At 33.5% G+C, this 121,896-nt stretch overlaps 11 protein-coding genes and 1 long non-coding RNA gene across 30 annotated transcripts in view; 5 read left to right on the top strand and 7 right to left on the bottom strand.

Moving 5' to 3' along the window:
* Positions 1-10,119: 10,119 nt before the first annotated feature.
* Positions 10,120-10,960, bottom strand: LOC110617241 (chaperone protein dnaJ 11, chloroplastic). Its single transcript, XM_021759908.2, has one exon. It carries the CDS (start codon positions 10,915-10,917, stop codon positions 10,471-10,473), a length of 447 nt encoding a protein of 148 aa, XP_021615600.1. The 5' UTR covers positions 10,918-10,960; the 3' UTR covers positions 10,120-10,470.
* Positions 10,961-27,498: 16,538 nt separating this feature from the next.
* On the bottom strand, positions 27,499-34,687 carry LOC110601959 (DNA-(apurinic or apyrimidinic site) endonuclease 2). 4 transcript variants are annotated; one of them, XM_043958671.1, is made up of 13 exons: positions 34,535-34,687; positions 34,334-34,445; positions 34,028-34,246; positions 33,856-33,941; positions 33,661-33,776; positions 33,501-33,581; positions 32,884-33,084; positions 32,509-32,660; positions 31,686-32,410; positions 30,189-30,279; positions 28,303-28,525; positions 28,071-28,174; positions 27,499-27,917 (listed from the first exon to the last, which is right to left on the bottom strand). In XM_043958671.1, exons 1-10 carry the CDS (start codon positions 34,640-34,642, stop codon positions 30,208-30,210), a joined length of 1,872 nt encoding a protein of 623 aa, XP_043814606.1. In that variant the 5' UTR covers positions 34,643-34,687; the 3' UTR covers positions 27,499-27,917; positions 28,071-28,174; positions 28,303-28,525; positions 30,189-30,207. The 4 variants fall into 4 exon arrangements, with proteins under 4 accessions (XP_043814606.1, XP_043814607.1, XP_043814609.1 ...); XM_043958672.1 differs by having other exon boundaries at positions 28,303-28,516; XM_043958673.1 differs by having other exon boundaries at positions 27,527-27,917; positions 28,303-28,516; positions 29,356-30,279.
* A 2,052-nt stretch (positions 34,688-36,739) lies between these two features.
* LOC110601949 (transcription factor bHLH121) lies at positions 36,740-39,707 on the top strand. Of its 2 annotated transcripts, XR_002485915.2 has the most exons (6): positions 36,744-37,194; positions 37,556-37,677; positions 38,264-38,391; positions 38,474-38,941; positions 39,022-39,321; positions 39,421-39,707. XR_002485915.2 is itself a non-coding variant. In XM_021739367.2 (5 exons), exons 1-5 carry the CDS (start codon positions 37,082-37,084, stop codon positions 39,172-39,174), a joined length of 984 nt encoding a protein of 327 aa, XP_021595059.1. In that variant the 5' UTR covers positions 36,740-37,081; the 3' UTR covers positions 39,175-39,707. The 2 variants fall into 2 exon arrangements, 1 of the variants encoding a protein (XP_021595059.1); XM_021739367.2 differs by having other exon boundaries at positions 36,740-37,194; positions 39,022-39,707.
* An 899-nt stretch (positions 39,708-40,606) lies between these two features.
* On the bottom strand, positions 40,607-46,299 carry LOC110601937 (calcium-dependent protein kinase 28). The gene is made up of 12 exons (XM_021739353.2): positions 45,589-46,299; positions 44,454-44,584; positions 44,205-44,246; positions 43,955-44,066; positions 43,784-43,862; positions 43,253-43,422; positions 42,617-42,743; positions 42,395-42,510; positions 42,156-42,263; positions 41,949-42,011; positions 41,411-41,584; positions 40,607-41,203 (listed from the first exon to the last, which is right to left on the bottom strand). The coding sequence occupies exons 1-12, from the start codon at positions 46,048-46,050 to the stop codon at positions 41,039-41,041; spliced, it is 1,749 nt and encodes a 582-aa protein (XP_021595045.1). The 5' UTR covers positions 46,051-46,299; the 3' UTR covers positions 40,607-41,038.
* Positions 46,300-50,987: 4,688 nt separating this feature from the next.
* Positions 50,988-52,718, top strand: LOC110621921 (nucleoprotein TPR). The gene is made up of 3 exons (XM_021766222.2): positions 50,988-51,221; positions 51,359-51,777; positions 51,911-52,718. Exons 1-3 carry the CDS (start codon positions 51,140-51,142, stop codon positions 52,451-52,453), a joined length of 1,044 nt encoding a protein of 347 aa, XP_021621914.1. The 5' UTR covers positions 50,988-51,139; the 3' UTR covers positions 52,454-52,718.
* A 1,035-nt stretch (positions 52,719-53,753) lies between these two features.
* On the bottom strand, positions 53,754-78,004 carry LOC110601925 (transformation/transcription domain-associated protein). 3 transcript variants are annotated; one of them, XM_043958653.1, is made up of 35 exons: positions 77,559-78,002; positions 76,110-76,825; positions 75,181-75,306; positions 74,997-75,082; positions 74,280-74,388; positions 73,956-74,051; positions 73,782-73,844; positions 73,624-73,683; positions 72,689-72,757; positions 71,089-71,170; positions 70,679-70,731; positions 70,507-70,605; positions 69,190-70,422; positions 67,338-68,333; positions 66,929-67,264; positions 66,558-66,816; positions 66,166-66,388; positions 65,696-66,086; positions 64,894-65,043; positions 64,565-64,786; positions 64,219-64,440; positions 63,290-63,943; positions 62,266-62,526; positions 61,770-62,114; positions 60,790-61,199; positions 60,287-60,716; positions 58,555-59,853; positions 57,699-57,959; positions 57,332-57,622; positions 56,763-57,239; positions 56,037-56,468; positions 55,532-55,810; positions 54,729-55,280; positions 54,432-54,641; positions 53,754-54,018 (listed from the first exon to the last, which is right to left on the bottom strand). In XM_043958653.1, the coding sequence occupies exons 1-35, from the start codon at positions 77,614-77,616 to the stop codon at positions 53,899-53,901; spliced, it is 11,670 nt and encodes a 3,889-aa protein (XP_043814588.1). In that variant the 5' UTR covers positions 77,617-78,002; the 3' UTR covers positions 53,754-53,898. The 3 variants fall into 3 exon arrangements, with proteins under 3 accessions (XP_043814588.1, XP_043814591.1, XP_043814594.1); XM_043958656.1 differs by having other exon boundaries at positions 70,507-70,572; XM_043958659.1 differs by lacking the exons at positions 53,754-54,018; positions 54,432-54,641; positions 54,729-55,280; positions 55,532-55,810 and adding an exon at positions 55,886-55,961 and having other exon boundaries at positions 56,008-56,468; positions 77,559-78,004.
* Positions 78,005-83,437: 5,433 nt separating this feature from the next.
* Positions 83,438-87,740, top strand: LOC110601900. Of its 8 annotated transcripts, none has more exons than XR_002485907.2 (4): positions 83,439-83,931; positions 84,562-85,242; positions 85,314-85,932; positions 87,110-87,740. It is a non-coding gene; the product is annotated as an uncharacterized LOC110601900 (long non-coding RNA). The 8 variants fall into 8 exon arrangements; XR_006351372.1 differs by having other exon boundaries at positions 84,523-84,628; positions 84,752-85,932; XR_002485904.2 differs by having other exon boundaries at positions 83,440-83,931; positions 84,562-84,628; positions 84,752-85,932.
* A 4,127-nt stretch (positions 87,741-91,867) lies between these two features.
* On the bottom strand, positions 91,868-93,684 carry LOC110611794 (protein WUSCHEL). The gene is made up of 3 exons (XM_021752278.2): positions 93,001-93,684; positions 92,812-92,909; positions 91,868-92,464 (listed from the first exon to the last, which is right to left on the bottom strand). Exons 1-3 carry the CDS (start codon positions 93,542-93,544, stop codon positions 92,093-92,095), a joined length of 1,014 nt encoding a protein of 337 aa, XP_021607970.1. The 5' UTR covers positions 93,545-93,684; the 3' UTR covers positions 91,868-92,092.
* Positions 93,685-97,910: 4,226 nt separating this feature from the next.
* On the bottom strand, positions 97,911-103,752 carry LOC110601885 (RNA demethylase ALKBH9B). The gene is made up of 6 exons (XM_021739272.1): positions 103,452-103,752; positions 102,615-103,208; positions 100,619-100,704; positions 99,148-99,458; positions 98,902-98,973; positions 97,911-98,807 (listed from the first exon to the last, which is right to left on the bottom strand). The coding sequence occupies exons 1-6, from the start codon at positions 103,621-103,623 to the stop codon at positions 98,534-98,536; spliced, it is 1,509 nt and encodes a 502-aa protein (XP_021594964.1). The 5' UTR covers positions 103,624-103,752; the 3' UTR covers positions 97,911-98,533.
* Positions 103,753-105,432: 1,680 nt separating this feature from the next.
* LOC110601869 lies at positions 105,433-109,678 on the bottom strand. The gene is made up of 7 exons (XM_021739249.2): positions 109,291-109,678; positions 107,968-108,368; positions 107,846-107,876; positions 107,434-107,507; positions 107,139-107,323; positions 106,501-106,581; positions 105,433-105,827 (listed from the first exon to the last, which is right to left on the bottom strand). The coding sequence occupies exons 1-7, from the start codon at positions 109,454-109,456 to the stop codon at positions 105,767-105,769; spliced, it is 999 nt and encodes a 332-aa protein (XP_021594941.1). The 5' UTR covers positions 109,457-109,678; the 3' UTR covers positions 105,433-105,766.
* A 4,517-nt stretch (positions 109,679-114,195) lies between these two features.
* Positions 114,196-117,054, top strand: LOC110601842 (AAA-ATPase At3g50940). The gene is made up of 3 exons (XM_021739196.2): positions 114,196-115,325; positions 115,496-115,837; positions 116,206-117,054. The coding sequence occupies exons 1-3, from the start codon at positions 114,399-114,401 to the stop codon at positions 116,797-116,799; spliced, it is 1,863 nt and encodes a 620-aa protein (XP_021594888.1). The 5' UTR covers positions 114,196-114,398; the 3' UTR covers positions 116,800-117,054.
* Positions 117,055-119,870: 2,816 nt separating this feature from the next.
* Positions 119,871-121,896, top strand: part of LOC110601849 (putative leucine-rich repeat-containing protein DDB_G0290503) — a 3,573-nt gene continuing 1,547 nt past the window's right edge. Inside the window, exons 1-2 of one of the 6 annotated variants that reach the window (XM_021739226.2) lie at positions 119,871-120,058; positions 121,350-121,896. The exon at positions 121,350-121,896 is cut by the window's right edge and continues 317 nt beyond it. In XM_021739226.2, coding sequence (XP_021594918.1) covers positions 121,354-121,896 — 543 coding nt within the window. In that variant the 5' untranslated portion in view covers positions 119,871-120,058; positions 121,350-121,353. The other 5 variants (XM_021739218.2, XM_043958619.1, XM_021739236.2 and 2 more) reach the window with 5 other exon arrangements.

The raw sequence follows: 121,896 nt of genomic DNA, 5'->3' as shown, positions 1-121,896 counted from the left end.
ATGAATTAAGGGTAATAATAATTATATTAAATTTTAACAAAATTGAAATATTATATTACATTTCAATTAAAATATCTGCACAAATATGATGAAATTAATTAATATTTTATAAATATTTCACCTATTGAAGAGTAAATTAAGAAGGAAAAATATATAACGAAACATTAAAATCTTATTTAGAAAATAAAAAAATTTGAGAAAATAATATTGTAATTAAATAATGGAAAATAAACATTAAAAAATGCATTTGATATGTAAATTATTTTAAGCAAAATAAAATAGGCTTAAATTCGAATAATGGCCTTATTAAAAAGCATATATGGCAGAGATTGAAAATCCACACTACAGTGTCTGAGTTCTTCTTCTTCTTCTTCTTTTTTTTTTTTTTTCTCCTAAAGATAGGTTGTGTGTCAATCCGAGAAGAAGAATTTCGAAGCCCGCAGACAGTGTTGTTTAGAGAAGTACAGTTGGGAAATATATATTTAATGAAGTTAAGCGTCTGCATGTCGTGAGATGCTAAGGAAAAAAAAAAAGCATTTAGCACGAGTTTGTTTGAGCTACACCCCACAGCTTCAAGGTCAGGAAAATTCTCACGTAAGCTTTCTTTGTTATGGATATGACACAAGTGAATGTTAATCTCCACTTTAATCCTTAAGGCCTATCATATGGACTATGTAGAGATTGACATTCACTACCATTATACAACTTATTTGGACTGAGATTTAATCTTAAAATTTGACTATTTTAAAATAATTTAATTACATTAATTATACAATATGAAATTTCAATTTCAATCCAAAGAAGAAGGGTGTAAGAGTTTCCATATACATATTTGTTGCTTAAGTGGGAAACAAGTTAATTTTGTTTGGGAATCTTTGTTATCCTGTGATATAAGCTGGAAGACAAGAGGTGATGAATATGGACCCTTTTCCTGGCTTTATACAGGCAGGAATATTATTGGATAGTGGGTTAGGCCCTGGAGCCCTCATCAGATAGAGAGTCAAACCTGAAAAATGCACTCATGCCCTTCACGCTCCCTCATATTCCAACCCGGTCACTGAATTGATCAATTTTTCTTTTCTTTTCTTTTTCCCTCTTCATTTACTTTTTCTTTTTTAACGCCTTCACTGCTTGTCAAACAAAATCTATATCCAGTAGCTATAAGACTGCCCCTTCCCAAATAGCCAAGAACTGGGACGATCCACGAACCTTGTCTGCTGGCAATATTCGGCTGTCTTTACCTTTACGGCAATATTTTCACAGATGATTGAATGTGTATATATATATGTACATTAGAGGATACAAGGATAGGAACATGAATGCGACTTCCTTCTCCATATATATAAATATGAATATGAATGCGTACGTAGAAGCATATGATGTAGTATGTCGGAGAAGTCCTATGCATGGCTAGCTCTGCAGAGGGTACACGTCTTTCCTCGAAGCTCCCTAGGTATGGGTTCAATTCAATTGAACAACTGCGGGATGTCACTATCTGCCAAATTAGGACAGTAACCTAGCAAGCTACAAGCATCTTCAGGGAACAGAGGTTGCGAACGTGGGCTTCTAAAGCACTTCAGTTGATAATTATCTTATCAACAACCACAAATTCAACAAATAATTATATTTGCCCTATATGTCCTTTTATCTTTAGTTACTGGGTTGGGTTCTATGCTTCTGCATATTTTACCTCTCTTATGTTATCAACCATCAAGAAACAACGAAAAATATATGATAATTTGAGTGTGTCCATGATCATATCTTTTCTTCGCCAAAATTAGTTTTTGATTTTGGAATAGTTGGATATATATAGATTATGATATTGACCATCTACCAGCATCAACATCTAACTGTTGCATGCACCTGAAATTTTCCAGATGATGAGGGTATATGCTGAAAGTATTCTGAAACAAATTGTCTGATAATTGTGTAATTATTTCATTAATTCGAGCTCTTAGCTTATAATCCTGAAAAAACTCCCATCTCACCAACAAAAGTTGATTGATGTCGAAGCACATTAGCATTTCTGCTAAACTTACGTTCCATTATTGGAGTTTGCTATTGTGTATGGTGTATTTGAAATGAAGCATCAATGGTTTGTCTTGTTTGTGATGAGAATCGTCAACTGTATGTTGTGTGATAAAAATGCTGAAGGGCAAAACATTGACAAAAAGCAGCTGCTGGTTCTAGGAAGCTACGTACGTCTCTAAGTGGTGCAGTCATTGGATCACCTATACGACTACGACTTCAAGACACAACAAACAATAATAATTGAGAAGGACGAGGGAAGGACAGAAGATGGGATCACTGTGCAGCCACGGGGGTCCCTTAAATAAAGATCCCAAACAGGTGTTAGGTGGGATTGTGGGCTGGAGACCCCCTCCTCTTCAACGTGAGTCCGCCACTGAGAAAGTCAGAAAAATATTAAAAACATGACGTCCAAGTATAAGTCCAAAACTTATGCACGTGATCCACATTCATTATTATAATCTTTCCTTTCCTTCGGGATAAGGGAAAGTCTCTGTTTAGTTATCTTATGTTTTTGCTTCGCATCAGGAGATGGTCTATCCTCTCCACGTAAATCTGTTGATCCGTCACCGGGTATGAGCAATTCTTGCAAGGCACGTCGGAGCTAGAAGGCCCCGTAGATGGCCTTCTCCATGGCTATATGAGAACAAAACTGCTCTCTTTCTTCCATAGTTTGTGATGAAGAGTCCTACTTGTGTGCCTAAAATTGTGATTCTCCTTTGGAACTTTTGTCAACGCAATTTCATGTTGTCGAAAGGCATGTTCATGTTAAAGGACGTGTTCTTTCGCTAAAAACTGAGACACCCTAAGCCCTAAGGGATGTTTTCTATGGCCAAAATGCATTTACCTGTAGTTTATTCTATATAAAGAGAAAAAATATAAAGTATTTCTTGAGGTACCATTGCAAGAAGTAATAAAATATATCAAATGATACACTTAAAGAATAAAAGTGTGTGCATTTAAATTGCCTTAATTTTTATCATTTAGCATATCCCATTCAATCGGAATATTTAGTTTTTCAAATAAAATTTACATATGTACTATGAAACCTTTAATATATTTTATGTTAAATATATATAATTATATTAGATATATTAGTGGTTAGGAGAATATTTATTCGGTTTGAATTAAAAAAATTAATTGAGTCAATTTAAATTCATAATTTGATTCGGTTTATATAATAAATCAGTTGGTTTGATTTTAATTTTAAGAAATTAAACAAAAACCAAAACGAGGGATATAATTTTATTAGAATAATTTCACATATTTTCACATGTGGCCTAGTGGCGTATGAAAACACTAGGACCCTGCACGCCATAGTTTCAACTCCCAACCTCGTGGGTTTTCCTTCCCCTTTTTATCTTTATTTTTTTTTTCTTTTTTTTTTTCTTTTTTTTTTATGGTAAATATTTAGTCTTCTGTTTTTTCTTTATTTTTTTATGATAATTTTTATTTTTCCGCAGACGAAAATAAAAGTACTTTTCCTCTTTTTTTTTTAAACTTTTTTATGATAAATTTTTATTCTTCTTTTTTTCTTTACTTTTTTATGGTAATTTTATTTTTTCGCAGACGAAAATGAAAGTCCCTGCATCAATTTTCTTTTATTTTTTTATAGTAAATTTTTATTCTTTCACAGGGAAAAGATGAAAATTCCCATATCAATGCCGATCATATGATGAAGCCCTCACCGATTCCTTCACGGATGATGCCGTGGGAATTATGATAGATGCGAAGTTGATGGTGGATTCTATTCCACTTGCTCTACTTTTTCTTGCGCAGTGCATTTTTTTTTTCTTTTATTTTTTTATGATAAATTTTTATTTCTTCATAAAGAAAATGAAAGTCCCCGTTCGATGTGGATTGTATGATGAAGCCATAAAGTTTTAGTCTCCTTTTTTTTCTTATACTTTTTTATGGTAATTTTTATTTTTCCACATACGAAAATGAAAGTACATCCATTTCTTTTTCTTTTTCTTTTTCTTTATTTTTTTTATAGTAAATTTTTATTCCTCCATAGAAAAAAATGAAAGTCCCCACATCAATGTCAATTATATGATGAAGCCATGATCGATTCCTTCACTGATGATGCCCTGGAAATTATGACGGATGCGAAGTTGATGGTCAATTTTATTCCACTTGCTTTACTTTTTCTTGCACCGTGCCTTTTCCTTTCCTTTTTTTTCTTTACTTTTTTAAGATAAATTTTTATTTCTCCACAGACGAAAATGAAAGTCCCCATTCGATGTTGATTGTATGATGAAGCTATAACTGATTCTTTCACAGATGAAGTTGTGGACATTAGGATGGATGCGAAGTTGATTTTTGATTCCATTCCACTTGCTCTACTTTTCTTTGCGCTGTTGAAATATTTTCTTTTTCAATCTTCACTCTAGAAAGCAAGCTCATGAATAAAATTTTTATTTTTTTATCTTTGTTTTTTTCTTTACTTTTTTTATGGTAAATTTTTATTCCTCCACAGGCGGAAATAAAGGTTCCCATATCAATGCTGATTGTATGATGAAGTCATGACCGATTCCTTCATAGATGAAGCCGTGGACATTATGATAGATGCGAAATTGATAGTCGATTCCATTACACTTGCTATACTTTTCCTTGCGCCGTTGAAGCATTTTCTTCTCCAATATTCACTTTAGAAAGCAAGCTCATTAATAAAATTTTTTTTTTTGTCTTGAATATAATTTATGTGTAACTTTAATTGATACCTACAAATGTAGGTGATTATTTGATACTTGAATTATGTTTGATGAAATTTTTAAGGGAAATTAATCATCAAATATAATTGTATTTTAATTTAATTTTAAAATTTGATTTGTTTTTAATTTTGTGTGATATATATAAATATGAATTATTAGTTGATGCTCGATAACTGTTCGAATTGATAAAATTACTCAAAACAAATATGATTATATTTGTCTTTTTATTTGAATATGTATTTTTAGTTGATTTAATACTAAATTGATTTTCGAATCAAATAGAAATTATACACTTTAATTCAATTTAGTTTCCCTTACTAATATGGTTCGGTTCAATTTCACTAATTAATAATTTTAGTTATTTTAATTTTATATAGTTCAATTCAATAATAAATCGAACTTATCGATACTCGATCTCACTAGTAATATAAATAATAATTTCATAATGAGCCTATTATTTTAGATAATTATTGTTATATTGTATCAATCAAGAAGTGAAGGTCATTATTAATACTAATATGCAGACGTAAAGGTATAAACTTTTTTTAATGTTATATTTGCTCCATGTGATGTAATTAAGTTGGTAAGGCATTTGAAGTTAATTTCAATAAGAATCGATCGATTTTTATCCTTAATCTAACGCACACAAAAAAAAATTAACAATTTATAAAAATGTGATGGAAATATAAATTGATCGAGAAGAAACATTATGAACATTAACCATCAAAATTGAAATATTTTATTTTAAATAAGGGTAAGTGGCAATTATACATAGGCAAACAATTGCAGACACAATGACCCATGCAATGAAATTGCATATTCTAGGTAAGTAGCTAGCGTGTTGTGAATTATGAAAGTGAGAGGGCCCAATCCACTGCCTTTTAATTTCATTGTTTCCGAAGGATGCACATGCACAGGCCCAGGCCCCCCCTTCTTCCTGGAAGCCTCCAATTCCAGTGTCAGAATTCGTGGGTGACGCATAAAGAAAAAGATAAAGCAAACAGCTTTTGTCAAACTTGAAAGGGAACTTGTCTTATCAAGACACTTTTCATTCGATGGGATTCAAACTAATTTTAGAGTAAGTTTAAATATTTTATTAATGCTTATCATAAATAAAATCTTACAAGTTCTATAAGCAAACAAGTTGGTTAGTTTCAATATTTTGGTGAATAAAGTTTGAAGAACATGAAATCATGTCTTTTGCTCATGAAGAATTGTTTTTAAAAAAAATCAATGGTAAATTATTATCGGCATTCCTTTTCACCCATGTAAAGTTCAACAAAAGAAAGAAAGAAAGAAAGACAGAGATAAAAGAAAAGAAAAGTAAAGAGAAGAAAATTGGGCCTGTAGTCACTTAAATGGGCCTACATTTCTTGTCAAGGCTCAATTTTATCAAACAACGGAGGAATAATCTAAATGGAGCTAGGCCCAATCGGAGAAAGAAATTTTGCAGTCTTGCGATTCCATGCGTTGAGAAACCAGTTTTGGAGGATAAGCAATGAAATAAAATAACCAATGTTTTAGCCCTGATGTAATTTTTATAAGAAATAAAAAAAAATAAAATAATAATTCAATTATGATAGTTTTAATATAGTATAAGAATAAATATAATAAGTTTTAAATTAAATATTTATACTAAAATTTAATGCATATGGATTTTTATTTTAAAACAATTTAAACATTATTAATTTTCTATTTTCTTTTTAAATGAAAATTAAAAAAATAGGATCCGAAACTTTTTAAATTTACTTAGATGTATTTATTATCAAGTTAAATATATAAATATATTAATTTTTTTATATATTATTTGATAATTAAAATAAAATATTTATATTTTGAAACGTTAATTTTTCTTTAAATTGGTATATTTCCGATTTGTTTTGTGAAAATAATACAAATAAATTTGAACATTGAGTTTAAACTCTTGAACTTTCCGGAGGTATTAAGCCCTTTAGTTTTCATGATTTAATAATACAAATAAAAAAAAACTGAAATCATATAAAATTAAGACAACTTTTATTTATAAAATATCATTTAATTGTTTATAATATAGTACAAGTAATCAAGGAAAAGAAAGAAAGAGAAGGACTGTAGCGATGTTCTAGAATCCTAGACCTTTTCTCAAAAGCAATGAGCCAATAATGTTGCTCATTTGTCCCCTTTGTTAAAAAAACAATAAATATTGAAAATAAATTAAACTTTATTAATCGACAACTGGGTCCCACACTAAAGGATATAGTTGAAAAAAGTTATAAATTAATTAATTTAATTTTTTAAAAAAAAATTAAGCTTCTAGAAGAGTAGCTAGCGCAGTGTCCATTTCAAGTAGGATTGATGAGCAAGCATTGTGTGGGCGTTGGGGGTTTGTTTATGGAGCAGGACCACCCACATCTCTTGTTAGTCAAGATGCTTATCTCCAAGTCCACCCCATGTGATCTTCAATTTGTCTTCAAGATATGGCTTTCCCACTAAATTCAGTTTATTATTTAGATAATTCATATATTCCCAAAAAAATTAAATTCATAACTTTCCCTAAATTTGCATTTATTAGGGACCTCTATCAAATAATTTGTTTTTTTTTTCCACAAAAAAATATTTTTTAAAGATTGTTCTTATCATATAGAAAAGGATTTAAGAGTTGTTCTCATGACAATTTCCTTCCATCTCCTCCACTATCACTTATCTTCTAGAAACAGTGTGTTTTCATGATTGGGCCCCACATTATCACCATTTTTTTAACAAAAAAAAAAAAGAAAATTGAAAAGAGATTTTTGTTGGTAACTAGAAATTCTATATTCCAGAATTGCCCAATGATTCATTATCGATTATATATATAATTTTATTTTATAATTTTTATTATTTTTTAAAATTATTATTTATTTTCTTTTTTTAAAGTGAATTAGATAATTTTCTAAAAATAGAATTTTAAATTTTAATTTTAAACTCCGTCCTTTGCCTTATTGTGCGGGTGTGCCTAACATGGTGTGAGAGCAATGATAAGCATAATCCACTATACAAAAAACGGACGGCTAATAGGAATAGATATGGTTAGAGATGAATTTGGAATCGGAAGAAGTTGTTTTCCATCACGTTTGAATAATTGTGCTAATAGCATTCTTCACAAATCCAAACGTCTAGGGCTGCCCTTTCCTTACCGTCATAACAAGAGCATGCAATTTTTCATGTTCGTAGGTTGCCTTAAATTTCATCAAATCAACGCCACTTGTGTGAGCGGTATCTGGTTTTCCGTGTGAGCTTTATAGACGTAAGTTTATCATTTCCGTTCCAGTAATTAGCCACTTCAATATCCAAGAGTTTGCCTCTACTTTATATTAATAAAAAAAAAAACTCAATAATTAGCATAAGACAAACATATTTATTTTTTAAAAATAAGACAAAATTCATCTAATTTACTGTCCATTACGTAGAGAAATTTGGGTGTAGATAGTGAGATTTTAAATTAATAATAATAAATAGTTCAACTTGTTAATTGATTTATCATATATATTGTCATCAGATTTTTTTTTAATAACTAATAATCAAAATAATACACTACATTGACAAATTAATTTTTTTTTTGCCATAAAAATAGCCGTGATGACAGTATGCATGTCGAGTATTGTTAAAATATAAAATATATATTAATAGAAGATAAATTCCATTAAAAAAAAAAAAAAAGAAGAAGAAGACATATTTTTTATATATATAAAATTTAAGCTCATATAACTAACGGGATTCAAATATGATTAATAAATTATATTTAGTCTTTTTTTTTTAAATAATTTATATGTAAAAAATATAGTTATAAAAATAATTTTAAGAAAAAATAATTTACTTTCAATTATTTAATTAAAAAAATTTATATAAAAATTTTTGTGATTTTAATAAATTTATCAACATTTAAAAAATAATTTATTCTTTTAATAAGCGGAAGTTATATGTTTAAAAAACTTAATTTTCTTTTTGATCACAAGAATATTATTTTATACATTAATTTTCATAAATGCCTCCAAAATTAAAAAAAATAGGGAAAACACTTTCTTAAAAAATATATTCTTAAAATAAACAAACCCTTAATGTCTGTTTGGTTTTTAAACAATATTTTTATGAAAAATACTTTTCATATTTTTAACATATGGGATACAAAATAAATGTCAATAAAATTTTTATCGTTAAAGAAAACATTAAGTTATTTTTAAATTGAATAATTTCTTTTTCTAAAAAAAATAAATTTTAACAATTTTATATACCGTTTTAAAAAAAAAACAATTATATATACATGATATAAATACATATGATCAATTTAACGATGTAAATCGATAACAAAAAAAATTTTGATGGAAAATTTTCATTAAAAAAAAATTTAGAAAAAATTTCACAAAATAAATAAGTTCTTATAAAAGATGATTTAATCAATGGATTTTAATTAATTAATACTAAAATTGTTTTGAAAGCTAAAAAATTTGAAGTTGAAGTTGATTGGATAATTTAATGTGATTGGAAGGGTTCTTCCGAATCCATCGACATATTAAATAAGAAATTATGAATCAAAATTGTCTGCCTACTCAATCGAATAGTTTTTAAGGTTATTTAAAACGTATTTGTTTCTTACCTCCATTTTCCACGGCTGATGTCTTTGTCATGGAAGAAGGAGAAATAAAGAAGGGGGAAAATGAATAATTAATTTGATTAATAAGAAAACTATATTTTATTTTATTTTTATTTAAAAGAGGAAAAAAAAATTGCCAATTGGTATAATGTTCTAGAACATTGTCAACATGATGTTTAATTATAATAAAGTTTTAATTTTCTTCTTTCCAACTCGTCCTATGCATTTGCTCTTAATTAATATATACTCTATTTGGGGTACTGTACTTGCAACTAGCAGCCTATCGAACCGATAAATTGGTAATTTCTTACCGCTGAAGGTAAAGGATTAAATTGTTGATACAATGATTATATATTGATGAAATAATTTTTGAATTTAATTTCTAAAAGATTTTAATTTTTTTTAAAAAAATTAAAATCATGGAACAATAATGAATCTACCTCTCTTTATTTACAAATTTAAAGATTGTGAAGTGAAAAGCTAAGCTTAAAGACCATGTTTACAGAAATAACGCATTCCCAAAAGACATTATGAATTCATAGAATTAAATTTATTTTCCTTAATTTAACAGTATATAATTAGTATCTCCGCTGTCCTCTCCGCATACTGCTCCGATTAAAGGATTTGCTCCGTTTAAACCTGGCAGCGGGCATATGGCGGTTCGGTTTTGAAAAATTACCATCGAATATTGAATTTAAAACTTCGGAATTTTAGACCATAGGAAAGGAAGGAGTAGAAGGATATTAAAAAAGAAAAGAAAAAACAAAATTGTACAAATCATGTATCATTAGATATTATACTTGTTGGGTCAAACTTTGCTACATGATTTTTTTTTTCTTTTCATTTGGTATTTCTTTGCAATAAAGTCACAGCCAGCCGTCGGAGCTCTGATGTATTCGCCGGAGCATATATCAATCGACAAAAGCTCTTAAATTGCACATTCAACGGCTCTAGTTTTCTGTCGAGAACTTCCAAGTGGTGGCTCAAGGCTCAAGCAAGTTAGAAGTAGCACTTGCGCATATATACCGAGTTCATATTCCCAAATCTAGAAACTGCCGATTTCTTGCCATAATTTCCGATTAGATAAGCTCAGTGATGTAGCAAGTGGAACCGATCTGGCTACCAACACTGATCCGTCTCCCAATTCCGGCCATGATACCCGGAAAAACTGGTGGTCAACGGCCTGTTCCTTCTAATAAACTTGCGATCATAAACGGCGCGTTTCTCAGGATCTGATAAAGTGGAGTATGCAGCATGAATCTTCATGAAGTCATCGGCCGAGGTGTCCTTCCGATCCAAAGCGGCGACGTCAGGATGGCAAGTCCTCGCCAATCGCCGGTAAGCCGTCTTGATATCTTGGCTCGTGGCTCCTACTGGAATCCCCAGAATTTCGTACGGCGACGTGCACGATGCCATCCGTTGAGGACTCAGGTAAAGATTGGGCCTTTCCTTGTAAGCGGTGGCGGTGTTAGAAATAACTAGTGGCCGGGATCTGGTCCGGTGAGGCGCAGGGGCGGGAGAACTGATGGGAATTTTGGAGAGAGGGGAGGGAGAGATAGAAAGCATGGTACGGTTATTTGTGGTGCTGTAGTGATTTCGAGAAGGAATTAAGGGGATATATATAAGGTTATAAATTTAACTAGGGTTGAGTTAAAAAAAAATATATTATTTATTTTTCATTTTATTAAATTTTGTGATATCAGTTTTGGAGCTGACTCAGCAAATGGGTTATCCCCTTTTTTGGTTTCATTCTCCTATGTCCTTTTCATTTATTAGGTAATTTTGTAGATGAAAAGCACTCTCCTTTTCTATTAAAAATAAATTTATATATTATTAAGTTAATAATTTTTAAATTATTCTATTGAAATTAAAAATTTAGTTTTAAAGGTATTAAATTTTTAATACATATTAAATAAAAATATAAAATTATATTTGTTTGACAACAAGAATAATAAAATTTCTCAATAACAATATCATGACAAATGGTTTAATTTAATAATTATATATTGCATGGGCCCTATAAGAAAATATTATTTTGTTTGTGTGGCCGCCAGACTTCTGGCCCATATTTTTGTCGTAATCCGGTGGATGGACACGAGACAGGAAAGGGATCACCTTTGTTACTTTGCTTGAGAATCCAATTTGGAAACTTTTACACACCTCTTCTTGTTCTTCCTCTTCTTCTTCTTCTGCTTCTTATTCTTCTTCTGTCCTGATTTTTGAATATTAAATGCAAGAATTTGAGGGGAAGAAAAAAGAAGACAGAGAAAAGATGATGGAATTTGGAAAATTCAAAGGAGAATTAAGGAATTTAACTAATAAACAGTGATCGAAACTCTTAAGTCATTCTACAAATGGAAATTTGAATGAGTTGTACCTTTTTTATTTTTCAAACCAATAATTCTTCTATTCAGTGTGCCTGATTTTTTTGACATTACTTTTCTTTCTTGGATTTTCATTTCTGTGATCAATTGTCTTGAGAAAGCAAAAAAAAAAAAAAAAAAAAAAGGAAATCTATTTTTCTAACACATTGAATTCCGATGAAAATATTGTACAAAATTAATGTGTTATCATCCTACCAAAATGGACATTTCCTCTTGTTTTTTTATTGCAAGTAAAATAAATTATTATTTTATCCTGATATAAATTTTGTTATTTTAATTTGTTTTTTCATAAGCCCATTTTATTTAACTTGTTTTATTTAAGAGTATGTGTTGGTTTTGGTTGATAGATGATGAGTTGTAAAAGCCTCATGTCATCGCAGAAGATAAGAGCTTTGAGTTGTCTATATGATTGCTATATATTATATATTATCATTAAAAAAAATCTTAATATTATATAGTTTTTGAACCCATAATTAAGAGTCAGTAAAAATGTTAATTTAATTCCAAAAAATATTAACTAACTTAATTTAATTTGATATTTCTAACAAATTGGTACAATTTGTTATTTTTTAAAAAATTAATATATATTCACCCTATTTGTTTTCTAGAAATAGTGATAAAAATGATAATCTCAAATGAATCCAAAAATATAAAAAATAAATGGATGTGAATTTATTTAATTATTTTTCATATAATATAATTTAATTTAAATAAAAATAGATTTTAATATGATTTATTATTATTTTATTTATTTATATGTGTTATTGGAGTCTTAGTCTTCCACTGCCAAGGTGATGATGCTCCCACAATGTCACATCGTGGTTTAAAATATATATATATATATATTTCATCCGAAAAAATCAAAATTAAAAATATTTTATTTTTAATCAGTCGCTATAAGTTATTTTTAACTTTAATAATATAAGTTAAAACTCCAAGAGGATTATATTTTTTTAAATACCAATTATATTATAAATGGATTTAAATTTTAGCATATTCCTTAATCTTAAATATTTAATTATCTTCTCAACTTATAAAATATTAAAAAATTATCAGTAAATTGATTTAAGATTTAAAAATTTTGTTATAATCATGAATTTGAGTGAAATTTGGAGGATCCAATAGGCCACTAATAATTCAATAACTATATACCTTTATAATTATTTTTTTGTGAGATTGAAAATAAAATAAGTTATTTAATCTTTCAATTGACATAAATGCAAAATGGTCGGTTTGAAAAATTCAAAGGGCGCACAAAGTTTCTACTATCTTGAAGATTAAAAACTAAAACCATAGAAGATAAGAACAAATTACTAGGAGCCATCCATCTCCCCCTTCGCTTTCACAAATTAACATTGATTCTTAATTTGGTATTGGGTTTGATGGTGACTTCTCCTCTTGCAATTTGCAGGCATATGAACAGACAGATTTAAAGTTAATTATATTACTTTAGTAGCTATACCCACAAATATCACTTTCGATTTTAATTGGAGCCTTACTCAGCTTTCACGATTCTTCTTACACTATTATGATTAAAACACAAAAAAAGGAGAGAGGATCCCTTCCTTTCTCTCTGTTTCAGTCCATCTCTTAAATCCATATGCAGCTGCCATCATCACAATGGCAAATTCTTATGTGAAATAAATTTAGATTTTAAAAATTTTATTTATGATATTTTTTTTACTATTATAGATTTAATTTTTAAATTTAATATTAAATTTTACCGTTATAATTTTATTATATTATATTAAAATTTTTATAATAATTATTTTTTTCACCATAAATGGCATGCATCCTCATAAAATAAAACATACCGGCTTTTTATATTATTTCTTCTCTTTTTTATATTTTTTATTGAATTACAAATTAAAAATATATTTTTATTGTTCTGATCTGAAAATTAAATTTCAGAAAAATATGTTTAATCATGAGAGATTGTAAAATAAATTCTTAAGAATAGTGTTGAATACGATTCATATTTTATTATTCTATCATATTTTTTCAATAACTTTTAAAGATTTATTTTTTATCTTTTAATAGTGGGAGAGAATCTTATTTTTCAATGATGGGAGGAAATAATTAAAAGTCTATTTCAGGCGATTATTGAAAATTGTTGTTGTTAAAAGCTGGTGGTAGACAACGAAATTAACAGCATTAGAAGCCGAACCTTTCCATTTCAAAACATCCAGTTTCCAATCGGAAACAAAGTCACACGAGTTATTCTTCATTGTTGTTGCGATAGAGCAATGGGATATCGTCAACAAAAATAACTATTTGTGTTTAAATTAGGGACAAGATTGAATTGATATAAATTGAGAAAAAGATACTCGATTATCTACGAGAAAAGAGGCACATGATTTGGTATTATTCTGAGTATGGAATCCATTGAGTTAATTTTATTTAACAACCAATTTTATTCGGGAATTTAAAAAGACTTTGAGGGTTCATTTATATTTCTTTGTCTTTCTTTCTACTTTTCATTTTCTAATCAATTGTTTAGATTAACTATACTAAACATGTTTATATGTTTTTTGTGCTTATATTTGGAGTGAAATACATGGAAAGTGAACTGAATGGCATAATTAATAAAATTTATAAAATTATAAAATATGGGTAAAACAATAACATTATCTTAAATTTTGAAGATCTTTTAATTGCAGAAATTGCATATTATACTTTTTCTTTCTTTTTCATTAGATTGTGTCTAGATTTCTTTGGAGACTATCAGTGCTTAGTCTAATCTTAGCTTTCTAAGGTGTGTTGTATGTTAAATGGCTATTGTCTTTGGGAAAGGAAGGGAAATTTTTTGTATTTTTAGTTATTGACTCTAAAAATATTTTTTTATCATTTTTTATATAATATATATTATTAGAATTATTTATTTATTTTTTATTCTATACTAAATAAATTTTTAGTAGCATTAAGAGTACTGTAATAGAAGAAAATAATAAATATAATAAATTGATAAGGCTCTTATGAATTATAATTTTTTTTATAAAATTAACCTAAAATTTTTGTAAGTATGCAATATTTTGTAAAAATATACTTATATTTAAATAAAATTCTTAAATTTTTAAATAGTTTGAAATTAGCACTTGAACAGCGATATAAGATATTTTACTAAGTTTTGATTAGTGTATATGTTTACAAAGTTTATACATAATGAATATGATTATTTATTTATATGTGAATGATATAATTATATTTGATATAAGTTATAATACAACATATGAAACTAAATGTTTTCCTATTCATAAATTTGATATAAAATATATAAAGAAAGCAAATGTGATTTGGGATATTAAAATTGAAATGATGGTATAAGAAATTTAGACATATATAATGCTAATATTATTACTCAATTTAGATATGCACATATTAGTAGAAAATTGTTGTATTTAATGAATTTTTCAGACTTGATATAGCTTATACTACGTAGATTGAACATATTTATAAATAATCTAATCATGATTATTGGGCTACCTTAGTTAAAGTTAAAGAATTATTTGCGAGGAGAGCTTTGAGGAGCTCAAGAGGATATTGACAACGGCACCAGTGTTAGCTCTGCCTGTCAGTAATGAGGATTTCACAGTGTTCTGTGATGCGTCTCGAGTGGGATTGGGTTGTGTTTTGATGCAGCAGGATAGGGTGATTGCTTATGCTTCTAGACAGTTGAAGAAGCACAAGTTAAATTACCCCACCCATGACCTAGAGATGGCATCAGTTATTTTTGCACTCAAGATGTGGCGGCATTACCTCTATGGGGTTAAATGCGAGATTTTCACCGATCGTAAGAGTTTACAGTACATCTTGAGTCAGAGAGAGCTGAATTTGAGGCAGAGAAGATGGGTAGAATTGCTCAGTGATTATGATTGTAAAATCCAGTATCATCCGGGTAAGGCGAATGTTGTGGCAGACGCCCTAAGCCGGAAGTCACTAGGCAGTTTATCTCATATAGCAGTAGAGCGGAGACCAGTCGTGATGGAGCTTTACAAGCTCTTAGAAGAGGGGTTACAGCTAGAGTTGTCTGGTACAGGTGCGTTGATAGCACAGATGAGAGTGTCACCTGTGTTTCTGGAGCAGATAGCTCAGAAACAGCACGAGGACCCAGAGTTGATGAAACTTGCCAGGACTGTGCAGTCAGGCAACAGTGCAGAGTTCAGATTTGAGAGTAAAGGGATCCTCCGTTATGGGAGTCGACTTTGTGTACCAGATAGGAGTAGTGTGAAGGAAGACATTATGAGGGAAGCTCATAATGCGAGGTATAGTGTTCACCCACGAGCTACCAAGATGTACCAGGATCTGAAAAGGGTTTATTGGTGGCCAGCCATGAAGAAAGAAGTAGCGCAGTTTGTGACAGCCTGTGAGGTTTGCCAGAGGGTGAAACTAGAGCATCAGAAACCAGCTGGAATGCTTAACCCACTGCCGATTTCAGAGTGGAAATGGGAGAACATAGCTATGGATTTTGTAGTGGGTTTACCAGCAGCGTCCAACAGGATAGACTCTATATGGGTGATTGTGGACAGACTCACGAAATCTGCTCATTTTCTTCCAGTTCGGAGTAACTATTCTGTGGATAAGTTGGCACAGGTCTATCTGGATGAGATAGTGAGATTACATGGAGTTCCAGTGTCTATAGTCTCAGACAGAGGACCTCAGTTTACCTCCAGATTTTGGCGAAGTCTGCAGAGTGCGATGGGCACGAGGTTGGATTTTAGCACTGCGTTCCATCCACAGACTGATGGACAGTCAGAGAGGACCATCCAGACCATAGAAGATATGCTTCGATTGTGTGTGTTAGACTTTGGCGGTTCTTGGAGGCAGCATCTACCTTTGGTGGAGTTTGCCTACAAGAACATCCATCATGCTAGCATAGGGATGGCTCCTTATGAAGCTTTGTATGGGAGGAAGTGCATATCCCCTGTTTGCTGGGAAGAAATAGGAGAGAAGGCTCTTGCAGGGTCAGAGTTAGTAGAGATTACCAGTAGAGTGGTGCCCATGATTAGAGAGAGAATCAGAACAGCTCAGAGTAGACAGAAAAGTTATGCAGACGTTCGCAGAAAGCAGTTAGAGTTTCAGGAGGGTAATATGGTATTGCTGAAGGTGTCTCCAATGAAAAGAGTGGTTCGTTTTGGAAGAAAAGGTAAGTTAGCTCCACGATACATTGGACCCTTTGAGATCTTGCAGAGAATCGGGAATGTGTCGTATAAGCTGGCTTTACCTGCTTTTATGGAGAGAATTCACCCGGTATTTCATGTTTCTATGCTACGGCAGTTTGTGTAAGATCCGAGTCAGGTTCTGAGTGAGCCTGATGTGGAGATTCTTAGAGATCTCACCTATATAGAGCAGCCAGTATGGATTCTAGACACGCATATCAGGCAGCTAAGGAACAAGGAAATTCCGATGGTGAAAGTTCTGTGGAACCACCATAATCTAGAAGAATGCACCTGGGAGACGCGTGAGTCTATGCTTCAGCAGTATCCATATTTGTTTTGAGGTTAGTTTCCTCTCTTTTATGTGTTAGTTATTTGTTTTCGGAACATTCGAGAACGAATGTTCTTAAGGGGGGAATAATGTAATACCCGGCTAGAGTCCGGCATCGGAATTCTACTTTCCGATGGAGTTTCGGATGCCGGAAGTCTCTAGAAGGGTTAGATTTATGTTTTTCTATAATGTTTTGGTATGTTTCATAGTTTTAAAGCATAAGGAAATGAGTTTTTGAGTGAAATGAACCAAGGCAGAAAAGCCAGGTTTGGCCGCCGAAGTTGAGGTTCGGCCGCCGAACATGCATTGCTTTCGGTTTCACGTGTGGCCGCCGAAGGTGGTCTGGTCAGCCACCTATAAAAGGCCCTCAGTCGGTTGAAACGATAAGATTACCGTTTCTTTGACTTGCTGAGGCGAGACCCTGTCCTTTTTAGAGTTTTCTTCATGTTTTCATTAAATCATGCAAAGATTGGATTGATTTTTATGTTTATTTGAAGGTTTTGAGTTAGAAACTTGAATTTTGAAGTTTGGAGAGTTTGAAGGAGAGTTGCTCCAAAACTCCACGTTAGGATCGTTCATCTTCTTGGTTTCAAGAGGTAAGTGAAGATCCTGAGCTTGTTTTCATGATTTATGAAAGATTTTTGAGGTTTTGGGGGAGAGTTGCATGAATAGGGTTAAAGGAGAGTTTTTTGATATTTTTGTGAGAAAAGCTTGTTTATGTATTATGTGATTGTGTTGTTGGGGTTTTTAGGTAGTTTTTAACCCCTTTGAGCATATACTTGGGTGTATGCAAGTTGAGGAATTGAGGTGTTTGAGTTTGAGAGAGTTTTGTGCTTTTGGTGAGAGGCAGAGCAAGTTTCTGCCTTGCGGATGAACTCAGGTTCGGCCGCCGAAGGTACATTCGGCCGCCGAACCCATGAGGAGGTGGCTTCGGCTACCCAAGCTTGCCCCCGAACTTTTGGACTTTCAGCTCTGGAGGGGAGTTCGGCCGCCGAAGGTGCCGCCGAAGGTTAGAGATTTTCGTCTCTGGAGTGCCTTTCAGCCTCCGAAACTTGCCCCCGAAAGGGTTCGGCTGCCGAAAGTAGAGTTTCGGCTGCCGAAGGTGCATGAGTTTCGTCTCTGGAGAGGACTTTCGGCCGCCGAACCTGCTGCCGAAAGTGTCCTGTCTAGCTTTTCTTTGCATGCTTTGCATGGATGTTAGAGTGAGTTTAAGGGGATTCTTGGGGAGTTTAATAGAGTTGTTCTTGAGTTAGTTTGGTCCCTCATTTGAGTTTATCTGTGCTTACACAGACCAGAGGAACCAGAGAGAGCAGCAGTGAGTATTGCTCCAGAGTGTTCAGAGCCTGCAGAGTCAGTCCAGATAGCCAGAGGTGAGTGGAACTAAACTTAATGCTTTTAATTGAGAAATAAAATGCTTTTAGCATAATTCATGCATCATGAGTATCCAATAGGTTGATTGCATTAAAATTCACGAATATGTTGCATTGCATAGTTATTTATTGATGTGGGTGAATGCTGAATGATCCAATAGTCTCTGAGAGAAGTCCATGAGCCTTTGACTACGCCCTGACAGGTATAGAGAAGTCCAGGAGCCTTTGACTACGCCCTGGCAGGTATAGTAAAGTCCAGGAGCCTTTGACTACGCCCTGGCAATGGTAAGTACAGAGGTGTTATATACACATATACATATATGACAGGAAGACCAGGTGCTCGATTCTACACCCTGGCACGGCAGATTTATCGGGACTATGTGGTGACAGGTTTACCCTTGAGGTGAATTATCTGTGATATGATGCATTCTATAAGATCATGTGTTAATGACTTGTTTTATTATTCTACTCACTGGGCTATAGAGCTCATCCCACTCCCTTAACCCCAGTCTTGCAGGTTCAGTGTGTAGTGTACAGGGAGATGTCCAGCAGAGTACAGGAAGAGAGAAGAGTTTTGTAATAGAATTTTATGGACATGTAAAATTAAAGTGCTGTAATAGTTGTATATAAAGTTAGAATTGTGCTTGACTTAGTTAGTATTGTGTTGTAAATCTTTATAGACATGGTCTGCTTATATAACTGTTTTACAGAGTATGTGAAGAACCAGACTTAACAGGTATGAAATAACCCATCTAGAGCAGCTCTAGTCAGGGGTACAGAGTACAGAGATAGTGCAGGCACAGGTTAAGCTTTGGTCCAGAGAAAAGTTTTTATTTTCACAGAAAATGTGTAACGTCCTGAAAATCGGACCGCTACCGACGCTAGGATCCAGATCGGCTTAAGGCCGCCGGGACCCGTAGCAAGCCTGACATGAAACCTGTAAACCTGCATAATCCCATACATGATCAACAACATGCATAAAAATTAAAACTTTTCTTTCCATATACATCAACCAAACTCAACCTGCATAAACATTAACATAACATTGATCCCTCTGTGGGATCTTATCAGTGCCCCCAATGAGTGACATAACATATGCTGAGTTGGTTTACATAAACATCATAAAAATCTCTAAGATCATGTATTAAAAGGGATACAACAATCTATGGTCAAGCACACCTCTAACATCCATAAACATCATTACATAACTATACTGTACTTTTACATTACATCGTACTACGATTTGTCATGTCCACACTCTATCTATTACACAACAAGCTTTACTCTAACCGACCTCCTCTTCTATCTTGTACCTGCAAGCCTGGGGGTAAGGGAGAGGGGTGAGCTAAAAGCCCAGTGAGTTGAACTATAAAACATAATAACACTATGCTCTAATGAAATGCATCATAACACAGACAATTCACATAAGGGTTGGGTGAACTTGTCACCAATTAGTCCAAGTAACTCTGTGCCAGGCCGTAGCATGGGGTCCTGGTCTTCCTATCATACATACATTACTTACCATTATCCCAGGGCCTCCTCTGGGCTCCTGGTCTTCGAGTCCCATAACCGTGCCAGGCCGTAGAATGGGGTCCTGGTCTTTCCTTACTCTGTGCCAGGCCGTAAAATGGGGTCCTGGTCTTCCTGTCATGGACTAATTGGGTCATCCAACATTCACCCACATCAACAACAATCGATGCAATGCGGCATATTCGTGAAAACTAATGCAATCATCCTATTGCATAATCATGATGCATGAAACACGATAAAACATTTAATTTAAAAGATTAAGTTTAGTTCCACTCACCTCTGGCTGACTCTGACAACACCGAAGCAGCTGGACTCACTGCTGGGGTCCTCGGTTCCTCGGGTCCGAACCTACACAGGTGGACTCAAATGAGGGACCAAACATACCTGAACATAACTATAAACTACTCCCCAAAAACCCCCTAAAACATCATAGAAAAACATGCAAAAGAGGCCTGGACAGGGCACTTTCGGCGGCAGGTTCGGCGGCCGAAAGTCCCTCCAGAGCCGAAAGTCAGGCAGGTTCGGCGGCACCTTCGGCGGCCGAAACTCCCAGACAGAGGCGAAACTCAAGCATGTTCGGCGGCACTTTCGGCGGCCGAAACTGCCAAACAGAGATGAAAGTCTCCTTTCGGGGGCAAGCTTCGGCAGCCGAAAGGCCGCTTCCCCAGCCATGTTCGGCGGCCGAAAGTCCTTCGGCTGCCGAACCTGGTTTCTGCCAAAGGGCAGAAACTTGGCTCCCAATGCACATTTCGCCCAAACTTATCAAACATGTATCAAACCTATTCTACAACACACAAACACAAGCATACATGTTCCTAGGGGTCTCAAACCATCATAAACCCCATCTACAACACATCAAGCATCCACATTGTTCAAGAACACACATTTATACCCATAAACATAACCATAACCTAAACATGCATTCTAACCCATAGATCTTGCATAAAACTTATTTAAAACATAAAACGAGCTTAAGATCGGCTCTTACCTCTTGAAGATCGAGAGGGACGACCAAAAACTCGGAGTTGGGAGAGATTTGGTTCTTGAACCTCCAAGCTCCAAAACTTTGCTCAAAAGCTTAAATCTTCAAAACCAAGTTAAAACAAGTGAAAATCTTGAAAGATTTAGAGGAAGAACATCAAAAATGGGTGAGGGACGGCGGAGAGCTCACCTTGGCCGAAAATGGGGAAAAGCTCGCTCGTTTTCGGCTAAGGGACCCTTTTATAGTGGCTGGCCAGACCACGTTCGGGGGCTGAATGTGCCTCCACATGCATGCCATGTTCGGCGGCCGAACCTGGACTTCCCTCACTTATGCTTTCGGGGGCCTAAAGCACACCCGCAACGCATGCATGTTCGGCGGCCGAACTTAAGGTTCGGCGGCCGAACCTGAGTTTTCCTCAAATGCTATTTTCATGCAAAAAACTCATTTTCTTTCATGCTTACAACATAAAACTCATTAAAACATTTTATGAAAACATGATGTTTCCCCTTCTAGAGGCTTCCGACATCCGAGATTCCACCGGACGGTAGGAATTCCGATACCGGAGTCTAGCTGGGTATTACAAAATGTATGACCATATATGAGATTTTTACAGGTACTCAGAGAGTATAGCAGGCTTGCTACGGGTTCTGGCGGCCTTAAGCCGATTTGAATCCTAGCGCCGGTGACGGTCCATTTTGGGGTCGTTACAACTATACCACTCAACTGATTCATTCAAATCTAATGGGTGATGAATGGAACGTTCAGACTGAGAGCAAATGCTGTCGTTTCTTTTTTGTTGAAGAAGATGTAATATACGGTCCTATTAATGAAAATTTTATTTTTGAATTAATTATGAGAGTTTGAATCTTATATTTTATAACATTTTTACATCAATTATCTTTGTTTATTTAAAATTTTGATTCCAATATGTAATGAAAATTTTTTATTTAAAGCTTGACAATTCTCTATCTTTTCAAATATAATTTCACATGTGTGGTTGAAAATAATATAAGTTACCCTTCCCTTTCATTTTACATAAAAAAAATATTCACACATGATTAGTTATAAATTAATTAGTTAATATGTTTGAAGTTAAAAGGGCATAATTTATAATTATAGTCAACTTTTGTATAACAGCACCAAATATTTATTTTTACCTTTTAGTCACATAAAATCATGAATTTTTTTTTTCACAAACTCCAAGAGGCTTAGAATTTTTTAAAATATAACACATAATATTAATTATATACATTTTAATTTCTAAGTTATATCATAATTTACTAATCAGTTCTTGTATTTTTAAAATCAAACACTTAAACTCTTCTATTTTCATTATATCTAAATGTACAGTCTTTATTTAATTTTCTATTAATTTAAAAATAAATAATTCTATAATTCTATCTAAATATATAAATGTGGTCCCTTTATCCATTTTTTGGTTAATTCAAAGATAAATAACAAATCAAATCTCTAAAAATTATTTTTTTTTCCATAATACCCTTATTGCACAACAATTGATTTTCTAGTAACCATTTCACTCCGGTTCTCTCTCTCTCTCAAATGTATTTTATGGGACTTTGCAAAAATGACATAGTAACTCAAACTCAAATCAACTTGCTCAGGTGCAAAGAAACTAATTTTAACAGCATGAAACAGGAACTATCAAGCAACTTTTACAAGTATTTTAGGAATTATAAATAGTAACTATATCAGCTCAAAAAAAAGTTTTACACGATATCATAGATAAGAGTGACCCAAATCAGAATCCACATTTGATTCAAATGACAAATGCAAATGTGAATCTGAAATCTCCTCTTGCTCTTTGTTTTCGCTCTAATTATATGCTATCATCCACAGAATAAGAAATCAATGTCTATATGGACGAGTTCTTGTTCTTTGACTTAGATTTCCCTTCTTCGGAAGGGTAACGTCAAAAAGGGGACCTAAGAGATGAAGAAGAAGCAATCACGAGCTCCCCATCGACAAATCTCTAAATTGCCTCGCCAACATTACTCAGGGAGTGAAAAATACAAGATGTGAGCAGCAGCAAAAGATTAATGGTGGTCAAATGTAGCCTTGGTAAGTTCCTTTCGCTTTCTGCAACAACTTAGTAGCGGCAAACCAAAGGAGTGAGGATTTGATGGATTGGTCTAGCAAAGATATTTCTGCAGACTCCATGCAAGGGTAAGATTGATAATTTGTGAAACTTGACGGGTGAAGGAGGACAGGTTGGCATGAAGAGGTACAGAGCTTGAGAGATTATGATTAAAATTTTTGGCAGGAGGAAAAGAATTTTAAGAGATTTGACTAATTATTTACTTTTGAACTAACAGAGAAATAGATAAAACGATGATCATGTATTTGGATAGAATGAAAATAGAGGTTTAAATGTTAAATTTAAAAAGTACAGGAATTGATCCTTAATTATGATATAATTCAGAAATTAAAGTGTAATTTATCATATTATAAATTGATATGAAATGTATTTGAATAGAATGAAAATAGAGGTTTAAATGTTTAATTTAAAAAATATAGGAATTGATCCGTTAATTATGATATAATTCAGGAATTAAAGTGTAATTTATCACATTATAAATTGAGATGAGATGTATTTGCATAGTCTGAAAATAGAGGTTTAAATGTTCAATTTAAAAAATATAGGAATTGATCAGTTAATTATATTACAATTCAGAAACTAAAGTGTAATTTATCGTATTATAATACGTAAAAATTTGGAGGATTCAATAGGCCACTAACAATTCAACAGCTCTATATCTTTTATCTCCCACAGATAACAGGAAACACATAAGCATAAACACCAATATTGGAGGGATGCAGAATCGACCTAAGATTTAAAGAAACATAAGTTACAGTGAGAAGTCCATAGATCTTTCAATCATTGGAGAAAGATGTCTCGCTTTTTGGATTTTCAAGGTTTCTGCTAACCTTTCACCGAACCTGAACGGAGAAAAATCCATATTACTTTTTCTGAAACTAACAAGAAGAGAGTAAATAGGGCTATGGCTTTCACTTTGAAGTCTTGAGTGAACCAAATCAATCATCTTTAATGTCTTTAAGATAATCAAGATTTTTCTCCTCTAAATATACATGCTACAGCAAGTGGAGAGGATGTCGGTCTCCAAATTATCAAGAGTTCTTGTGATTTACATAATAATCGCTTAAAACAGACAAGGTTACGTGATAAGTATCTATTAAATCAATACGTGATTTCACTTATAAAAAGAAAAGTTTGAACAACCATAATATCCGAAACCTAAAAAAATGAAAATACGAGAGTTTCAGATCAGTCTCAAGTCGAATAGACTCGTCCTCTCAACTTTAAGGCGAGATTTTATAATTTATTAAAAAATATTAGTTAAAATGAAAATGATCTATTTTTATCTATGGGCTACATCAACCGAATTGAATATGTGATTGGTAATAATTTAAAAGTTGATAATTTCGAAAGCTTAAGATAACATTGTAACATTTTTTAAAAGGCAATGATTTTATTATTTCTTTTAAAATTAAAATTTATAAAAAAAAATTTATGTCATAAATTTATAAATTTTTATTATTAGGGTATTAAAATATATATATATATATATAGTACACCAATTTATCTTAATCTAATGTTGAATTCATCTCCTATTTTTTTTTAAAAAAAAAATTCGCTTTCATTATTATTGTTAAAAAATATATGATTAACATTATGATAGATAGTTACGCAAAGTTATTTAGAAAAAAAGCATATTGTAAAAAATAATTATAACTATTTTATTACTTTTATAGTTTTATAACTAAATTATGATGGCATATAATTTCAAATTAAATTTTAATATGTTACGATTAATATATTCAATAAAGTTATTTTTAAAAAAAGTGATGCCAAATAATATAATAAGCCTAAGAAAGAAATTAAAAAAAAATATATTGGATATAGTTTGAGTCGAAATAAATTTAGAATAAATTCTGATAATAATTATTAATGATAATGATAATAACATAAAATTAATTTTTAAATATAATTAATAATGACAATTTAACATTCTAAAAATTTTAAATTTATATTTTTCATAAAAAACTTATACAATTTAATTTTAAAGTTAAATCACAAAAGACCTTTGAACTTAAAAAATTTACAATTGTACAATTTTAGAAATTGCCGTTTGAACCATGGACTTTTAAATTATTACTAATTTAACCATAAATTTCGCTAATGTAGGAAAGACTTAGCAAATAATGTGATAATTTTATTAATTTTTTTCATTGGTTGTATATATATATGTGATAGAATTGCAAAAACTTAGGAAATTGAAGGGTTTTTTTGGCAATTAACTATTTTTAGACTAATAATTTAAACTTTTTGACCCATAATAAAAATTAATAATAAATTATTATAAAATAGAGAGTTGTATATAACTTGTGAAATAAAAGAGGCGGAAGGGCCCATTCTCGTTGCAAGTGGAAGTGTTTGATAGATCCAACTCCAAATTTCCCTTACCACTAAACCAAAGGACAGAGGCTTATACCCAGTCAAGCCTAGAGTTAAGAGATGATTATGCAAGAGATTATTTGGATGACTCAGCTTATGAACTCATCCTTATTACTAACTAGATTGAAGAAGATGCTAACCATGTATTGTCTATTCCTCTTGATATTTGTGAGTTCTTTGGATAGTTAAATTCATATATCATCTTGCTAGAAAGTAAGACGACTAATAGAAAATATAACAATGCCCATCTCCTTCTCAACATTTAGAATTTATTTGACATTGAGTTTGGAGAGAAAAAAAATATCTATTAAAAAAAAAACACATTTTTAGATGCGGTTTAAAAAAAGTGTTTTATTATTTTGTTGTTTTTAGGATTAAATTATATTAAAAATAATTTTAAATTAATTTTTTAAATAATACTAAAAAAAAGTATTTTTTTAAACAGTAACTCTAAACCGTAATGGAAAAGAATTTGATAAATTAACCTCCCAATCAAATTAGCAATTTTTTTTGGGCTCCTTGCTTATGGAAAAGTTGCCAACGAATCTTGCCACACTATTCACCCTTTTCTCCAAAATGTCAAATTTGTGGAGGTCAAGAGACGATTAAGCATATTTTCCAGGAAAGCCGACAAGCTACGGCCGTGTGATTCTTATAATCGATTTAGTTACTCTCTACTTTCATTATGGTCACACCGTGATGGATTATTGGAAAGAATTAGCTCATTTCTGCATAGTTTTAATGATGGTTAGGGTATTCATATGTTTTGGCATTGGAAATCAATAAATAATTTGGTCTTAATCCTAATATACCTTACCCATGCCTCTTTCCTATTATGACGATTACTGTGAGGCTAATAGATCATCTCCTTCTGCCAGTTCTTGGGACACCAAAAGTAGAGAACCGTGGAGATCCCCATGAGAGGATGATAAAAGTAAACTTTCTGCCATTGATAAGATTGGAAATAGGGAGATAACTTCTGTTGTTTTGAGGAATCATTCTAGTTAGAGTAACCGTTTAATCGATTCACATTAAAATTAAATTAAATTAAATTAATTAAAAATTAAAGAGAATCGAATCGAATTAAATTAAATTAAAAAAATTAATATAAATAAAAAAAATATTCTAACTTAATTCAATTTAATCGATTATAATTTTTAATAGGCTTTTAATCTTATACACTTTATTTTAAGTGTTTTATGATTCAATTACAATATTTTATCTTAATTAAAGATTTTTGATATTATCAAAATATTATAAAATTGATAACTAATTTATCCAATTTGATTTTTTTAAAATTAAACTGAAAATAAAATAATTAAATTTTTTAAAAATTAAAATTAAATATAATAAAAAATTATAAAATTAAATTAAAAATTTTAAATTAATTTAATTTAATCAATTATTTCAATTTGAATTGATTAAGGTTGACATAATTCAAACAGAAGTAAATTTTCAGATAATTTTATTTAATTATTGTTGTAAATTGCTTATTAGTTGGAATATAATAATTTAAATAAATTGAATACTTAGATATATTCAATTTTGTTATATTTTTTTTAATTACATCTTATGAATGACAAAACTTATAGAGAAATTAACAAAAGAACTTTGCTACAACATACAAAGTCGGTACTCGACATTGTCCAGCCGATAAAATGATACTATCCTCGAACTGAAAGGACGGAATTCATGCTCTCTCTCTCTAATTAGTCTAGAGAAGGTTTTTCATCTTAAATTTGCTCTTCATCTCTAAGCCTCAATCCTCCTCATCTGCCAATCCCGTTTAGGTGGAGAACAACTCCTCCTCTACTCTGAAACGGCTTCTTTCCTCTTCCATTTCAGATTGGTGTAAATATTTTTTATTAGTTTCGACAGATCAATACTTGATTAAGAGGGAATAGTAAAAGATTTGCCTCATGTTTTTTTTCTGTTCTTGTTTGTGTTGCCCTTTTAATAAGATATTATAAAAAATAGGAACCGTTAAAATCCTAACCCGTGTACCTAAATGAACGTGCATCCTTTTCATCCGGTTTGACCGGTAGTAAAAAACCCGACTTTCTATGAAAATCAAACCACAAACATTCTTGAACTTTACCATGCCCAGAGCGGATAGGCCGACCACTTCAAAACCGGTAGTAAAAAACCTGACTTTCTTTGAAAATCAATCCACCAACATTCTTGAACTTTACCAATACCCAGAATGGATAGACCGACCACTTCAAAGTCGGTACCACAAAGGGAAATTAAATATAGAAACCATCAACCTCAGTAAAGGCCGAGCAGGATCTAATATAATCTGGGGATAAATACGTAACTTTCTGCAAGAATTTTCACAAAAGTGTATCAAACTAAAATGTGGCACAAAGCAAGAGAAGGCTATTGTTTGACAATGTAAGCTAATACTCGAGTTAAAAATTAAACAATAAAAACGGAATGATCTAAATATTAGTTTAAATATCCAATGAACATACCTCCAAAGCAGCTTCTGCAGAAAATTTGTTTTCTAAGACATTTACTAGATTAGATTCTCGCTCTTGCACTTGATGACTTTTCTTCCAATTCAAAACTTTCAGCACTGGATAACCATTAGAACAGTCATAAAATATATAATGGATCAAGATTCTTTCAATGTAAAATCTTTACATACTCTCATGCTCCTTGGAGTTTACGTTAATAAAGTTAAGGCAAACTCAGAAAACTTACGTTTTCTCTCTAACTAAATCAACTGATTCTGGGATTTTTGCGCCAGTCACTCAGGCTAGTCAGGTCAATTGTTGGGTACCGATTTAAAGCATTTTCTCTGAACTGAGAAAGATTTGCAAATTTTGAGAAAGGATAGTTTGGTGTCTGGCCAAAGAGCTGCCCTGACATGTATCCCTTTGCAAGCATCTTTCTCAGTTATGCACGTTTATTCATACTGCAAGAACTATACAACTATTAGAACTTCAATAACAAACATAATACGAGAAAATTATTTTACAAAAATAATTTGTTCATCTACAAACATCCAGATTCCAGTGCAATTCGTGAGCTACTTCATCATTCAGAGAATCCCACAAATGCAAGCTGTTCTATGAAATTTAGTATATCCAAATGCCTACATCAACAATAAACTATTGTGTTTGCACGTTCAAACTAATTCCTAACAATTTTACTACCAGTTAGGAGTATCAAGAGCAGAAAAGTAACTAAATCAGAAATTTAAATAAAACAAAATACAACCACAGATTTCCACTCCATATCATCAGTAGAACAAAATTTCCACAAAAGGAAAAAACTATCGTCCAGCATTATCCCCACTAGTGTACCAAAACACTACAATCCCTACAGAGAAAAACAATCATCACATACCCGCCAAAATTTCTGCAACTCTCCCATGAAAAAAACATTTCATTTTTTTTATAAGATATGTACATGTGCGTTAGGCTTTGGAATTTCCAAGTGCTAACACATGGAAACGACAACGTTCCAGTGACCAAACCGAAAGCCCTATCAGCATAATGTGAATGATAACAAAACCAGAAGCAGATGCAGAAGTTCAAAGAAGTAAAAACGAAAATCAAAACAGAAGCACAATTGCATCGAAGAACAACACCGATTGAAAGATACAATGTGGTTAGTTCATCAAAGAGACAAGTGGAGTTATCGACAGTCGGATAAGGAACAGTAATTACCGACAAAAATCGACAACCAATTAAAAAAAGCCCTAAAAAGGAGAGTAGAATTAGGATAGGGGTTCAAGGAAAGAAAATAGACCTGCGCAGACTTTTGGCATCAGCTGCGGAACCCATCACTCAAATCCATATGCAACTGCCATGCTTAATCAACTATCTATTTAATCACAATGGCAAATTCAAATAAACAACACACAATGGAAGGCAGCTGCACGATCATGGCAACACCATATGAGATCAACATTCAGGGAGAGCGAGAGCTTACGTGCCAGAACCAAATTTAGAAAGCCTAGCTAAAGTAATACCTGGTGTAATCAGTGACCGAAGGAAGATGGCAAGGGGCGTATTTCAAGTTTTGGTGAACAAAATCTCCATGCTCCATTTAGGATTGTGATTAGGAGGCCGACATTACATTCTTAAAAAAAACACTATTTTTTAAGTAATTATATTATCCTATTATCTTACCACAAACGCGCGCACACACGCACATACTGCATTCTCTTTAAATTTCTTATGAACACATTAAATTTAACCTTAAAATAATTTTAATGTTTAATAACAAATATATTTCAAAATTTTATTTTATCAACATACCCTATTATCATAAGAAAAGTAAAATAATAAAACAGTTTTTCTCTCATCATCTAAAATATTTTTTCCCCTTAAAAAACAAATTTGGCTCTTCAACCATAATGCCACAGGAGCAACAAAGGGAAAGGGCCCGCAGTCATGGAGTAAACCAATATGAAGATATTGCCATTCCATTGCACAGAAATAAGTTACTTGATTCATATGATGATACAGCTCAAATGCGAGCTGACAATCGGAAACTTCCAATGAGACTTCAAGAAAAGGACTACAACAAAGAGATAAGAGAGGAGCAAAAGTCTACAACAAAATTACAGGCTCATTTACCATGTAAAGTTTTCGTCAGTCATTTCTGCCGGGATTTTGAAGAAGCCCATTTAAAATAGCCACAATTAGCTTCAGGATTGGATGCAGGTCCCTGTAAAAACAAATAAGGAAAAATCTCAAGTTATTTCATTTATTCATTGCTAAATCTAGTTCATAAATTCTTTTGACTTCTTTTCTTTTTGGGTCGTAGTTACTGGTATACTTCAAATGACCTTTAAGTATAGCCAAGTAAATCCATAAAGTCGGACCGCAAGAAGCATACTCAACTTGATAAAAACTCAAATACTTGAAGCTCAACTTAACTTATCACCATTACAAGTTAAAGTGAAATTCTTTACAGATCTCCTATGAACTCAAGCTCAAATTCATGAATTATTATTTAACTACTGAAAATAAAATGGACTTAGGGCTATTAGCTCAAGCGGGGAGGATTCTAAGACTTTGCAAGGAACATATTTCCCACATACCTAACAGATATACAAGATTTAACACATCTTTCTCATGCTCAGGACTAATTTGTGGAGCATAAAAAACTTTTAGAAAGCCCAACATCGTTAAGGAGGCTCATGTATCATGATAAGAAAATGGACTTGAGCCTGCTCATCCCCAAGAGCTATAGCTCAATGGGAAGGATAGCTCAAATCTTTAAAAGAGACATATTACCTACTACTTAACAGGTGTGATATTTACCATGGATTACTCACGCTCAATGCTAACATTTGAACATAAAACACTTGTGGGAACTCAACATAGGTTAGAAAGACTAAGATATCATGGCAAGAAAATGGACTCGGGTGTAACTCACCCTAAAAAACTAGTTCAATTAGTTCAAGAGAGAGGAATACCTAAGACTTTATAAGGCACATTACCCATATGCCTAAAAGATGTAGGATACTTTAAATTTATATAAACACTTGTATTGTTGATTAGGCTCGACAAACATTCTAATACTTGAACTCATCTAGACTCACTACTTGAGTTCAAATGTTTGTGGGAAGTGATAGATCAAAATAAATAAGATGTCACAGCAAGAAAATGGACTTGGGTGTAACTCACCCTCAAAAACCAGCTCAAGAGAGAGGAATACCCAAGTCTTTATAAGGCATAGTACCATATATCTAACAGATGTAGGATACTTTAAAATTATATCAAAACTTGTATTATTGATTAGGCTCGATAAACATTTGACAAACATTCTTATACTTGAACTCAGCTACACTCAGCACTTGAGTTCAATTGTTTGTGGGAAATGATAGATCAAAATAAATTGCAATCCTAGGCATTAGGTTCCAATAATACCCTATCCACCTGGGGACTGGTGGGGAAAGCCTCTTTCACTTTAATGAAGTTGGTGCTAACCCCATTATATCATCAATTCTATTCTGATTATCCATGAGGCCTTCATGTTTTCCCTTCAGACTTTTTTTTGAACTACCTAAAGCATAAAAGCAAATTCATATGTAGCAAGTAATATAGGGAATGGTAAAGTATGAACACCTCAGCTCGAGCACAGACATAAAATCTGCGGCCAAAAGTAGGACCTGGTTTCTTCACTATCCGAGCAACACACGGTTCCTTATGGCCCTTGCACAGAGGTACGCTATTCTGCATGAGTTGTTGTATCCTTTTCCACTCCTGTAAAGCAACATTGTTTTTCTCTTTGTCTGAAGGGCCATAATTTACCTCGTTCTGATTTACCTCGTTCTGATCCTGAGGGTCCGTAATTGATTCATAATGTTTGGCAGAGCTGATTTGACCATCCTTAGCAACAGTTTCATTTGGGTGACTATTAGAGTCGGCCACATCTGCTTGACTAAGTGAAACATCCATTGAAGAGTGTTCAGAACTATTGCTGATGTTCGAACTTTTCTGGAAAAATGATTTCAGGGAAAGCTGGGACCACTGACTTTTTCTTAACTTTTTCTTTGTTTTCTCTTCAGGCACTGAGCTATCATTGCTTCTGTGCAACATAGTAGTGGTGTTGGGGCAGGTCTCATTAGTGATATCCTTGGATTTCTTGCCTGTTCTCAAAATGGCACCTTCAGAGTCTTCATTCAAAGAATATGAGTCACTTGTGGTTAGCCCATGTATGCTGCATCTGTTGAACGATCCTTTCATGCTTTCACTGCATTTCTCTATAGAAGCATTTTCCTCTGAGAATGAAGTTGACATCCTGCAAGATTGAACTTGTGTAGATGCTTGTCTTTTCAATAGAACAGACACTGCACAAGTTTAAGGATTTCACAACTACTAAAAGATAAAGGGGAAACAATTGGCATGATACAAACTATCATGAAGGAACAAGGGAATTTTCTCACACCAAGAGTCTGCTGGAGACCATGAATCATCGGGAGATATCTAGCAGATAAAGAAGGGGTGCCATGTTGAGGAACGACAGGGATTTCTACCAAACTTGTACACATTGGAGCATGATCAGAACCTTCCAATTTTATTCCCCATCCTCCCTTCCACCTATTGTAGGGTCAGCAAATAACGTTAAGATCATTGCATTTGCACAAACATGCAGAGAGACAAGAGACACCTCCATGAATGAATGTACACATGCATGACCATGCCCGTGTCCAAGACAAAACATACATATGAGCTAGAGAAAGAAAGAGCTTTGTAATATTATTAGCCAATAGCCACAGAATAAACAATACTGTATAATGATATAGTAGGGTGAAACATAGACCTCAGCGTATTTCCGGGTTTCCAGCGTTTATACTCTGTCAATATGTCGCACTCCTTGACATGGCAAGTAACAAAGTTATGACCTTGCAACTCATAGTCTTGATGCAAGCATGACCCAGCAAAAAGAATGTGATCGATTCTACTCCCATAATTAAATTGTTCAGCTCCAGTGTTTGATGGCCAGCATGTGTACGCTTCTCTTCTGTAGAATAAGTCACCAAAGAAGAACGGGATTTCAACACAAGGGACCTTGAAAAATAAATTAGCTTCCAAAGATCAGATGATACTTTACAAACTAAACAAACTAGGTAGGTACAAGCAAATTGAGAAAATTGCAGTGACACAAATGACAAATTTTCAATTGAAAATATATAAATGTTGAAAAAAAAAAAGATTTCTTGTGAGATGCCTTAAGGCCATTTTAAGTACAGAAAATTGCTAAAACACATATGCCGAGACATGCTACATTATTAGAATTTCAAATCTCTTTTTTGCTGACCAAACAAAAAATTGAATACTCAAATCCTGATTTCGAACAATAAACAATGCCATAAGAAAACAATCAATCATTAGTCAATCAACAAGAACCTAAATGCATATCAGGCTTAAATGGTAAACCTGTCAGGATGTTTTGATCTGAAAACATCAAAAAAAGGGCCTCCAGACTCAACTAGCATAGATCTAAACCATCTTCTGAACCTACATAATTACAGAGAACAGTAAGATGATCCAAATATCAAGGCCGCAAGCACTGCATAGAAAGCAGACAACAACTCACTCATTCTTCTCAAAATCTGGACCTGCATCACAACGATCCATGGCAGTGGGAGCAATATTGAGATCACCAACAACAAATATCCTCCTTCCCTCCTGCCGAAGACTCTCCCATCTTTTCTACAACAAATAAAACGACCTTTCTCAGGTTTTTGATGCATAATCTCCATTGAAAAGGAGAAATAAAATTTCCATTTACCTGTAGTATCTTGAAGAACATGAGCTTAAACTGTATCCTCTCGGAATCGTCACTTTCTGCTCGAGGCCCATATATATTGAAAAGCACTGCCAAATACCCCAAAAACATTTTTTTATCACAAAATTGTCCATTGAAAAATTGAAAATTTCAACCAAACTAAAAGCAGCAGTACCAAAATGACCATGATCGGTGATGATACAACGGCCCTCACCATCAACCTTGAGGAGCTCATCTTGATCATACTCCTCAAGGCCTTGTGCTACTGCCGGCATTTCGGCTTTCCCATTTCTAGAACTATCCACAAGCCCAGTGAAACCTTCCTCGGCTGCAACCGGCAATGCCACTTCGTCGCTCGAAAAAGCGGACTTTACACGGCAAAAAGTAGCAACACCTGTAAGAAAAGGAAAGGAAAGAATAGTATTTAGAAAGGAGAAGAATGATAGTTATCTTGGTTGAGGCAATTTAACAAACAGGTTACCGGAGTAGCCAGTGCGGCCTTTGTCATTGGTGCGAGTGCAAGAAAAGAAGGACTCATAGCCATCTGCCACAGCTAAATCCGAAGTAAGCTCCTGTCTTCTCAATTTGGTTTCCTTTTCAGGCCAAATCAAAATCAAGAATTAGATAGTAAATTTTTCACAGAGGAGAGAAAAAAGGATAAATTTTTGAGGGGTAGTAATGCCTGAAAGCAAATGATATCGGCATCGAAAGAATCAAGCAATTTGAGGAGAGAACCAAACTGGGAGATGCGTTGCCTCAGGCCATTGACGTTGTACGTCACTATCCTCATAATTCTCCTTCTGCCCAAAAGCCACCGCCCCGAACGAAATATGTTGTGTTTCTGTTGCCAAGTCCTTAAAATGGAAGCTAATAGCCAAGCGGCGTCGTTTAACAACATCATCAATCAGGGTTTTTTTTTGTTCCTGGCAAATTATAAGCTGGGGGGACACCCGCCAAATACCGGTTCAGAAGATTATTATTATTACTGTTATTATTATTGTTGTGGTGGTTATTAAAATATTTTTAAATTTTTAAAAATTTATTAATTAATTTTTTTATTAATTTTACTCATTGATAAAAAGATTAATTAATTAACTTTTAAAAATTTTAAAAATTAATTAATAAATTTTTTAAAATTAGATAAATTAAATAATAAAATATTTAATAGTAAAATTAATGGATAAAATAAGTAATAAACTTTTAAAAATATTAAAAATATTTAATATATTTTTTAAAATTAAGTGGTTAACTAATAATTTTTTTTCATATTACCTAAATTAAATAGCAAATTTTTTCTAAAAAAATATAATATAGTCTATATCGTTTGTTATTGAAAATAAGGTTGGCAATTTTATAATTAAACTTAATATTTATCCTTTTTTTAATATAATTTTTTAGATGAAAAAACCTATCATTTTTGTAAAAATAAATTTATATTAATATGAATTAAATTTAAAAAAAATAAATATAATTAATATTAGTAATATATATTACTAAAAAATAAAAAAATAAATGAGCATATTTTATATTTCTTAAGTTATAAATTCATAATTTTGATATTTATATAATTAAATTGATTGAAAAATATTTCTCTCTTACTTTTAAATAATTGGTTATATAATAAAATTAGATATTATAAGTTCATTAAATATTGATTGATACATATACTAACAAATATGTTTTTTATAATATTAACAATTAAATCACTCTGATAAGTTATGTATAGAAATTTGCAGGAGATATATTTTAATTTTGTTAATTTTTTTATACTAAAAATTATTTTTCTTGTAAAGATTTTTTTTTCTAAAAAGTATATCTAATTTAATTTTTATATTTATTGAAAAATATAGTTAACATAATTAAAGTGATAAATATTGTTTGATCTTTCACTTGCATTACTAAATTAAACAACTTAAATTATTAAATTATTTTAAAATTAACATATAATAAATAAATTAAAGTAAACTTATATTTATAGGACAGAAGAATATCAAAATTTGTTTTTTTAGGGTAAAATTTTGACTTCGCTAGTTTAACGTTTATATTTTTATTTTTTAAAAATATAAAATATCTTTTCATTTCATAATTTTCCTTTATTATTTTAAAATTATTATGCATTTTTTATAATATAATAATATATAAATTAACTATTATAAATTTATTTTATTTTATTTATTTTTTAAATTTTTTAAAAATATCTCTTAATATTTAATAAAATTTAATATATTTAAAAAGAGTATAATTAAAAAATTAATTAAATTGTATTTTTTAATATGTATAAAAAATAAAATTAGAAAAAAATTAGAGAAGAGAAGTATTTTATAATATGGATATTTATTTTTAATTATATTATTTTAAAAAAGAGTGAAAATATGATCTCAGCGTTAAATATTTTATAATTCAATACGTGTGTGAGGTTCGAGCGATAACAGAGTGAGAATATTATCTCAGCAGTCTGGAAGCTTGCTGCCTGAGCTAGAACAGGGTGGTTCTTATAATTCATTACTTAAATTCATATGAACCTCTTTTCCTTAATAATTTATTGGCTTCAATATTAAATTTATTCATTGTACTGATGATGAGAAGTATACTAAATTTTTTATTTAAAAATGAAATATTAAATGACAAGACATATCATTTACTTTCTTAAAATTAATATTTAAAAAAACTATTATTATTACAATAATAATAATAGTACTACTATGTATCAATTCGAAAATAGACTAATTTAACTCAATTAATAATAATAATAATATAATAATAATAATATGAATAAAAAATTTATTTCTAAAAATTCATTCTAAATAGGCCGTATAAAATATTAAAATTTAATATTCCTCCCTCCCTCGGTTCTGACGCGACCACGGAGCCTGGAGCCGTGGACATACGAGCAAAGCCTCCACGAGCAAAGCCCACCTCTCACTGTGGTCTGTGTTTGTGCTGCTATGTAATAATAAATTATTATTATTGTTATTATATGCAAGGCGAACGTGGTGGGCACATGTCGGGTGGTGCATCGTGGAAACCACGAGTTCCCTTTCTTTTTCTTCGCTCTCTCTTCTCTGGCCTCTGCAGCTTCCAATCTTTCTTCCCCTCTATCTCTTCCATCAGGTTTCCAATTGAATTGAAACCCTAGAATTTTTTTTGACTTTTGAATTTTAGCTTTGCCTTTTTATGTGCTAAACATATATATAGAAAGAAACTGGGAAGAGTGAGGAGTTTAACTAAGATGGATCAATGGAAGACAACAACCAACGATTTCTCTCAATCCGTGACAGCAGATGTAGCTCCTTCGACTTCTACTCACACCTTGCCTCCCTCCAACTCCATCCCTGATCACAGGTTTCTTTCCTTTGTTCTTCAAATTTATAATTCTTGTAATTTTCAGTTGTTTGCTTAGGCTCTATTCCGGTGGGTGTGCGCTTAATGAATAACATTTGAATTTTAAGTCGATTGCAAATTTTTTTAATTTGATATCATGAAAAGTGAGTTGATTGCTTGATCTTGAGATTCTTTGATTTTTTTCCCCCCTTCTTTGAACAAGTCTTTGTGATGAAATGTGAATGGGGTTTTGTATCAACATTGCAACTCTTTGATAGTTCAGGTGTAGATTTGGTAAATTCTATTATTTTTCTTTTAGCTTTTCAGTTTTCTGTTTCCTTTTTTTTGTGCTTCTCTAATGTTATAGGCACGATTCTTACAGACAGAGGCTGGAGCCGGAGGTCAAGGATCCAATTGCTGCAAGAAAGGTTCAGAAAGCAGACAGGGAGAAATTGAGGAGGGACCGTCTGAATGAGCACTTCCTTGAACTAGGAAACACATTAGGTAATATGCTGGTGTTTTTCGCTGCCTTTTGTGATGCATTCAGATGCCTGGTTCACTGACAATTGTTTCATTTCGCCCAGTTATTCTTTAGCTAAAACAGTTAAATGGCTGCTTGTTAACCTAATGCTCATATATCTTTCTGTGATTTAACCAGCACATGTTTTCCTGCAAAGTGATATGTTCTTTCAGTTTTTGGTTCAAATTCACTAAGGTAGTGTTTTTGCCCATTTGACGCATCATGGTGGACCATTTTCTACAAGTCTAAAGTCAATGCTGTTTTCATTTGCCATTGGCTTACTGCAGTAGCTGTTAAAGGTGTCATTTGGATTAAAATGATCCATTTTAAATATGACTCTGAAATTATGTTTAGTTTCTGTGTTTAGGTCCTGATTAGTTTGCTTCTGCTGCTGGATCTCTTATAAAGCAGTGTTGATATGTATTGATAATCAATGTTTTCACTAAAAAAATTGAATATAATAGCATAAATTCACTAAAATAGATATAGCAGAATTCTGCACTTGCTTTTTCCCTGGTAAATGTGAATTTGCTTATTCTTTTGCTAATTACCTGTTAATTTTTCACTCAGACCCAGATCGACCCAAGAATGACAAGGCAACCATTTTGACTGACACAATTCAAGTGTTGAAGGATCTAACAGCTGAAGTCAGCAGACTAAGGGCTGACTATGCTGCACTTTCAGAAGAATCGCATGAGGTGTTTGACTTTCCATTCAGTTGCTGAGTGGTCGACTGTTCTTGGATTGCTTATCTGATAAACTGTTTTGTGTTGAGTACAGCTAATGCAGGAGAAGAATGAGCTGAGAGAAGAAAAGGCATCTTTAAAATCTGATATTGAAAATTTAAATTCTCAATATCAACAAAGGGTCAGGGTCATGTTTCCATGGCCTGCCGTTGATCCTTCTGTTGTCATGGCTCCTACTTATCCATATCCAGTCCCTGTACATGTCCCACCTGGTCCAATTCCCATGCATCCCTCAATGCAGCCATTTCCCTTTTTTGGAAATCAAAATCCTAATGCAATTCCTAGTCCTTGCTCAACATTTATTCCATACCCAGCTACTGCTAATCCTGCAAATGAACAGCCATCTGTCCAATATGCTTCCACTTCCCATATTTCAAGCAAACTGGATTCCAAAAGCAAGTCAGCAGATCACCCAAGGGGCAGCAATTCGGAAAGATGTGATGATTCTGATGATGTTGCAACAGAACTTGAACTGAAAATGCCTGGATCATCATCCCAACAGGTTGGTTTTAGTGTTAGCCATCATTCTTGTAGCAATGCTCTCCACGTCAACAACAGAACTTATTGAAAAGATTTATGCAGGATATGTCAACTGGAGAAAGGAAAGGCAAGCATTCACACAGAAAGGAAAAAAATATTACAAATGGTAGCTCCTCAAGCAGGAATTCTTCACCTCTTGGTATTCAGGATAGCTCCTCTAATAGTGTGGGAGATGTCCCAAAATCTACTGATTAATGTGCTGGTTGGTTTTCCTGTTGGCTTTCTCAAAATCCTAACTGGCACAAGTAGTATATCTCATTGTCACTCATGGGAATGCAACAAATTTGATGTCTTGAGACAAAATTCTGGGCTTGGAAGCAGGGTGAATCATGCTGGTAACTGGTAAGCAACGGAGGAAATTTGGTTAATTGCCTAGTTGTTCTTATTACCTGAAGAACTTGAGGTGGGTTCACCCTTCACTTCTCGCCTACTTTTACGCAGGTAACTTGTCCAGAATGTGTTCCATTTTCTGACTGAACGAGAAGATGCTTCTAACGTGCCTGCAGATCCTAGGCTTGATAGCCTGCTGGCCAGTAGGCTACCAGTGGATAAAATTCTGTGTAAACAAGTAGTATGAAAGTGCTCTCCCCTTTAACTGACCATTTAATTTAATTTAGTGTTAAATTGCCTCCTCTTTTTATTTATTTATTTTTTTTGGTTTAAACTTATCTTTTCTGTATATATAGTCCATTCGCATATGAAATTATCCATTGCCAAATTGCCATTTACAGGTGTTGCAGTGACGAACTGCATAAACTATATACGTGTACATATATTTTTGTATATACCAAGTCCGTTCTTGATACAAGAAATATAGAGTTGAAGCAAAGCCATTTTACCCATCTTGGTAGAAATAAACTATACCATGAAATAGAAAATGAGTTCTTTACGGTAATTGCATTTTAACTGAGAGTTTCTTATTGGTTATTTTTATTTCTTAAACGTGGTCTTCTGTGGGTCTTGATTTGTTATAGACCATTCACATCTCATCATGGACAATCATAATACAGTAATTTCTTATTGTCCAGCCGCATCTGTCAGATTATCATTGTTCCAAAGATGGTTGATTTGTTTTGCCATCTCTTATTCCCGTCAAGCTGGGCTGAACTTAACGGATTTGTATCCGTGATTTCATGAGAATGGAAAGGGAAGAGAAGTAATTTCTTTTTTGTTATTAATATTGTCATTTTACTGGTGGTGGAGATGAAGCATCAAGAAAAACAACACGTTGATGCTGAGAAACTATTCTTAATACTGTTAGGTTCAGACCAATTTTAAATAGAAGGCAATTTGAAATTGAAACTGCAGAATAAAAGATCATACAATTTAAAATAACAAAATAGCAGAACCTGCTCTGCGTTGTCTTGTACTCAAATTTCACACGCCTCAATTACTTAAACTTCTGTCAACTGAACCCATTTTCTAATGGACCTGTGAGGTTTTGAAGAGCATATGCGGAGGAAATCAACATGCAGTTGCTGAATCACAAAAGTGCTCTTTAGAATGTACCAAAATTTACACTCCAGGGGGGTTAGCCAAGTTGAATATGCTCCCAGACAAGGCCATCGCCACTATGCACAAGGCGGGTAAATCGGTATCATCATAATCCAGATTTTTGCACTTACTATGATCGGTAGAGTAGCATTTTTTTTAGCATTTTTCTTGTGAAAAAAAAAGGGGAAATACAGATCGAAAGTTCATGATTTTCACAGACACTAAGCACAACAGCTTCCTAAAACACCAACCTTTCCTTGGAATTTTATTTGCGGTTAGATATTAAAGTTCGTAGGGCACAACAAAGGAAGTCCCAATCCTCCAAAAGAATGTACAAAAGTTGACCACCACACGCAGAGCCATCCTCTATAGAGAACCAACACCTCTCCACTAATAAAATACCTCCTCTTCAACATAAACCTTTGTGGACCACTGGAAACTGACGATTCACCAGAGGTAAATGGAAACCAATGGTGCAGAGTACTCCCTCTACAACTCTCTGTAATCTTCAAGTCGGTTTGTTATCCTCACATTTTTCTCAATCTTCCAAAACTCCATTTCTGCTCTAAATTTTCCAGGAATTTCGATGGGCAGATGGGCTTGGTAAATTTTGGGAACTAATACTTGCTGTTCTCAGCAATCTACGGAATTCCGAAAGGCTTATTTTACCATCTTTATCAATATCAGCCTCCTCAAGAAGTGGGTCAATGGAACCTTTTAAGCCCGTGTGCTGCAAGGCAATAAAGCAAAAGAAATATTGGTAACTTGATCAAAAGCTAACCAAGATCAATTGCTCAAAACAAAAATAAAAAATAAAGTTCAAGAGCAATCACTTGCACATCATCTGCATAATATATATTTGTATTCATTCTTATTTTTCAGCTTTGGATGGGTGTGGAATCACGATGGTGGATTTTTGGTGAAAAGAAATACTAACCATTCTCAGTTCTTCTGGTGTTATAAAACCATCTTTATCAAGATCAAATTTCTCAAAAGCAGATTGCGAACGCATATGCCATTTCTCAGAATTGTGTTCCTCTAGTTGATGCACATGTAGAGCAGCAGCAACAAACTCGGAGAAATCAACAAGTCCATCTGTATTGCTGTCAATCTGCATCAAACAGATAAAACCCCTGTTATATTCCAAAACACAAGGAAACATTGTTCACAGGCAATGTTATTTCATTGAACTGTCACCAAGTTTGGAGTTTCATCTTCACAATCTATCAATTAAAAAGATTTTATATCTAGCTGGAAAACAAGTCATCATCATTATGTCCAAGTCCCATGAATCCTTCAATCCTCATATCCAGCACAAAAAGGAGAAGGAAAAAAAGAGAAAAAGAAAAAAGAGTACAAATGTCCAACCCATTTAAAATAAGGATGGCATCTTGAACAAGTTGAAGGCTAATTCCTCTTCCGTTATTTATTGAGAAAATGTTCTTCCTAGACAAGACAGCACAAATCATGCTTACCGCTTGAAGAATCTCCAGGACTCGGGAGTCTTTCAACTTCCAAGGAAGGTCTTTAGCAAGTGCCTGCATTGAAACCATCCTAGTTCAATAAAATGAAGAGAGTGTCCAACAAGAAACATGTTTCATTCAAACTAAAATAGATGACAAGAATTTCAAGTATAGATAACAGCATATAATATTGAAAGATTAATATGAAAACAAACATACCTGTCTCATCTCTTCAAGACTAATAGAACCATTTCTATCGACATCAATTGCATCAAATTGATCCCGAAGATCAGCAAGCTCCCCATCATCAAGTGTGCCAGCCAATGCCTACAAGGCATTAATTATTTATGAAAACCAATTTTTCCTGTAAATTACTTCCTAAATAGGCAGTCCTAAAATATCTAGAAGACAATCCTGCATCACTTTGAAGCATCCAATAAAAAGGATGTGTGCATTACCCTTAGAGCAAACTGTTTCAAACGACTGTACTTCACAAATTGCCGCATGTTACTGAGAACAGATATGTCAATGGGTATTTCGGATGCATCCCCTCCTTCTCTGACCCATGGATGAGCTGCAAAGAAGAAAACCTTTTAGAGCCAAACTGGTCCTGTTTGTTTGTAACTCATCATAATTTATCAGCATTTATTTCTTTCCCATGCAAATAGTTGGACACATACATAGGGCCTGAGCAGCAGTAAGTCGGACCCGAGGATCCTTCACCAGTAACTTCTTTACAAAATCTTTAGCACTATTACTTATGCTTGGCCATGGTTTGCGGCGAAAATCAGGTTTATTCCTCAAGACCTGCAGACTTTAGACATCAGTATTCTGAAGATGGGGATTATAAACAATGAAGGTAAAATAAGGTACCATGCAATTCAGTTCAGTATAAACTTGAACTGCTGCAAAGAACACATAAAGAATCGGGTTTTTATAAAATATCACCAGCACATATTATACTTTAGAAAACAGTTCTCTGAATTTAAGATATCACCATGTAAAAATAAACCTTTTATGGAATGAGTATAATCATTCAGAAAGCTGAGAAGGCTGCATAAGATACAGGATAATAGCCTTAATAGGAATTCCTAGTTTTGCTTCAAATAGACAAACTGAGAACTGGAGCATAAATGTGAATAATCATGAGACAAACAGAAAGCACAGATGTTTTGAAAACGTGATTAAAGCAACATGAAATCTAATTTTGTTACCAAAAACCTTTAGCCATCGTTTTGTAACAATCACAGGTGGCAGAAAAGAAGACAAAAAAAAAAAAGGAGAAGCTGGTATCTAAAATTAAGATTGTACTGCACCTCCTTAAATATACCATCCTCAGTTTTATCCCAAAAAGGACGGCGCCCACATAGCAAAATGTATGTAATAACACCAATACTCCAGACATCTGATTCAGGTCCAGACCTGCGCTTTAATACTTCAGGGGCTACATAGTAGGCACTGCCAACAATATCTTTAAACTTCTTGCCTGCAACCATTGAATAGTATGAAATATGGCTTCAGAACTTTTTGAATAGAATGAGCTGAAATGCTAATCACGGATTTGACAAGAACAGCAAACTCTCTTAAGTGTACGATAAAAGTGTATATGTATTTATGCATGTGTCAATTCGTGTGTGTGTTTGTGTGTGTGTGTGTGTGTCAACTCTCATCTTAATGGACACGTGCCATAACAGCTTTTCCTTCAAAAACACAGCAAGACTTTTGGTTTCCCTTCCTCCACCCATCAAAAGTAAATAAAAATGAAAACCTCCCCACTGCCCCATCTCAAAAATAAAGTTTTGGTAATTATATATAAGCAGATCTTTGCACCAGAAGCCACTAATTACCTGGTTTTATGAAGTCTGACAGGCCAAAATCTGTGGCCTTCAGAGGTGAGTCCACCTTGGTTGACTTGAAAAGAAAATTCTACAAGCAAAAAAAACATAAGCAACCATTGTCAGCACCCATGATTATAATTATGCCCAGCATGCTATCCACGATAATCAACTCTATTATACCTCCGGTTTCATGTCACGGTGTACCAAACCATGTAAATGACACTCAGCTGCAACTTTGAGCATCTGTCGTACAACTACTGCTGCATCTTTCTCAGTATAACGACTATCCTTCCTGATTGAATAAAATCAAACATTTATATGAAAGATTCTAGTGAACAAGATAATAGGCCAAATTTTTGGACACATATTTAAAAATATGATTGCACAACTGCAGCAAAGAACAATGAACTCCAGAAAGAAAGATTCTTACTTTGCCAGTATGCGATCCAGCAGTTCACCACCCTCACATAACCTAATAAACAACAGTGTAAAGAAACTATAAAGTTAACAACGTAGTGTGACAGTGAATGACAAATTCAGATTAATATTCACTCGGAAAAAAAAAGCTATGGTAAGGAGCATCAGAAAAGCACAGCTGGAGGAGATGCACTTTTATAAAAACTTCGTTAGTAATGGATTGAGGCATAGTCAAAACAGAAGGTATAACCATAACACTTACTCCATTACTATATATACATAAGAATCATCCTCGAATGCGTCATAAAACTGAACTACATTCTCATGGCCAGCAAGTTCCCGTAATATCTTGACCTCTCTCTTCACATCCTCAACAGCAATAGGAAGAACCATCTAGCATCAAAGACAAGTATTAGCTTTAAAATACACCAGAAAAGCAACTTCTCTAAGGTAAACACATTAAAGGACAACATTTCTTTGAGAACTAAAAGCTATAATACTAGTTACATCCTAAGCTTTAAATCCTTTAGCAGTTAAAAGGTAAATCTAGTCTCTCGGCCCTCGGTATTACTTGTTGCTTAATTGGGGACAGCAAAAGACCTAGACATGCCAACCCTCCAAAAGGAAAATGAAGTGGATTTACTGTATTTATTTGTGTTTCTCTTTTGATGAGGGCAAAAGAAAACGTGTGCCTCTAAAACACACCCTGTTGCAGAAACAAATAATTGCAACTCAGAAAAATGTGATCCAGAATTTTAACTAACCAGAAGGCCTCTGGTTAATACCAAAGCTAGCAACCAAAGCAGTTCACGGTGATCTTTTGATAATATCAGTACTCAAATGAGTTAAACCTACAGCCAATCCCAGGAACTTGGATACCATAAGTTGCAAAGTTTAAAAAACACTGAACACGGGAATAAAAGTGAGCATGGACACCCAACAAGAAAAACATGAATCTTCAAATCAACCGAGAATAAAACAGTAAAAATGTCTTGGTAGAAGCTTGATGTTCAAGCAAAAAGGTTATAATCTCAAACTATAAAAATAAGAATATACCTACACTAAAAGCAAAAGAGCCTTCAAGAATCTTAAACTCAGTTCCATTGTTCATAGCCCAAAACCATCAATCGGAATCTTTAGCAACCAAAACACAAATAAAAATAGCAATAAAAAGATTTAAAAAGAATTCCTTTAGATTTCTCTTACACCCCATTAACCAGACAATCCCTAAATTAAATAGAAATCTAAAGTCGTTTACAATATACCGGCATAAATGAATCAGAAAAGCCTCGTCAGAAAGATGCAATATAGGCTATAAAACACCAAAGAAAAAACATTGACAAACCAAAAAGACCCAATTGACAAAAACAAATTACAAAGGCAAAGAGAAGGAATACCTTATTTTTCTCAATCCTCTTGACGGCAACGCGATCTCCACTAGCTTTATCAGTGGCAACATAGGTGTACCCAAATTGGCCATGGCCCAATAGTTTTCCGGTCATATATCGCCTATCAAAATCCTTGGCATAGCCAAAATCCGTGCGTTTACCACATGGGATCACCCCACTTTGTCGCCTGGAAGTCTGCTTCTCTTTCACCTTATGCTGCTGCTGCTGCTGCTGCTGTTGTCGCTGTTGCTGCTTCGGCTTTGTTTGCAGTTGTCTACTCTCGGGAGTCCCATTGTTAGTACTATTGTTGTCATCCTTATTATTCTTTTGATCCGACGATTGTTTATTCGTGGTCGTCGATTGAGTCGTATCAGTTCTTTCCTTGCGGTGGTAGTGGTGGCCAGCGCTGGCAGTAGTGTTGTTATTGCTGCTAGAACCACTGACTTTGATGGTGGAAAAGCAGACACCCATTTGATTCTATCAATTATTAGCAAAGCTTCTTAGATGTTTTTGGAGAAACAACCACGAGAAATGTCAAAAGCAGAAGTCCTTGATCATATTTATATCAATATCCAACTGATAAGAGAATCGATGATGGGATGCTCAGAGGGGAAGAGCAGGAGAAGATAGGAGGAAGAAGAGGAGAAAGAGAGAGGTGGTGAGTGGTGGTGAGTGGTGGTCCAATGAGACTTTCTCCTTTTTCTTTCTTTTTCTTTAGACACATGAAGAAATATAGAGAGAGAGAGAGAGAGAGAGAGAGAATGGGAAAAAAATTGGGTTGCATAAGTTTACTCCGTTCCCATTCTGTGGACGGAGATGGTAACGGAAAATAACCGTGGTTACTTAATTGGTTAATTTACAATATGGTACATATGTTTCTTTCTATATATATAAAAAATTTGACAGTAACTGAAAATAGTTCTGTTCTGTTCACTAGCTCTTAAGATTTGATCATATGATCCTGAATTTTTTACCACTTAATATATTTATTAAATTACATAATTATAAACTACTAACTAGGAAAAAATTAAAAAAAAATTATATTTTAAATACTTGATATTATTAAGGATTTAGTTTATTAATATATTTTATCAGTTTCATTTTGTTATTATAAAATTCTAATTTAAAATTTTTCACTTTTACATACAATTAAATATTTTATTATTTATTAATAATATATTAATTAAATCTCAATTCAACTACCATGAAACCTCAAACCCTACAGATTTATTAATCAAACCGAATTTAAAAACATTGCAATTAACCCATACAATGTATCACATGTCATTAATATAAAATGGATACTATTGACTCTACTACAATTTTTGTCCCCACTTTAATATTTACAAGTAATTAATACTTAATTATTATATATGTTAAAATTATAATAAATTTTATTATTATAAAATTAAAATATATTAATGATTTTTTATTAATTAGGTATCCACTCCAATGCAAGGTCAATAATTGAATGCATCATATATTTTATTAAATGAATATAATTTGAATAGCTGTAATTTCATCAAGCTCAACTGTGATATATTATTTCGAAGAAAAAACAATGATTTTGCAGTTGCAGCAGCAGTGGTTAGAAACCGTAAGGGAGACTTGATTGATGTTGGAGCTAGTTCCCCAATGGCAGGAGCAGCAAGGGCTACGTCACATTAATTCGCTAGTAAATTAGCCTCTCATATGAAAGTCTCTTGGGTTATTTTGAAAACTGAGTGTGGAGTGGAGTGTTGTTTAAAGACGTTGCCATTCAAAGCAGGGAAGCAAGCTGGAATATTTCAAACCTCTTTATAATAAATCAAAACTCTTACATATGATTTTTGAGCATGACATCTTCTCCTAGTCAAGACGTCAGTAAAGAAAGTAAAATTTTGAAATTTCGAGTCACCTAGGTAATAATTTATCGTATATTGTATGATATTTAATATGCCTAATATTAAACTTTAATTAAATATATATTTAAAACTCATAAAAAACTCATAAATCAAATCAAATTAAATATATATCAAAATTTCATAATAAGAATAAGACAATTAAATTGAGAATTATGAAAGAGATTCGCCTTTTAAGAGATTTAATTCTAATAATCAAAATTTCAAAATTTGCTTCCGAATGAAACAATTAAATCAGCTAGATAGATTTAGTCCAAAAGATCAAAAAAATATACATGTTTAGTCCAAACATTTTTCATCTCAAGGACTTTTAATGCAGTCTTTTATTATCAATAAATAAAGATGATTTAAAACATTTATATATTTCTTATAAAAGTTAATATTTTAAAGTTTTTTAAATATAAAATTGGAAATATTTTTCATCTCTAATATTTAAAACATTAAGGAAAATTAATTAATGAAAAAATTTATAATTAAATAGAAATTTTATTTTTTATTTTTAAAAATCTTATTAATATTTATAATAAATATAAATATTAAATTATTAAAATTTTATATATAATTTTATTGTTTAAACTTATAACAAAAATGAAATATAAAATATTTTCGAAATGTTCTTGAATTATAAATTATTTTTTACAAACCAAATGGCTAGTTGGATTTTAGTAATCACTATAAAAAACAATGTTTTCAACAGTCAAACAATGCTTTGAAAAAGTCCAAGTCAGAGAGGGTGCTGTCTCAGTCAGATTTGTAAGTGCGTGTAGTATTGTCGTGTAGACTGTCTGGCTGCCGATTGGTTCATTGTTTATTTATTTTCATAATTGTTATTAATTTTTTTAATTATTTTAAAATTATTATTTATTATTTATTTAAATTGTAATCACATAGAAATTATTATAATTTTATTTTATTTTTTAATAAAATTTAATATTTTAAAGATGATATAATTAAAAAATTAATAAAAAATATATTTTTTAATATTTATAAAAAAATAAAGTAGATAAAAATTATAAAATAATTTAAATATTTAATATTATTATTGCTTTTTTCTTTTTCACTAAACTAAATTAAAAGAAATTGAATAACCTATTGAATTGAATTTGCAACAACTACATACTATACGAAAGCAAAGAACTTAGGACTTATTTATAGTTTTTAAAATTAAATGCTATTTTTAGATTTTGAATAGGTTCAAATTTTTAGTTCATTGGTATGCACTAATTACCCAATTACCTAAATTACTGACTAGTAATACTAAATTAATTATCTTTGAACTATTAATTATTTTTAAAATATTATATTAAATGAATAATACATATTATATTACAGTTAAGAAGGTAAAGTAGAAGAGGATCAAAAAAATCAATTTAAAATTTTATGTATGATAAATTTAAGTTGAATCCACAATCACCGTCGGTTCAATCAGACCTCATAAATCAATCCAAACTAATCAATTCATAGAAACTCTACCCACCGCATGATACAAATTATTCATCATTTCAATATTGCATACTCATAACACCGCCATAATTATCAATGTAAAATAATATAGCATAAATAAAGTGAGACAATGATAACAATAGAAAATAGCAAAATCTGCAATAATAACCTTTTTTAAAAATATTAACAATAGCAATTTAAATAAAGATCGGAGTGTTATAGAATTAAACCGATCATTGATTAAAAACCTTTAAAAATTTCCCACATTGTGAATATTTTAAATTCTGATGATTTAATTGAATCTTCAGGTCTTAAACACGTGTTATTTGGATCCATGTGATCCAAGTGGAAAGCTAAAGACACTACCTGTCACTCATGAGACATCTCATGTTGATATGAAACGAGTAATCGATAGGAAAATTAGGTATGATTTAATTTAATTTATTTTTATTTTTTAATCTAAATTAATTTAAAATTTTAGTTTGAAGTCATTTTAATTATGAATAAAATTTTATAATCAATATATTTAGATAAAAAATAAGTTTAGTTACATAATTTCTGGATCAATTTTTAGTTTTTTTTTGCTAAAATTGATTTTAAATTGTATTCTTATATTAATTTAAATTAATTTTATATAAATTATGTAATTAATTTAATAATAAAAATTATTTAAAAATAAATAATTAAAATTTTTATAACATCAATTATGATATTATTTCACCTAATAAAAAACAAACGAGAAATAAAGTTTTCGGGGAGTGACCGTCAATCCAAGCGTATGAAAACAAACTATAAGATAAAAAAGTAAAAGTGAAAAATAGGAAGAAACACGTGTCACCACGTGGTTGCTAAAAAAGTGTAATTAAAAAAGAAAAAAATCTGTATGAACACAATAATTCAAAACGTGTTATATTAGTCTATTATTTATCTAAATTATAGAGCAAAGTAGCAAACTAATACGTGTAAGTTAATTATTATTATATATATAATTACTTAGAGTTGCATTTATTTTTAATTTTGATAAGATGTACGCAGTTGAGATTTTATAATGTCAATTTTAGAGAAAGTAATGTGAATACACCAAATTCTGGATTGGTTAATGCTTAAAGACTTGGTCAGATTCTGATGCTCTAATCCTGATGTATTATTGAGTTTGAAAATCGTTTCTATACGAAATCAACGATTGACTTGGTGAAAGTGACGTTTCCACTTGCTCACACTCACAAGCCTCAACTTTATGTATTATGTAATTTAAAAGTTAAATTCATATATTAGGCAACCCATTTAAGATGTAATTTTATCTTTGTTTAAAAAAAAAAAGACACTGATGGTAATGAAATCAAATTGGTAAATGTGAAGAAATAAAAGTGGGACACATTTTAGGTTATGATGAATTATTAACCACAGATTCAGATTCCAGCAAATCTATGTATCTTTTCGCTTTGCTTTCTTGTCGCTCTAGTAGTGTCTGTCCTTGTCATCTTGTAATTGCATTCACATTCTTTAAAAAAAGATGAATCTTACCAATCAATTAAATTTATAAATAAACTAAGTTCAGCGTGTCTATTTCTGGTGAGTCGGTACATTGACAAGTGGATTCATTTTTTGACGGTGAATATCTCCTAGGTCAGTACCACCGTACTTGCCAATGGTAAGGTGGCACGACCTTTGATCACCACTCTCTTTAAGAGGTGGAGCAACAATGTTTTCTTCATGGCCGACTTGTGATCATTTGTTAAATGAACAGTAAAAACGAGTGGGTCTTGCCATTATTTGACAAAAGAAAAAAAAATATTCACATAGATATGGAGCTTAATACTCCCGATATGTTTTATATTTATTAAAAAAAGTTAATTGTAATTAGATCTGTTCACCCGGTTCAGGATCCTGCCCAACTTGGATCCGCCCAGCCCATGGCCTTGGGCTCGAGTTATTATTATTATTACCCAACAGAAGAACTCTGTAAGCATAAACCCAGAGCGAGAGATATTCAAATTAAAACCCTAACGGCTAGTTTTTCGCTTTCTTTATGCTTTTGCGTGCGCTCTAACGGTCATGTGACCGTTTAAACCTCCGCTGCCAAATTTCCCTTTTATAAACCCTCCGGACTTTGCCCCTAAAACATCTACTTTCTCTTTTCGCTTTTGAATTTGCTTTATCGCATCTCTTCTATTCTCTTCTTCTCTATATCACCATTTTCTTGAATTTAATCATCAATGGAGACTCCATCATCGACAAAAAGAGTCACAAGATCGCAGACTCTTGCTGCTCTTAACAACAACAATATTCCCATTTCAAGTGAGTGATATCACCTTTCTTTTTCTACTCATGAAAGTTTCTAATGAAATCTTATCGCTCTTTTCTTCGAATTGATCTTGATTTTTTGGTGATGCAATTCGGGGTTAACAAAGATTTGTTCTGTGATGCTGTTTCAGGGAAGATTGAAGATTCAGAGAAGGGTGCTTCAACAAGAAGACAACAACAAGATCGCTCTGCACTTATTGATATAACCAACGATTCACCGATCGTTGGACTTGCAATGGGCAGCTTAGAGACACCTTCATCAGCCATAGTGAAGCAAAGAAGCAATAGAGTCAAGAATACGCCTGGCTCTGGAGAGGCATTGCTTAGAGGTCAGGTGAAAACCCTGTTGCAGAAAGTTGAAGAAGAGGCTGAGCTGTCAAAGATCTCACTAGAACATCGTCCCGTTGTCCATGTTCAAGGATTTGTCAGTTCTCCAATGGGACTGCTTGCTCCAACTCCTGCTAATACACCGCAAGTCCATGATCTTTCTGAAGACGATCGAAGTATTAGTAGCACGCCGTTGCCAGTAGTTGAAGAGAACATTTGTCAGGTTTGATTAATTTACCTTTTTTCTTATAATGGTTTTTGATCCGGATGATCTTGATTTTGGTCTATACGAAATTTGAAAATTTATGTGGGTTCTTGTTTGGTGATGTATTCTTGATGGGTTTTTGGGATTGCAGGTGGTGAGTGATATCTTTGATGGGAGAAAGGAAGAGAGCCTTGAATCTCAAAAGAGTCTAACAAGGTCTTTAATGCTTGACTTCTCTGAAAAATCTGAAATCACGGACTCATCATCAGAATGCTCCTCTGTAGTGACCACTTGCAAAGTGGACAATCCATCCACAACAGATGATGACAGTGCCTCTAACTGGTCTATTCAGGTTAATGCAAGCACCCATGATGAAGACGAGGAGGAGGAAGAAATTGAAGAAGAAGCGGAAGAAGAAGAAGATTATGATCCTTGTGATTATGAAGAAGGTGATGATGGAGGACTGCTTGAAGCACTGTGCGAAGGCATTGGCAAGATAAGGGTGAGTGAGTGCAATACGGCGGCTGCTAAGTTCACGGGGAAGCATACAAGATTTAGGTACAACAGTGATGATGAAATTGTTGAAGAAGAAGTAGTAGAAGCTGCCGGTTCATCATCAGGTGTTTTGCATTTGAAGGGTCTGCCAACTCCCAAGGGGAAGCATCTCTACTTTCCTGAGGAAGAAGAAGTTTGAAGTAACGTGGTTAAAGTTGAAGGGGGGTGGTGTCTAACTCGACACTACATGTTTGAGATTTGTTGCTCTTTTCAAGGTTTCTACGTTTTGACATTTTTTGTTTTTAAATTTGAAACTTGATTGCTATTGAGAAACTTTTTTAGTCTGAGATTTTGTTGAAAGATCACTAAATTGAAAGTGGTTGTGGTATAATTAATAATTCTGTACTTCATTTCTTTGATCATCAAAGATTAGTTCTAATATATTCACTATTGATTTCTTTAAATGAGGAATTTTTTCTCTTTATCTTTCTAATCAGGCAAAAGAAGAAAAGAGGACGCAATTTAATAATTCTTTTGATGGAAAAAAAGATAGAAGAAAGCAAAAACTGAATCTGATCAGTTTATTTTCCTGTTTTTAATTTAAATTTAGAACAATTTATCTCATTGCATTGAAGTTAATATCTTCTACATATTTTGTTTTGCATTTTTTCTAACTTTTCCGGGATTTTTTAAAGATGGATTCAAAAAGTGAGTTATTTCAGGAGAACTAAAAGGCAGTTCTTTTCAAAAATTGAAAACTTTGATTAATAAAGCAACAATATTACTATTTTTTTTCAATGATATAAAAATTCTGTAGTAGAAATAATCTTATAAAATATTTTGAAAATACGAGTTTAATAAGTTTAAACAAGTAGCATTACTCTAATCCTTAATGGGGGGCCGAAAGGGAGGTCGCTGGCAGTCGCAATCAAAGTCGTCTTCGCTGCTTCCCAGCGACAGCAAAGCCTCTGCCCTTATAGTGACGGCGCCTTCCAGATACTAGGCAAGAATAGTTTGGCATCAGAAACACAGGCAAGGCAATTAAAGCATCAAGTTTAAAGGTAGTGCCATAGATGAACTCAGTTGATCATTTTGATTTGAAAAATACATCAAATCTTTATCATTCCATTAATTTTAAACTATTTAACTTTTATGATTTTTGTGGTTTGAACAAATTCTTTATTGCAAAAGATCTACTAATTAATTGAAAGACTAATCATAAATTAAACATTCCTTCCATTAACTAAATGATTTAATAATTGACAAAGTAATCAAATACCAAGTTAATTGATTTTTTTAAATGATTAAAATAGATATATACTATATCTTGAATGATTTATTTATTCATTAAGGTAAATCAAAAGAAAAGAAAAGAAAATAATATGAAAATGATGATTTTTTTTCAAAGAGGTTTTTCAATTGCTCAGCGGATACGAGCTTTTTTTTTTTTTTTTTTTTTTGAATTATCGTAACAGTGAGATCTACCGATGGATAATAAGTTGAACAATGACGTTGAAATTGAACCATTTAAATACCGACGGATTACAATAAATCAAATGTCAACTAGCAGTAATTTCCACTCATATGTACATAAAAAATTTACGATGGAAAAACTGCTACTGACATTGTCCGTCTCAACAAAGTTTAAAACCACGGATGCCATGTGGGATCCATCATACACAAGTTCCTCGGAGTCAAGGCAGCTTCAACCAGCTCAGCCACGCCCCTCTGCACTGACTGTGGTGGGTCAACCGCGTTTTCCTCCTGTGTGCACCACATAATTTTTAAAAACACCAAGGTTAGAGAAGATTTTAGTATACTAGACAAAGAAAAAGAACATATGACAGGAGGGATTGAAAGTATGAGATATTAAGGGTATTTCTAATATTATTCTATCAGAGGCCTGTTTCAGCGTTGCAAGCCTTTTTAAGACTTTTAACACTATTTATGTTATAAAGACAACTTTTTTTTTTTTAACATAGGGAAGGGCATTCTCTCGCTGTAGCATAGAAAGATGGATAACTTTATGTTGGACACAGCAAGGAGCAATTGGACACCAATATACATGAAATACGCCAATTATTTTCATCTAGAGATTTTGACAGAACACAGTTCAACGTCAGAGCATTCAGTATCACAACACCAAATGCTTTCATGAAATTGGCTCAAGTAGTTACCTCTTCAGAGAGAAATTGTGGAGCAATTCCGCTGATCCGGTTGATAACATGATCAACATTGGCAGTGACCTTATGTTTGAAGTCAACGGGATTCATGTTACCGCCTCCAGCAACAGGTGCCATGGGCATCCCAAGTGGTCGTCTCCAAGACCAAGACAGCAGCTCATCGCGGAAAAACATTGCTAATTGATGCCACAAATGTTGGTTTTGCTGCCATAGTGCAAATTTAGAAAATTACTGTCCGCCAGAGACGCATATAAGGAAATTACTATCAAATTGAATTCTAACAAAACTCACTTTAGGTGAAACAACAGCCTGTGCTGCAGCACACATCGCAGAAACAATAAGCCCTTCAACTCCAAAATGAGAGAAGAACGCCTGCATGTTCCTTGTAAGACGAAAAGGTACTGGTTCATTAAACTCAATCATTCCATTGGCATCATACGCAGGATGAAAATCTGTCTGGAAAATTTTCCCAGTGTTCTTGGCAAATAATATCTTATTTGGAGACCTCCCTCCTATTTGAAGCATGAATGACATGAAACTTGAGAGTGCCAACTGGATGGCAAATTGTTTCTTAAAAGCCCACATATGGTTGCCACTCAGAAGGGTCTTGTACATGTACTGAGAAAAGATGCTGTCAGTCACAAGAGTTTTTGTTATTTCATTATAAGCTTGGTGGCGGAGATCTACAACAGTCTCAGGTGATATGTGCCCAGATATAGCTTGGTTCAATTGCTCCTTGAAGTAGGTAATTGGGAGATCTGCTTCTCGGTCATTCCTTGCACAATGGTTCTCATAGACCTCAAGGAAAGTGCTGTACATTAAATCATCTTCAACCATGCGAACCTATTCAGGTAACACAACGCAATCAGGAGAACAATTTAGATAGGCTGCGGTGTGCTGTGCATTGAAATGCACACGTCATCAGTAACACACTGTACTAAGGAGAACAATTCAGATAGGCTGTGATGTGCAATGAAATGCACAAGTCAGCAGATAAAGAAAATAAAGTAAACATGGTGGGTCCATTTTATAAAAAAAACCATTTAACTTTTAAAATCTCAAGGGAAAGAGTTGTTGAAGGCAGAGTTTATTACCTGGGACCAAACAGGAATGATAATTGGTGTGTGAATACATATGTGACGACGTCTTGATTCTTTGTGCTTATCAAACATCTGGTTCATAACGCGGAAAAGCTGCAATATGCGTTCATCACTTCTGGCATTAGGTGTCAAAGATGTCTGAACAATAAAATGGCGTTGTGAGCCATCGGAGCCAATCAAAGTCAAGCGCCGGAAGCTGCTTCCATGCCTTCTAACAATAGGAATATCAGCTCCAACCCTATCTAACTTAACTGTATGGTCTGGGGCAATTTCCTGGAATTGGTTATATAGGTTCATAAGAACAAGAATAATTCCATGAAAGATCCAACACAGAGAAAATCCATTCAGTTAGTAGGTTAGAAATTAGAGAAGGTTCAAAAGGCAATAGGTGAGTTGGAATAAATTCCAGCGATAAATTAGCATCAGCTCCCAGGCCCATTTATCCATACCACCTGCAAAAGTTTTGATAAGTTGCTAGGTATAAAAACAGAAGGATTACCTGATCACTAAAATATTGTCCAGGAACCTCTACATCAACAACATGAAAATCACGCAACACCCTGCTTTCTTCTTCAAGCTTCAAGACGGCAGGAAACCTGTCCTCAACGTTGCTCTGAAGGACATTTTTCCAATGTTTCAATCGCTCGGTAAGCTCAGCAAGGGTGGCAGGGAAGGTAACTGTACTTTCTGGATCAAGATCACGCTCAAAATCCTGCTTGTATTCTCTCACAAAATCGACATGCTTGTTCACAGCATCAGCAGAGAAGCAAGCCCTGCAAACTCCAGAAAGTTCCTTCTTGAGAGATTGAGGAACTTCTGCTGTAGTAGCAGTGGGATACTTGTAACAGCGGTGGAGCAGCGCATTAACCACTGCAAGAAGTCTCTCCTCCGGCAGAGTAACAAAACGTGAACCAATTTCTGTGAGCAGGACCTGCAACATTGAAATTTTAGCCTAAACCATGTAGTTGGTAAAGCAGTCAACCTGACAAAGGAAATAAATCATGTTGTCGAATTCGAAAGCCATTCTCCTCTTACACAATAAAAAACAAATGAAAATGATAAAAAAAAAAAAAATGGAACATGGATGCAGTATCAAGCCAATGGAGCAAAAACGAATAATCATTCTTCTTTTGCCTGTGTTCCCAGTCAAAAGTATACCAGCATAACACACACAAGTATACTATGGAATATGGATGCAGATGAAATCTAGCACTGAAACAATCACCTCAAGTTCACTAGCCAAATTAGTGTGTTTGCTTCTAAGAGCCTCCATTATGTCCTTCGCAGCATCAAAAGCACTGCCAGCTGAAGCAACAAATCCCAAAGCACCACGCCTTAATGCATTCTGACCACTGTCATTGATAGTTGAAGAATTTTGCTGCAAAGGTTGATCATTCCCTGCATGGACACTGCTCTCAACTGTTGTGGCTGCAGACCTTTCAGGTTCCTGGGAGTTCCCACCATCATGAGACCCAATTCCACTACCAGGTTGAGGGCCTTGGTGAACTTGACTGTCTGGGGTTAAAGTGGACCCACTATGACTCACCCTTGCATTTCCATCAGACATTCCAAGAGAACCAGCCCCGGCCCCAGATACATTTTGCTGCATTCTTTGCTGAGCCATTGCCAGTCTGCCCAGTTCAGATTTATTTGCAACATCACGACGCTCAAGCAAATATGTACGAAGCCAGTAATACAAAGCCTACAATTTGTAGATGGGGAAATATTAAAACTGTTATGAGAAACAACACGTATCAATTCAGTTAACACACAAACCAAATGTGAGACATCTACCTGTGGATACACTTGGGCAATCTTCAATAAAACAAGTTTGCAGTGAGGTGCCTCTGCCCTCTGCAAGGAAAGTAATAGTTGCGGAATCCAAGAAAGCCAAACCCAGTGGGGTATTTGGTCCAAGTATTTATCAAATGCCCTCCCCACAGGTTCACTGGGTGTATCAAAGCTCAGAAGATACAGAACCCGAGCTAGATGGCTTCTGGAATTGGAAACACCAAATTTGATACCTTGAAGGAAGCAGCTAACTGCATATTCCAACCAAATCTCATCGTGCGTTTCTTTAAAAGCCTGCGAAGACAGATTGCAAATCAGTACTGTGTACATAGCAACAGCTATGACATGAAAAGTACATGAAAATGAATACCATATCACAATAGTTTCCCCAGCTTATCCATCCTTTTGGCAAATTTTTGAAAAGACTGATGGCATTGGAATATGCAATATTAGCACTTTCAGAGTCATTTAATTTTAACAGAAAATCCCCCTTGAGACGAAAAATCTCCGCTTTGTGTTTCACAGGAAAATATTCCAAGTTAGTGCTGTTGATCAAATTGAGACCACTTGTAAGTTCTCCCTTCATCTCCAGATAAGCCTTTGCTTGTTCTCTTATCTTGACAAAGGCTTCCTAACCACATGCAAAAAAAAAGAAACAGCGGGACAGTTCAACTACATGAAAAAAGCAGAAAGAGATATCAAGGGAAAATAAAAAACTAAAAGAGCATACAGATACTTAGTTGAGAAGAGAATGAAGCCGAGGTAAAAAATAACATGAAAACTATTAGAATTGGTTATTTCACAAATGTTCTATACAATAACCACCACCCATCTCAGGGGTTGGTCACAGCCTTGCTTTCCAACTCATTTAAAATGTAAACTACTTCATAAAGTATAGCTTTACCCACGGTCAAAGTCCCTTAGCCTCTAAACTCTCAAGTCTTTCATGAAAGCTATTTGTTTATCAGTAGTCTAAGCTAAATAAAGAATTTCACATACCAATCTAAATTAAAAGTTAACCATACCAATGAGGATTTGATCTGCATATTAAGTGCTGATCTTAAGAATATAAATCAGCAGATGATAAGGACCATTCTAGAGCAGCCACAAATTCACAGCACATAGTTGAATGGTGATATAACCTATCAAAAGACACTGAAAATTTTCCAAATTCCAAAAAACCACCTCCTACATTTCAGACACTCACATAGACAGATTGTATATACCTGGACTTCCATGGTTGAATGGCCATACATCTTTTCAAGGATTATCACACAGACATCATAAAGCCCTTGCTTACGAGCAATATGAGCAAGCTTATTTACATTCCATGCTTTATCACGATATCCAAGGTGATGAAGTTGTGAATTTGTATTGCCAAAATCCTTGAAGGCATCAATGACAGCATTATACATTTCATTCCTCCACTGCAGCAAATCATACCAAACAGACATGTTATCCCATTCATTTGGTGTTCTTAGTCTCCAAGTCTCAAGAATGTCCTTGAGATCCGCATAAAGATTTCCATGCACCCCAACAACAGAACTGCCAGAAAGTTTGTTCCCATTGGCAATGTCCACCAGAATTCGAGCAGACTCTTGAACTTCAACCAGCTGCTGGAATTGCTGCAAAAGAGGGATCCTAGCATGAACAGACATTTCAGGCAACTGCCACCAATGTTCTAATGCAAGATCAACACCTTTCCCCACTATGCTTTCAGCGTCCCCAACTCCATTTGCATTTCTATCGTGAAGGGCAAAGAAGGCCTGAATGAGACGAAGTTTTGGAGTTTCTTCAACCTGAGCCTTGGGAATAACATGATCCTTCATATATGTCCAATCAGGTAACTTCCATAGGGTATCAAGAAGAATTTCATAATTCTCAACACTTTTACCGAAGTCAACTAAGGCATCCCACTGACTCAGCTGGCTTGCACAATAAAGCCATTGTTCTTCCCAAAGACACATCTCAGCCTTTGGTACTGTATTGTTATATGTGCCTTGAGTTGCTTTAACCATGGCCTGGTAAAAGAGGCTTTGAGCACGCTGCCAGTAACCATGCTGGACTAGTGAAAGTCCGGCTCTGGTTTCTGCTGTGATTGACCTTTTCTTCCATAATCCACATCGCATATCTTCTTCATTGAGCAAACGATAAAGCTCAGCCAGCGACTCGGAGCACTTTGTGTCATTCATAAACAGCATAACATGACTTTCAAGTAAAGCCAGGGCAATATGCCAAGCATTGTAAGTCTTCCCAATATATTTAATGAGTTCACTTGGCATCCTAGGTTGAGGGTGGCTCAATTGAAGGCCTTCTAGAAGTGCTTGCACAACATTTGGTCTGCTGGCTTGTTGCTTCTTGTGATAATCTTTTGATAGGAGAGTAATCATCGGTTTAGCTAATGTTACCTGCTCTTCCTTTTGCAAGGTCACCCAGACAATGGGAAATACCAGCACCCACAAATGGTATGCAACATTAGCATCTGTATGCGCCAGCTCTCTCAATGGAATAACAAGATCAGCTACCTGAAAGAAGTGAGAAGAAGTTAAAGTAATAACAGATTCAGGTATACTAGTTCCTAACTCCTAATAAAGCTCCCTCTCGGGCAATACTGCAAGACAAGTTAAAACTGGCTAAACCACCAAACAGGTGGGGGCATGTCATTCGTAATATGCAACCCTGTAAATAGACAATTCATTGGTTCTTTCCTCCCAACAACTAAAGAGAAGTACAATTCTACAAATAGGAATGGGACCAACAAGTACTATTATTTGAATCCACCATTGCTAATTGATTAAGTTTATATCATATATTGGTAAAACTAGAATACACAAAATAGTAACAGAAACCACTTCCTTGTATTGCCAACAATCAATGTTCAAACTATGGAGAATTAGATACTAAAGAATATGATATAACAATCATTAAGTTCAGGAAAGTTAAACCCAAATGCAAAACCTGAAGTTTGCTCATCTCATTCAAAAACTGAGCATGCTTAAGGACAAGGCTATCAAGTGTTAAAGGTGCTTCCTCAGTACCCCCCGGAACATCAGTAACCTGTTGCAGCATCCCAGACCCATCCGGAGGAGAATTTGAGACCAAGAGTGGCAACAATCTAGCAGAGTTTGGAGCAAGCGTGATGGGTTTATCTTCGACTAAGATAGCTAGAAGCAGATCAAGACCTTGTTTGAGCCAGAAAACATCACTTAGAGCTTCCCAGTCCTGAACTTGGATAATATATTGCAGTCTTGTAAACAATGTTTTCCCTAGAGATTCATGATAAAGTGAGAAGAATTTCATCCTTATATCAGGATCCTTTGCCTGTAAACTAAGCATGAATTGTCTTTCCACCTTCTGAAACACCTCTTGACGCAAGGCCAGTGGATATCTGGTAGTCAATGAACATATTATTCAAATGCATATAGCATGCAAATCTTCCTTTAACACAAAATATTACTTACTTGTTTGAATCAGAACAAATTCCATAAAGAAGCTGAAGATATTTTCTGTTCCACTCTTCCAAAGCATCAGGTTGGAAGTTCTGCTTATCAACTTGTGAAAGCTTTTGCAGAAAAGACACTATTTCCTTAGGATTAAGAAAAGCACTAGAAGGGACTGCTCCCTGTTTGTTTGAGTCATCCTCAATCCACCCTTTTATCACATCTAGGATGCACAGTAGCACACTAGCATCAGTTCCTTTCTCTGAGAGCAAAGAATTCAAGATTTGAGTTACAGATCGTTTGCAATCTGTGACAACCATGACCTTTTCATTGATAAGCTTCAATACAGATTTCAGATTAGAAATGACAGCACCAAGATCAGAACCCTGATGAGAAGAAGAGACTGCTGAATCTGGATCTGTTCTCTGACCCTGATGAGGGAATATATCAGATAATGTGAAGTGCAGAAAGAGCATATTTTAAGAGAGAACAATTTGAACAGACAGACAAGAAGTAGAAATAAATACTTCACTGACCCAGAAAAAAGAATGAAAAATTCCCCAACCTATGCAAAATAAGTGTACTTCATGTAATTTCAAAAAAGAACAAAATCACTGTCGCGTGTGCTTTAAGATGAAAAAGTAAGGAAGCTGGAAAAAGCCCGGGCCCGCTTACGGAAAGTGGAAATAGAAGCAGATCAGTTTCGAACGAATGGATATTCTGAGATACAAGAACATGAATCAAAGATAGACTGTATAAAGGGAGATGCATGAATCAAATAGTTTTTCAGATGACAAGTCACAATCAAAATTCTGGAAGATTAATAAAGAAGGTACAGCCTGCCTTCATATAAAATCAGATAAAACTGGAGAAGCTAAATCAAACTCAATGTTTCTTGTGAGATAACAAAATGTAACATTATCAAAAACATTGAAGCCAAAACCCAAAAACTCAAGAGTTGGCAAAAAATGCAAAATAAACATGATATATCAATGGCATACCTGTCTCAAATGAGAGCCTGCTGATGATCCCATGTCGCGTGCTAGGCGTTGAAGGATGCGACACAAGTTAAATGGATCAGTATGTTTCTCCACCTCTGTCAAGGTTTTAATGACTAGCAGCACAAAGCTAATTGAATTAGCAGAGTTATCCTCACTCGACGCCTGGGAAGCTGTAAGAATATTGATATGCTTCTGTATCAGTTCATCAACTTTCTGATACAAAAGCTTCACATCTGTTGGCGTGGTAGCTGCATCAGGTGGAAAAGCAACAAAGACCATCTTCAACAGAGAGCACAGTGACTTTCCAGCATCTAACATTTTATGTTTGAAACAGGGTTCCAGAATCTGACATGAATAGAATGAACAATAATTAGGATTTAGAACATAAATAACAATAATAATAATAATAATAATAATAATTAATACGATGATGATGATTGTAAAACAAGAGGGAAATTTTTAAAGAAGAAAAAAAACTTATTGCTGCAGTACATACTTGAGATATTTGGTTGATGTTATTTCTAATGAACAGATGTGGCTGCTTATCCAAAACCTTGTTCATAACATCCAAGCCTTGTGCAAGTTGCGTTGAAGGGTCCTTTGACTGTGATGGCTGAATGCTGCTGAGAAGTTTTTCCAAATAATTGAATTTAACATTGGCATTTGGCCACACCTCCAGAGCTTGTGAAAGAAGATCTAAGGCTTGCTTGTACATGACACTTGCTTCTTTATCCTTGGGTTCTATGACCAAGGCGACCTGTTTCCACATTAATGAACTTTCATAATTCCATCACTAATAACAAACCTTAAAGCAGGTTAACCAGAATCAGTATGGTAAATAACAAGAAGAAGACAGCATTTTCCATTGAGCTACAAGAGTACAATAACATATTTGACCAACATTAGCATACTTAAGCCAAATGACAAAATAACTTAGAATTTTGTCTCAAATTTCAATTTGTGGAAAGGTGCAGCATGAGCTGCTTTGCATCTGCATCAAACACAAACCATGCCTCCTGTTAAAAAATAAATTTGTAATTGATAGTCATATCAGAAACAACATAAATCATACCACAAGAATACAATTCCATGCATTCTGTAAATCTGACTATGCATATTTTGCCAAACTCCTGCCTATTCACAGTTCACGCATGTTCCACCAACTAGTGATTAGGCGGGGAAGTAAGATTATTTGACATAAAAGGAGGTGAAAATTTTTAACAGATTATTTGACTTATAGGAGGTTAAAAAATTTTAATGGACAATATTTTCTTCTATTTCAAAAAAGAAAGGTTAATGCATGGAAGAATAAATGGTCCCAACAGGATGATCTTTGTATTTGGCCTACAAACATATTGTGATTATATCTACTCATTTCTATTATCAATGATCTCAATTGAGATGTAATAAGGGCTAAATCTACAAGGGCCTTTAGTCCACAACCAGCAAGTGAAAACTTCAACAAAAAGGTAAGCATATATCTTTAACAGAGCTTGCTCATATTCTAAAGAAAGTCTCACCCTTATGAGAAAGTTTATAATCATTTCTTCCATAGCAGCATTTGGTTTAAACTCTTCATCTGGTTGGCCACCAGATCCGGGGGTTTCTATATTAGGTATTGATGATGCACCACCAGGTGACATGACGCACAGGGATTGAAGCCCAGGTTCAACTTTAACTCTCTTACTTGGATCTTCAGGGAATGTAGATCCATCCACTGCACGCTTTGGATCAGCACTAGCAGAGCCAGAGTTAAATCCGTCATTAGACTGACTTGGGAGATCACTATCAGGCACAATTTTCATTTCATTTTGCCTTTGCCTCTCCCAACCAACAACCAATCCAGCGAGTTCAATGGCAAGGCGCCTGTTTTCTGCTGTAGTATTATATGGCAATCCAAGCCGACTGAGAGAATTGACCATCTGAGGTACAAACTGTGCTCTGCAGCTATAGAAGAGATCTGAATGGCGCACGATTAGCTGGAAAATGTGAATCAGATTTGGAATAGAGTGACCTTCTTCAACCAGAATTTTTTTTGTGTATCGTATCCAAATTGGCATGCGAGAATCCCCAAGAGGTAACCTTCTTGGTAATGCCGGCATTAGAATATCAAGGGCCTGCTTGACCAACAGCTTGTTTTCAGGCTGGCAAGTTCTGAGAAGTGCAACGAAGACCTGCATTTGTAATTCCATTTCAGAGTTGTGAAGTCCCATAAGAGAAAATGATAAGACGCAAATACTACATATTTATTTGTCTATGTTTATCTTTGTCATTGCAATGCATGTTCATTGTCAGAAAAACAGAAATCAGAAAAACATCCATAATAATTCTTCCAATCGATGCCATTATGTCAAATGAATTAAAAAAAAATTAAAAAGCTGCCGGAAAGGGGTGGGGGGCAATAGAAACAGATATACATTAAATGCTATTTCTGATTGACTTCACATACCTGAAGTATTATTTTTTCTGGTGCCTGATAGGCCTCCAAAAAGTGGCAAACATTGACAAAGGCCCACTGCTTACTAGCGCTGTCTTCACGTTTCAGATGATTCCAACCAAATTTAATTAGTTCTTTCCTATGATGAACCAGGTCATTTTGCAGATATTTAAGAAGTAAAGTGGCAAGCTGCAAAAGTTCTATCCTCAAAGGCTCATCATATTCAGCAGAAACCTGTCATAAAGCGCAGAATAAGCAAATTTTTTATTGCCTTCGACGCAAAAAAGAATATGTAAACTAAGAAAAGACAATTAAGAAATTCTTTAAATGAATATAAGTGAAAAAAATTCAAAGATACCTCTTCTGGTGGATCAAGAAGTTTGTCAACTATTGTCTTTATAATACCAGGATCAACAACCTCCCAACTTTGGCTATTCTGGAAGGCATGTGCAAGCATTGGAAGAATGAGCATTTGCATGACCACCACCAAATGATCATGAGCAAGTTGTTTTGATTGGAAAAGGTTCAAAAAATGCAAGAGAAGTGCTCTCTTCAAGTTGGGTGGATAACCTTCAGCAACCTGGTATAGAGAAAGAGTGTGTGTTAAACCCATAACCATCAAATCAACTACTAAGCAAAAACCAAGAAGAAAAAATTAAAAGACCAAAATCAAATTAAGTGAAGTACCTCAATAATATAGAACTCCTTCAAAAAGGTGTAGTCAATGCGAGTATGAAACAAGAAGATAGATAGGATATCAAAGAGAACATTAACTTCAGTTTTGTCATTTCGCAAGTAATTCAGGAAGCATTTGACAAGCCATTTGCTTTCTTTAACCTGCATTAAATAAAGATCCAGGGAACATACGACAATCACTCTTCATCAGAAAACCCAAAACTGAAACTACAAGAGAAAAAAAACAAGTCTTTATAATTGAGCAAATATTATAGAATATACAAGCTATTCTGGCTATCCAAACTAATCAAGTTAATATTTCTGTCTCTCTTCAAGATGTATGCAGCTTCCACCAGATTCATGACTATTCTGTTCAGTCTCAGGGACTGCTAGTCTGCTACCACTTATGCTTCCAAGTTCCAACAACTGGAAATTATTGTATCATATGCCAAGCCAACCAAGTGCAAGCACAAAAGATGAATATTAAAGTATGTGAGAGAAAGAATGCTTCCATTCAACACGCTTGAAGATGGTAGGCATAAGATGACAGGGAAAAACTAATGCAATGCACAGCAATTGAGAGGAAGACAGAAGAGAGAAAACAGTATTGAGAACCAGAAATTGGAGCAACTGGCCGCTGACTCACTCACTCAGGATTCTAGTTTTCAGCATTACAAGCTGTTCACCATGTATTTGGAATGATTACAACTAATATTTCACCATTTAATACAATATTATTGTCTAAAATAATCAGTAAAATTGCCCAAAAGGAAATATTATTTTTGCCCATATAGCATATAGTAACTAAACTTACTTGCACTAAGTTCAGCTCTTGTTCATTGTGCAATCGAGAAGTTCTTGCAGGCGACTTCCACACAAGTACTAAAGTATCAAACACTGTGCGATTACTATGCAACCACCCAGGAATCAATTTGACCAATGTTTTAATAAGTGCAAGCCCTTGAAAATAAGAATCTGAAGTTGCTGCAGGGGAAACAGATGGTAAATTAGAACCATCAGACGGAGGGGTAGTAAGGCTTTCATCACCCATTAAAGCACCAGGTGCAGTTGAAGATCCAGGTGTCATTGCTGCATCAGCTTTTGGCAGAAACTCAGGAAAGGCACTTGCGAGTATCTTCTGAGGTGACTTTGCAAGTTCATCTCTCAGTGGTTGGCCAGCATCAGATCGTATTATGTACATGAACCTGCATTTACAACAACACTCACTAATGCAAATTTTTCAATTCCACAGTAAATGACTTCACACGAGCATCTTATTCTTACCGTCTGAAGTATTTTGGATCACTTAAGCGAGCAAGAAAATAATCAACAGCAAGTGTTGCATATCGATTTAAAAATTTAGTTAGAGGAAGGCAATACGGACTATTAATTTCACTGTATACTTGTCCAGCAGGGAGAGCTCTTTCCAAATCAATGCACAAGGTTACAAGTTCATCAAGAAACTTAGACGCAGCATGAGGAAGCAGGTGAAAAAGCTCAATAATAGCTGCAGAACACCAAAAGAGAAGGCATGAAAATAGGAGTATGTCCACATAAAGCAAATCATGAACATGCAAAAATAATGCCTAGGAATACATGTCTATCTTTATAGACACATACGCAATCCACATGTCCAAGTCAAATAACTCCTATTTCAAGTAGACAGAGATACTAACCTGCTGCAATTTTAGGCTCTTCGCCAGCTTTCCATGACTTCAGACTCTGGGAAAGCTTTTCAGGTTCTAACCATTTCTTAAGATGCTCCAATAGCTTGCCACCCAAGGTAACATTAAACCAATTGGAGAGAAGTTCAAGCAGGCGGGCAAGACCCTGCAGAAGAGGCATGCTAAGGTTTTTCGTGTGTGCCAAATTCACTAGAATTGGCCTCAGGCTGCTTTGCAGAAGTTCTTTAGGCATCCTTTGCTGATTAATAACCTAACAAGAATAAAGCATATCTTCTAAGATAGGGAAATAAATTTAGATAAGTGAAAGAACTTAGATAAACAGAATAATGCAGATAGTATCTCATATAAGAGTTTTACAAAACCTGTCGTAGGCCCTCCTTAGCAACAGCGACAATTTCTGGCGTGCGGCATGTCAAAGACTTGAAGAACATGGAAATGATCTTAGCACGCAGTTCAGCATGATTTGGAGTTTTGAAATCTGCCCATGCCATTGTAGTACAGAGTAGCTCTATGCAAGCTGTTCGAAGTTTATTTAATGAAGTGGCCATTTTAGGATTCATAAACTTCACAACCCATACACTTTCATCCGCCTCAGCTATTTGCAGTGCTTCTTGAAGAAAATTAACCAATTCTTGAGTCAACTTAAGAAGAGGGGGTCTCAGGGCCAAGCAAAAGTTTAAAGCTGTAACTGTCCCAACCTACAAGCCAAGAAATCAATTTAGCAAAGAAAAGTAATTAATTATATCAATGAGCAATAGCAACAAAGAGTACCTGTTGATCGACAGTCTTTGACCGTAATGGCCGCATGATAAGAGGTTGAAGCAAAGGCTGATACAAAGGCTCAAGCAACTCCGATACCTCACTACCAGTCCTACTAGCCAAAAGTGCCAAACAAGACTGCACATTCTTTCTCACAATAATAGATGCATTGGGATTGAATAATTCTGAAGCCAGAAACTCAACTACCCCTTGAAAACTTTGCCTGCGTGAGTCACTGTTTGCCTCATCAACATTATTCACCACCCGAAGGACCTGTGTTAGCACTTGACTAGTCTCTTCCTGCTCTTTGCTTGCATAAAGAGGAAGCTTTTTGAGGACATATACCAGACCCCGTACTATTCTGACTTGGAAAAGACACAAAGTCTCAACAGTGACTTTCCCTACCAAAGCACCAAGTCCCATAACACCTCCCATCTGTGCTTCCCATGTACTTCCATAGCAGCAATGTAAAAGGCGAGGTAGAAGTTGCTCAAAAACTGGGATGCGAACACTTGGAGGTGGTGAATACACAGGATTCATTGATGGACTAGAGACAATCATTGGAGTTCCTGGGCCTCCTCTTGACATCAAAACATCAGCATGTTTTGAGCGCGCAAGGAACAGAAGCGTTTCCGCAAACAAATTTAGAGCATTAAGAGCAGCTTTGGCATGGACTCTATTCTCATCTGCTAACACATCAACCAAAGCATCTAAAAATATCAAAGGATCCAACTCTTTCAGATTGGAAGTGCTATTTTTTGACCTGGAAGCACTAGCATTTGAAGAAAGCATAGGACCCCCAATGGTAGCAGTTGGAATAGAAGGGTTGGCTGAGGTATAATCAATATGAAATACCATTGCAAAATGGCGACAGATATTGACAACAAAATCATCTTTGGAGTCATGGAGTTCTGGTTCTGCACTAGCAGCAATTATGGTCATCAAAAGAATCTTAAAAACTGACTTCTCAGCCAAAAGTTGGGTCTTTGTCTTCACACCTAAGTCAGCCTGCCACAATTTGCCCGTGGTCACAATGTAATATTGTTCACTTTTCAAAGCAAAAAAGTATATAGCAAAATTTCAGGAAAGAGGCCCTAAATAAGAACATGAACTAGAGAAACTTCAGTAAATAAAACCAAATTACAATCAAGCATGACACCTAGGAGTTTTTCTTTTCTTTCATTCTTTTTCCCCTCTGCTAGGGTTTGTGGAGTGTCATGATTAAGGAAGGTCTTATTAAATTTTCCATACAATCACAGATTTTCTAGAATTTATAAATTGAGGCATGTTTTGACAGAAAACGCACCGAAGATGATGCACTCATGCACAGCAATAGGGGCATTATAAATACTGTGAGTATTTCAAGCAGAATGGAGTACCCTTTTTTTTCCAATGAGAGAATAAGGATAACAATAATAAAGTATATAGTTCAGTATACCATTTTGAATTACAGAGGAACCAAAAAGATAAAACACAAACCGATAAAAGAGGAAAAATAAAATAAAATTCCCTTCCAAAATGCTCACCATATTCCTAAAATTAATGCATTTATAAGCATATTATCTCTGTTTTTCAATCTCTTTTTTAGTCAGCTCAAAAGAAAAATATCTCTTTTAAATAAACAATAATCCATCAACATATCCCTAAAACCCTAACCAGGAACCTAATTTGCCATAGTGGCATTCAACAACAAAATGAAACAATATACAGTTTAGCAACTAGAATAAATCATCCACAGGTATTTTCAATTAAAACAAAAAGAATATCATTACTGTGAAAGAAAACGAACTTGATAATGTTGGATTGTGGTGCACTAACAAATGCAACTTATAGCAGCATCATAAGCAACGAATTTTTAACTGACCTTTATATCTGATGTCTCTGATCTGCGCCAGGATGAATCAAATGAAGAAACTAATAAGGTCGACAGCTGCCTGGTTGTAAATCCCTCTTCAGAAACACTGCCAGGCAAATTGAGCTGGGAAGATAAACAAACTCGGAGAAACTTTAGAGCCTGTTTTCGATAGAAAGCATCCATGCCACTGTTTTTATGCATGACAGCTGCTACAGCAAGATTTATGCATCGATCCAAAGGCACCAAAAATGGGGTTGAGGGCTCAAATGTAAGAATCAACCGAAGCCCATGCTCTGGGTTCTCCTTGCACTCGAGGGCAAGAGGCTCTTTAAGAAAACGTCTGTTACGGCCACCTAGCTTGCCAAGGAGTTGCAATGCTTTTCCACCCCAAGGGTAGGGTGCAGGCCTCAAGTGGGACCATAAGGCTAAAATAACCTCTGACATTACATTAGCCATACTAGGTTCTAGGAAATCAGGATTTAAACTATCCACCCAAAACTCGAGTGTTCTTAGACCTAAACTCACCAAGTCATCACTCCCCTTTAGACACAAAACAAGAGGCTTCATAAGACGGGGAAGATATGGTAGCAATGCACTTAAGCGTGCAGGCAATGTCAAGCATAGCTCCAGCAGAAGGTCCCTCATATCTTCCCCAGTTGGACCCTCAAGCATTGTTAATAACATATTTAAGCAGGGTTGCAACATAGGGATCAGGTCTCGGAGAAGAAGCTCAAATTTACATCCAGCAAGTGCTCTAAACATTGTACGAAGAAGCTGCATGTAACCAAGTGGCTTTTCAACTTCAGTAGCATTCTTCATGCAAACTTCCATTATAACAGGCACATGTGGCTGCAAAATACGTTCAAAATCTGCAGGTGCCTTAGCAACAGCACCAAATATAAATCGAAAGAGATGCAGAACCAGTTTAGCAGCAGGTGAATCTGGCTGTTTCAGAACATCGAGTTTGCTGCTAACCAGAAAGTTAACTAAGACATCAGCAAATGGCCGGTACACTTTTTGAGATTGCAAAAGAGAAGAAAATATGTGAACCAGTTGAGTGTTGCTAATCATGCATTCAAAAAGCTCAGGCATACACAATGAGAACATGTCCATAAGATCTCTAGGTTCCATAATAGCCAGAATCTGGGAAAAGAGATTTAGCATGTCTCTCTCCTCATCCTTCTCCTTAAAGAGGGCTAAGCAATATACGCCACTCTTCAGGACGCCAGAGGCTTTCCATACCTGGTTGTAATGCCCATATTTTATGTCAGATCAAGCTAATCTTCAAGAAGCACACACAGGGTACTGATTGCAAATATTTAATACCTCATCTTCTCTCATTCCTTTGAATACTTGAGGAGCAGGTAAGTTAGATGATGGTGAGACAAGTGCCTGCGAATGTGTTCCATGCGTGAAGGGAGAAACCTATAACACTGGAAATATCAGATCAGAAAATCTATAGAACATGTAAGCAACTGCAAAACAGACAGAAAGAGACCTGTGATCGTGGCAAGTGTGCATGAGTGATGCTCCATATGATAGTCTTCATTCCTGAAAAGAAACGAGTTAAAGAGTCTTAAATCTAGAGAAAAATAAATTAAAAAGGATGAACTAATATGAAACCATATACGTCAAATTTGTGCAGAGTAAGCATCAACATTCTTAAAACTCTAATACTGGGTTTCAGATAAAGTTAATTTTACTAGTGGACCACAACGATTACTGAGAGAAGAACATGACATCCTCTTAAAAAATAAAAATAAAATAATTAGCAATAACATAACAAAAGCAAGCTACCAACAGGCAAATGGTAAGGAAAATTTGACAGCTAACATTTCCTGAATCTCCACAAGTCACTATCACTCAACATGAAAGGAAATAAGGAAGAAGAATGGAAGAGTAAATTACCCATAACTAAAGTCTTGATCAGATTCTTGCAATCACTGACTTCCTTGGAATGTTCCACTGGAACTTGCAAATTCAAAACTGCCTGCAATTAAATATATGTCAAGATCTAAAGGAACAAAAGGAAAGGCCCAAGGCCAAACATGTGATGATCTTGGAGAGAAAATATCAGCCTATGTATTGAAAGATGACACTGCAATAATCCTGCATAAGAAGGTGCACAGTGCACCAGAACAATCAAAACTTTCCTGCCAACAGGAACATACAGTACAATTATGAAATTCTGATGCTACACGCTATACAGTATATACTGAAACTCAAAATGTTTTTTTTTAACAAAAAATTCTTTTGTTAGTAGAAAAAGAAATCTCAGTACAGATGAAAGAAGGGAATTATAACATGGAGGATAAGGAATCATCTAAACCTACATAGGACATATATATATAGATATTCAAAGAAGAAGTATTGCCATCATTATACAGGACATCACAGAAAGAAACAAAGAAAATATATCAATTTCGAGACACATTGAATAGACTCAAACAGATTACAATACTGTAAAACCCCAGAAAGCACAAAACCCCCCAAAAAAAGTCAAAAACACTACTTTATTCCACACAAAATTGAAACAAAGACGTGATCCTTAAAATATTAAGGTTCCTCTTCATTGGAAAAAAAAAAAAAGAACAAGAACATATTCTGAAGCATTTAGACATCCGTCTCACTAAATACCGTCCAATTTAAACAAACAAAATACCTGAAATGCTCCACTGATGGAAATAAAATAAGTGCAAACCAGATAAATAAAGGCATTTCATTTCAATCATCAACTAAAAGTGAAGCTATCCTATTTATAGATGTAATTTCAGGTGATGGATGCTTCATGGTTTCTTTCCTCTTCACCAGCAAAATTCACCATGATAATTTTCAGGTGAGAGATAGTTCATGGGCCCTTCATGTAGGTTAACAATACTGATTATTCAGACTAGAACTAGATTTTGGCTTTATTTGAAAGCCAGAATGAGTACAAATTTGGATGGAAAATTATGACTTGTAAAGGAATAGGTTTAAGAAGTAGAAAAAAAACAGGAAAGAGGTATTCTGGAGCTATTTGCCAACAGAACTAACAAAAACTTCCCATAAAATTTTCTTTCTGCAGAAAACAAAAAAATTCCTTCTCACTTGATTTTGGATCTCCAATTCTTACTTCAAAACTTAGGTGGACAAACTGAATCGATTGATGAATTTTTGGTTTGTCAAAGAAAATAATTAATAATTTAGAGTGGGTATGAAATGAGTTTTTCTCTATTTGTTATATGATTTAATTCATATAAATACATGGTGATGGAGGAGGGAGAGAGAGAGAGAGAGAGAGAGAGAGAGAGAGAGAGAGAAAGAGAGAGAGGAAAAAAAAAGAAAGAGGACTGAATTAAAAACTGATACCAAGAAGCATTTAGATCTCCAAAAAGTTGTTATGAGTAAACAAGCAGCACAGTAAATAGACTAAAATTCATTTGGTGACTCGGGCAACTCATATTCTTATTCCATATAATTAGATTGAAAACATAATTAGCACAATTCTCCAGGGAAATCATAAAACAACCTGCACAGGTAGTTCAAGCTTTGACCTCAAAGTAGCTCGTTCCCTCCCTTCCTCACCTTCTTCCAATAGCTATCACCAAAAGAAGAAAGTGTATCACTTTTCACATTCTAACAGGAAAATAAGTGAATAGAAATAAGCAATTGAAGTAAAAAATTCCACTCCAGAAAAAAGAAGAAAGTCAATCCCACATGATGAAAGGTTGCTTCTACATAGTAACTTAACAATGATCAGAGACTTAATAGACCATCTACAAAATTAAAACCTAAAACTAAAAGAAAGATTTCACAGTTCATGTATCCAAGCAACTAAGAAGGTATAAGGAGAAAACAGATTTCTATTAGCAAATTACAATTTAAGGCGAGAAAAATTCAATCTTTGAATTCTTAAAACTAAAGGCCCCAAAAGAAAACAGGTATTGTGAAAATTTAATGGGGGATATAAATACCATTTTATCCACTCTCAAATGTAAATCAAAGTCCAGCCCCATCCAGATAGACAAGTACACACTTCTATAATCAGGAAACCTACTAATAAAATCATCAATATCTCTTAGAACAAGTTACATAAGCAGGTAAAAACCATGTCAAGACCAACTCCACCCAAAAGACGAAAAACTATAAATAACTCAAAGGTCCATGCTCCAGAATTCGGGAAATAAACTATGTACTAAGCCCCGAAACACATTGCAAATTCACCAAAAAGAAAATGAGGGAGGAAAAGTATACACAGACTTATTCTACAGTTTCAACTTTGCCCACACCAAACCCAACGGTGAAGCTAGTGTCAATTCACTCAACCTTGAGTTCGGTAGCTAAAAACTATAAACCTTTTTAAAGGCAAGTCATAAATAACAAATCAATTACTATTCCAGGAATGCATCTAAGATTAGTATTACAAAAATACAAAATGGAAAACCAATCAACAAGAACGCATACCTGTGGAATAGTGCGCTTGAAAGTGCTAAATTTTCCAACAAAGGCATCCAAAATACGCCCCTATTAGGAAACAGATATTATTCCATAAACAAGGTAAAAAATCTACAAAATAATTGAAATACAAACCATAATCTAGCATAATTGAAATAAGTACAAACCAGTAGAATCCGAGCTTCATCCATAGAAGGTTGGTCCACACCTTTCTCAAAAATTGGTTCTACCTAAACCCAAACAAAACCATAAGATGACATCAGTAACCAATAGTAAATACAACAAACTTAGACCCATGTTAGCCAGCTGTAGCATCTATAGACCAGAGCCCGAATACGCACCAGATTCAACATCAACCGGGCACAGGTGGTGTGGATACTGAGTGACAATGAGGCATCATGCATGTTACTTGAGAACAGGTATATAATCCGTGATAACTGCAACAGAGTAACATAGCAGACAGATTTTCCAAATGAGTTATTACTAAATAGATGAATTAGTGGGTTTTATTTATTGTTATTTTCAGATAAAAAAAACCAGCAATCTGAATGAGTAGTAATCTGGTATAAAAATCTTTGCAATATATAATAGCACTGCTATCACCCCCCCCCCCCAAAAAAAAAAAAAATCCACCGTTGATTTAGAACCCCTCATAAAAGCATCACCTGCGATAAGGAAAGATCACTCCGAACATGATGAACAATCTCTGCCAGAAGGCTATAAGCCAATGGCCTCAGTGTCTCATAACACGCTCGACCTGTTCCAACTAGAACCCTGGAACAAAGAAGGAAAACTTTTTTCAAAATACATATATATATACATATGCAATGGTATATCCAACTAAATTACTGACTAAAAAAATTCAACCACTAAAATATACAACCCATCTAGGGCAATGCATCAAGCAATCAAAAGAAATCCAAATGATTTGCCTACCAAAGTCTGAAGGAAAAACTTAGCATGACTCTTGCTAACAAAATCAACAAATAGACACATAAACAAAGACAATCGACTCCATTATATAAAAAAAAACAGCACATTCATTATGCACTGCATATTCATTGCAACCCCCACAACGAGATCAGGCTTTAACAATAGAAATCAAATAAATTTCCTTATATCAAAATGATTTAATCCATGGTGGCAGAAGTTTTCACAAACCAGTAATTTAATGTGCACGTTCATTTGTTTTTCTCTTGCTCATGTTTTCCTTTCTAAAATTTTCATTTAGTTAATCACTTAACAAAGGAATACTCATAGTATGAAGATATGAAAGTATTGTTACCTCTGCCTCCACACTCTCCAACTAAATTGAAATTTCAAATTTTCTAGCATCTCATGGCAGTTTGTGCAACTAAAGAATAAAAGATCAATGAACTTACCTCTCTTCTAAAAGTGTATCAATTAAAGGAAATAAGCCCCTCTTGAAATCTGTCCCAAGGACATGCTTTAAAGCAACTAACAATTCCTGCATCAAAAGCTCAGATATCAACCTGAAGATAAAAAGAAGAAGACAATTGTCAAAGGGGGAGAAAATAACAATAATTTGCATGTGAACTCTTTCACCTTTCTAATGGATACAGAATCGGAACATGTAACAAGCAGATTCACAATGCTTTTACAAATGCTTTCTTCATGAGGCCTAATATAATCAGCAAAACTCTTCAACAAGTAAGTTAAGAAGGAAACTGTCTGCAACCATTGAAAATAGAGAACAATCAATGAGATCTTTCAAAAGAAACAAATACGTTAAAATATAAATAATAATGCTGCACTAGTATGGGTATAGTATTTTCATTTATGCCTCAAAGCTCAATTTGGTGTCTTCTACAGACATCTATTTTACGCCTCACTTGTCCAACTTTTGGGAAGAGATCAAAACTGCAGTCTGCAATGCACAATTGCAAGGATATGACTAATAGTCTAAGTAAACTTAGATGAATTTGCAAATAGAGGTCCTTGAGAGATTCTGCAAATATTTTTGGAAGATTTCTGCTGTATTAGAGGAAAACAGTACATGTCCAGTATGAATATCAATACAGTTCTTCATATCCTTGAATGGACTACCAATAGACTCGCCACCCTTGAACTACTTTTAATTGAATCTCAGGTTGCTTTGAAAGTTATAATCAATAAGATAAAAGTTTTTCCTTAATGGCATCATTCCTGAAATCTCCAAGCTGGACAGAATTACAGGATCATCCAAATTGAATATCCTTGCTATGAGGATATGATTCCCACACTTGAAGTTTCTAATCATTTCTTAGAAAAATAATTGCTTAAATTGAAAAAGCAAAAAAGCTTTCCCTTTTTACACAAACTGGATACAAAATTTAGCTGGTTTATCAATTGACAAAGTCTTTCTCTCACCTAGAATCAGTCTAGGCATAGTGACAACTCAGCAATACAATCATCTATTATACAATAGATATTAGAAAAACTTCAGTATTTTGAAAGAAAACCTGCAATGGTCATCATGAGCAGCCAATGCATACCTTAACCTGTGCACCCTTTAGTTCAATGAAGTGACTCTTTAGATTAGAAGGAACCTTGTCAGGACCCGGAACAGATATTGCAGCAACCATCAAAGGCAACAAGTGAGGAATATTAGTTTGAACCAGTCGACTATACAATTGAAACAAAAACATCACCACAAGTGGACTCTCTGTAACAATCTTGAATGAACGGTTACTTGGGTTAAGCTGCCCATTTCCAACAAATGCAGTACCAGTAATCACTTGATCTGAAGAAGTATCCATCGGTTTAATATCCTCCACTGCTGGTGTTGTATTATCAAAGAAATGACTAACAGTCGATTTAAAATTATGATATATCTTGCATACAAAGTCTAAGAATGGTTGAACTTCATTTTCTAGCGATGGCCTAAAATTCCTAAGAAGATCAAAGATAATCCGAATGCAAATCAATCCATTTTCCTCATTATCTGTTGTAAGAACTTGCATTGCGACCTTCAAGAGGTCCTGAACAAAAGGGCGGAGAACTTCACTGTGAGGGAGGCGATTAAGGATTTCCACAACAATGTTTCGAAGCTTGTGCTCAGGATTATCTACAAACTGGGGCTTCGTAATTTGTAAAAGAATGACTGAGAATGCCCTGAAGTAGCACTTTAGGAAATTCAGGTACTCTGCTGTGTGGGCAATCTCAAGACTATCACGTACCTCCATCGCCATCTGTAGCCTTGTCTGAATTGCTGTTTGAACATTAAGAGTGGAAGAATTACCAATACATGGCATTATTTGCAGCAAATTTCATTAGTAAAGAGGGAGAGAGATTGAAGAGTGCTTGTGATTCACGTCATAGGATGCAACTAGTGGGCAGAAAATGTAGGAAAATAGGAACTACCATCATTGTAATGGGGCCTATTTGATCATGGGAACTCTATTTTTTTCAGTTTTCTTTCCTCTTCCAATTTCTATTTATCATTGGATTAAGGATTGCTATGTCCATTTCTGCTCCTATTATCTAACTCCATTTTATATTTTAAATTTAGGTTGTGTGTGGTACGAGATCAACAAAATGGGATAAAATGTTATAAGAGTATAATTTCCAAACGTAAATGCTGCCAAAATAAACTAATAACAGGAGTTGGTTATGATGGCGGCAGTGTAACGGTGAGGAAAAAGTGCAGTCACAACTCACAACATAAAAAGGAAAGCATAGTAGACCAATTTATTTAGTTTCACCGTAAGAAGCAAAATTTTATGAAACACAGCATGTCAGTTCCACTTGGTTACTGAGAAAACGTGAGAAAAGAAAACCAAATTTAACTTCAATAAGGAATATCCACTTATGCGCTTCAAATGAATTTTTCATTTTGTTTAGCAAAATTATAAATTACATTAAAACTATTCCCCTTTCCTCCAGTTTTCATAAACCAAGCAGCAAAAAAAAATGAAAAAATGAGAGAGATTGAGAGAGCGTACGGAGGTCAGGCTCCACTAGATGGCGAGAATGTTGCTCAAAATTCTGAATAGGACTCATGGCGTCCCCGAGCAGTCGAGACTTGAGAGGAAGGGAGAAAAAACAACAAAAACCTAATTCGCTCCTTGGGAGAACAAATACTTCCTTGTCAAATTTCGCGCTCTAGGGTTTACAGCGAAGGAGTATTGGCTTGGCTCTGCTGCAATTTCTACTTCAATAAGCAAAGGCTTTTGACAGAGAAAAAGAGAGTAGTGTGATGTTGTAGAGGTCTTGAGCGTTATCGCAGTTGATTTACGGAGATAAAATGGAAGGGGGAGTAAGGGTTTGATGGCAGAATTTAGGGGTTTTACATGATTAGCAGAAGGTCGCACTTCTACTACAAATTTTTCCTCTGGAATGCGTTTTTTCTCAAACCCTGGAGAAAGAGTCGAGAATTTTAACAGAAAAAAATAGATGTTACGCGATATATACTCCGTACATGTACCCACCTCCGCTGCAGCGGACCCATGACTACGGGCCACAGATCCAAGTTGCATCTAATAATAATTGTTGAGGGATTTAGGATAAAGTAAATTAATTTTTTATTAATTTTTTAATTATACTCATTTTTAATATAAAATAAAAACATTAAATTTTATTAAAATAATAAAACTATTATTAATAACATATAATTTAAATTAAATATTAAGAAATATATTAAATTCACATATGGAGATAATAAACCATTCATAAGCAATTATATTCAAAATAATATAAAACTAAATAAAGTTATAATAATTAATTTATAATATAAAAAATAAAATAGATAATATTTAGACAGCTAAAAATAATAATATAAATAAAAATTATGAATGGATGAATTATTAAATTAATAAAAATTTATTTTTAAATATATAAATATAATTTTGTACATGTTTTATGAATATAAATTCATTTTATTAAATGAAGAAATGTGATAGTAAAAGTAATCAGTAATGTATATAGGGGTGAGCACTGTTCGGTTTGAATCGAAATAACCGACCGAATCGATTTAATTTAATAGTTTGGTTCGGTTTTAAAATAAAATCGGTTCGGTTAGGTTTTAATTTTTAAAAATTTCGGATTGGTCGGTTCGGTTCGGTTTTGGAGACAAAATAGTTCGGTCGAACCGAACCGACCGAATTTAACGTTAAACGTTCCGTTTTATTATAGGGCTATATCACTTCGGCACACTTCCCAGTTTCCATCCCGTATACAGCCACCGACCTTCATCTCTTTCACAGACCAAATCTCTTCTCTCCATCCTTCGCGTCTCCCACAGCCACCCACCCCAGTCGCCAGTCCCACAGCCACCGGCCGCGGCCACCCACCCACTCGCCAAAGCCAGAGTCTCTTCTCTCCATCCTTCGCCGCTTCAGTCCCGCAGCCACGGCCACCCACCCACCCAATCGTCAGTCCCACAGCACCCACTCACCGGCCACCCACCCTGCCACCCACTCGCCAAAGCCAGAGTCTCTTCTCTCCATCCTTCGCGTCTCTCTCTCACGGCCATCGCTCGCGTCTCTCTCGTGAGGGGCTCCTTCCTTACAAATCCGATGTCGCAGATCGTGTTGTCTCCGTCGTCAAGAATTTTCAGAAGGTAGATCCTTCCAAGGTAATTCCTTTCTATTTTCAAAACTACTCCTTATGCTTTCACTATAAATACCCTTTTCTGGATTGTGCTTTGTTTAGTAATCGAAAACAATGGATTAGAAGTTCCCATAAAAAATTTTAAAATTGAGTTTCTTTAGTGATATGGCTGTTAAACCCACATATTCAAAGCTGTGTATTTTTCTAGGTGAATTTGTTACCCAGAAGTTTTTTTTTCAATTATGATTTATTTTTCTAGAATTATTTTGTAAGTTCCTTTTGGTTATATATCAAAACTGTTAAACTCACATATTCAAAGCTGTTGTTGTTTTCTTATTACTATATTTCTGAATGTGGGAGCTCCTTTATTATAAGAAATTTATGGGTCGTTGCAAGATTGTGGGGAGCAAAACGGTAATGTGCAATAGAACTGTACTTTAGTGCAAAACCTGAATCGTCATCTGTTGGACAGTGTAAGGAGATACAGACAAAAATCGATTTCGAATCGAACCGAACCGAACCGAATCTGTTGGACAGTGTAAGGAGATACAGACAAAAATCGATTTCGAACCGAACCGAACCGAACTAGTTCGGTTCGGTTCGATTCGGTTTTCTATTTTATTTGGTTCGGTTCGGTTTACAATTTGAAATAATTCGGTTAAATCGGTTTTGGCCATTTCGATTCGGTACCGAACCGAACCGACCGATGCACACCCCTAAATGTATATATACCTTCCATGGCAAGCATTTTTGGTGATCATCTGCACCTTATTAAAAAATTCTCTAACATTGTGTTCACTTTAATTTTCAAACTAAAATTATATAAAATTTAATTAAATTATATAAATTATGGCGTTTGATTTGATAATTCAATTAAATGTGATATAATTTATGTTTAGTCTAATTCTATAATTGAAACTATTTATTCTCAATTTCTAAGTGAAAAAAAAATCATTACTAATAAATTTGTAAAATCATTAATAATATATGGATAAAATCAAAAGATATTAATATGTCAGGTAATTTTCACTCAGTCACTCAAATTTTAATATATTTTCATTTTAGTCATTTATTTTAATTTATTTCTTAAAATTTCTTAAATTTCAATTGAATTTTCATTAAATTCCTTCTTAATTATAATTGCAAATTTTCAAGTTAACATGAATTAATAAAAAAAAAAAATACTATGTTCTATTATTTATTTTATATTTTTATTCTTTTTCTATCTATAAAATAAAAAAAATTACCTATTTTCTCTTTCTCTTTTTCTCTCCCTCCTAATAATATATAATTTTATTTTACAATGTATAAAAAAATAGAAAAATTTAGAATTACTTAAAATTATTATAGCTACTTATAATAAAAGAGAAAAAAATTAAATAAAATAATTTTTTTAAAATCAATACTCCTTATACCTTAATTAATAAAAAAAAAACTAAAAGTAACATCACCTTCCTAATAATATCACTTATTGCATTTTTTAAAACAAAATCAAAGGAATATAATATATATATATATATATATATATATAATTTATTATTTTAAAATATTTTAAAATTTTAAATTTTAAAATCTTATTCCACAATAATAAAATATTACTTATTTAAAATTAATTTTATTATAAATATGTATAAAATTACGTAAATAACAATTTAAAAAACTTATTCATTAACCTTTAAAATAAAATGATAAAAAAATAAATAATTTTTTTAATAAAATTTTATATTGTTATTTAAAATAAAAAAATATTACATATTTAAAATAAATTAATAAATAATATGTACATTAAAACTTGATTTATAAAATTATCTAAAAATTATTCATTAATATTTAAAATAAAATTGTATATAATTAATATTTTTATTATTAATACATTTTTTTAGTGTGATTCAGAAGTAAAATATAAAAATAATTAAATTATTAAAATAAAATAATTAATAATTAATCATTTATGTGAATAAATACATAAAAAAATAAAATAAAAAAGAGAAAAGAAAAAAATGGAAAATGGATGATAAGAAAGATAGAAAAATATATTTTTTAAATTTATGTTAATCTGGAAACTAGCGGAATTTAATGAAAATAAATTAAAGTGTTTAATGAAAATAAGTTAAAATGCGAAGAATTTTAAGAAAAAAATTTAAGTTGAGCATCTAAATTAAAAATTTACTAAAAATTGATTGATTTTTGATGAAAATTATCCTGTCTCGTAATTTTAAAATTATAAATCAAAAATTAATTTTTTTACCTTGGACATATAACATCATCAACAATTTCAGTTCTTAAAATTTTAACTCATCAAAATTAAAAGTTACTCTATAAAACATGCCGTTAGCTATGAATACTTTTTCAATAATTCAACATTTTAATTCTTAAAATTTAATTTCTATAAATTTATAAATTTCTTTCTCAAAAAATTAAATCAATAAAATCTTATTTATAAATTAAAGTAACAAATTAAAAATCATAAACTTACTCTCCATAAATAAATAAAAATTTTAATAAATTTAATATTTTAATTTAATAAATATAATAAAAATAAAAATAAAATATTTTTTCAATCTTAAAATATTTTTTTTCTATTTTTCAAATCGAACGTCTTAATTTTTAAAATTTAATTCCATCAAAATTTTTTAAAAAATTAAAATATTAAATTAAATCTCTATAAACAAATAAAAATTTTAATAAATTTAATATTCAAACTCAATAAATATAAGAAAAATTAAAACTAAAATTTAATAAAAATTACATGATTTTAAAAAAAATTTAAATTTTGATGAAATTAAATTTTAAAGATAAAAGTGTTGAATTTTAAAAATATAGGGATAAATTTATTAATTATATTATATTTTGAGAATTAAAAAATATTTTTTAATATAAATAAATGAAAAAGAAAATGCAAACCTATAAAAACAATGCAAAGCATTTCAGTTTTACTCTTACATAGAGTAGGTGGCTACCTACTTTGGATACTCCTTTTCTGAAAATACTCCTTACTATTATTCAATGTATAAAATAATATAAAAAAATTAAAATAGTGTAATAATTTATTGAAATATTTTTTTAATTAATTATTATAATAAATGATAATCGAGTGAAAAATATTAATATATGTATTTTAGTCGCAAAATATTTTTAAATCAATTTTATATAATTCATTTTAAATTCTAATCAATTCTATAAAATATTAAATTTTAATTATTATTTAAATCAAAACACACCAAATATGAGTTTGAATTGAAATACATAAAATTTTAAAAATTAAAATCGAAACAAACATGGCTTAACATTGGTAGAAAATAATCCTTTTTCTCTTTTGGTACAGTGGATCTTCTGCCCAATTCATGTGTATCGTTATTTGTTAAGGAGATTTACAATTTCATTTTTAGATGTTATTATTATTAATAAATTAATTTTTATATTTTAAAAAATTTATCAAAATATCTTTATTTTTTTTGTTAATAAAATAATTTTTTTTTATTATTTTTTATTAAAAGTAGAGAAAAATGTTTGAGAAAATTTTTAAAATTTAATTTTATTCTCAAATAAAATTTTTATTTAATTATTAGATATTGCTATTATTAACAAGTTTATTTTAATATTTTTAAAAATTTATTAAAATATTATTATTGTTTATTTTCATCAATAAAATACTATCTATCTTTTTTTATATCTATTAAAACGTTATTATCGTTTATTTTTATCAATGAAATATTTATTCTCTATATTTTTAAAAATCTATTAAAACGTTTTTATATTTTATCATATCTATTAAAACGTTTTTATTATTTATTTCCATCAACAAAATAATTTATATTTTTTCTCATATCTATTAAAATATTCTTATTATTTATTTTCGTTAATGAAATAGTCTATGCTTCTTCTCTTACTCCTCCTACAAAAAGAAGGAAGAAAAAAGAAGGAAAAAATAATAATGATGGAGGAAAAAACAAACACAAGAAGAGGAAGAAAATGATGATGAAGAAAAAGAAAAAGAAGAAGAATTATTTTATAAAAGGAAAAATTGAAATGAAATTAAAAAATAAATGAAAAGAATAACTATTTTATTAACGGATAAAAAATGAAGAATGTTTTAATATATTTTTAAAAATATAAAAATTAATTTATTAATAATAAAAATATCTATTAACTAAATCCTAAATCTTCCTATTTGTTATGGGTTGATTTTTATATTATGAATATTTACCTTTGGAAAAAAAAAAAATCTAATAACTGCCGGTTTTGATGAATCTATCCGCCTATATGATGTTGCCGGTGCAACGTAAGCCTCATGTTTCCACCTTGCAAAGCCAGAAAATGAAGAGACCAAGCACATCAGCAAATAAATATTTCCACCCATGTACGACCAAACACAACAGTAACCCAAATTCAAGCCTCCATCCAAGGGATCAGCAAATCCCTACTAGGCCCAACAAATAATTAACATATCCACTCCCGAAAGGATCTAATCAAAGGATCAAATCAACCAAGTTGGAGTCTTGAGCAAAATTCCACACTTCTGCCGCAAAATAAAAGAACAGAGGTGGTGTGGGCTATCAACATTGAAGAAGGACCAATACAAAGTTGAGATGAAGGATACGAGACACACAAACACCCAATCACCCTGTGCTGAGATGCGAGATTCAGCAACCTCTTTCATTTAACAAAGTGGCTGCAGAATTAATTTGTCTAAGCATGAAATTCAGGTTTGGAAAAAATGTAATTCCCAGCTGCTCACCCACCGAGATATCTGCACCGCTTCCTCATGTGGGTCTAAGTTCTTTTTTTGCACAGTACATTTTTGCCTATGTTCACCACATATGTGATACGCGAAGCTGTTAAGCCACGGAACTGTTTAATCCTTCTATGAACTTGGAAGTAGTGAAATTGCTGCTTGAGTGGAGTTATTTGTATTCATATAAACTGGCATATTTATCTTTGTACTTTACTGTAATTGCTGTATATGTTCTAATCTATTGCCATGAGTTACTGAGCCATCAATAGCAAAAGGTATGGGGTTGATCTGGTTTGCTTTACTTCTTATCCTACAACTATTATGTACTCCTCAAAAAATGGATGGTACAGGGACGGTAGGTTTGTCAGAATGACCTTTGCATTGTAATATTTTGTTGTTAGGATAATTTGTTTTATTTGTTAAAAACAAATAATTCATTTATGCATGCATCATCTCAATCCCTCGTTTGAATTTTGTAAGAATTCAATTCAGATTATTTATTTTCCTGCAATTATCTTAGAATAAAAGAATTCAATTCTTTTTAACTTAAAAAGTTTTCATCAAAGATGAAATCATGCATTATTTTTCTAGAATTCATTTGAATTCTTTTTCTTGTAAACCAGGAATGTGTTTAGATTATTTATATGGTTCCATTGTTTCAGAATCCCTGCGACTTTTCTCATTGAATGATAACAAGTACTTGTGGTATTTTAAAGGTCATCATGACAGGTATTTTCCTAGAACTGACCTTCAGTTCCACTTTGATGTAAACATTATCCTTATTTATGTCTAGAAGTGACATTTCATGAATTTATTCAAAGGGTTGTCTGACTGAGTTTGTGGTCTCCTAAGGAATGCTTTATCTCTGGTTCCTAGACTGAATTATTCTGCTTTGGGATCAACGGGCTGAAAAGGGTAAGGTTAATATTTTGACATAGACACTCACCCCAGAAAACAAGCTTTATTATATGCAAGGCAATCCTGCTACAGCATATGGTGATCAAGGGCTAAACGGCTAATATTTGCAATTGCCATTTTCTTTTCGTTGGTTTTTTTTTTTTTTTTTTTTTGGGGGGGGGAATACATAAGATTGTTTGACATTAGCAAGTGTAAAAAGGTCAGACTATAGATCTAATGAAGTATGGAGGGCTAAGTACTACAAAGTTTTTCCATCCCTTCACTGCTATTTGGCATGTACTTAATTGTTGAAAAGCAATTCGTTTTAGGGCTCTTTTGACATCTTTCCTGTTCAAGGGGATGTATCCAATGCAATGACGGGAGACTTATGCTCTTGACAACTATGGATGGGCACTCATGTCCTTGATTCATTTTGGGGAACATTTGTAAGTCCAGTGCTTAAAAACTTTCACCTAAAACTTCCTTTAACATGCTTCTATGTTCTCTTTTATATTAGTTATTCACATATAATGCAAGCCATTTTCAATGACTTCTACATTATGGGGGGGCATCTTTCAGCCCTGAGGGATTGTTTGTCTATCAGGTATTGCATCTGCCATCAGTTCACTTGGAGGACAGTAATTTGAATATTTTTGGCTTATTTTCTTCCTCTTTAGTTGGTTGATGCCTTTAAATATGTTTGTTCAAATGATGATGTGTCCGATTGGACCTTAATTTTTCTTTAGGTGCATGACCAAATGACTGATCCTCTCTCCTTTTCATTTTTTTTTCTTCTGCTTTTTTTTTTGGTGGAGAGGCATTGCTGTGGTTTTGAAATGGATGCGTTTTGGGTGAACCTATATGGAACAATCTCTTGGGTTTCATTAATCATTTGTGGCTTGGAATGAAGAGCACTCTTAGAGAATGGAATATATGTATTCTTGCAATACCTGGCATAAGATAAGTATTCAATGGGCCCATTCCTACAAGTGAAGTGGCATTTCACTTACTATGGAGCCCAAATTTTCTTTGGTTTTAGAGAAGCCTACCTGTTTTTACTCCTAATAACTCTATTGCTTCTGATATCTTGACAGGTTCAGGTGATGGTCGTGTCCATTGTAAGGAGTGGGAAAGAAGTACGATAAACCACTTTCTCTTGCACCCTAACACTATCTCTCTTTACACCGTCATATTTTCCATTTCAGAATGAGCTAATATATAGCATCCCTTAAATTGTTAACAGTATATCAGTCGCGTAGAGTTTTGGGGGAATATGCACTTGACATTTCCAACACATTCAAAAGGAGCTGAAATTTTCAAGCTCTTGCTATTGTGCCTTCCAACTGAATTTATTTTGTGGAGCCTCTTAACTAAGTCTGACATTGTTGGATACAGATTTAACAGTAACAAATGGATATTGCTTGAATACCAACACTTTTTGAGTTTTTGAATTCTGCTATGTCAATTGCTGATGCCTGTATACTAAAACAATTTTGTCAGACAGAATATAGTTTTTATGCCTATAACCTAGTGTTTTGACTTTTGAGAATTAATTACCTAAGGTTGAGTCCTGGTGCTTCTTAAGGTTACATTGGTTATTGTGTCCTTTCAATTTGCATGTATTTAGGCCATTATATGTTTGTTGCTGTTGAATTATTCAACAAGACCAAATTGATTTGTTTAGGGGCTTAATAAAAAATATTTCATTTGCTCGGCATGATAGCAAGTACTTGAAAAGTTAAAGAGCTTTTTTGCCTTTGATATCTTATTTCCAAGAATTAATGGGCGTACAATGCATGAATCAAGGATTAAATAGATTATCAATTCTTTTGTTTGATGTGATTTATGTTGAATTTTAACTTAAAATTTCTTAAGATACCCTGTTGTGTGAGGGTTTGGATTTTGGAAGAAGCATATGTAAATTAATTTAGTTGTGCCATCTTGAAACAAGCAGTGTAGACATTTAGAGTTCAGGCCCTTCATGGGGAAGAGCACAGGTGTGGAATATCATTGAGATTGTTTCCTTTCTAGTTGAGAAAGCAGAAACTTGTAAGTTTAGTCAGAACGTACATCAGATTTCTCAATCCCTTCCAATACTAGCAATATAAACTAGATGTGATTTCATTGTCTTCTAGTCAAACTAACTGCTCAGTCCCGTTGATATTCTACATGAGAATGGTACAGCTTTTGATTTACACCTAAAATATCAAATGTGGACAACTTTCATCTGTCTTGATTTATTATTTTATTATATTTATTAATTATTTTTATTGCTTGTTAGTAGACGGGTAACATGTTTTCTGCACCATGCAGGTTGCAAGTTGGATGACTTATGAAACTGAGCCTCATGTTATAACATGATGGGCCCCTGGGAGTCTTCTGTTTGCGACTGAGTCTTCTGAACTATCATTTTGGATTCTAGACTTGTCTAAATTGGCAGCTCATGTTGGAAGGATGTATAATTACCCCTGTTAGGCCCCCAAAATATTTCTAAGCATCAAGCGGTCCCGAGGTTCCCTATTGCTACAATGAACTTATTGGTGGACTTTGGAGTTGCTGCCAACTCTTCTTTGTACTCTCTTGCCTCTTCTAAAGTAGTTGGTATCCACCCAACGGACAGGCAGCTATGCTTTGTACAGAATTTATCTATTAACTTAAGCATTTGTATGTTAAGGTTGTAGATGATCCAGTTGCGTGCTGACCTATGTAGGGTAAACATCATATCAGTGGGGTGGCCCTAAGGTAGTATGTCAAGGCTCAGGTATTGAAACATTTGTACAATGTTTTGATCATATAGTTATTAGTTATACGATGTTTTCTGTTGGAATACAATATCACACCTTCTACCACAACTTCTGATTAGCATCTGGATTCCTGTCTATAGGCACACTGATCGCTAATGTCAAGGATTGATTCTGTTAATGACAGTGCTTAGTTGACTAAACAGTAATATTTCCTTTTTCCCTGAAGCTCACTTGCATGTTATCTGTAGATTTATCAAACTCAGGCATTTGTGTATATGAGTAGCTGTTCTTTACTTACATTTGTGATCATAGAATAGAGCTTAGTGCATCGAGTCAGTGTGCATCTTGACCACTCAAGGTTGTTTCGGAAACTTCGCAATGACTTTTTATCTATCCATTGCCCCTCTCCCAATGGGTTATGTCACAGCTGCCATGTATCTCCAAATCACAACATGGAAACTCGACCAAATTAACTAGTTTTATGTAGGGGTTATATGTAGGAATAATGTATTTTGCTTAATTTCCTGGGGATTGTGTTGAGCATATGTGATGCTATGGGAGCAAAAACTTGGAATTTTCTATATTTTGTTGCGGCTTTAAGTTGTGGCCATGGAAGAAATCACAAGAACAGTTTTGTGTTTAACCTTGATCACCTAATGACACAAGGTTTTGTTCTGATTGGCTTTCATAATTACCTAGAATTTTTGCACATTATATGCATATAATCGAATGCAAGCTCTCAATGATATAAGAATAAGGATGGGGCAGGTTGGTCAATCCAAGAGTCCAACTGAGGTAAGAAGTCAATAAAAACTTGGAGGCAAAGTTAGTCTCTGTTGATGAGTTTCGGAGGGAAACTGTTAAGAGTTGTAACTGCTGAGCTGAGTTGTTAATGGAAGTTATTGAATTTGAGAGAGTGTTAGTATTAAAAGAAGAGAGAAGTCTTGTATTGACATCCTGTTTTTTATCAATAAAATACCAATCTTCTTCTCTTAATCCTTTCTCTTCTGCTTTCTTCTCTTCTTGTTCTTTTCTAATTTCTGTTTCTCAATTCTGGGAATAGCCACAGTTAAAGTTTCTATGCTAATACTGGGAAGCATAGTTGAAATAGGTTTCTAATCCACAGAAGCTGCTAAAATGCAAAAATTGAGGTGCTATGAAGAGCTTCCAAGTATAGGGAAGAGGAGTACTGAGAAACTTCGTTGAGGAGATATGGAACATCTATATTACAAGAGAGACTTCTCTACAAAAATATGAGGTAGGTATTTTATCCAATAATGTTAAAACTGAGGTGGTATAGTTAGTGGTATATTATATGTAATAACTAGTTTATGTTTTAAATTCTTGAACCAAAATTAAGAATGGTTAGCCTGTGTGGAAAATTTGTTATCTTGCTGTTCTGTAAACAGAAGGCTTTTATGAGTAATAGATCATTTGTTGAAAAGCCAAATATTGAAAAGTATTTTGAGCTAAGATGAAAGGGGATAAGAAGAGGCATTCACTCATTGTCTAGTATATATAAAGCAATTTATGTACAACAAACATGCGTATACAATGGCAGAAGTTTGAAAATAGCAGTTACTGACCAAAATAGCAAGAAAACAAACTAGGATTGAGCCCTTAGGACTCTTTTTTCATGAAATTGGCTGAAAATCATGATCCCATGTCATGCCTCACATTACTGGTATAGGACATTACGTAGTTGAAGCCTGAAAAAGCTTTGAAGATCTGGTTGGATCCACAGCTAAATCTCTTTATAGTCCGGCAACCAGGAACAGAAGTATTGTCTATAGTTTCCTATTTCTCCTTTATCTACCAAAAGCTGAAGGCCCCACATAACATTAGGGTCACTCTCATTGCCATAAACTATGTAAAATTTTGTCAAACCAAATAAAGGAATGCATCCATTATCCAAAATCTTGTTGATCCACGGAGGCCTTTTCCATCATATGAATCTCGTCATAGTGTGGGTCAAGAAAATTTGAAGACAAATAAATAGTTATTGGTTTGTCTTTGTAATTCCATGAAAAATATTTTTTACATATAAGAAATTTTCCACGAATAATTAACCAGAGTCAAGAAAGGCCAGAAACTCTGAATTACATTTAGAAAAAAAAAATTGTTAGAGAAGAAGTTGCCCTCTTCCTAATTAAAATAATTTCAGAAAAATAAAAAGGAAAGCAAAGCATTTAATTATTATTTACATGATACGGAAGGGGCTCAAACTCCAAAATATAAAGAAGAGAGAAGAGAACTGTAAAGGGTGAAGGTGAAGCCGCAAAATACGCGGGAAGAAAGGAGTAGGTTGTAGTGTAGAAATGGAAAATGAGAGATAGGGTAATGATTAGTGGGAATTTTTAGGGTTAATGTTATAGACTATACACTATACCTTAAAACTGTGAAAGTAATGCCCTACCCTCTCTCTCTCTCTCCCTTTCCTCCGAGATTGTAGTGTACCTTCTTTCAATTTTTATATTATTCTCAATCTTCACATGCTTTTGTTTTAGAATATGTTCGTTTTAATTTCGCACCACTTTCTAAAATTCTATTCAATTTCATACTTTCTACTTAAAATGGATATTAAAGAAAAAACCAATAATGAATAAGTAGTAATAATGTAATTCAGTTGATAGTGATAATAGTAGTTAGAGTTGATTTTAAGATTGTAGGCAATGAGATCGAAATTATTATGTTAAAGCTCAATATATAAAGATGGTAATGACTAATGATTTTTATTCATGTGAGATATCCGCTAAACATATTTCATTTTTAGTGTCACTGCTTGATTTCATGATCTTTTACGAGTTTGATTTCCCAATTATCAAATTTTATTCTTTTATTAAAGAGACTGCAGTTATATTCAAAATAAACTCTGCTTTACTAAGAAATGAGCTGTAATTGTTTCTACTTGTATTGACATGTATGTCGTTGAGAGGTTTGAGAGTGTCATGGATGCAACCTCGTATTGAAAATGCTGCGAGTGAGGCTTCAATAACTAAGCGTGAGAATCAATGAGTTTAACTCATTAACGAGACTTCCTTAATATACGTAAGTGCAACAAACCCAAAAGTGCAATATGTAAATAATTACATATTTTCCTAAACTTTATATATAATTACATAATTTTTTTTACCATAATAATTAATACATAACTATAACATATATAAACTTGTTATTTTCAAACCAGAGATAAATAGAAAGATAAAAGGTTTTAGCAGGCTTAATGTCAAATTTCAATCATTGAAATGAAGGAATGAAAACCCTAAAAATATTAGCAGGAGCTTTCCTGATTCACTGAAAAAGAAATCAATTTCACAGGAGCTTCACGTTCCACATTTTCATTATCACATATGCATCAAGAAAACCCTATTTAGCAGCTATAGCTTAAGCTCCGTAAATTGTAGGACAGCTCCATTACTGATTTGATTACTCATCTTCAAAGGGACCCACTCAAAATCTCTGTCTTCAAATCACAACTCCACGCTTTGCCAGATTTTTCAAACATCTTCAATGCTGCCTTTGAAAGTTCCTCTCCGTCTTTCATTTATAATTACATATTTATTTAGCGAAGGTGACAGGAAAACCATCTACACAAAGCGTATGCATGCACCGTTTGATCATGATCTTCTTCTTTATGGTGAGTTTGATCTTTTCTTAAGTGAAGAACGTGACTCCTGTATCCCAGTAGTAAATTAATGGATATTCTACAACATTGATTATTATTTGTTTTTACTTTAATTGCAGATATTGTTAGGATTTAACGCCTGAAACCTCATAACTCCAGCAGCAACAACAACGAACAAAAAGCAATCAGCACGAAATCAGAGGGCCAACAAACAATCAACAACCAAAAAAGCAAATTCCCCCTTAATTTACTGCTCCAATGAGCAACTCAAAGCAAAGCTATCAGAAATCAGAACAGAAACATGAGATGAGACCATCATCCCCTAAATACATTATTCCAACCACCATTAATAATTTATGCATGATAATCGTAGTCCACTAAATTATTAACTCAATAACTTCTTTCCTTACTTTTCTTTCTTTTTTTTTTCTATAAGTTGTAAAATAAATTTTATTAATAAAATTATCCAGCTTAAAAAGGTTTGATTGAAGTGAGACTCTTTCCACTGTTATTAACTGATTTCATTCTATGATTTTTTTTTTTTAAAAAAAAAAACTTATTTTTTTGTAAAGATTTAAAATGCAAAATTTTGTTAAAAGCCTTGTCTAGGTTTGAATATCTCAGACATCGAAAGTGATAATTCTGTGATGATATACTGGAAGTGTAGAACTAAATAATAATAAAATAAAAATATTATTGCCAAAAAAGAAAAACCCACAAGGTTAAGGTAAGATCATCACACTACTAAGTTCTTTGGCTGTCAGTACACGTCAAGCTCACAACAGCATTAATTGAAGTTCTAAACAAGTGCCAAAGCAAGAAAACACCACAGGCTTAATAGCACATAGCACCCATAATTAACTGCTAATACCTAAATTAAGCTAGTAATTACAATGACATTTGATTAGTATTAAGTGGGTGATTAGATTAGATGGAATCCCGTGCCTGCCCATTGCTGTAAGAGTTGAGGCTAAGTTCGAGGGAAGTACGCGAAGCGTTGTTTCCATCGTCAGAGCCATAGCAGTAGTTTTCGGAGTAGCAGATGGGGTGGTGCTTCATGTTGCAGAAGCCATTGATGTCTTCTCTCTGGGTAGGGAAGAGAGGGAGGGTTTCAATCCCTGGAGTTGCTTCCTCTTCTTGATCTTGATCTTGTTCTTCATCTTCTAGGGTTTCATTAGTTGATTTTTGCTTGTCAAAGAGAGAGTAGGATGAACAGTAGGGATCAATGCCAACCCACCCACAGTTGGGGCTCATGGATCCACCAACACCACCGTTGGCAGTAGCTGATATTGAGCAGTCCTGGTTCAGGAGAAGATGAAACCGGGTTCATTCTTACAGCTCAGAGATAGAGTGTGGCTTGGGTTCAATGTACAAACATGGTTTTTTAGTTAAGAAACCACAAGTTTCAGCCTTTTTATGGATATTTGAAGAAGAAAATGCTTTTTGAATATTCAGAAACAATATATTCGCATGGATATACATAGATAGATACACATATAGGGGTAACTTTTATGTTGTCTTCTTGCCATTTTGAAAAGTAGCAAAAATTAGTAGAAAGGCAAGAGCATAAGTGCACCAACTTCATCAATAACTCTATCAAGACACAAAAGTCACAAAACTTTCTATGGTCATTATTTACCACTTACCCTAAAACTCTTCTCCATGGTTACAGATCCATACCCATAGTTTCCCATCTGTCCAACAGGAAGCCCAGCAGCTGAGGATGGAGATGCAGAAGAAAACCCTGTAAATCAGAGACACACACATGAAAAAATGAAGAAAAAATGGCAAGAAATAAAAGGAAAAAAGAGAAGAGAAAGAGGGATTAAACCAACCAGGAGCAATGTTGGGGTATTTGTTGTGGAAGGAATAGTCTTCAGGCTTCCAACTAGAAGCATTCGAAACAGTTCTTTGTTGCATGGGGACATCAGTGGTGAACCTTTTCTTCTGCCTCTCACGAGCTTTATGGTTCTGAAACCAATAAAAGACATTCTTGCCTTCAATCTTACCGTACTGTCTAAGCCTAGCAGATATCCTCTGAATCTGCTCTGCACTTGGGGACCTAACTCCACTGTTGTAGTAAAGGTCCTTCAATATTCTTATTTGGTCAGTTGTGGGAGTCCACCTAGTACTGCTTTGCCTGCAAAGAAAGTTTCCTTTGGCACCGCTGCTATTGTCATCGTTTGGTTGTTGTTGGTTTTGCTGCTGCTGCTGTTGTTGTTGAGGTTCCATGATGGATTGAAAAAGAAGAAGAAAACAAAGGGAAGCAACAAAGCAGATTAAGAAAGAGTACACTGAGAGAAAAGAGAGAAAGAGGGCATGAAATGGAGCTAGAAAGAGTGAGGGATATGAGTTATTAAAGGGTAAGAAGAGGCACATGGAGGAGACGAAGAGGATATCAGAGAAATATCTGAGAGAGAAGGACTGAAGTTGACAGAGAAGGGTTCATAAAAAGGTAAGGGACAAAAGAGGGCTTGGAAAGGAAGGGTATCAGTGGAATTACTTGGATCAAAAGGCATGACGAGGTATGATTAAGCAGTCTTCGGCCTTTCTTGATAGAGAGAGAGAGAGAGAGAAGTTGAAATGTATAGAAGTGATATATTGGATTGGAAAGAAAGAAAGAAAGAAGAGAGAGGCTTCTGAATGAATGAATGAATGTCATAAAAAAATGTTGTGTGATTTAGAGGTCATGAGAGGAGGGCTATTCTTTTAATGGAGATATGGTTCTGTCTTCCATCAGGCCAAAAAACCAGACTAGAAGATATTCTTTTGTACTCATTAGAGGGATTCCTGGGGCAAAACTGTAAAATGGCATTTTGCCCTTGAATGGGACCCAAAACAAAGGGAAATATGTTAAGGGTTATTCAAGTGTAGATATATAGAGGGGTGTTTCTGATCATAGTTACTAGGAGCCACCTTTATGTCACAATCTTTTCCATTAGAGTCTGTGTGTTTTAGTGCTTTCATTACCCTACATCTCAAGCTCTCATATCCTCTGCAAGAATTCCAGGGATTTTTAAGCTTCTCATTGGGTATGCTATGGCCTTGGAGACTAGGGGGACCGCTGAATTCTATAATGTGCAGTGTAAAAGCAAACCCTGCCTTGGCAAGTACACATCTTTTATTTATTTTTTCTTTTTTTCAAAAAAAAAGGGGAAAGAGGAAACTGTAAAAGAAGAAGATGTTACATCTAGTGAGCTTAAACATTCAATAAAAGGAAACAGCTTGGACTTGGCAAGAAATCCTTATTTTCCTCTCAACCCATGGATTAATATAATCACATATTTGAGTTGAAACTAATAAACCCACTTTTAATTCAGAGAGAAAGTAGATTGAATGAATGTAGCACCATGTGTAAGAAAACTTATTTCAGTATCTTTTGTAGCTTAGCAGGCTCCCAGAAGTAAATGCAAGAGAGAGCAATAAAGCGAGGCGCAAGGGTTTCTGAAGCTCTTGCATAGAAGAAGACCATCATGTATAGCTCCATCATTCTCTCTGGCGTTTTCTTTCCCCCAAGTATGCATGAACGTCCATCGAAAACTATCCATATACTGCATGAGGCTTTGTCATCTCTATTACTCTTTCAAAGAGTGAGCCACATTTTCACTGCCGAAAGTTTCTTCTCACTCTTGCTTTACATGGGAACATTACAATCAATTTTTCTGACCACAATAAGTGCCACACGTATACTTCTCCATTTCCTGATACATTAATATTACACCCTTTTAATTTGTTTTTGCAAAAACCCTTCTCTCTTTCCAAAATATCCACTGCTTTTGCTTTTCTTTTCTTTTCTTTTCATATTCACAATTCTTGAAAGGGAGATTCTTAGTGGTGTTTCTATAAGCCATTTTAAGCAAAAATATCGAATTTCATGTTAAGTAGTCAAATGAAATTTATTGTACACCGTCTAATTTAAATTTTTGAGTATATAGAAATATCAGTATAACAAAAAAAAAAAAAACTTGAATTGAATTAATTGTTTTGTGTACTAAATGTTGGCCCTATTAGTGTTAAATTGCTGATGCATAGAATTGTAAAAATAAAATCAGTGAGATTTTTCTTTTAAGAAAAAGAAAAGTTATATATTTCATAAATAATAAACAAAGTTTACAATACTTAAATGGGTTTTTTTTTTTTTACATTCATCCTTTTTTTTTTTTCTTTAGAAAAAAATCCAAACAATTGAAATGAACCCTTATATTAAATTGAGGTCTTTCTGGTGATGAATACTTTTTTGTGTGTTTGGATCCAAACAATTGTTGATCGATGAAAATGATTGTCCTGCACAATTTTATTTCTCCAGATATTATTCATTATTTTTAGGGTTTTTAAGAAACTTATCTTCACATTTTTTTTGGAAATAAAAAAAAAAGATAACTGATCTTAAAAGCCTATGTATGATAGGCAATTTCATGATAATGAAACTAAAAATAAATTAATAATTTTAGAATTATTTATATTTTACTTTAATTTTGAAATTATTTTTATTTGATAATTTTTCGGTGTCCCGAGTGTCAAAATAAATAATATATATATATATATATATATATATATATATATATATATATAAATTTAAAAAAAAAAAAAACTGGAGTTTTAATAAAATAAAGAAAAAAATTATAGTACAATCTCAGAAAACATATCCCTAGTGGCAAAACCAACTTAAATCCATAAAATGAGTTATTATCAATTAGTTATTATCTTACTAAAAAAGACTGATTTTTCGTTTTAAATCCATTATTAACAGCAAAATTTCATCCCACTTGAGAGAGCTGTGAGCCCATGGCTCTTCTTCTTCTTCTGTTCTGTTGTTGTTTTCTTGCTTTCTTGAATGATTACTCACTGCCAATGGCGGTTACCTTATTCTTCTCTTTCGTATTTTTTTTTATTACTATTTAGATTCATATTCTTATACAACACTATGGGTAATAACAAACATGAATTAAATAGTTAATAATTTTTTTAAAAAATATATTGATTAACTATTTTTTTGAAAATAAAGAAATTAAAAGTTAAATTTTCATTAAATATATATAATAAACCATAAATGTTTAAGAAATTATAAGGTAGAGTTATGGAAAATTTGCTGTTGGGTGGTGTAGTAGAAGTTGGAAAGCTGAAGAAGCAATCAGGCAAGAGCAGTGAAAATTCTGATGGGAAACAAACAAGTGTTTTATTAGTCAGAAGAAGTGAGGAATAAAGAAAAAGTGGCATCATTTCATTATTAGTTAATATTTATTTTTTAATTGAATCTCCTTGAATTCAAGTTGTAACAGTCTCATTCCTTTTTCAACAATTCTGACAGTTGCAGTCTCTCTATGGGAAGCTCAACTTTTCAGATTGTGTTATTTGTTTGATTTTGACACTTCCATCATGAGATTTTGCTTTCCTTATCATGCATTTACATTGGGTTATGAGTTGGGTTTTTGTTATCATTTTATTCCTTTCCTGTTGTTTTAATAGTGAAACAATTTCCTATTTTTCTTTTTTTTTTTTTAAATTTAATTTAATGATCATGTTAAACGGTGACATAATAGAGAGGTGGTTGTGGTTGATTTCTTGGGCAAATGATATATATAAGTCATTCTCTCGTGTGATGATGAAGTTTTAAGGAGGTTGATTTGGCAGAGGCAGAGAAGAGAAGAGAAGAGAAGAGAAGAGAGAAGGCTAAAGGCTTCCATCAAAGAATCAGAAAGTGATACTGATAGGGTGCTTACCTCATGAGGAGGGTGGCCTAGTAAAGCCTTGAGGCTTGAGAGGTACACTTCCTTTTCTTTCGGGTAATCATCCCATTGCTCTTATTTTCTCCCCCATATCTCCAAAGATCATTCCATATCTCTTAACCCTCTCCTACCCTCTGTCTACCTCTCTCTCTCTCTCTCTCTCTCTTTTATTATTCTATACTAACAGACTCCCTTTTAATTTCTGTTCCACTCTTTTTTTATTCTTTCCTCTTTTGTTTATTTAGTCCGAAAACAATTTTCAAATTGTTCAGTTTTAATCCTATTATCTGCAATTATTTGTAACATCTTGTTTACGCTTTCATAACAACACATTAATCCATGGTATGATGTTAAAAGCTCTTAAAGAAGCTCCATTCACCCTTGCATACACCTAAATAGTAACCGCAATAGCTCGAATATATTTAGATTTCTATTAAATTAAATTTAAAATATGTTTAAGTTAAAAATTAGTACTTACAACGGGCTTAAACAAAATTGATAGGTACTAATTACTTGAATACGTTTATATAAATTTAAAAAATAAAATAATATATTAAAATTTTAAAACAAAGGTTTTAATAGATTAATATGGCCATGCTCTCAAAGATGTTGGAATGCTTGCCCATTGTCATGGACATGAAACTAATACAGCATAAAAAGCCAATTTAAATAACATAACTCCTGTTTCTTTACAAAAAAAAGGAAAACAAAGAAACTAGCCTAAACATATCGCAAGCAGACTTTTTTTGAAAAAGAAACAGTTGATAAAGACGGTCAGTCCCCCAAGACGGATTTGAGGCTTCCTTATGGAACCAAATCCTTGAGCAAAGAACTCCACAAGTTTATGAACGAAAACCACCACGCAGGTCGAAATTTTTCGCATCATTCTTGCATGGTGGCCATCTGTTTACCTGGGCTAAACTACCTAATTCTAAAACTGCATTACCGTAGCAGTTTCATTTCCACTTGTTTCTGCCCCATTATGATACAAATAAATGAAAACATTTGCCAGATGCAAGTTGAAGGTAAGAAACTAACTAATTATTAACATATTTACCATAAACAAACAAGCCTAAAAAGAAGTAGAATTGTACAAAACTTTCACATCTCCCTAATAATATAAATGCGTATAGACGAGACAAAAGCATCCCCAAAGTTTTAATGATGCAGTGGCAATACAATCCCACAATGAATTAATTAACTGGCATCTCAAAAGATCTAACCCTTCACATACAAGCAGCCTCAAACAGACGACTCCCATCACAGGCTTCAAACTAGCAGATCCAATCAAGCGGGTAGCAGCAATTAAATCACACATCACGCAGAACCCGACCAAATACTCTGAAAGGATACAGCCGCACAAAATTGTAGCATATCATTATCCCAACAACTCCATAGAAAAAGCATAACCTAGCATATTGTTCTCAATTCCAATCATCCCACTAAAGAATTCCTTTGACACAGTTACACAGGTGAATAGATATATAAATGCCCAAATGATATTTTTCCCTTAGCTCTTTCACACTCAGAACCTTTATAACAACTTCTCCGCATAAGACCAAAATATTCCCACAAATAAATCTAAGCACACTCGCATCTGTAAGTTACACTTGGACCCAACAGAAGGGTTTGATCTCATCCATCACCTGAACCTCCGCCAATTTGCAGACCGTTGCCTACTCCGAGATGAGTACCGAGGTTCTGATTTGGAGCCATTCTCTCCAAATCCTCTAGCTTCCATTTTGCCCTCCATCCCAATTGGCTCCCTTCTCCTATAAGGCTCGGACTTGGGAGAATCTAACCTCTTTGTTTTTTCCACGTCATATGCTAATGGTTCAATTCCCTGCAAATCAGGTTCTGGAACAAAGCCAATAGGCCGTTTTGCTTCATCCATTTTTCTAAATGTAATAGATATCCTAACATAAATAGAAAGAAGAAAAATTAGTTCACAGAAGTCTAACTAAAAAAATAATCATAACCAAACAGGGAGAATTAAGTTTCAATTGAAACCTCTTTGTAGGAACTGAAGGCACGCAATGCTTAGAGATATCAGCTGCATTTCCATTTAATACAAGCACAGACCTGGAAAAGAGAGAGAGAGAATATGTTGACCTTAAGATTTTGGTTCCTTCAAAAAAAAAAAAAAAGGGCAAAGGTGCATACCAGGCAACAATTGAATAATGCAAAAGATTTAGGAGAGAATGAGAAAAATAATTAAGGGCAATGGATTCAAGTCACACATTAACATAGACTCACCCCACAGGCAGAGGGATTGCAATTGATCCAGCAAACTGTCCAGCACCAACAACCTTTAGGTTTGATCCAAATACTATATTGCACTCACTAACAAATGACACCGTGCAGAAAGGCCGAAGAAAATCATGGTTGTCAATATGTGGAGGTATACAGTCCCCTTCATCGTAAATATTAACAATACAACTATCAGGCACACAGGTTGGAGGGAGAACATGCCATCTGATCAGCCTTCTAATTATCACTTTAAAGAGATTAGGTATGGGATCAACTAGTTCATTGTGGAGGATGCCAGGTGGATTGCCATTTTTGTCCTGCCAATAGAATATTGAAATTGCAAGCATGGTTGTCAAATTGAGATCTGAATCATGAATAAAAACCATAATTTCTAAACTGAGAATTAAAATGAATCATAAGATTCCAAGCAACTTCACAAATCAGTTAGAATTTACAACTGATACATTATACGTATAAAACAAGAAGTATATGCATTGGACAATGGAAAGCACTGAATAATTAAGTGACCAAAAAGGTGATTGCTTTTGAGGTAGGTAATATGGATCCCAATCCTACCATGATCTAGTCTTATTAAGCACATTTTTCCATTATCTAACATGCTCTATTTACATAACAAAAAAAGTAGAATTCCATAGTTTTGGTTGAATATACAAATTTAGCTCTTGACCTTTACACGAAAAGGTAATTGGCACCCTGAGCTTTTCATAAACTTTTAACACTGGATCTTTACAAGAGTAACTATTTAACCTCTATACATGGACAAGAGTCGCATGTGCTTTGAATCTTCATGAATTAAACAGTTACAATTTATAAAGTTCAAGGATTTAATAATTATACTTTATAAAGTTCAAGAGTTAGATAATTACACTTTTATCTAGATATTGGTACAAAAAACAGGTCAAGGTGTCGACTGATTTTTGTGTAAATGTCAGGAGTTCAATTATGTATTTAGCCCCTTATTCTTTATCACTTTGCATAGCAAAAGAAAATCAAACATAAGAACTAGACTACTAGTAAGTTCCATTATCACTTCTTATAAATGCATTATTTCTTTTTCCCTTGGAAAGAAGAACAAAGAAAGGAAACAAAGAAAAAGATGACGGAGGTAAAAGGGAAAGTAGGGGAGAGAGAAATGATTTAAAAAGAAAGGAAAGAAACAAATGGGACTAGGAGGAATTGATGAAAAGAGCAACTAAAGGAGTCAAATCTAGTTTATTTGAAAAATCCAAAGAACATATAGTTGAATCAAAATGCAAGTTACATCTAATATTATGCTCAATATCATTGCACATGCTCAATTCAAATCATCTGCTTTTTGAATATTGAATCATGGATGATACAATTCTTCTAACTAGGATTGCAAGCTCTTTAGCTTTCACAAAGATACTTCTTAACCACCATATTCATTGAATCACCACGAGCAACTTATTGAAAATTAAAAAGGGTCAGGACTTACTGGTGCATAATTGTAACAACAACCAAATTGGATTGTTATGCGCCCTTTGCCCCTCATCCACTTCTGTGGGGCTGTATACGTTCTTTCTGCACGCAAATTTCAGAATATTCCATATTTATAATTAGTAAGAACTATATCAACACAAATGGAAGAAAAAAAAACTACTTCTATGAAATTTTTTATCCATTCACATCACAAAATGATGAGAAGACAAATATTTTGGATAACAACAAAATGACATAATTTTGCTTTTCAATCAACAGTGAGATAGGAATATCATGAAAGAATACGAAGCAACCATGCATACCATATATATCTTGAATATATAAATTTTAGATTATAAATAATTACCCTTCAGCTCAACATCAACCGTGCTATTCCCAATCAAAACATAATTCTATGATCCCATCCAATCGTGCTATATTTTTAGATGTGAAACTCACAAGTCATAACCCTAGGTCAAAGGAGACACGCCAAGTTGAGTTAAATTAATTGAAACTCATGGACTTGAAAGAACATAAAATGTCAAATTGGTTATTAACAAATTTTATCTTAAGGAAAAAAAATGGCATGTTCACCCATTCCCAAACAAATGATGGCACTGTAAATTATAGTAAACAACAGCCAATTCACATGAGTAGGCAAAACAATGACTACATTGGTCTCTGAAACATCAATATCAGGAGAATCGGGAAAAAAACAGTTAACTTCAAAATGCAGGTGCAATGTGGCATTTCAATTATTCAGCCACTGCCAATAGACCCGACCCAGGGCAGGTTCAGCACCTGAACAGGACTGGACCAGCCCAGCTTAAACCAAGAACTAGCTTCTGTCAATAGCTCAAGGGCTGAACCAGACTGGCCATACAGAGGCCAGTTTGGGTCCCCTCCTTCCACTAGCCCTAAACTGAAAGCAGACCAATGCAAACCAGATTAAATGGGGAACCAGCTTGGGTTAATGGTTCAAGGGCCTGAACCAGACCGGCGATAGGGAGGCCAGTTCGGGTCCCCTCCTTCCCCCATCCCTGAACTGGAATCAGACCAGTCCTTTTTTTTTGCTTTTAAAAGAAAAAGGAGAGAGAGAGAGAGAGAGAGAGAGAAGAAGAAGAAGAAGAAGAAGGCCTTAGCCCGCGCCACATGAACCAAACTGTTTTCAAATCAGAACTGAAACTGTTAAGGACCAGAACCTGAACGGGCTGTAAAAGTGACCAACTGGTCTGGTCCTGGTTCATCCTCTGGTCAGGCCTTGAACTGCCAGGCACAAGACCAGACCAGTAGCCAAGCCTAACTGCTAGTCATTATACAATGATAGAAAACAATCAAACCAACATAGGCCATCCTTCTGTTGAGAAGGGAAAAAAGAAAACCAAAGCATTTGGTATATAGATCTACAGTGAAACAAAAACACCATAACTGAGACCAAAAGCTATCATAAACTGCAGGAGGAGAAAAAAAGGAAAATGACAGGGTAAAAGAATATTAAACATTCCATGATTTCGCTAGAGAAAACAATCACATCAAGGTGCTGATTTTTCACTATCCCCGCCCTTTTGGCCCTTTCTCAGGTAGGAATGACCTTAAATATATCAGGAGTTTTATGAATCTAGAGGCTTCTGGCAGATAAAATATACCACAAATTTTGATAATGGAATAAATTTAGAATGTTCCCACGCTGCTCAACCATATATTGATTAGAGCTATTGTGATTCTTCAGTGTTACGCAACATAAACATGCATTACTTTAAATTTTAATTTTAACAAAATTGGCGGCATGTATAGAAAAACATATGAGGTGACATTCATGTTCAATAATATCAACCAATCTCAAAAGGAAACCCATACCTATGGTTTTAATCAAGAAGACGCCAACATAAGATGAAGAAAAAAAAAATTGTTTTAGAGAATTTGCATATCCCCTTTTGTTTCCTTTTGATAGATACAAAAGTCATTACTATATATAAGAAAAAAGGTTTATAATAGAGTTGAAAGCAACTAACCTTTCAGTTCTCCTTTCATCCCCAACTCCTGAAGTTCATGCACATAATTAACTATCCTCGTCTGCTCTACAGCGCTGAAAACACAAGTGTGGAGTTCAAGTCCCTCAAGAATATTAACAATCCTCCCCCTGACTCTCTCCAAACAAATAAAATCCTTCTTCCTCTTCACACTAGTAAACCTAATGTACTCTCTTTGATCTCTCGACAGCTTGGGCTTCTCAAGCTCCTTTAATACCTTAATCTCCCCAGTCAAAGCACTTCTATTAACTATCGGCTTATTCAAGTCCTTCTGTTCCTCCTCCACAAGTTCATCTTCCTGTGCCATGTCAGCCCAAGAAATCCGATGGCTCGAGGCTTCAACCAAAGGTGCAGCACCAAGAATTCCACTAGTAGACGCTTCCGAAACAGGTTCAGACCACCCATTCGCTCCATCTTTCCAACTACCTAAAGAATTCGCGTCATCTCCATCCCCATCTTTCCAACTTCCCGAATCGTAGTTACCATCGTAACAATTCTCATGCGATTCAGCACTGCTCAGGGCCGCAGTCGTTATTGTTTTATCTGATTGTGAAGGTTCCGCTTCGGCATCAAGTCCTACAATTTAAAAAATAAATAAGTTACTAGAATATCAAGACACAACAAAATCATTGTTACAACTCCCAATATTACTTTCACTTAATCCCTCAAATTCACAATTCACATCTAAATTATAACCACTCCTCCCAAAATTTTGTTTTTTTAGAAAAAAAAAAGAAAAAAGAAAAGAAGAAATCAACTTGCAATATAGTAAAACTACCGTCCCCCTCAATTAAAGGACAATTAGGGTAATGAGAATACCAAGGTCGAGAAAGCGGATGCGATCAGAGAGGACTTGGGTACAGTGGTGACAGAGATCTCTGGAGAGAAAAGGGAGCCATGTGGTGAGGAATTCTGACGCAATTCGGAGCTCGGAGGGCTGATACTGCAAGAGGAAAGGATCGTCCTTCCTGACCCGGTCGAGATCGGACATGGCTGAGTTACGATTGCGAGTCCGATAAAGTGATTTTTGCTGGCAGAGGCTATTGATACCCTTTGGCCTTTGCCACGAAGTTTATGGAGTCAGAGCACGACCGTGTTTTTAAAGGAGTGTATATTGTGTTAATGTTCGGGTAGACTACTTATGGTTTTAAAAGTTCTTATTTTCCTAATTTATAAAATTGATGGATTTTGAAGATATATGGTTTCAATTTTAAAATTAACATATTATATAAAATTAGAAAAAAAATGTACTTAGATTTATATAATTTTTTAATATATAATAAAGATACTCTTATATTTTATATTATAAAGAATATTAATTCAGAATTTTAATTTTATTATAAATCATATTCCAAAAGTAATTTATCTAAAAATATATATCTATATTTCTATGCTAGAAAGAGGAAAAATAATTAAATTAGGAAAAAAAAAAGTAGGTAAATATATGACAGGTCATTTGGATTCGATTAGTTACTAGGTAATAATTACAATTAATTAAAAATCTTAAATAAATTTGGCAATTGCATGAGGATATCAAGGATTCCTATTCATATTAAAGGAATACCAAATCCAAAAATTTAATATAAAATCAATGTCAAAGTTTTTGTTTAATTAATTGATTGATTAAAATATATATACATAAAAAATTTATATGATTAGTTAAAAAATAATAATTTTAATTGAATTAAATTTATAAATTTACAATGATAATAGATAATTAAATTTGTTTTAAAAATAATAAGAATTTGCTACGTATAAATCTCGAGTATATCTATCTGTGTTTGGTCAAAATCAATAGCAAAGCTTTGGTAAAAAAAAAAGAAATCAAATATATGAGATTATAATTCATTTTAAATATATTTCATTTTGCATGATTTAAAAGATAGAATTGGAGTTATGTTTAAAATAATTTAATCATTAAAATTCGTTGATCTACTTTTTTTTAATTACCCTCAATAACAAAATAAATTATAATTTTTCTATAAAAAGAATATCATATCTGCTAATTTTTTAACGAATAGCAAACAAATATATCATTTAATAGTATGCATGTAGCAAGTATATTTAACAAAAGAATATAGTATCATCAATTAGCAAACCAATTTCCTCCCACTCTCTATAAATCGTAAGAAATATATTTCTCATTTTCAACCATTTTTCTCATTCCTTCCCCATTTTCTTTTGTTCACAACATCTTAAATATTTTGCTTTTCAATTTTCCATCCTCAGCCATTCCAAATGAGCTCAAAAAATAGTGAAAGCCCGGAACTAACACCTTTATACTTTGTTTGGAAGAAAATATAGTGAAATAAAATTTTTTAAAGTGTCTTTATAAAATAAAATTTATCATTGTTTTTAAATTTTAATAATTTTTTATCATTTAGAAGAAGGAGAATTTTTAAAGTTATTTGAAAATTTTTAAGAAAATCTTGTCAACTCACTTTAGTGGATTAAAATCAGAGGTTTTTGAATGTTGGAACAATGCCGCTCCATATCCAGCTCCATCAGTCATAAACATCCAGAAACTCCGACTCTAGAGATAAGGTTCAAACGACGTTCAAGAGGAACAGGAACACAAACCGAAGCGCATAACTAGCGAGGGCACAGGTTTTGTGATTTGCAGTATTGAATCTAATCTGGTACTGCACTAATATCAGCTTTTCTACCCATTTCCATTGCATTTCAGCTCAGAATTTCTTTTTACTCACAGCTTCAAGGCATCGTTGAGTTCCGCACCAGTAAAAATTCTGAATATGCATCTTTTCCAGATGTATGAATATATAATGTTTGAAGGCAATAATGAAACAGAATACCCCGATAAAACTGGAATAAAATTATGGCAATTACTCCAATGATCAACATTAAATGAATCAATACACCAATTGACAACTACAATACTGTAGATGAAACAAGCTCTCAAGAAGGAATGGCATGCACACTGACACACTTTTCTATCAAACAAAAGTACCAAGTTTCAATACATTCTTTGGTATTCAAATATCAGCCAATCTAATCTACAATGACTAATGTATGTAATAGAATGATGCATCAAGACTTCCACTTTCCGGCAAAAAATGAAAGAGAACTTCGAGGGGCAATAGAAGCTACAGCAATCTAAGCCATCCGATTCACAGCTACACGGCATTCATTGGCTGAGAAGTTGCCTGCACAACAGCATCTCTCTGTGTCTTACACCTATAGTAGAACTTCCAACATTCAGCAAAAAGCACAATGTATAATTTCCCCCCATCTGAACACTTAAATAGATAAATGAAGGACATAATAAAAAACAACTACTTAAGTTATTTTGCTTCCTTTATTTTAAGATGGACAATGGATTTTAGCTGGCAATTTCAAAGTATTTTTGCATTGAACATTATTGGCAAACAAATCCATTGAAGATTCAACGTAACCATTTGGACGCACTAGTACTGTGGAAAACAAAGAGGTGATGGAAAATTGTAGCTGCTGGAGAAGTTATAGTGCCTTCCACAGTTTTCCCTACTGCAAGGAAATGAATATGCAAAGAAAGAAAACAGAAGGGTTTGAAGGGAAAGGCCAGAGGGAGAGGGTATGGTTTTAGGATGCATAAAATAATGAATATTCCATTCACCAGCCGATGATGTATAAAAAACAAATATCCAAGATTAAACACTAAAGTTGTGCAGATTTACAACAACTCCTCTCACCAAACAATGTTGACTAATTACATTAGTGATATATAGTCAAATTTCCCGTAAATTCACTTCATACAAAAACTGAAACGCAAATAGTTTTGAAGGACATAATATAATCACAGATCAACTAGATGATATTCATAACAACCAGCTTTCAATATGCGGTAAAACAAATCCATTTAGAAACCAACCTATTGCACTGCGATCGAGATGCATAATTATGATTATGGCAATTTGTACACATCCAATCTCCATTACGCCATTGCTTTGCTCTGGTAAGGAAGGAGGAAAGAGTATTAATAATCAACCACAGAAGCAATTGGCAATATCATGCAGAAGATATAGGAACTCAGCCCTCAAAACATGCTCCAAAAGGCCAAAACAATCCAAGCTGGTGACAAATGTTTTAGAACATTTCTTTCACATCCTTATGTAGAGTAACCAATTAATCCTACAACTTAAATCACCATAGTAAATTTACTAATCAGCTTCTGAGTTTTTATTTGGTTTATGTAGAAAAGGATACTACCTTGCACTTGTCCCCCACAATTAATATGCCAGGAGTTATCTAAACAAGTCCTAGCTTTCAATATCTTTGCAGCAGAAGATTATATTGTTGCTCCAGTCATGGCCATTTTTTCATAAGATTACCAACTAAATTGACACAGCAATAATTATTTAATCAGCTTCAAGAAGAACAACATAAAAGTAACAAAAAAGCTTGACCTTCACAGTTAGTCACATGCTAAAAGCTAAATGTGCTTTATCTGTCATAATGTGTGTCTAATTTGACAAGTTGAACAATATGGAGTAGCTTAATCAGCATTACCCTTTTCCAAGGAGTGCAGGCGTTGTTAATTGAAGTGGGAACTGCACTGGCACCTGCCAATTTGGAGCTGCACCAGAGTTAACAATGGGATAGGTGGCATATGATCCTGGTCTTGGATCACCACTGTTCCCTACTACTTGGTTGAATACTGGATATGTTTGTTGTCCTTCATTTGTCTGATTGTTCTGTCGAAAGAAATATAAAATAAGAGCCTAAGGCAACCGTAATTATGAAGCCAGAACTTGCAATAATATATGAAAACAAAAAGAAAGACATGTTAAAAATCATTCCTTACATTTCCTAAATTCAATCTCTTGTTCTCCCAGTCCTGAGTAAAATCTTCAGATGCCAATCGCTTTGTTCCAAGTGCTTTACGCCAATAAAGGAGAAAAGAAAAATAGGTATAGATAAGATTGTGAAAGGAACACATTCCAAGGAAAGGCAAGTGTTTGACCATAAAAGAACAACTAAAATTACTGTAAAATTGTCAAGATGGAAACTTAATTAATTATAAAACTATACAAATGACAGTAGAAAAATGTTAATGACATTGCAACTTTGCTGCAGCTATGTACTGAAAAGAAAAACAACAACAACAACAATAATTGTAATGTCGCTTTCCTTCCAACAGCAGATACAAATAAAAGCAGCCACAGTTCTATGCTAATTCTTTACCAATTACAATGGAACAAAGAATGGGAGAATACCTGGTGGCACAGAAGCATTGCAATTTTTACACTGCAAATGCATAACAACCAGATCAGACACAAATATATCTGAGTGGAAAAAGAATTCTAGCTCATAGAACACTCAGTTAACATGGCCATACCTGTGCGCGCGAAGAGTAATTATGGAAGCCACAATTACACATCCAATCACCATTTCGCCATCCTTTTGGAACTGTTGGAGGTTGATTCACAGTGTTTATATAAGGAGGTCCGGAAATCTGGTTTCCACCTATAGGCCAAGTAGAAGCTGACTGAACTCCATACTTATCAGGTCCTCCTGCAGACCAGGTTGAAGCCAAGGGAAGTGGCTGCGGGAGTGCACCATTGCCAGCAAATCCAATATTCATCTTTTGTTCCAATCCTCCAGGGGCCCTGGCAAAATAATGTGAATAAGTTGGGAGAGAAGCTCCAGGCATTGCAATTGCTGGCATTGCTGCTACCTCCTTTGGTTGCCCGCATTTTTTGCACTTTTCTCTTGATGCATAATTGTTGTTAGTGCAACCTATTGATCCATTGCCATATACATGCAACCCAGAATGCAGCCACGAAGATGGAAAGGAAGCCATGTATACGCACACCAACCAGCCCATACGATACCAAAATACACATAAAAAGTGAAAAAACACAAAACACTCAACCTAATTGATAGCAAGTTCTTCATTTTAATTTGACCAAAAATATACAAAGAAATAGCAAGATAAGATGATAATCAGAAGGGGAAAAAATTATCATGCTCTCAACAAATACACAATAAATAAATAAACAAAAATCAAAATTTGAAGACTTCCCCAAGAAAAAAGAACTTAAGCCTACCAACACAATACGAGATTGAGTTTTGATGATAGTTCTTAAAATATATTTAATATGTGAAAAAAAAAGGGGCATGCAACTGGATCATCAAAAACCTTGCAAATAAAAAGGTTTTGGGAAATGGTTATTAACAAAGCCAGTTAGCTACTGTGATTGTATTTTGTGCAAACTTTCTTAACTAACTACATAATACAACTCTGAAAAATGTCCAGAAAGCTCCAGCAATAACTATTTCAGAAACACAAAAGCCCATCCATCTTCACAAAGATATTAGTAAGTAACGGGAATAACAACCAACAGTATAAGCATGATTAATAGCTCACCCCTAAATACAATTACTAAACCCCTTGCTGCAACTATTTAATACCTAAAGCGGAAACAAAAGTAGAATCAAACCAGCTAAACCCTAAACCCCCCCAAACAAAACCTATTGCGCCATAATAACAATGATAACAAAAATAAGCATATATAATTATCTCAAAAACAGAATAACAAATTAAACCCTACTGTTCCCATTAAGAAGATAAAATACCAATAATAATTCAGTCCAATCACCACAAGTATAGAATTCCAATAGTTATAGAGACACGAAAAAAAAAGGTAGTGAGACTAACCGGTGCAGATCCAATCGCCTATGCGAGGGAGCCATTTTGAATCAGCAGGGGTTTTGGTGTCAACGAGAAGACGAGGCTGCTTGCACCTATTGCAGAAGGATCTGAAAGCATAGTTCCTGTTCTTGCACCCACTGCACTCCCAATCTCCTTCTCTTCCTTCTCCCATTCTGTTTGCTTCTATTCCTTCTCCTTCCTCTTTCTGTGAATCGTTGACGGTGATATTTGGTTAAAAAGTTTGGTGTTTTTTTGAATTTCTGCTTTTTCAGGCTACGGAAAAAGAAGTTTGGTCTCTGATTCGGCGAGCCAGAAAACGATGCTTGAAACTGGACTTGAGGATCGCACGTCCGTCGCTCTTTACTTGCCCCCCCGGCCCTTTACGATTTGGCTTTAAAATTATTATTTATTTAATCGTTTTACCAATAATTAATTTTTATATTTCATCATTTAGGGTAATTTAGAGCCTTAAATTTAATTTTTCATTTAATAAAATAATCATTTCGCAAATAAAAATTATATGTTGCTATGAATCCACCATTAATTAGATATCATATATTTTTAATAGTCAAAATATCCAATATTTTTTTAATAAAAAATTATTTTTATTCATTACTTTAATAATAAAAAAATAAGAAATTAGTATTCTAATTTTACAAATTGACAAATTATAGATTTTATCAATTATTTTTCTTATTTGTTATTTTAAATATAAAACTAATATTCTGTAAGTATAAAAATTTTTATACATAAAAATCAATTTAAATAGACTTCACCTATAATTATAAGTATACAAATTAATTTTTAAGAAAAACTATAATTTTTAATTTTTGTATGTGCAAAATATTAATTTTATATTTTATAAATTAAAATTATATACTATAATAATAAATAAAAAATTAATAGATAAAATTCATAAATTCACCAATTTTCAAAACTAAAATGATAACATCTCAATTTTTATTTCTAAAACATGGATAAATATAATTTTTTATTACAAAAAATATATTAATCAGTTAATGGATATTTTGACCATTTAAAAATGTATAATCTTTAATCAATGGTTAATTTCTATTAATATCTATATTTTATAGATGTAATGATTATTTTATTATATAAATTAAATTTAAAAATTATTTTATAATTACAACTTTAATAAGAGATTATTTACAAGAGTTTTTATTAAATCTTAAAGATATTCTTATAAACTATCCAATCATTTAATACCAAAATTTTGGGTTGGAGTGAATTTTTCACTATACGCGACCACAAGTCGGTTTAAACAGTAAATCGAACCAAGTTCTTGACTCGTGAAGTGGCCTTAATATTTATAAAAAAAAGTGGATAGAGGGAATAGTTTCGATTCTCATTTTATTTTAATCTAAGCTGAAATAGACCCAATTTTTATTTTTTTAAAATTACATTTGTTGTCTTTAATTTTTTATTTTAAGTAAATTCTATCTCATAAGGCAATATTTCTGTACGGATTATAAAAATTTCTAAATCGGATGGAATTAGACTCGGATCAAAATCATGTTAAATTAAACCACTCATAATCAGTGGCAAAGCCACCTTATCTTTAAGGTGTGCTATTGTCCACCTTATTTATTTATTCCTTTTGCAAATATTTATGTAAAAATTTAATATTATTTAAGTATTTTTATTTTTTTCTTATTTGATTTTTCGAATTCTCTCAATTTCAATATTTAATTTTTATTTTTGTTAGAATATCTAATTCAAAAACTATATCATTTTTATTATTTTAACTATTAAATCATTGTGTTTATTCAATCGCTATAAATTATTTATGAAATAAAAATTAAAAAAAAAACAAAAAACCACAATTTTAATAAATATTGAACATGAGATAAATGTTCTATATAAATATATTTTATGTATATAAAACAAATAATTAAATACATTTTAGAATAAATTATAAATAATATATTTTTTAAATATATAGAAATAATAAATTTCATTTATTGTAGTTTAATTTGAATAACAAAATTTTATTTCCGTTCGTGCGGGCATTCTTACTTATTTTAATCTAAAATTCAATGCCAATGGCCAGGCAATGGGGTCGAAATCCCGCTTAAGCTTCGGCGAAGCTTTTCATCACCCCTCGATCCATGGAAAATTCCAGAGAAACAATGCGCAAAGGGGTGGAAAGTTTGGAGGGCATTTCATTTCATACTGAATTGTTGAATTGCGTAGACTCTTCCGGTGCGATGACTCAAGCCATTGGGTCAACAATCCCTGCCCTTTTCCATGTAATTTATCTTTGTAGGATTTTAAAATACTGTAAACATAGTAGAAAATTTTGGTGAAATGAAAAATATATTTTTTTATATAAACTTTACCTTAAATATTATTAAATAAAACATTTATTATTTTAACATTTTATAATTAAAATATTAATTTAAATAAAATTTTTAATTATAATACTGTAAATTACATCAGTAAATTTATTTATACTCTATCATTAAACTATTAATTTATTAATGAAAATAAATATTTATGTCAAAAAATATACCCAACAATTAATATTTTAGTATAATCATAGATAATTCTATATATATATATATATATATCAAAATTTATTAATTTTAATAATTATATATATTTTTTAACAAATATACATCACACTATAGTTATAAAATCAATTGTACTCTGTTAATAGATGATTGATCCGATAAAGCAACATGATGGTGCCATGTGTTGGAGCCAAGTGGCTCGGCGGTTTTACTGATGGAAGAGGTAATTCGGATGGTTTGCAATAGAGAAGCAAGTCATGAGCTAACGGGAAGTATTCTAGTGTTGGCAATATGATGCTTAAATTAATGAAGATGATAAGAAAAATGTTTAAAAATGATAAATAGAGAAAGAAACTTAAAGAATATGTTAAATACAAACATCTTATTCTACATGTAATATAAGTGTATTTATACTTGCAATATATTTATTAGACAAATTATTAAATATATCTAAAATACCATCTCATCATCATATTAAAATAGTACTTCAACTAATGAAATTACAAAACATTAATAAAAAAATAAAAATTTAGTTAATTTTTTAACTAATAGCGAAATTAGACTATTAAATTTATCCTGTTAAAGTTAATATGATAAATATTATTATTATTTTTAAATAATGATAATCACAATATTTATTTTTTAGATATAGTATGGTAAAGATTTTGCACCGCTGCTTATTGATACTAAGTTGAGGATTAAAAATACCATTGTTTAAGTGTCAATAGTATTCAGATGGTGTTATGTCTTGAGTGTTAACAACATGATAACGTTATAAATTGGAGAATTGTTAAAGTGTCAATCGTATTTAGGATAATTGTTAAAATACTTATTCGAGAAAAATATTAATTTTAATAAAATAATTTAATAAGATGCAAATAAACTCGTGTGTGATTTGTGATATATTAGTTTAAAAATTTTTACTTATTTGGGATAAAATCATTAAAATTGATTTTTCTTTTTATTATCCCGTATAAAAATGGTTAAATTTATTTTTTAGTATCACTTAATTAATATATTTAAAATTAATTTTCCTACAGAAAAAATATATATATAAATAAGAAGTGATAAAATATTTTTATCTGGCTTTTGTCGTATGCCTCTCTCCTAATGTTTAATTTTGAAAAAAAAACTGTAAAATAAAAAATTGGTGATCTATAGGAGATTTATAAATTAGAGTAAAATTTTAATAATAAATAAAAGATGGAGAGAAAGAAAAGGAAGAGAAAGAATAAGTTAAAAAAAGAAAATAGAGAGAGCCCCATTGAAGAGGAAGAAGACCACTTATCATGATCCGGTGGAGAAGAAAAAAGGAAAAATGGCCCATTCTAAGGTTAGTTCGACCAGCCCCTACAAAATCTCTTTTATCTTATTAAATTCTTTTTATAAAAAAATATTAGCATATTTTTTAATATATTCTGATGTGGATTCCATCTTTTAATTAAAATGATATTAGAAAGAAATCAGAAAAGATAATTCTCAACTATATTATTACCAAATAATTCTCAACTACATTATTACCAAATCAAATAAAGTTAGAATTTTTTTTTTTAAATGGGATTAAAGTTAGGATTAAAATCTTAATTCAATCTACTCATTTATTGCTTATTTGAACTAAAAATTTTATAAAAATTTAATTTAATTAATTCATCTGTTTAATAATTTTTACTTCATAAAATGAAAAAAAAATCAAAATTTGAAACTGAAAAAAATCATTTAGATAAAATCTTATGCAACAGCCAATTATAATTGCCCTAAATTATTTTTACACTAATTTTTTATTTGATTCAAAATATTTAATTTAAATTATTTTAATAATTCCGAGTTAGTATTATAAGTTCTCATTTTGTTTTATTTTCTAATCCCCACCTGGGATTGTACCCACCAGCCGTTGGTTAATTACAATTCTTAATTTATATTTCTTTTAAATGTTTTTTTTCCCAAATAAAGCCTTTAATAAAAATTCAAATCTAATTAAAGATACTGCATTAAAATAACTTATTGCATAATAAAAGTAATAAACTGCAAATGTTGCCCTTCCTAATTTTAGCTTATTTATCTCCTCAGTAATTATGTTAATTGAATTATCATTGGTTGGGTCAATAATTCTATGATTAATTATGTCAAGCATGGCCATGACCTAACCTAATGACTCGACTCGAGAATGGGGCCTGTGCCCAAGCAAGCTACCTACCTTGAAAGATAATGCCGATTACTTACAGGTCAGCTTGGCCTTTTGAGATCAGCAAAAGTTTTAACTTATATAAAATAAATATCAAAAGAAAAAAAATATAAACTTAGTCTGCATTTAACCAAAAACACTTTTCTTTCACTGATTGGTTGATGAAGCAATTTCAAACAGCTTTCCTCGTCACTGTCCAGTACTCCCCTCGAAATCTATGCACCAGTCCACTCGAGCTTTCCTTTTCAACTCTGTGCGGAGCCGAAAGTACTTGGAAATACACCACTCCTTTTACTTCATTATCTATTTTGGCATTTGCGTCCTCCAACCATGTTCCATACTTGGACTAGAAATTTGCCTAGTGGAGAAGATCAAGATCAAGATCAAGATCAAGAGCTATGGGAGCAAGCTTATCTGTGCTAGCTTCAATAGCGATTATTCGTAGTTCATTCAATGAGTTCGTTCCTCAAGAACTCCGCAGTTACTTGTGGGAATTCAGTCGCCGTTTCTCGTCGGAGCTTACTGTAGTTGTTAAAGAATCACATGAAGGATCAACAAACCATCTCTTCAATGCTTTAGTTACATATCTTGGAAGTAATGCTTTTTGTACTTCCTCTGCTTCTGGTCCTCGACGTCTCACTGTCGGGAAGAACGAGAGCATGAAGATTTTAACTTATGGTCTAGACAGAAACTCAGAGATCGTTGATGTGTTTCATGGTGTTCCCATGAAGTGGGGATACTATACTGATTTCAACTCCACGCTTCACTATGAGTTGAGATGGTATGAGCTTCGGTTTCACAAGCGATACACTGATATGGTCAAGAATAAGTATCTGCCTTACATTCTTGAAATGGCTAAGAGAATTAAGGATCAAAATAGGGTGGTGAAGTTTTTCACTACTCGTGGAGGGAGAGATGGCTGGAGCTCTAAAGGGATCAACCTGGATCATCCCATGACATTTGAAACACTAGCCATGGACGGAGACCTCAAGCAGAAGGTGGTTGAAGATCTTAATACCTTCATTCGAGGCAAGGAGTATTATAAGAAGATTGGTAAGGTATGGAAGCGAGGTTACTTATTGTATGGTCCTCCAGGAACTGGGAAATCAAGCTTGATAGCTGCCATGGCCAATTTTCTTAACTTTGATATTTACAACTTGAATTTATCTGCTGTTAACTCTGATTCTTCTCTTGAGCATTTGTTGCTTCATATGTCCAATCGTTCAATTCTTGTGCTGGAGGATATCGACTGCTCCATCATGCTACAAAACCGTCAAGCAGGAGATCATCAACCAGATCATAATAATCAAATTCCTCGGCCTCAGGTTCTATATCTATCTACTTGATTGCCTCTTAATTTGCTAAGACTGTTGCCAGTACTAATCTAAATCCTAGAAGATTGTTACAAGTTCTATTTGCAGAAATATTTACTCTGTTTTATTCTCTTCCTTATTTTCTGGCTAAGGCCTAAAGCTGTGTTTGTTGTTGTGTAAAGGTAACGCTCTCTGGCCTTCTGAATGCCATTGATGGCCTACTTTCTTGCTGTGGAGATGAAAGGGTCATAGTTTTCACTACCAACTACAAAGATCGCATTGATCCGGCCTTGCTGAGAGCAGGTCGTATGGATATGCACATATACCTATCCTACTGCACATTCTCCACCTTCAAGCAGCTAGCAGCCAATTACTTGGATATATGGGAGCATGATCTCTTTAATTGTGTTGATAAGCTCATTAAAGAAGTTCAAGTTAGCCCTGCTGATGTCGCAGGCGAACTGATGAAGACTAAAGATCCTACAACTTCTCTAAAAGGGCTCATTAAATTTTTGGAAATCAAGGTATCTTTTTATGTTTTTCATATTTAGTTATACCATTTGCAATTGATTTCGCTGCTGATTTGACATGATTAAGTTTCTGTCTGCTCCTTTTGCTTGTAGAATTAGATTCATCTGTTATCTCCGTGATAGAAATTGACGCATATGACTTAGTTTATGAAATGGTAGCATCTCAAAATCATAAGAAATCTCGGTTTTCTGAAGTGTAAGATTGATTGATTAATAGCATACCTTCACCCCAAGCTTCAGCATATTCTGCTCTGCAGTCCTTGTATGTGCACTGCAAAGCATCTTGCGGATTGCATAGTTCCATGCCCAATGTTATTTGTTGACTTTAAATTTCGTTTTGCTGCCTGAATTGTCTACACCAGAAATCAGAATCAAAATCCGCATCTTCTCCATTGGGATTGGAAGGACATGAGAATAACTCAGAGCTTGACAGTAACAGCCTTAGCCAGATGGACGAGCACCAACTTCAGAAGTCCTGTAAGATCACTGATTCTGGTGATAACACCTTCCAAGACAAAAAGGATGTTAAATCTCATGCAGCTCAGTCTACTCCATTGAAGGAAAAAGAGTATACAGTGAAGGAGGAATTTGAGCCTATCCTAGAAGCTATTCTCTCAAAGCATGGAGACATTGCTGCCAATTGCTCCTTCCACTCTCTCCAATGCCGTTCATCCTTCTTGGAAATTGTCTGTGGCATCGTGCAAACATTACAAACAACAGAGATAAAAGATCTATCAGAATTTCAAATCAAGTCCATGTTGAGCAGCATACGCGATCTAGAATCTGCGCAACTGGACGTTGGGTGGGTTCATCAGAGGTTGGAAAAGATTATCCAGGCTATGCCACTAGCTGAACAATGTGCCACACTGAAGGAAGTCAAGAGTGACAATATGCAAGGCATAGTGGAGGACAGAAAACCTAAAGCCTGCAATGCAGGGACATTAATGCCAAATTGAATTTCCTTTTCTTTTTTTTATTTTTTCCACGACCCATTGGTTGATGGGCTGCCTTGCTTTGACTCGACGCCTTCTCATTCTTCTGGGTAGGCTGGGATTACCTTTTCTCTCGGTCCATTTAATAAAGATTGCCCATCACAAAAGGACCCATGGAAACATGTATACTGGATTTGGCTGTTAGCCTTTTCAAGAGTAATGGGGCCATTTGGTACTCAAAAGAAAATGCGCAAGTAACTGCAACTGGATTCTTGAATAGTTTCATGTTTACTCTGTTGACAATCGGCACTGCACTTGTTTTTATTCACCAAAACACCCATAACCCATTTTAACAAGCATCTACATATAATAAATATTGGACATTTTAATACGACAAATCCACATTGAGGCAAGAATTTCCCCTCTTCCAAGCACTCATTAAACAACCACACTGCAAATTTCAAAGCATTTAGTTATAGTTGTTAAAAACATCCAAGAAAGCACTCACATAAGCATAATATAGAAAACATAAAACAATATAAACAAGATTTATGTGATTCTACTGTAAAGGATGATGTATGATAAACAGAGATTTCAGAAAAAGATAGTTTTAATTTGTGTGTGAGTGAATTTAATTTTGGGAAAATTACTTCTTAGTCCCTCAGGTTTAACGTAATTAACACTTCTGTCCCTCTATTTTGGCGACCCAACACTTAAGTCCCTCACTTTCTCTTCCGTCCAAATTCGTAATCTTTTCGTCCATTTAAACCGTTTGGTCAAAGAGTCAAAAGTGAGAGGTGATAATTTTTTCCAGAAATACCCTTCTCTTAATGTGAAATTCCTTTTTTTTTTTCTCTTTCATGCTTTCTTCGGTTGAAGAAGAAGAAGAAGAAGAAGAAGAAGGAGAAAGAAGAAGAAGAAGAAGAAGAAGAATAAGAAGTTGCAGAAAAGAGGGTAGGAAGAAGAAGAAGAAGAAGAAGAAGAAAGAAGAAGAAGAAGAAGAAGAAAGAAGAAGAAGAAGAAGAAGAAGAAAGAAAAAGAAGAAGAAGAAGAAGAAGGAGAAAGAAGAAGAAAAGAAGAAGTTGTAGAAAATGGTAGGAAGAAGAAGGAGAAGAAGAAGGAGAAGAAGAAGAAGGGGTATTTGGGTTTGGGTTTAATGAGTGTTAATTTTGTCAATTCACGTGTCCCAAACGGCTATTTTGGACGGAAGGACTGCGAATTTGGATGGAAGAGAAAGTGAGGGACTTAAGTGTTGGGTCGCCAAAATAGAGGGACAGAAGTGTTAATTACGTTAAACCTGAGGGACTAAAAAGTAATTTTTCCTTTAATTTTAATGGTTCACGCCTTTTTATATTATTTTTTTCTCTTATTTTCTGTGACGCATAATTGCCATATAGAGTCGTACGTATGAACATACCTGTCTTTTCGCCATTGTCAAACGACCATTTAATTTACATTCGTCACTTATACTAATAAAACTGTAGTATAATTGAGCTTATTTCTCATCATATTAGGGGTTGGATTCTTCTTTAATAAAACCGAACCATACTCTGTACAAACGTAATTTGGATTGCGTGATGATAAACCCGTAAACGTGTAAGATTTTAATGAATTTTAGACCATACTTTTCTACAAGAGTTCGATCACGGCTTGAGTACTAGAGTGCCATCCGTCATCAATGTAGAATTAGAAATAAAAGTTTCACTATGTGGGAAAGATCAAGTCTACTAGGCTTTTAGAATATTCAAACATTAAAAGTTTTCACTATATGATGGGAAATGGGAAAGAGCAGTCTGCTGTGCTTTTAGAATATTCAAACATTAATGTCAGTGTGAACGTTACAATATTACTATAATAGGTAAAAATACACTTTAGTCACAATAGAATTATAATTATTTTGGTACATACTAAAAAATTTATATTTAATAACAGTTAAAGTAATCAATTTTGTTATTGAAACTAATAAAAAAAAGTAATCAATTTTATATTTGTCTTTCATAATATATTCTACATTAATAATCCTCAATTATTAAATTATTATTGAAACTAATAAAATTTACTTTTTAGTATATATTAAATAGATTATATTAAGAAGATAATAATTAAATTATCTTAAAAACAAAACAAACTATAATTTGAGATGAACTATATATATTTTTATGGTGAAAGAAAACAAAAGGAATAAAATAATTTTTAATTTAAAATTTTCATTCAATAATTGTAATATAACATATATACTTATTATTATTATTTCTTAGATTATTAGTTATTTTAGTTTTTCAGATTTACTATTAATCCTAACCCTCCTAATAGACTATAAATTTCATAGTTACTGCTTGTAACCAAGCATGTTGATCTTATTGATGGGCTTGTGAAGAATGCTTTTGCTGCCTCTTCATTAGCGGCGGAAGCGTTGGGTGTCCTGCAGGCGTGCCGTTTAGCAATTAAGATGAAAGCATCCAAGGCGGTGCTGGAAATACAGTTCCCTTCCTGCAGAACCAGTTGAGATTGCTTGGGAATTACGGGCTCATGTGTTAGTTCCTTGTTTCACTTGTTATTTGGTAATAGATCAGCTAACTAGGCGACAGATATTCTGGGGAAGTTGTTTTACAGGGGAGAGATTTCTAGTTCCTGGCTGGCTGCCCCGCCTGCTTCCCTTTTGCATGTTTTGGTTTCCGACAACGTTTCGGTCTTGTAGTGCAAAGTTTTTTTCGAGTTGAAAAAATCACTTGCTTAGTTAACAATTTAAATTTATTGTGTTCCAAATTTTAAATCGTCTTATCATAATCCCTTTGCTTTAAATATTTTAATTGCATTTTATTTCTAATATATTATAATAAACATTTACGGTTTTTTAAAATAAATAAATTATTTATTTATTGGATTTTTTCAGGAGTATTTATAGCAGACTTGAGATAAGGCAAAGATACACCGGATAAATGATTACCATCAAAAAATTGAGGAAAAAAACGTAGATACATTACAGCTAAGCGAAATCTACAAAGAAAATTAAGCATACAATGAGATAAAAAGCAAGAAAAACCTTTTTTATAAAAAAAAGAAACGAAAAAAAAATAAATATTTTATTGCATTTTTATTCATAAGGCAAGGAAAAGGAGAGAAAAATAAAAGAAAGAGAAGACAAGGACGAACAAGCCTCTGCCCAGTTAACTCTCTCCTCCTCCTTCTCTTCCCTTTTCTCTCTCTTACCTGGTCCCTGTTTGTCTACTCTAATCACGCAGAATCAGAAACTAAATTCCACCACGTCTAGTCACAACCTAAGGTTTCGTCTATATTTCGATTTCTTCTCATATACATTTATATATATAATTTTTATAAAAAATTTTACGCTTTAAAAATATTTGCTTTATTTTCAATTTTCCTTTTTGTTTTTGTCGTTTGATGCGTGTAAACCGTTTTTGTCGATTATTGTCTTTGTTTTTTAAGATTGTAGGAGTATTATTTGAGCATAATCCGTGTGTTTTGCGCTTCAATTGGCGAGTTTTCACCTGTAATTAGGGTTCGTTTCTGTTTGTCAAATGTAATTCTTTTTGGGTGCTTTTTTTAGTTTGGATAGTCGAATTGAGCTTTCAAATATCTTTTCAAGCTGTGTATTATTTGGGTAGTGTGCGTGTTTCCCTCCTCATCTCTCCCTCACGAGAAAGGATGGGACTTTTTGGAGGAGGAGGAACTTCTTGGTATTCATTTTTGCATGTCTCTAGATTAATCACCAGAAGAGTACACTGTTGGCTTTTGGCTTTAGAGAGTTATATGAAGGAATTTTGTTTTGGGATTAGGTGAATGTTGCTCTTTTGCTTGAGCTATTTCAAATATTTATAATTAAGAAGCCTGTTTGGTGTCAATTCTTTTTTGGTGCCGTTGTCCATGCTAAAAATTTTGTATCTTGAAAAACAGGCAGATGAAACAAGCAAAAACCACTTTTTGTGGTTTTTCACCCGCTTTAGCAATGTGCTTCTTTTGGTTTTCAAGAGATCAAGTAACAATAATCATTATGTTTCCATAATGCAAATTTTTTATAATTGGACACCAAAAACAGTATGGATTCCTAAAGCCTGTAAAATGTGCCATTATATAGTATAGGGAAGTGTTTACTGTTTACCATAAATGCATTATGGAGCTGTGAAGCGCTAGTGCTGTGGATGGTATTTGTACTTGTATGATATAAGTTATGAGAATATGCATAATATGGATAAAACTTCATTTTTCGGATGACGCCTGGATCCTATCCTTTTCTGCAAACATTCTGTGCCTCCACTTTTTCTTTTTGGTGGGTTGGGGGGAGGGGGCGTCAGGGGTGGGCAGACTTGTTGGAAGTCAAGTAATCCTCTTTCTCCTTATTGCACTGTAAGAGCTTTAAAATCCACTATTCTGCACTAGTTTTGCTACTTGCTGACTATATTCGTAATTCAGCAGTTGATTTTAACCATTGTGTTTTATGATGCTTTGTGCTTTTCTGAAGTTGACAGATTGTATGCATCCCCTTTGTTTGGAGTTGGTATTTGAAATATCTCAATTTAAATTTGGAGTTCTCACATGTTTGGTGACTTAGGAAGGGGCATGGCAACAGGAGAAGATGTTGATTTATCAAGTTTGAAGTCTCAGCTAAATGAAACTCATGAAATGTGGAAGTTGGAGATGGAACGACGCCAGTCACAAGTGGATGCATTACAAGCAAAGCTTATTGAGGTAAAGGCTTGCATAAAGGGGTCTGAGGAAAATGCAAAGAAGGAGTTGGAGGTTCTTTGGCGAAGAGTGAAAACCAGTGCCACGTTATGGACCTACTTAAAATCAAAAGCAAGAATAATGGCTGTTCCTGATTTAGCTCGTACATCATGTGGCATCAAAGAATTAGAAGGAGTGGGACTTGTTGACAAGAATGGTACACCCCTTTCTAGTTGGTCTAGGTCTGTTGATCTTTCTCCTTTTGACAGTCCAGATGATGAATCATGGATTAGACTTGGTGAGCAGCATGGTAGCTATGATGAACATGATGAAGCTTATATTGGTGAATTACACAATTCGGTACAGATGGTATCAGATGTGATGGAATCTCTTATTAAAAGAGTCATATTGGCAGAATCTGAAACTGCAATTGAGAAA

This window comes from Manihot esculenta, chromosome 1 (genome assembly GCF_001659605.2).
Source record: "Manihot esculenta cultivar AM560-2 chromosome 1, M.esculenta_v8, whole genome shotgun sequence".
Classification (NCBI taxonomy): Eukaryota; Viridiplantae; Streptophyta; class Magnoliopsida; order Malpighiales; family Euphorbiaceae; genus Manihot; species Manihot esculenta.
Note: the sequence above shows the minus strand (reverse complement) of the source record. Positions and strands in the feature narration are given on the sequence as shown.

Coding starts and splice junctions, on each gene's coding strand:
- LOC110617241 (XM_021759908.2), bottom strand. CDS start 10,917: ATGCTTTCTATCTCTCCCTCCCCTCTCTCCAAAATTCCCATCAGTTCT.
- LOC110601959 (XM_043958671.1), bottom strand. CDS start 34,642: ATGAGGATAGTGACGTACAACGTCAATGGCCTGAGGCAACGCATCTCC. Junction 34,446..34,534: donor CCGATATCATTTGCTTTCAG/GCATTACTACCC, acceptor TGGCCTGAAAAG/GAAACCAAATTGAGAAGACA. Junction 33,777..33,855: donor TGTTCTTCAAGATACTACAG/GTAAATGGAAAT, acceptor TATTTGTTGTAG/AAAAGATGGGAGAGTCTTCG.
- LOC110601949 (XM_021739367.2), top strand. CDS start 37,082: ATGGATCAATGGAAGACAACAACCAACGATTTCTCTCAATCCGTGACA. Junction 37,678..38,263: donor TGAACTAGGAAACACATTAG/GTAATATGCTGG, acceptor TTTTTCACTCAG/ACCCAGATCGACCCAAGAAT. Junction 38,392..38,473: donor TTTCAGAAGAATCGCATGAG/GTGTTTGACTTT, acceptor TGTTGAGTACAG/CTAATGCAGGAGAAGAATGA.
- LOC110601937 (XM_021739353.2), bottom strand. CDS start 46,050: ATGGGTGTCTGCTTTTCCACCATCAAAGTCAGTGGTTCTAGCAGCAAT. Junction 42,264..42,394: donor TGAAACAGTTTGCTCTAAGG/GTAATGCACACA, acceptor AATGCCTTGTAG/GCATTGGCTGGCACACTTGA. Junction 41,204..41,410: donor CACCAGAAGAACTGAGAATG/GTTAGTATTTCT, acceptor ATTGCCTTGCAG/CACACGGGCTTAAAAGGTTC.
- LOC110621921 (XM_021766222.2), top strand. CDS start 51,140: ATGGAGACTCCATCATCGACAAAAAGAGTCACAAGATCGCAGACTCTT. Junction 51,222..51,358: donor CAACAATATTCCCATTTCAA/GTGAGTGATATC, acceptor ATGCTGTTTCAG/GGAAGATTGAAGATTCAGAG. Junction 51,778..51,910: donor TTGAAGAGAACATTTGTCAG/GTTTGATTAATT, acceptor TTGGGATTGCAG/GTGGTGAGTGATATCTTTGA.
- LOC110601925 (XM_043958653.1), bottom strand. CDS start 77,616: ATGAGTCCTATTCAGAATTTTGAGCAACATTCTCGCCATCTAGTGGAG. Junction 63,944..64,218: donor CAGAAAAAATAATACTTCAG/GTATGTGAAGTC, acceptor TTACAAATGCAG/GTCTTCGTTGCACTTCTCAG. Junction 62,115..62,265: donor ACATCAACCAAATATCTCAA/GTATGTACTGCA, acceptor TATTCATGTCAG/ATTCTGGAACCCTGTTTCAA.
- LOC110611794 (XM_021752278.2), bottom strand. CDS start 93,544: ATGTGCCTCTTCTTACCCTTTAATAACTCATATCCCTCACTCTTTCTA. Junction 92,910..93,000: donor ATACCCCAACATTGCTCCTG/GTTGGTTTAATC, acceptor TCTGATTTACAG/GGTTTTCTTCTGCATCTCCA. Junction 92,465..92,811: donor CCATGGAGAAGAGTTTTAGG/GTAAGTGGTAAA, acceptor CTCCTGAACCAG/GACTGCTCAATATCAGCTAC.
- LOC110601885 (XM_021739272.1), bottom strand. CDS start 103,623: ATGTCCGATCTCGACCGGGTCAGGAAGGACGATCCTTTCCTCTTGCAG. Junction 103,209..103,451: donor CATCCGCTTTCTCGACCTTG/GTATTCTCATTA, acceptor TTTAAATTGTAG/GACTTGATGCCGAAGCGGAA. Junction 99,459..100,618: donor GTTGTTACAATTATGCACCA/GTAAGTCCTGAC, acceptor TTCTATTGGCAG/GACAAAAATGGCAATCCACC.
- LOC110601869 (XM_021739249.2), bottom strand. CDS start 109,456: ATGGGAGAAGGAAGAGAAGGAGATTGGGAGTGCAGTGGGTGCAAGAAC. Junction 108,369..109,290: donor AGGCGATTGGATCTGCACCG/GTTAGTCTCACT, acceptor ATGGATCAATAG/GTTGCACTAACAACAATTAT. Junction 107,877..107,967: donor ATTACTCTTCGCGCGCACAG/GTATGGCCATGT, acceptor ATGCATTTGCAG/TGTAAAAATTGCAATGCTTC.
- LOC110601842 (XM_021739196.2), top strand. CDS start 114,399: ATGGGAGCAAGCTTATCTGTGCTAGCTTCAATAGCGATTATTCGTAGT. Junction 115,326..115,495: donor ATCAAATTCCTCGGCCTCAG/GTTCTATATCTA, acceptor TGTTGTGTAAAG/GTAACGCTCTCTGGCCTTCT. Junction 115,838..116,205: donor TTAAATTTTTGGAAATCAAG/GTATCTTTTTAT, acceptor TGTCTACACCAG/AAATCAGAATCAAAATCCGC.